This window comes from Electrophorus electricus, chromosome 17, assembly GCF_041902795.1.
Source record: "Electrophorus electricus isolate QZ-2024a chromosome 17, ASM4190279v1, whole genome shotgun sequence".
In the NCBI taxonomy this organism is placed as follows: domain Eukaryota; kingdom Metazoa; phylum Chordata; class Actinopteri; order Gymnotiformes; family Gymnotidae; genus Electrophorus; species Electrophorus electricus.
Window position 1 is genome coordinate 5,395,560 of NC_137513.1, and position 119,441 is coordinate 5,515,000.

At 44.8% G+C, this 119,441-nt stretch overlaps 6 protein-coding genes across 26 annotated transcripts; 1 reads left to right on the top strand and 5 right to left on the bottom strand.

The window, feature by feature from the left end:
* Positions 1-2,609: 2,609 nt before the first annotated feature.
* On the top strand, positions 2,610-13,572 carry slc47a3 (solute carrier family 47 member 3). 6 transcript variants are annotated; one of them, XM_081700392.1, is made up of 17 exons: positions 2,610-3,965; positions 5,566-5,667; positions 5,862-5,930; positions 6,123-6,271; positions 9,734-9,776; positions 10,100-10,144; positions 10,250-10,347; positions 10,598-10,695; positions 11,089-11,202; positions 11,354-11,421; positions 11,584-11,692; positions 11,943-12,018; positions 12,343-12,412; positions 12,560-12,692; positions 12,860-12,916; positions 13,018-13,060; positions 13,161-13,360. In XM_081700392.1, exons 1-17 carry the CDS (start codon positions 3,846-3,848, stop codon positions 13,216-13,218), a joined length of 1,452 nt encoding a protein of 483 aa, XP_081556518.1. In that variant the 5' UTR covers positions 2,610-3,845; the 3' UTR covers positions 13,219-13,360. The 6 variants fall into 6 exon arrangements, with proteins under 6 accessions (XP_081556518.1, XP_081556520.1, XP_081556519.1 ...); XM_081700393.1 differs by having other exon boundaries at positions 2,612-3,965; positions 13,164-13,360; XM_081700391.1 differs by having other exon boundaries at positions 2,615-3,965; positions 12,822-12,916; positions 13,161-13,572.
* On the bottom strand, positions 13,466-19,263 carry LOC113569721 (multidrug and toxin extrusion protein 1-like). 3 transcript variants are annotated; one of them, XM_026997717.3, is made up of 18 exons: positions 19,241-19,263; positions 18,704-18,917; positions 18,198-18,299; positions 17,965-18,033; positions 17,434-17,582; positions 16,945-16,987; positions 16,802-16,846; positions 16,606-16,703; positions 16,411-16,508; positions 16,096-16,209; positions 15,927-15,994; positions 15,504-15,612; positions 15,312-15,387; positions 15,099-15,168; positions 14,788-14,920; positions 14,601-14,695; positions 14,398-14,505; positions 13,466-14,239 (listed from the first exon to the last, which is right to left on the bottom strand). In XM_026997717.3, the coding sequence occupies exons 2-18, from the start codon at positions 18,842-18,844 to the stop codon at positions 13,931-13,933; spliced, it is 1,827 nt and encodes a 608-aa protein (XP_026853518.2). In that variant the 5' UTR covers positions 18,845-18,917; positions 19,241-19,263; the 3' UTR covers positions 13,466-13,930. The 3 variants fall into 3 exon arrangements, with proteins under 3 accessions (XP_026853518.2, XP_081556515.1, XP_081556516.1); XM_081700389.1 differs by lacking the exon at positions 19,241-19,263 and having other exon boundaries at positions 18,704-18,937; XM_081700390.1 differs by lacking the exon at positions 19,241-19,263 and having other exon boundaries at positions 18,198-18,226; positions 18,704-18,925.
* Positions 19,264-21,949: 2,686 nt separating this feature from the next.
* slc47a5 (solute carrier family 47 member 5) lies at positions 21,950-28,747 on the bottom strand. The gene is made up of 17 exons (XM_026997716.3): positions 28,470-28,747; positions 28,067-28,168; positions 27,815-27,883; positions 27,011-27,159; positions 26,182-26,224; positions 25,953-25,997; positions 25,740-25,837; positions 25,510-25,607; positions 25,126-25,239; positions 24,423-24,490; positions 24,089-24,197; positions 23,905-23,980; positions 23,734-23,803; positions 23,515-23,647; positions 23,308-23,402; positions 23,050-23,169; positions 21,950-22,896 (listed from the first exon to the last, which is right to left on the bottom strand). Exons 1-17 carry the CDS (start codon positions 28,608-28,610, stop codon positions 22,576-22,578), a joined length of 1,851 nt encoding a protein of 616 aa, XP_026853517.3. The 5' UTR covers positions 28,611-28,747; the 3' UTR covers positions 21,950-22,575.
* Positions 28,748-32,896: 4,149 nt separating this feature from the next.
* Positions 32,897-85,721, bottom strand: pitpnm3 (PITPNM family member 3). 5 transcript variants are annotated; one of them, XM_026997784.3, is made up of 19 exons: positions 85,392-85,719; positions 76,594-76,689; positions 70,751-70,855; positions 60,659-60,729; positions 60,249-60,469; positions 52,213-52,402; positions 50,060-50,182; positions 49,555-49,715; positions 45,228-45,382; positions 44,665-44,835; positions 41,005-41,184; positions 40,384-40,532; positions 39,794-39,910; positions 37,557-37,673; positions 37,316-37,464; positions 36,803-36,952; positions 36,354-36,537; positions 35,985-36,113; positions 32,897-35,779 (listed from the first exon to the last, which is right to left on the bottom strand). In XM_026997784.3, the coding sequence occupies exons 1-19, from the start codon at positions 85,414-85,416 to the stop codon at positions 35,459-35,461; spliced, it is 2,814 nt and encodes a 937-aa protein (XP_026853585.2). In that variant the 5' UTR covers positions 85,417-85,719; the 3' UTR covers positions 32,897-35,458. The 5 variants fall into 5 exon arrangements, with proteins under 5 accessions (XP_026853585.2, XP_081556511.1, XP_081556509.1 ...); XM_081700385.1 differs by lacking the exon at positions 85,392-85,719 and adding an exon at positions 84,676-85,366; XM_081700383.1 differs by lacking the exon at positions 85,392-85,719 and adding an exon at positions 77,237-77,351.
* A 2,448-nt stretch (positions 85,722-88,169) lies between these two features.
* Positions 88,170-103,462, bottom strand: kiaa0753 (KIAA0753 ortholog). Of its 5 annotated transcripts, none has more exons than XM_035533907.1 (17): positions 102,999-103,462; positions 102,560-102,853; positions 102,216-102,468; positions 102,013-102,119; positions 101,809-101,871; positions 101,076-101,297; positions 100,700-100,895; positions 100,330-100,523; positions 99,940-100,070; positions 99,639-99,773; positions 98,603-98,692; positions 98,407-98,494; positions 97,949-98,107; positions 97,763-97,838; positions 97,390-97,510; positions 90,437-90,655; positions 88,170-89,156 (listed from the first exon to the last, which is right to left on the bottom strand). In XM_035533907.1, the coding sequence occupies exons 1-17, from the start codon at positions 103,101-103,103 to the stop codon at positions 88,964-88,966; spliced, it is 2,646 nt and encodes an 881-aa protein (XP_035389800.1). In that variant the 5' UTR covers positions 103,104-103,462; the 3' UTR covers positions 88,170-88,963. The 5 variants fall into 5 exon arrangements, with proteins under 5 accessions (XP_035389800.1, XP_035389801.1, XP_035389799.1 ...); XM_035533908.1 differs by having other exon boundaries at positions 99,639-99,761; positions 99,940-100,073; XM_035533906.1 differs by having other exon boundaries at positions 90,437-90,652; positions 99,940-100,073.
* A 4,523-nt stretch (positions 103,463-107,985) lies between these two features.
* Positions 107,986-119,203, bottom strand: ccdc9 (coiled-coil domain containing 9). 6 transcript variants are annotated; one of them, XM_081700209.1, is made up of 16 exons: positions 119,093-119,203; positions 118,444-118,517; positions 117,948-118,052; positions 117,101-117,250; positions 115,826-116,152; positions 115,627-115,710; positions 115,388-115,555; positions 114,976-115,157; positions 114,540-114,598; positions 114,192-114,236; positions 113,534-113,657; positions 113,180-113,282; positions 112,528-113,032; positions 112,058-112,183; positions 111,791-111,889; positions 107,986-111,577 (listed from the first exon to the last, which is right to left on the bottom strand). In XM_081700209.1, exons 2-16 carry the CDS (start codon positions 118,444-118,446, stop codon positions 111,351-111,353), a joined length of 2,307 nt encoding a protein of 768 aa, XP_081556335.1. In that variant the 5' UTR covers positions 118,447-118,517; positions 119,093-119,203; the 3' UTR covers positions 107,986-111,350. The 6 variants fall into 6 exon arrangements, with proteins under 6 accessions (XP_081556335.1, XP_035390153.1, XP_081556338.1 ...); XM_035534260.2 differs by having other exon boundaries at positions 107,986-109,372; positions 114,192-114,239; XM_081700212.1 differs by having other exon boundaries at positions 107,986-111,270; positions 114,192-114,239.
* Between the last annotated feature and the right edge of the window lie 238 nt (positions 119,204-119,441).

The window sequence follows — 119,441 nt, forward strand, 5'->3', positions numbered from 1 at the left end:
CTGTTATGTCCACAACAAACAACAACTCATTCAGTCTGGATAGTTGCCATACAATTACATGCAGGCCAATCACTGTTTTTTGAGCCAGACCAAGTGAAAGGCACAGACAAAAAAAAATTGTATTCCTCCTTGTGTCTTCTCTGTTCTTCTTTAAAATTTGACTTCTGCAAAGAGATGCAGAAAGTGATTTTCAGAAAGGCACTGCCCTCTTCCACAGAGTCCTATTTTCTTATTGAGTCAATTAAAAGGTCAACTCCTACAAGACTGAAGCAGCTAACAAGCGGTTGGATGTGCAGTGGCACTCTGATCACTATGATCATGAAGCTTTTGGGACAGAGGCCCGATATAATTACAGTGCCTTTCTCTTATTTTCAGGTTTCCAAACACCCATTCATTATCGAGCTGAAACAAGAACATATATGCTATGTGGCTATTTTTGCTGAATTTCTCTCTCTCTCTCTCTCTCTCTCTCTCTCTCTTTCTCTCTCTCTCTCTCTCTCTCTCTCTCTCTCTCTCTCTCTATATATATATATATATATATATATATATATATATATATATATATATATATATAAATATATACACACACACACACACACACACACGCACACACTGCCTGGCCAAAAAAAGGTCACCACCTAGATTTAACTAAGCAAATAGATAAGCGCTTCCCATTGGATAATCATGGGTGATTATGTTTCAGCTGGCAATAAGTTATTTAACCCTAACTGATGCAGTGAGTAGCTTCTCATTTGTTAAACAACCACATCAAAAGACACATCCTGTGGTCGTGGAAAAGATGTTAATCTGTTTCAGAAGGGTCAAATTATTAGCATACAACAAGCAGAAAAAACATCTAAGGAGATTGCTGAAACTACTAAAATTGAGTTAAGAACTGTGGAACGCATTATTAAAAAGTGGAAGGACAGTGGGGAAACATCATCTTAGAGGAAGGAATGTGGTCAGAAAAAAATCTTGAATGATCCTGATAGCAATCACTTAAACGTGTGGTGAAATCAAATTGTAGAAAAACAACAGTAGAACTCAGGGATATGTTTACTAGTGAAAGTAAGAACACTTCCACATGCACAATGCGAAGGGAATTTAAGGGATTGGGACTAAACAGCTGTGTAGCTTTAAGAAAACCACTTGTCAGTGAGGCTAACCGGCAAAAACGGCTTCAATTTGCTAGGGTGCATAAAGATTGAACTCTGGAGTAATGGAACAAGGTCATGTGGTCTGATGAGTCCAGATTTACCCTGTTCCAGAGTGATGGGCGCATCAGGGTAAGAAGAGAGACGGCTGAAGTGATGCACCCATCATGCCTAGTGCCTACCGTACAAGCCTGTGGGGGCAGTGCTATGATCTGGGGTTGCTGCAGTTGGTCAGGTCTAGGTTCAGCAACATTATGTGCCCAAAGAATGAGGTCAGCTGACTACCTGAATATACTGAATGACAAGGTTATTCCGACAATGGATTTTTTCTTCCCTGATGGCACTGGCATATTCCAAGATAACAATGCCAGGATTCATCGGGCTCAAATTGTGAAAGAGTGGTTCAGGGAGCATAAGACATCATTTTCACACATGGATTGGCCACCACAGAGTCCAGACCTGAATCTCATTGAGAATCTTTGGGATGTGCTGGAGAACACTTTGCACAATGGTCCAAATCTCCCACCATCAATACAGGATCTTGGGGAAAAATTAATGCAACTCTGGACGGAAATAAATATTGTGACATTGCAGAAGCTTGTGGAAACGATGCCACAGCGAATGCGTGCCGTATGCAAAGCTAAAGGCAGTCCAACAAAATATTAGTGTGTGTGACCTTTTTTTTTGGTCAGGCAGTGTATACAACATAAAACAACCTGTGAGAGGCATATTTTAAAGTATGGTATGAATAGTATATAATATATAAACAGTATATATATTATATATAGTATATATAATATATATTACATTATACAGTATATGTAATATACATTATATATCGTATACTATATATATATACAAAATATACAAAACAAAACAAATATATACAAATATATATACAATATATATACAAATATATACAAATATATACAAATATACAAATATACAAATATATACAAATATATACAAAAACAAAAATTTTACAGAATTGTACACACACACACACACACACATTATATATATATATATATATATATATATATATATATATATATATATATATATATATATATATATATATATGAAGACCTGCCTCAAGACCATCTGTCCAGGATATAAAACAGCCCTTCTGACATCCTGCCTTTAGACCATGTTTTATCACGTTCATAAGAACGCTGTGAAAATAAAAGCAGATGGAAAAAAAACTACTTTTAAAACTACTCATCTGAGGACAGGTGCGCTGGAAGAGCAGGGTGAAAATAAAGTGCAGCACTCGTTTTATTGAGATTAAGAATCAAATTGCTTCGTAGACCTCGAATTAAACAGTTTATGCTGGTGGTCACGCCCCCGACCCAGACCACGCCTCCCAGCTCCTCCCAGTCCCCCTAATCTCATTCGATCTGCCTCCCCTTATTATTAAACGGTTTGCCCTCTTGCTCACTTCAGCTCCTGTGTTTGCGCTTGTCTTTTACCAAGTATTGCCATGTTGTTTCCATGCGTGCTGAGTCCAGCATGTTCCCTGGTTATCGCGGTTTGGCTTCTCCCTTTCTGATTTGGCTGTGTGATTGGCCTGACGCGGGGTTTGGTTTGTTCTGGACTGTTTTTCCACCTCTACATCTTTGTCTCATCCCTGTGTGTTGTAAATGCTCGCTCTGGCCTTTGACCCTTGCCTATTTTTTCGACTCCGGCTTTGGAATATCAATTTTTATAATAAAACCTTCTCCTTTCACATCCGCCAGCGTCAGTAGATTTACATTAGATTTACAGAATCTCTGAAACACCAAACCACTGGGTGTCAGTGTAATGGTTGTTTCATAAAGTGAAGACTCATTGGGAAATGGATGAAGTATATATTTCATACTGCAAAACGTTCTGAGGCTGAAACAGCACTCAAATTAATTATTTCACAGCGTTCAATTTTTATAGCGCTGTTGACGACAGTCCGAGTCCCAGCCCCAGGGGAGCACGCCAAGGGCGACAGCGACGAGGACAAACACCCCGGGGCATGAGGAGGAAACCTGAAAAGGAACCAAGACTCAAACGGGGGGTGGGGGCCCATCCTCCTGTGGTTGACGACGGACGCTACAATGGGGACAATGTGCGACACGCAAGAGTTGACACAAGCTGGGGATCGTCTACACTGGTGAATACACACCAATACTCGGCAAAATATCCAGCCCCTGGGCGAACGGCTCCACCATCTGGTCAAATAAGGAAGACACGGGTTACGTGTATAAAACACGATAAGATGCTAGTAATCGAGACTACATTTCTTTTAAGAGTGATTTTACACTTCTTTTAAGAGATCTTAAGTTGACAGAAAAGAAATTGTTAAACACCCTAACGTGCACTTTAAGGATTTTTTCTACACAGAATTCGTTGTACTTCTAAGGAAATCTGTGTATTAATGCTCATGAACATTACTGTTAATGTTACAAACAACAGTAATTTATTAAAACACAAAGTTAGTTTATTCTCCTGGACCTTCTAACAACAAATGTGAAGTATTTAAATGTAAGTGTCTTGACATATTTGTTGGTGAAGCGGGGGCTGCTATGCTGTGGGCGGAGAGTCCATGGCTTACGGCCGATGCGTTTGGCCAGGCCGACTGTCCTATACTTCTATTCGTGTCCACATTTTAAAAAACGAGATTACTAAATGGTGAACTGGTGAACAGTACAACACCCCAAAATGGCTGGAATTTTTTTCTCGCAAAACAGAAACTACATGGGTTTGAGACGAATTCGTAATTTAATGCCTGTCGAATGCAGAAGAGAAGTTAAGGAGTTATCACGTCTAGCTCTGCCCGTGGTGAGTAGGCTGTGTGAATGTTTTAAATATTTTAATATTTTTCCATGACATAGCCTGAACACCACCGACGTAAAGTGAGGTTGATATTTGCTACTTATTCGCCAGCTTTGAACTTTAATAACTCCTAAAAAGGTGGACCTACTTACCTAACCTCTCAACAGAATTAAATAGAATAGAGAGAAATGCAACGCTTATGTCTTAATTCTATAATTTCAAGAGAATTTATAAATAGTTTAATGGTCCTTGTTATTCTTCTTTCTCGGGTTAGGGATCATTGTCGATGAGACACAACAGACTAAAGTAAAAACAAAACAAATTAAATAAACCAAAACTAAAGCTTAAATTGTCTGCAAGCCTGTAATAATAATTCTCAGCTTAAATAAACTTTAAATGGTTTGCAGCTAGGTGTCAGTAATGACACAGTCGTTGGATTTTGAAAGTAATTTTGTTCCAATTTATTTTTTTACAGTAATTCAACCACATTGCAACAGTTCACAAATAATTTTACCAATCTTTACCAACATGCTTGAATTACTGAATTTTAAATTGAGGGGAAAATATGTAAAGCAAGAAGTGCGTTCCTTTTAAAATTCAATGACTTTGTACCTACATCATTCACAGGTCATTTTAATGTTGGGTGTATTGCCATTCAAATGCTATTGAAACTCAAAATAGAAAAAAAAATTCAAATAAAGAGGGAACTGCAAAATTTAATTGTTATTTGTAATTTCTGACACCTAGCTGCACCAGTAACAATTGATTTTAGGATTGTGATTGTGGCTAAAATGGTATCAAAATTCAAAATGAAAAAACTAAATAAAACCTGTAGACTCTTTAATTGTTTGTTTTAATTCTGTAAGTCATGTTAGTGACTTGTCGAAATCGTAGAATATAAGATGGGGGTTGAAAATGGGGCAAGTGCGTTCTCATTTAGTTAAATCTATAACAAATAGAGGTGAGTAGATAGATTCATTTAGGAGTTCCTGAAGTGCAAAGTTGGCATATGTCTCTCAAATATATAAATAAAAAAAAATCATGCTAATTTCATATCTGTGCATAATCATTAATAAAGACAAATGCTAAGGGTATTAATAAGGGCTTATTGATAAACTGCATGGATCTTCTATATTGATTAGATTTTTATGAGCTAATATTTTCTGTTCCCTTGATATGTGTCAAGAACAGACTTGGAGAAACAAATGAACAGCAAATGAAGTGCAAAGTTCACAAATTAGGCAAAGCAAATCTATAGATTTGAATCCAAGTGTGCACTTTACTTGCTGGAAAGTAGACTGAAATCAGAGACCCATTAAAACAAACCAGAACACAAAATATTTTTGCAAGCAATCTCGAGTAAAGACCCTGTGAAGATGATTTCAGTGTGTAGAAGGCTACCACCCTTACAGTTGTCCTAGTGTCTGACCCCCTAAAATGAGTGTGGAGGTCACGGAAGATAAAAGATTCCAGATTGCTAGGAATTAAAGGTGTCTTCCAATGTTGTGGCCTTTCTCATATCTAATCATCTTTTCTTTTCTTTTTTTTTTTAAATTAAAATGTTCTTTTGTTTTATTATACTAATGGTCCCTATTTCTTTCACCAGTTTTTGACATATATTATGGTGTATTTGATCAGCTTTGTCAGTACTGTGTTCTGTGGACATCTGGGGAGCACAGAGCTGGATGGGGTAGCTCTAGCCGTAGCTGTGAGTAGAAAACATTTGGTTTTACATTCAATTTTTTTTTTAAGTTGTCATTTTAATGTTTCACCTCTTTGGCCATGGGGGAAAGAAAAAAAAAACCTCTGTGGCGAATGAGCATCTCACTGACACATTGCTTCAAAGCATCTTAGATTATCCAGTATTTATATGTGTATTATTCTCTATGGTCCTTTTGACAGGTTATCAATGTTACTGGTGTTGCTGTAGGCTACGGTTTGGCATCAGCCTGTGACACATTAATATCTCAAGTAGGGGTCCAGTTTCTGTTACTTAAACACACACACACATACACACACATATATCATTATTCCTATAAAGTTCTTAGAAATTTAGCTAAAATATATTTTGGATATATTTGCTGCAACAGGTCTTATTTTTGTTCAGAGTAATAAAAGCTCAGAATAATAAACCTGTATTCATGCTGTTAAATTATCCAACAGACGTTCGGGAGTGGTAACCTCCAGAGAGTCGGTGTCATTGTACAGAGGGGAATTCTCATCTTACTTTTGGCGTGTTTCCCTTGCTGGGCCATTTTAATCAATACAGAGTCAATACTACTGACAGTGAAGCAAAACCCAGAGTCTGCCAGGTTTGTAAAAAAAAATAAATAAAAAATAAAAAAATTTAAAAAAGGATCACACTGAAAAAAAAAAAGGAAGCTGCCAACATTTTAAAATTGATTATATTCTGTTGAATATATTCTATTCTGTTTTTATGGCATGTATGTTGCTTCTTTTACATTAATAGTTAAGTAATATTGAGTAGTATTTAAATAAAAAAACTCTACTAAAGTCAAGCAATAAATTATTAGCTAAACCTCTGCCAAGACCTTGTGAACCATCTTGCCCACTTGGGACGTGTCCTCCCGCTGTTGGAGCTCTTAGTTCAGTGCCAACATGTCTCTTTATCACCTAGCCTTGCATTCTCCAGAAAACATTACTGATAGCAGCAACAGTGTACAGAATACTGTATGCATTTATTACTTAGTATTAAGTGCCTGATTTAGGAATAGGGGGGCTAATCCCCCAGGAGAATAGCAAAACTGAAAAAGAAAAAAACAATTCATTAACACCTGCACTAAATGCTGCAGTGTTTAACATAGAAGTCATTTTTGGTTTGCTTTTTAAGCAAAATTACATTAGCATCAGTTACCAGGGTTCGTCTGCTAAAGCTTAATGGTATTTTCACTAGTATGTCAATGTGATTTCATTTTGGACCATTGCAACAGACTTTTATGTTGCATTTACACAACATTTTCTGACACAGAGATCCTGTCTCACACATAGCGTGACACAAACATCTGTTTTTCAGACTCAAATTCGGTTGTTTTTTGGCAGCAGCGCCTCTCTCCCACATCTAGTATCTTGCGAATTTGGAAACACAAAAAAATAAAGAAGATTTAAGGTGGGCTATAGTCCCCTTAAAACAGATCTAAATATTTCAGCTCATTTGAAACTCTTTTAACTGTACTGAAAATCACTCAGCGTTCAATGCAGCCAGCCTGATTCGATGCTCAATGTCCTTGATTGTCCTTGCGCTGTGATGGTTTCCCGATCATCTTGCTCCAGGGGACTCACGGCAACCAAGCAGTCCCAATGCAACCTGTGTTCACATCAAAAGTGCTTGTGCATCTAAAGTCTATATCCATCATCTGAGTAGATCAGTCTCCCACTTGAATCCCCAAAAGGTCCATTGACATCTGCGGTATTCCTTGAAGGATACGTGGATTGCTGGTCTTTCTTCTGGACATGCTCCTCCAGGTCTTGGCCTTTTCTTTCTCAATGCTCTTGTCCTGTTTACTTTTATAGATTTTTTGCACACCTTGCCAGCTTTGCAGTTGCCCTGTTAGCATCTTTCCTCCCTGGGTTACCCACATTCAGCCATGCCCTGCTACCAGACCAACCTGCAGTAATGGATTGTAGACGTCTTAGATGTAAACCCTTGATGTTGACCAGCTCAAGTACATTCAACAATTGTCCACTCAGCAGCTGACACAGTGGTGGTTGGTCCACTACTCCTCAGTCTCGTTGTCAAGCTACTCAAATTTGTTGTTCAGCCTTGACACCGAAACGTCCATGTTACCGTCCATGTCAGTGATGGGGCTTGGAGGCACACGTCTGGCCACCAGAGGTCCTCATCCACAGAATTCTAGTGGCCTCCATTGCAGCTGATCTCACTTACAGCATCATCTTCATCACTGCTATATAAAGCTTCTGGGACTTCAGAGTCATTGCGAAGTATTGCAGTCAGTGTCTGTGTGCATACCAAACCGTTCTGTGTAATTCTTGCTGTTTTGCCTTTTGATCTCTTGCCTGTTTCCTGTTGATTTTGGAATTTTGCCTATCCCTTTTGTACTGCTGCCCGTCTCTGATCCCGCTCTATTCCGACCCTCAAAACCTGCGATTCCTGCCTCTGGCCCTTGTCTGGATTGTTTAGTAAAATTCTGTGCACACAGATTTCTCTTCTGTGCTTCATTCATTACAGTACGCAACAGTGTACTTCAAGCGCTTTTTGGATCTCAAACACAGGAGAAGCTCTGAGAAGACCGAGTAGTGGTCGGTGCTGCAGAGCTCCTCTGTATATCCTTATTTTGAGGACATCAGAGAGGAAGCACCACAGTGCCAGCATGTAATCAATCTAAGAACGTTTAGTTGAGGGTCAGTGCCACCACACCAACTTGTGAAAATGTTTTTGCTTGACCTTTGTGCCCGTGACACAGGAGTCAAACGTGGCACAGGGCTGGTGCAGTCCAGTGCCATTGTCATTCACGATGGAGAAGCCATGTCGACCATTCTCACTACGCCAAGTCTGGAGGTCTGTTCCCACTCAAGTATTTAGGCCACCCAAAGCAATCAGCAGATCCCACTAAGGGACCTTGCTTAGAACCCTCTCTAAAAGCCAACAACTCATCTTGCCCTTCAACCCCCGAACAGTCTATGAGGATGTAACAACTGCTGGTTTGCCCCTGGCATTGTTTTTGGACCAGATGATTCTTACGCTCCCTGGGTGCAACTCCAACACGCTGCACTATTTTAAGTACACTATGTAAAATATCTTGACCACAACTGTTCTTTTCTGTGGGCATTTCCTGACCAACTAACTATTAATGCCACATAAATCAATGTTATATGTGTTCAAAGACCTCATCAGATGCATGTCATTTAGAGACATCGCCTTTACACGTGGGGTCCCTCAAGAATGAACTCTTGCACCCCTCCTGTTCAACCTAAACATACTTCCATTTAGCCAAATCCTGCAGGATGGAAAAAATGCCCACCTTCAGAGATGACAATCAGATCTGCATAGCACTCTCACCTAACCATGGTGACTATATGACTATGGTAGACTCACTGTGTGATAATTCTGTTTGATATCAGTGTAAAAAGACTCAAGGTTAGTGTCTACCTTGACTCCATACCAAAAAAACAAGACAAAATTACAGGAGTTATAGTGGACTCAGACCTTAGCTTTAGTGGCCATGGTTAAATTGAGTAACAAAATCAGCCTGCCATCATCTCCAAAAGAGCCAAATCCAAGTGTGACCTTATTATTATTGTAATACTCCAATTCTCAAATCCTCTCACTGGCCTCCATTTGCCATAGGCCCGATTTTAAATGTAACTACTTGTTTATAAATAATGAAACAGCTTAGGATATATCTCTGACATGCTAGAAGAATATAAACCCATTGGGCCTTTTAAAACAGTAGGAACTGATCAGACAAAACATGATAAATCAGCTTTCAGATTCTGTGCTATGCACAGCTAGAGCTAACTACCAAACAATAAACATCTAGACTAGAAACAGTTCTATTTTGCACAGTGTACTACATTAAGAAAAATCTAAAAACCAAATCACTATGAATTCCTTTAGAATCTCTTACGTTTATATTTTATGTCTCTTTAATTCATCTTATTCCTTTAACAATTATCCTTTAAGCCCTATATGCACCTATTTTTCTTTGTGTATAGCACTTTGAATTATCTCTGTATATGAAATGTACTATAGAAATAAACGCCTTGCCTAATAAAACCATGTCTGTCTGTTTCAGGCTGTCTCAGAAGTATGTGAAGATTTTTATGCCAGCACTTCCAGTATGTAAAACCAAGCATGCGCCTTATCAGTCGAATTGAATTAAATTGAATTTTGCAATTTAGAAGAAGAATGAATGAATGTCAATACATCATATTCACTTTGTAGATATAAACACTGAAATGCAGTAGCACGGTATCTATTGGTTCAGTTTACTAGTATGAATTAGGCACAGATGAAGATGGAAAATTAATTTTACATCAGGTATTAAACTGAAGGATGTGTTAAGCTGCTGCTGCTGGTATACTGCACACAGATACATTTGAAGGTTTCCAGTTATGAAAAGAGATTCTGAGCCCATTTTGTTGTTGTTGTTTTCTTGCAGGCATTATACGCATTCATTATTGAGACCACATATCTACAAAACCAAGTAAGAGAATCGGCTGAGAGAGCACATGCTCTCCTGGCTCTGTTAGGAATATAAAACAATCTTTCACACAGTGGTAAAAAAACTAAATGAAGCATTTCCTTCCAGGGAATCATGTGGCCACTGGTCATCACTGGAGCTGTAGCAAACATATTAAATGCTCTGTCAAACTATGTTCTGGTCTTGGTTTTGAACCTTGGTGTCACGTGAGTACACTGTTCCATCGAACTCACACTTTGCTTCAAAGCAATGTACTTTAGGCCACTACAGAGGCAGCTTGCGTTTAAGCCCCTTGCTCACGGGTGCTTTGGCAAGAACCGACAGCTAGGATTAAACCCATGGACATTGTTCACTTTTCCAAGCACTGAATTAAAAAAATGTGCATGTCAGTGACGAATATGTAGCGTGACAAAAAATGACAAGCCAGTGTGACTAAAGTGAGTGTTTAATTTGCAGCGGCTCAGCAGCAGCCAATGTTATCTCACAGTATACAATGGCTATTGTGCTGTTTATGTACATCCGTTGTAGAGGTCTTCACAAGGACACCTGGAATGGTGAGTTCTCTAAAATATGCAGACATTCCAGTGGTAGGTGGTCACATGAAGTTATGTTTAAGTAGTTTTGTTGCACCAGATAGAGAACCATTTCAGGTTTCCTCATAGCAGTGAGTACTCCATAGCAACATCTTCCCCCAGTGAGATGCTTTGTAATAAATGTGACATAAATTATTTGCATATACACTTGTTTATTTTTTCACATGTATTATAATGACCTAATTAGAAAGGCTGATCATGCTGACTCTGCTTATGCAAATTTTAACCTACTTCACAAACCAGTGACAGGCTTCGGAAGAGGCAACGCCTTAATTTGTCTGATCATATAGGTGCAGCTGTGGTAACTCCTAAGTCTGAGACCTCTTTAAGGCCTGCGTCTCTCTCCATGTGCAGGTTGGTCCGTGGAGTGTCTACAAGAGTGGGACACCTTTATCCATCTGGCTATTCCTGGCATGCTGATGCTGTGTGCGGAGTGGTGGACCTATGAGCTGGGTGCATTTTTGGCAGGTTCGAGTTCCTACTCACATGAAAGTGATTATTAGGATTTTGGGGGATCATGGTGGCATATTAACACATTTGACATGTGCTTGCTGTGTGCCAAATTCATTCACACTGTGCTGTTGGTAATTTCACTGAACCTCTTTGTTTTCCATAACAGGCTTAGTAAGTCAGGTGGAGCTGGGAGCCCAGGCAGTTATCTACGAACTGGCAAACATTGCATATATGGTAAATACGTACGTGATGCTGACTAAGTCATAATCCATTGTTACAGTTTTTAAAACCGGCCATGGTGCTTAACATTGTAACTTTTGCATGAATTCACCACATAAATAATGGATAACAGTTGATGCAGGAGCATTGTTAAATAGACGGGTGTCCTGCTTCCAGGTTCCTATAGGTTTCAGCATGGCAGGCAGTGTGAGGGTGGGAAACGCAATGGGAGCTAGAGACACTGCCCGAGCTCAGCTGTCGGCCAAGGTCGGCATGTCCTGCGCAGGTACTTCTGGGTTCTGTCTAAACCATTGACAAAAGGCCAGGTCTTAAGAACCTGCAAATGATTGAAAGTAACTGTGCAGTGGCCAGGGTTGTTCAGACTGCTTGATTAGACACTATGCACTCGTGATTGACCTCTGCTCATTTGGCAGACGTGTAATACCCTGCATTGGTGACTGAGTCGCACTACTCTGATTGTACAGTTCTTCTGAGAAACAAACTAAAAAAACTTGGCTCGTGAACTTGTTTCACAGTCTCGGTCGCAGTGTGCTTGGCACTCATCATCGGCTGTTCCAAAAACACAGTTTCTTACATCTTTACAAATGATGAGTGAGTGCTCCACTTTATTGTCTCTGGACAGTATATTATCTTTATCATCTATGTAAGATGTATAGTTTTGCTTACTGGTACACTGTTAGACTCCTTTGTGAACTTTGCCCATTAAACACTTCACGTTAACTTGTAGTAGATGTTAGTAGAATGAACTGAACAGCATGTTTTTTTACCCTGTGGGTTTAGAATATTTGGAATGTAGAAGTTTATTTTAAATATGAAAACAGTAGCATTAATAAACCATGCTGGCATGCAGCTAGGCTTGGGGTAAATGTCATGTTAAAAAATCATGAAACATAAAAATATGTCTTTCTCTCGCAGACAGATTAGACAGAGGGTTGCCACTGTAATGGACCTTTATGCTCCTTTCCATATACTTGACGCAACAGCGGTGAGTTATCTGCAAACCTATAAGACTTAGCAGAGCAGTCAAAGCTTGTATAATTTCAAACTTATTAAATCTGAGTCATCAGAGATGTATATCAGAGGTGTAAACAGAGAATGTGCTAATACCTGTGTGTATCTTGTCACTAACCAGGCAGCTGCTGGCTGTATTGTTCGCGGCTTAGGGAAACAAAAGCTTGGGGCGATTGCAAATCTGTGTGGATACTATGGTGTGGGCTTTCCAATTGGAGTTTCACTGATGTTCGCAGCCAAGCTAGGAATTTTTGGTAGGAATAACATATTTCTCTCTCTCTCTCTCTCTCTCTCTCTCTCTCTCTCTCTCTCTCTCTCTCTCTCTCTCTCCTAAGCCATGCTCTCTCCTTCTAGTCATGTTTCTACTGTCTGCCATGCTGTAGGTCTTTGGATTGGCCTTTTAATTTGTGTGCTCCTTCAGTCAGCCTTCTTCATAGTGCTCCTGCTCAAGATGAGCTGGCCAAAAGCCACCGAAGAGGTGAGAGCGGCACGCTGAAGCACCGTCATGTCCAAAGGCGATTCAGCTCTTGCACTGCAGCGTTCTGTGCCAGCGTTACTAACGCCTTGTTCTGATCACAGGCTCAGATCAGGGCAGGAGTGCAGCCCAACAGGACCGAGGACGGTAAGAATCCATCCCGCTTTTTCTCCGAGATCATTTCAGTGCGGCACACAAACGTTCCGCAGGCAGAGGTGGCGTGGTGTTAACAGGTCCTCTCTGCTAGCAGCCTCGGCAGAGCAGCCGGGAGCCGTGGAGCCCAGGGACCTCGGCCGCCCCACTGACACGGACGCGCTGCTGGAGCCGCCGTGCATCTGCACGGTGGGGAAGCCGCTGCCACTGAGGATCCTGGTGTTGCGCCGCGGCTTCACCTTAGTGCTCATGCTCAGTGTGCTGGCTGGAGGACTGGTCCTAAACATGACTCTGAACAGGTAGAGGGCTGGCAGAAGAGCAGCTTGCGCTGGCAGCCATGGTGCTCGGATTAAGCTCTGGAGAACACGATGCAAGTAGTAAAAAAGCCACCTGAGAGAATTGCTATCCTTTAGTTTTATTTATGGGTATTTGTATCTGCGACTGTTCTTAGTCAGGAGACTATGTGACGGTATAATGCTACAAGTGATTAAATATTTACAATCTGTTGTTATACTTTATTGTCTGTTTACTGAGCTACAAATTTGCATTACACTTATATTAAAAATATTAATAGATATATGCTTAATTGCTGGAGATATCCTCATGTTTACCTGCAATGTTCTCTCTAAATATGAATAATATAGATGAAATAAAAAACAAGTGATTTCCAGCTTTATATTACACAATATTTTGTAGCATGTTAGATTAATTTGGATAAATAGTGAAAACATTTTCATTTAAACGGCTTTGGACAAAATGAATAATTTCATCAAATCCCTTGGAATATTCCTCATCTCAGCAGCTAAATGTCTACAACTATGTATTAATTCTTATGGTAATAGAAAATGACCTGGTCATCCAGACTCAAACAGATAATGTCTGTGGGGTGAGCGGAGAAGGAGATGTGAAGTTCTCCCAGACCAAAGTGCTGTTGGTCGCAGGGTCCAGCTCAGGCAGGGGCAGGAAGAGGTGGACGGCCGTCCCCACGGCGAGGACGAGGGTGGCAGCGAGAGTGGTCAGGCCTCTCCTGATGACGAGCTGAGAGGTGGACAGCGGTGCTGTTCTTTTTTCGTCCTCCTGGTCCGCTCTCAGCCTCTCCTGGGCCTCTGAGACGGTCTTCTTCTCGTCCTGGACCTGATAGCTCATGGCCTGGTAGCTGGGCCCGTTCTGCATCTGAAGATCATAGTTAAAAACTTTTTTTATGGGAATGTTAATTTGAAGCGATAAAGAGAAATGGCATAACATTTGATTTTTAAAAAATACTTTACTGTGAAATGCTAAAAGGATTTTTACAATTAATATTAAATGTCATTTAGGTAAGAGAATCATACCTCTCCGTTACTCATTGCTTGGAAGAAGCTATCAGAGAGTCGGTGGCTGGATCGAAGCTCTTGGTGCCTTGCTGTGCTTTTCTTTCCCATTCCAGCACGGTCGACAGCCTTCCCCAGCAACGAATACTCCGGGTTTAATCATGAAATGTGTCTACTTGCAAGTCATGAATATTAATGTAACGTGAAGATTTGACCGGTCATACCTCCTCTGTCATTTTCTTCCAGTTTAATTTGAAGATGACGACAATGAAAAATATTGCCAGCAGAAAGACAGCAACCAAAAGGCCTAACCAGAAGCCTACCAACAAGGATAAGAGACGAGCGTTGCTACAACACCACTGCAGACGATAAACAAATAAGTGGAGTGCGGTGTGTGAAAAACGAACAAACCTGCGACATGGAGCTTGGCAGGAAAAGTGAGAGCGACGCTTAGTGGAAGGCCAATGCCGTAGTAACCCAACAGATTGGCAATGGCTGCAATCTTCTGCTGCCCTGTGCCTAGGACAACTCCCATACCAACACACTGAGAACAGAATGGTCACAGACCACACGATCAGCAAGCAGGCATGCGTGGGCTAATAGCCACTCATAGTTTCCTCTGCCTTCTCTTCGCCTGATCTTCTAAACTGTGTAAAGGGCTACTGGCAATGAGTGAGCAAGCAAGAACTGCTTGCTCCAGCGGAAGCCACTCAAGAACTCACCAAAATTCCGTTAAAGAACTGAAGGGGGCAGTAGATACTCATGAGTTGAGAGACTAACTCTGCTATGGTCCTGAAAGTCGACAGTCACATGACAAAATTGTTTGAAAACTGTTTGGAGGTGGGGGTTTTTCCAAACAGGTTAAGGTCAACAATCAGTAACAGATCCAAATGCCCAGAAGGAGAATATTCTGAACAATGTAGAAAGACTCGTACTCATCTGAGGTGAACATGAAGCCAATGACTGTTTTAGTGGACCCCAGCACAAGACCCTGAATGATGGCCAGAACAGCTGAAACGGATCCAGTGCTTGAGTGAAGTCTGTCATTTTAGTTAGCTTGAAATTGATAATTGTGTAACAAATAAAATGTAAGGTAAGTGTGAATAGTGGTGTTGTTTTGTTTTCACCTCCGCAGGTGAGAGAAACCTTGCTAGTGAGGATGGCTCCAGCTGTGTCTCCAGCTCCTAGTGCGTTGCCCACACGCACGCACGCCACACCTTGCAGGCCTAATGGGATCTTTGTATATGAGAAAAAAAATACGCATGCGTAAGACATGGGCAATTTTACGGGAAAAAAGTCAAAAACGCTCAGTATGTGTGCGCTGCATGTGCAGGTGATTTTAAAAAGTGGAGATACGTGCTTGAATGCATCTTTGTTTCATATTTTTAATTTTTCAATCATTTTTAAAATGATTTTTAATTCATTAATGTTTAGCCTTGTATATGCTTTATACAGTTAACACAAAAAGGTGAACGAATTTGGATATGACAAAGGTGAATATGAAGTTAATAAATATAGAGAGAGATTTAAACATTAATTCCCTTCATTACCATGTAGTTTATATATGCCAGCATTATGACCACATGTTGAGCTGCAAGGTCTACCTCTCCTAACATTCCTGTGAGCAAAGTGAGTCATGTTCATACAATATAAACTGTATTACTTAAACAACAACAACAACAATCTAAATACTTAATGTGCTTTGTTCACAGAAGGCACCTGCTAAGAATCCACCGATCTCATAGATCCACCATTCAAAGCATGTCATTAATGTACTAGGAATGGCTAGCTTCATGTAGGCACCCCAGTCCTGCAGTGACTCGGCGGACCAGCCTGTGTGGGCGGAACAACAGAGAAAAACAAACAGGCATCAGTTTGAGCCAGAACTCTGCCCTTTCTCTGCTGGTTTATTATCCACAGACGTAGGAATGCACTCTGGCTCAGGCTAAGTTCAACTTTCAGCTCCAGCGTAAGACGTGGGTGGTTCGGCCGTCCTCTAGTAATTAAGTGTAGTGTATGAAGGGGCCTGCTCACCTCCCCATGTGTGGACATGGAGTTTCTTTAGGCGAATGTAAGCAAACAGAGCAAAGCAGATGAAAACTTGGCCAAAACTGTTGGCTACTGCAGACCCACTGAAATACAAACATACACTAACTAAAAACAAAGAACATCAGTGTGTTGTCAGGAGTATATTGGAGCATTACGAAGAATGAGACAAAGCACACTCACTGTACACCAAGATCCCACCAAAACAGCAGAACGTAGTTAGCTATCACATTCATGATATTGGCCAGCACAGATGTGTACATTTGAGGTAAAATCACACCCTAGAGGGAAATGCATTTAGATCATTAACACAGGCATTAAACACAGTAGTTCTTAATACTGGCCAGCGTGACTGTTCAGGGCTATTTGTCTTCCAAACCTGGTTTTGCAGATAAGACAGCTGTAGCTGGTAAAGATACATGGCCTGTACAAAGGAAGGAGACGACAGTAACATGACGAAGAACTGAAACGTGGTGTCATTTGGGGGGAACGAAAAAACAAGCAGTGAAAGGCTGGCCTTACTGGGACCGCAGGGAGGAAAGTGACAACGTAGAGATGTGCTATCCTGAAAGAAACAAGACCTGAGTGACTGCTTTGTCTGCAGGAAGCAGCCTCAGCAAGGGTTTAACACCGCGAGTCTATCCCACAAACGATGCTCAACAACAGCCTCCCTTTCAAGACATGCCAAATAAGAAAATGTAATGTTCAGCTTGCTGTGATAAACCGAGGCAGATTTATCCAGGGTTAAACAAGAGCAAGGAGATTAGTTTTTGTTTGATCAATAAAATACGTCTATCTTGAGGACGATCAGGCTAAGCATACATTTAGGTTGCTACGATAAAATGAAGATCCACACTGCATTTTCAAATTGGTATCATTAGTCTGGACGGTTCCGTCAACCAGGCTGCACACTACAACCCCGTCTGAATATTACCTACATTTTTTAAAGGGTTTTATCCCATTCATTTAAACATTAGACACTTTTCCTTGCAACATGTGCTTCTCAGTCACCTGGCCACCTCGGGCTCCTGTCCCAGGCAGAGGAGGAGGGACTGGGTGTTGATGAGCAGGGCCCAGCAGGGCAGGCAGAAGAGAAGCAGGATCAGAATGCCTCTCTGCAAAATCACCCCCACCTGCAGCAGGTTCTTGCTCCCAAACGTCTGTGGGCACAAGAGTGCAGGCCAGAGGGAGCTGATTTACTCACACGCACTCTTTCACTGATGAAAGGTTTCGTGCCCCCTGCTGCCTGCATGTCTGCTTTCTGCTGTCATTGATTCATCCGGACTGTTTCTGTTTGTTTCTGGACAGTCGACTGCTTCGTTTTTGGTATTAACAGGTGAAGTTGGCTAAAATGAAATTAATGGAGCCACATACCTTGACATGAATAAAATATGCCTTCGCAAGTTGTTATCGGTATATTGATTTATATATATGTATATATTGATTCAAGCAACATTTCAAATACTGAATTTAAATAGGGAGTGGATCATAGTTTGAATGGGCTCATTAACCATGAGTGAACCAGTTACATAGTTCACATACCTGTGAAACCAGCGTATCACACGCCAAAGCAAGACCCAATCCAGTTGCTGCGGTCGTCACATTTATTGTCTAAAAAACAATCAAATTTAAAAGTTACCACTAAGAATGCTTAACGCGAAACGATGCAGCATCACAATTACCGTCTCATAAAAGTCGGTTACTTTTTATCATTTGTTTGTCAAGTCCGTAAAAATATCGAGAAAATCAGCAGGAAGACGCAGAGCGGGACTCACAGCAGACGCCATGCCGTATCCCGCCAGCACTGTGTTCCCCAAACGGCCGCAGAACATTGTGACCACAAAGAAAAGAAGGAAATTCAGGAAGCGGCACGCAAGCTAGGGACACAAACACAACAATGTTTGGTCCTCACAAATGAAACAGCATGCAGGCCCCTGAGGGGACAGAGACCAACAACTGCACAGGGCTTAATGGCACAGTGTTGGTACTACTCTTTTCTTTGTGCTACTGAAGATTTCAAAATTGACATTATATTATACAAATAACTCCAAGAAATGTAGCATTTGATGTGATTTGGGACAAATGTATTTTTCTGCATTTAGCCACATAACAGTGAACACAAATCACAACATTCCAAATATCACCCCCCCCCCCCCCCCCCCAATATCTGTTCTTTTCCATAAGCAGAAAATTATGTCCAGCGTTGTTCTATACTTAAATGAGACACAAAGAACATGTGTGCATATGTGCATATGAGAGGTAGATCATGCACAACTCTCACCAGGGGTCCCGTCATGCGCAGGATGTGGTACAGCTCCCCTCTGTAAGCCTGGGGGAGGCAGCGTTTCCAGCATTGCCAGCAGAACATCTTGGTGTCGGGCTCCGTGGAAAGACCTTCTGCCCTGGACGTAGAACGTGCCATGCTCTCCCCAGTCTGGCCCCTTACTACAGTGTCAGACTCTGTCTGCTCTGTGGTTGCTGCGTGTTCTGCTGCTCTTTAGGAGAGAGTTTCACAACCCTTAAAAGCTCACTGATTAAATGAGGTGCAGACAATAGAGAGCTTTGATTTGGTCCACAGCGGAAAAAGGATGTTTGTAGTAGTGGCTAGCATTTGCTGTCTATGATGGGAGAAAATATTTCTGAACATCAATCAGGATTTGAAACAATCGATCAACTGTACCGTAACAGTATGGTTACAGTGCAGTGAACAATCCAATAACAAGCTTTGTTAGCCAGATGTTTCAGACATATAGCTCTGTGACATCAAGGAATGCAAGCTTTAAAAACTTAAATTAAATTAAGCATCAATACAACTCACCAGACTGTTTGTTTTCACATCGATACAACCTTTGCACTGGAAAATGGTTCTAAACATTCCAAACAAAAGTGAGCAAGGGGACAAAACCACTAGATAAGTGTAAAGAACGGTGTTGAAACAGTTTACTATATCTTAAGTTACTCAGCAATGAAGGGAATTTCCTGAAAGCCATGTTGTACCCCTGAGTTTTGTGGCAAAATTCACCCCACAGGACTCAATTAGCATAGCCAAACAATGATTCCTGCAGTGGATCACGGGCATATTGTTGAACCACAGTGGATGTACAATAATTAAAAAGATGAAATAAGGTAAGAAAAAGAAAATAAGCCAAAGGGAATTGTGAAGGATGAGCCGCAGATCCAGCCAAGCCGAGACGAATCCCAGTGAACGACCAGCCTTAGCCCTTGGTCCTGTCTGCTATACAGGAAGGTGTACGCTACATGCTAACTGTGTGCTGCAACTCTGCTACAGATATTCTTTCCTAACGGTATGCGTACAAGGCATTACGGCTGAAGGAGTGGGGCTGACCTTGGAACCTGGACACTGAGGTTTAAACATAAACAGGCCTTGTATCCTACTGTAATGCCCACACTGTGAGTCATATGATTCTAATTAGTTAATAGATTACATTATGTATAATCTCATAAGTCAGTTTAATATAATTACTATTAATATAGAATTCTTTTTTATTGATTTATAGTTAATGTTGTCAGTATAACCATAATTGTGAGCTTAATAAAATAAGAATAATTCCATAAACCAATGAACTATATATATATATATATATATATATATATATATATATATATATATAGTTTGGGAAAGGTCTCAGATTACTACAATAAATGGGTAACAGAAAAAAAGCATGCATAGAGAAGATTCTTACTCTGTAGTTTCTACTGATAATACAATAATTTATACTGATAATGCAATAAAATATACCCTCAATTTCCTCGGTCATGTTTGTACCTTTCCACTTACAAACCTAAAGAAACAGTTTAAGACAAAGCTGCTCTCATCTACATGACATTTAGCTCTACTGAACTGACGAGAAGTTCAGGTGGTGAGGCGCTCAAAGCTTCTAGCATTAGAGAACACTTAGCAAACCGTTATTCACTCTGACCGCTCTGAAGGTCATACCATGTCACACTGGACGCTTATCCTCCCTCATATAAGACAATCATGCAACTTTCATTACAGAAGATTTTGAAGTGCTGTTAACTGAGAGTTGTCCTAGAAAGGCACAGAGGAAAAGCAGTAATGCTTTTGGATGTCACTAGTAGTCCTTACCCATTCCACAACACCTTCTAGAATGTTCTCGGCAAAAGCAAGAAATGCTGTAGTAATTAAAACAGAACATGTAATACCATATTGGGGCTGAGAGTAATCTCAGTAATCATCTAGAAATCTATGTTCATCATACAGAATCATTTCTCTGTTAAATTAATGACAGGCTCTGAGGTTTAAAACATATTTGTAAGTAGTTGCATTTTTGGCTTATTTCTCACTTTATAAATCTCAATAAGGAAGTTCATTTGGTTGCTTTTCATACCACTTGGGATCCAGAGATCATTTTTGAACTGCTAAGGAAAAGGTGGGGACCACCCAGAACCTGGACACAAAAGCGGGATTTTCACCTCACATCTTGAGCGCATACTTAACTCCAAATATCACTGCAAAAATGCGTCAACGTGGGAACCTTCAGAGCCTTCACATTTAGCGTTAATTCACTCTAGGGTTTTTCAGGGGCCTGAACCAGTGATTGCGAACTTTATCTCTGCTGGAACTCCCTCCACACTCTCCAGACACAACTCCTTTTTTTTTATTTTTTTGAAAGATTTTTGTTATCATTGCTCATGGTGAAATTCCTTGGGACTGAAGTTCCTTCCGACTGCAAACAATCCTATGAAATGATGCAGGAGTTTAAAGGCTTTTCATGTTCCAGTTCTTGTTCTTATGGAAAATTTTTGTATTTTAGAAGTGTTCCTGTATGTAATTTACTGTATAAACATCAGGGGGAAAAAACCCAAGTGAAAAACATGTGAGACAAGTATGCAAAAGAAAGCCCTCATTTTTCTGCAGCGAATGTTATTCACATATTCAAAAGTCACAAGTTACATGCTTATGTGCTCTCTTGAAAACCTTGAAAATGAACTGGGTCAGTCAGACCACCACTGAGCATTGTGACCAAAATAGAAAAGCAGGGAACTCAGGAACAGACACATGATCTGGAATTACAAAGAGACATGAGATGAAAGGCTCTGTGGGGTCATGTGGGATAAACAAACAACTGCTGTGCGCTTAATGGCAGATTTCACAAAGTGTGATTATGTCCATTGATCTTTTTGTAACAGTTCCTTTCTGCTTATGAAACATAAATGGATAGTTCGCAAAATCAGCAGTGGATGCAACGCCTGCAATCTCAAGTTCACAGACACACACCGAGAACTACTGAACATACCCTGAACAATTCAGAAATGCTCAGAACAAGTGAGTTTTCAAGCCATTCCAGTTTTTACTATTATTAAGTTGTCGTTATTTGACTAGCCGTACAAGGAGAGCACATTAAATAAATGGAAAACACCTTACTTACACACAACATTATGTTGAACAAATCAGCTTTCTCTTATTTCATTTTTTCAGTTTCCCAATACATTTTTAGAACACTACAACACTATTATATGGGTTGTTTTTTGGTTTTTTTGGGTGTGTGTGTGTGTCTGTGTAGAAAAACGTACATTATCTTATGCCTCGTTTCTGCTTCTTTTAACCATCAGGGCCCCATTTGCCAAAAACATTGTCATCTTAAATGAGAGAGGGTGTGGTCACTATGACACACACCCTACCATTCATTGATGATCTTTGTGCAGAATTATTTTTGAGAAATGCAGTCCAGTTCCATTCCTTTACCCTCCAATTATATATCATTTTTAATTGCTTATACGTGCAGTAAACTTATTATTAGTACAGCATGTTGTAATGGGGCATCAAGATGTGCAAGATGCATAATTTGTGAATTGGGTGTAAATTTATTTGTGCAATGTATGACAGACAAAAGGGGGGGGCTCTTTAAGAATTCAGGTGACTGAGGATTGTGGGAACAAAACAGTTACAGATTAACACCACGATACAGATGAAGGCTTTGAAGCAATAAAAGAAAAATATCACAGGATGAAAAACTTGTGCACTTGGGTTTCAAATGATAGACATTTGAAATGAACAGTTTAAAAAGACAGGAATACAAAACTAATCAATCAATTTCACAACAAGCACTACAATCTTACTTCAGATTAAAAGCTTGATACGCTCAGAGGAAGATCAGCTGTATCCCAGGTTCAGATCACCATTGTAGGATTGACCTGTGGAGACCATGTGGAGTAGTGCAGCGTGGTGTTGGAGTGCAAAGTGGCGTTTGCTCTTGAAGCATCGGGAACCTCAGGCAGGGGCAGGAAGAGGTGGACGGCCGTCCCCACGGCGAGGACGAGGGTGGCAGCGAGAGTGGTCAGGCCTCTCCTGATGACGAGCTGAGAGGTGGACAGCGGTGCTGTTCTCTTTTCGTCCTCCTGGTCCGCTCTCAGCCTCTCCTGGGCCTCTGAGCCGAGCTCCTCCTCGCAGCCCTGTAAGCTCAGGGCCTGGTAGCCAGTCCCATTCTGAACCTGGAAGGGAGACAAAACTTTCTTCATATGCTTAAGATTTCAGCATTTAGGCCATTAGGATAGAATTCAAACTGACCTCTAAAATGTGTCATCATTTCACTTCAAAATATTAACTCTTTGAATTTTCGACATGGTTGTCCTGAAAAGACTTGCCTCTGCATTGGTGGAGAGGTTGTCCACCGGCACTGAGCTCTCTAGTATCTGGTGATTTGGATCACTCTTGGAATCTTCTGCCACCCTGGACAATTTGTTTTCTCTACAACGTTGAATGGCCTGGAACACAAAAAAAAGGTACATCCACATACCTATTTACCATCTGTAGTAGAAGTTCAAACGATTGTGTTATAATTATATGTTAATAATAATTATATATTAACAAAAATTCGTTCAGACATGATGAGCATTTCTGACCTCTTTCGTCACTCTCTCCCAGTTAAGTTTGAAAATGGCTGTGATGAAGAAGCTCGCCTGTATGCACACGGAGATGAGAAGACCGACCCAAAAACCTGCAATAGCAGTGGTGCAAAGATAAGCCAAAACCATGGCAGGTTTAGAGAGCATGCAGACATATAATGCATGAAACGCAGTGCAACCGATGGAGAGAAAATAAGCACGCACCCACAACATGGAGTTTTGCTGCAAACATCAGAGAGATGGCCAATGGGAGTCCAATGCAGTAGTAACCAAGGAGATTAGCGACAGCTGCTATTTTTTGCTGCCCCGAACCCAGAAGAACGCCCATGGAGACACACTAACAGAAAAAGGCGTAGGGCTAAAATGTATTATTTAAAAATGTGTAGCACTAAGCCTTGAAAATGAAAAACATGCACCACTCACCACAAGACCATCAAAAAACGCCAGAACACAGTAGATGTTTAAAATTTTGGAGACCAGCTGGACAATCTGCCTAAAAAATAAAACATGTTTGGCCAAAAATCCAGGCTCATAAGAATAAATCAGCAATATGATAATACATAAACTATTATCTAGCATATTAGTAAAGATTACCTATCATCTGTAAATATGAAACCAATGACTGACTTCACTGAGGCCAGTATAGTGCTCTGTACAACAATTAGGACAGCTGTGGGGTCAAAATATTGAAAAAGGAGGAAGGTTAAGGTAAAGCGAAGTGCTGGCAATAAAACACGGCTGGAAAGAAGCTGAATGAGTGTGAAAGGTGGGAGTGAACCTGTGTAGATGAGAGAAACCTTGCTAGTGAGGATGGCACCAGCTGTGTCTCCAGCTCCTAGTGCGTTACCCACACGCACGCACGTTGCACTCTGAATGCCTAAGGGACACTAAAAAGCCATTTAAAAACATTAGGAAAACACTAAAAGACCTAACAAACCTTAACAGTTTAGGGCTTGGTAACTTCCCCGTCTATGTTCCAAGTTCAGTTGTTATATTATCGTTTAAGTTTGGTTTACTTCAAACTCTGAAACCAGGTAATATTTGACTAGGTCCAGCCATTAAATTCTCTCCCTTATTTTGTTCAGGAGAAAAGGACAGAACAATGTTCGCACCATGTAGATGATGTTAGCCAACATCATGACAGCGTGCTGAGCAGCCAGGTCCACTTCACCCAGTAGCCCTGAAACCCAGCGAAGGGCCATTTTAGATAAAGTAGAGAAAATATTTCATGGCATGGCACCGATTCGGTACAGTATGCAATGGCATCCCAATAACAACATTAATCACAATGAGCTGAACGGAGACGCCACTAGTGTAGTGTGAAAACGGCAGTGTGAACATAGCCGTACAGTTACTGAATAACGCTGGCATTCATTAAGATAATACACCTGGCTGCATCGCAAAGCCGGATAGCCTGAGGACTCTGCGTCTGCATCTCATGCTCAATCCCATTATTCTCATATTATATCCCATCAGGTACTCAGGCTCCCAGCAGGCATGCTCCTCGCTTTGAGAATTTTGCTTATTTGCTTGGCATGAGACACTGGCTTCTCTTTTGAGGAAAAGATAATATACTAAACACCAGGGAGAATTATTATTAGCAACCTGATGGTGCAAAAAGATATTATATATGGAATAACATCAAATGGGATTATCTATGCTCCATGTTAGCAAACTAAGACTCCAGACTGCTTTCTACAAAGTTTACTATAGTATGTAAATAGTATAGCACATAAGCCATGCATAAAATGTACACCATATTTGCCCACTTGACTTGGAAATATGTTTCAAGCCTCTGTAATATTCAGTGAATACCTGCTAAGAATCCTCCTATCTCATAAATCCACCACTCGAAGCAGATCATCATCATGCTAGGCACCGCTAACTTCATGTAACCCCCCCAGTCCTGCAGTGACTCTAAAGACCAACCTGTGGAAGGAATGAAAGTCACTTTGACACACAGAGCGAAACACAGTGCAGGTGGTTGGGAAGGTTAAGAAGGTTTGCTTGTTTGTTTGTTTTTTGGGCGGGGTGTCCCCCCAATAATTGCTGCTAACGCTGCTCAAATAATGTGTTAGGTTGGGTGGTGTCAGCAGGTTCCCCCACCACCCCGCCCCACCCCCCTACTTGAAGACATAATGTACGCAGCAGGACATTCAAGCACAGCTTAGACATGGTGAGTGCTGTGTCTAATCTCACCTCCCCATGTGTCTGCATGTAGCCTTTTCCAGCGAATGTAGCCATAGAGAAATGTGCAGCTATAGATTTCTCCCATACAACTCGCCACAGCTGACCCACTGACATCCAAAGATAGAAAATGTCAAACCACACTAGTATGGTTTTTATAGTTCTTATATGAGGTTGCACAGACAACACAGAAGAACAAGTGCAAAGCATTTGTAAATATCTCTGATTCATGACACACTTACTACACTCCAAGGTCCAACCAGAAGACCATAATGTAATTTGTCAGTACATTGGCAATATTAGCTGCAATGGCTGTATACATCTGTGGTACAATCACTCCCTGTAGGCCCAAAGAGGTGAATATTCATATAAAATAACTTGATGTTAAACGTAAATTGTACAGCAGTGAAGTCTCGCAAAACATGGCTATCTCTGTATCTGAAGGAGAAACTCACCTGGTTCTGCAGATAGGCTCCTTGCAACTGGTGCAGAAATATAGCCTGTGCACAAGAGATCGACGACTCAGTATGAGAACGATTAGTGTAGGGGAGAGGCAGCTTAATAAAATGGCGCATGGATTACTGCATGGTTAGTTTGGCATGTAACATATCACATTTCATAATTTCCCACTCGCATGAATATTGTGCAGCCAACTGCAAAGGGGGAAAATGAGAAATAACTCACCGGAACAGCAGGCAGGTATATGACCACATAGAGCTGGGCTATTCTGAAAGAGAGTAGAATTGCAAAATGATGTCCGAGGGACGGGAATGTCAACAGACCAAGATGTCAGCCTCTCCCCCAAGTCAAATCATTACAACCCTACAGTGAAACTGACTGCAACAATCACTGATGGTGAACGTTCAATATTTATCTGGAATGGAACAACTGTGTCCGAATTCCATTAGGCAGGTAAATTGAGAATAGATGCTTTCCGAAGCCATGTGGGGGAGATTATCCCCTTGAGGAACAATCTGTGAGTTCATAAAAATTAAGGTGATGGAAAGCAGATAACTGTTCAATTGAAGCAGGTCACTTTGAGACAATGTGATTGGGGAACATAGCATTTATATGAGAATACGAATCTTGTATGTACCTTTTATCTACCTAAATATAATCATCAGCTGATCTTTAAGGCTCGTCATGGTCCTTGACTGCTCCCTGTGAAAGACTGTTCTCTCTCTCTAAAACACTTTGTCTACCGTTTCAGTTCTTGGTGGAACCTGTGGCACATTGTCTTTTGCACGTGTTCTTGGTTCGCATATGTGATTGTTTTGCACTTTGCTGTCTGCAGTATTTTGTCCACTGAGATTTTCTAAGGGCATTTTTCTGCATATGTTACACACACCCCATAAGCTCGCAGTCAGGCTTCTCACTGCATGGACCGTACAGAGTAACTTGAACTTTAAAATCAAGCCATCGGGTTTAGCGCTCATGTCTATGCACACGCTTGAAATCCTGAGCAGCGCAGCTCCACAGCACCAAGTGACACTGCGTAGAAACGTGGACTCACCTGGCCACCTCGGGCTCCTGTCCCAGGCAGAGGAGGAGGGACTGGGTGTTGATGAGCAGGGCCCAGCAGGGCAGGCAGAAGAGAAGCAGGATCAGAATGCCTCTCTGCAAAATCACCCCCACCTGCAGCAGGTTCTTGCTCCCAAACGTCTGTGGGCACAAGGGCACAGAAAGGCAGAATGGGTTATTTACGGCTACTGAAATGCCCCATCTTGGAAATGAACTGTTGCCTTATAATATAGATCATGCAGAGAAACAAGGCGTGTCGGAAAGTGTCAAGAAATCAATTCATCCTGGAAGAAAACGAGTGTTTTTATGCAATATCATATTTTCATATAATATCACTACAGCAGATGTCCTATAGAAAGGTGCAATGAAACTATTCCAAGGACAGATATTACAGCTTACTGAAATTTCATTGATCCATTTACGATTTAATAGAACCTGTGATACTGTGGTTATGCATAATGAAGTAATGGCACCACTGCCCCAGACTTCAGAATTCAATCATATCTTTAGCAGAGCTAATCAGATGTGAGCTTTTGGAAGTGAATAATTGCAAGAAATCATTCAGGAAGTGTTTTTTAAAATGCATTTAATGCACCCATGCAGAAAATAGTGACGTTTCTTTAAGCGTATATAGCTACGACTAGGACTTCTGAGTTCTTATGGCTCTGAATAGTTCTGACAAAACAGAGAATGTTGATGTTATCAAGTCTACAATATCATACTAATGTTTTGCTAATAAGTATTTTTAGCATTTGTGTGCAATAAAACATTTGTGCTGCAAGAGAAATGTTCGGACCTGAGCCACCAGTGTGTCACACGCCAGTGCAAGACCTCCTCCAGTTGCAGCTGTGGTAATACTTATGATCTAAACCAAAGAAGAAAAAAGGGATACTTCGTTCTTCTCATAGTTTACTATACAGTGCTATCATTTTACTGAACAGTTTACGATATGGTGCATTCATTTTAGTGAACAGTTTACGATACAGTGCATTTTCTTTACTACAATATAAAGAAGTGGAAAATTAAAGATATAAAGGTGTAAACTCACAATGACAGCCATTCCATAACCAGCCAACACACTGTTTCCCAGGCGACCACAAAATATTGTTATAGTAAAAGGAAGCAGGTAATTCAAGACGCGAGATACAACCTATAACAACAAACCAGAAAAAAATAAGACCGGATGAATAGTGCATGGGGCTGCTGAACCACTTGAAACAATATGTTTTGTTTGTTTGTTTTACGCTAGAAAGGCATGAGGATTATTAATAATCCTGATGTTTTCTGTTGTTAGACAAATATATCGAAGACTAAAGAGAAAAATTCACATCTGAGTATCAGAGAAACCCAACACCTTCATGTGTGTTCATCACACACATACACACACACACACACACAGAAAGAGGGGGAAAGTAGGAGAGTGAATTAACAAAATAGACCAGAACTCTCACCAGGGGTCCCGTCATGCGCAACATGTGGTACAGCTCCTCTCTGTAAGCCTGGGGGAGGCAGCGTTTCCAGCATCGCCAGCAGAACATCTTGGTGTCGGGCTCCGTGGAAAGACCTTCTGCCCTGGACGTAGAACGTGCCATGCTTTCCCCAGCCTACACCAACCCCCCCATACAGCCTCAGCGCCAGCAGGAGACACAGCCGCGTAGCTGCAGCTGTGCTGTCACAGGTCACTGTAGCAAAGTTTGACCATTTTAAAAGTTTACCAATTAGATGCAGCCTGTGCTGACTTGATGAGAAATGATCTGTAATGTCCTTAGTAAGCTATATTGTTGCAAAATGAAATACTCCCTGGATTAACGCTCGGATTGGTCAAATGGATAGTAAATGTTTAATAAATAAGGTAACAGTAGTATCATTCAGTGACTAGTTCAGCTGCCTTCACCAAAGAAATGGGAATTGGTGAATTATTATATTTTTTAAAATTATAAAAACCTTAAAAATGAGAAACATGGAGATGATAGGGATTAGATCCATTCAGATTCAGAGAATGAGGACTTACAGAAGTTTTCATAGCTGAATTTATATTCTAAAATACACAAAAAATACATAACATATTTTAACAAGATTCAGTTTTGCTCCAAGACGGATGAGCCATTGGTGTGTCCGACGGATTTCTTTGGAGAACATGACAGGTGGAGAGGTTGAAGTCGACGCTGCCGTGCTCGGTGCAGGCGAACCCCCAGCTCACAATCACCTGCTCGTTTGGACCAACAACCTGGGGCTGGACATGTATAGGTGCAGCTCAGTCAGTCAGTCCACCTCAAGGTGGAAGGTATGGACAAAGTTGTCATTTTTAAGTAAGTTTAGAAATAAAGTGAATTTCAGAAATGCTTTGAAAGTAAGCTTTGCATGCAGCAAATCTAGCCTTAAGAGCGCTCCATCTCCCAAAGTAATATACAATATAGATGAGGTATCTAATTCAGAATACTAATTTGTCTGTCTGATATCTTTCTGCTGGGCCCTGTGGTCATCGGCTGGGTTGTCGTCCTGCGCACCGCTGTTCTTGCAGGTTTGCCTGGATGGAAACCAGTGCGAAAGGTATTCTCTTCATCGTGATACAGGTTGTCACTCACAGATAACGCAGACAGTAGCCTTTGACTGTTAATGTCAGTTGGTTTGTACTTTGTACTCACTCCGTCATTTCACACTCAAGAGTACTGAAGAGGAGATACAGAGGTCACCACAGGAGGCACACATCATCTACAGGCTCTCAATATCACACCGAAGGCGATTCAGGCATGTCGCAGCACAGCATTGTGGGGGTTAACTTCCTATAACAACAGCACGGAGAGCCTCCACTAGCAGTGTGAGCCTTTTGCACTGGTGGCCAGAAGTTCAGACGTGTATAAACTGTGCTCGGAAAAACAGGAGTCTAATCTGGTTTGAGAGGTGTGCTTGAGACACGGACGAGCTGATACAGGACACTGCACACAGAGATGCATAACGGCTGAACACCTATTACAAATGTTTGCAAAAACAATGTACAGTAAGGTGTATAATAATAATAATAATAATAATAATAATAAACGCTTTGACCAAACGTTCAGTTAGGATATCTTTATTAATAGCACAAAAACGGATACAAACAAAGAAAGACGCTAACAAGCAAGCACCAAGAAACAAACAAACAAGAAAGAAAGAGAGAAAGAACTGCAGATGAGGAGGATGAGCGCAGTGAATTTTATTAATTAAAATGGGAATTTTTCCATTCTCACGGCTGTGGCAGTGACCATTACGAGGAGGTGCTGACCCTTGCTAAGTGTCCGTTAGCCGAAGGTCTGATCCTCTCGCTTTAATCAGGTAATAATTTAGCTTTGGGCATCTTGTTCTCCCTGCATACATACTACATTCAGACATACCCTTCCTGGTATTATCATCCAGTCTTGAAACATGATTTGGGAATATATTTGTTGTGTACTTGCCTTGTAATTGGAAGGTTGCTGGTTCAAGCCCCACCACAGCCAAGTTGCCACTGTTGGGCCTCTGAGCAAGGCCCTCAATTGCTCAACTCAGTCAAAATTGTAAGTTGCTTTGGATGAAAGTGTCAGCTAAATTTACTGTGTGCGGTTCTTTCAGTGCTGGCAGTGAGAAGACATGGAGCATACTAAAGCAGGCTTACCAACTCTCCATAGCTGACAAAACACTTGCTTAACCCAAACTACCACAGCACTGAAATTCCAACAAATATGCAGTGAACTGTGTGCAGAGAATTCTATGTCCATCCCACAGAAAAACATGAATGATTGCTTTTTAATTTTCACAGTCTAAAAAGGAGAAGTAATTTATCATTATGTAAAAAGAGTGAGTAAAATCATCATCATCTGTACTTTGTAAAGGTTATAAAACACAGGCTTAGTTAAATATTGATGCCTTAAATCAAAGCCAGACTCCACCATAATCAAGAGGGGGTCACTCAGGCATGTTAGCCAAAGATGTATTAAATACCAGAAATTAGTGAGCACATAATTATGATTTCTAATAAATGACCACCTTTAGATGAAGTCAGCATTGACAGAAATTATGCCTCCTGAACTATTCTAGCTGTTTTCAAAGTTTTAAAGCAAATCTAAATAGCTCTAGATATTTACAGGAGAAAAAAACCAAAAAAAACTTCCTTAAATTCCTTAGATTTATGGTTTCTGTGAGCATGCCAAAGAGGTAGTGGTGAGGGAAATGAAGCTTTAGAAACACTGCAGTGGCTGGAGTTGAGAGGGGAGCAAGGCTTTTCCACTCAGAACAGGCGGTGGGAAAGTTAACCCCGTGAGCCCACCGGCCCGGCCCGGACACGCAGCTGACAAATGTGTGCAGGGAAATACGTATGTGGAGCAGGGAGGTCTGGACGAGTGTTTGTCTAGCACGCAGTCCCCCCTCGAGAGCCTTACAACTCTGCACTGTGCCCCCCCCCATATTCCATTACTGCTATCTAGCCACTAAAGAGTAAAGAAATATATTTGAGCTCTAACACTATGCCTCAGTATCCTGCACCAAGAGCGCACGGAGTGTCATCAGGCCAGACTGTGTTAAAGTTGAACAGAACTACAAAAATCAACCAAACCGAACTAAGCCAGATACAGCCAATTTCATGCAGAAAAAGACCACAACCCAGCCCAGCAAGCCCAAATTCCCCAACATTATACTTAGCAAACATTACAGTCAACCCTGTTAAGTGTTTGACTGCCATCTACAGAAAGGCTGAGAAGGATGATTGGAAGGATGCGTCTCCATGTCTTTAGTACAGGTGGGTGGTGTTGTTACTGGCAGTTTAGACATACTCCTGATGCTGGGTTTAGGAAACCGCCTAACACACTTTAGGTATGGTGTATACATGGATCTAACCTATAACAACATCAATATGTGACACTGTAACTTTACGACAACAGTGTAGCTTTACGAGGCACATTTGTCATAGACATTCGAACAGATCCTGTAGAACCTAGACTAAATCAGACAAGCAATAAATTGATTGGTCAGAAATGATTAAATTATTTTCATTAGAAATAAAATGGCAAAATCAGGCTAAGCAGAAAATGTGTCAAGTCAGCACCAAGCTGTGAGTTCATAGTCTCCATGTGAATGGGCAGGAGGCATAAACTTAATCAAGCACCAGAAATATGAAGGTACAGAAGGTACGAAACATGTAAAAAACACAGACATTTCTCTTTGAACAGGAGAGCGCTATAGTCTTCAGAGCTACCACTTCGTATATGCTTCTTAAAACAAATTGGTGATCATCTATACTTTAAAAAATGGTTTTCAATTAGTATTTTGGCTACTATAGCCTACCTATGAATATACAATCTGAAATGGATATATAAAAGCATGTGTGTGGTTAAACTAGTGTGTTATCTATTGATGCATCATTTACACTACCAGTAATTTACTGCACAATGCATATTGCTCCAATTTGCATACATATTAAAGAAAAGTCCATCAGAAGCCATGTGATAAGCCCGACAACTTAAATTAAATAAATATTTGAATAAAATCGCGTTCCTACACGTGATTGGTTAGGGAAAAACAGATGAGAATAGACAATTAAGCCCTCACCTCTGAGTGAGTAAGGCCATGTACTCACTCATCTTCATGGTAGGAGCCGGAGCAGAATTAGTTGTGACCAGGTCACCTCACACCGCCCCTTTTGACCTCATTTACTGGTACACTGAGGCAGCGAAGGAGAAGCATCCTTGTGAGTGAAATGGTAGTTGTAAAGGTATACTGTAAAGTGTAAATGTGAATCAGATCAAAGACACATGTGGACATCTCTCAGTCCTTCAGAGGCTTCAGTACTTAGCAGAGAAGTCAGTAACATGTGATTCTTCACAGAGCTCACTGGCACTACTCAAATCACAGAGATAACGTACCAGTGTTTAAACACGCATGGGGCCAAAAGATCGTTTATTGGCGGCAAATTGCACAGTTGTGTTTTTATCATCTTAATCCTGTCAAACAATATATATACACATCTATCTATCTATCTTAATGAATAACTTAAGCAAAATACAAATAAATTCTTATAGCACATCATCATTTGAATATCTATATAGGAAGGTCTATATCTTTGTAAGACGAATAGATGTACGTCGGTACACACAATGTTTATAAGGCTGAAAATACATTCTTATACCTTGTATACTGACTCAGTAACATTTCATCAGTGTTCACAATTTGATTCAGAACATCACACACAAAAGATTATATAAATACAGTTTGTCCTTGAAATTTGTCTCATTGGCTCACATTGCAGGATCTATGCAAGACCTCATCAACCAGACGACCTCTGTGTACACAGAAAATATAGGTAATGACTGCTCGTCATTTTAAATATGTACAGTAATTACAAATAGGTTCAAAACACAACAGACATCTTCATGTACTCTCAAATACACAAACACTCCCACACCCACGTTTGCTCATTTTCATACTATATAGCCTCTACAATGGACATCCTAAATGTACATGTACAAGAAAGTGTAAGATACTTTGGTTTGGTAAATTTACAGTAATAAATATGTTGCAATTTTAAATTTCTTCAGTGAAAAATTGTTTTTCATTACAATAAAAGCAACACAGTACGTTTACTGTACTGCAGTACAATACAAACAGGACACAAGGAGACAAATCAACATCTGTTCAACGAGTCATACTGATCTCCATTCATATACTGTTGGTATATACAGACTTATTTGTAAACAATATCAATATATGGTTGTAATTACATTGGTATTGTTTGTATAATGTGGCAGTACAGTAACAGCCGTCTCAATAACTACTATACGACTATGAAATCATCATTTGATGCAGGGTAAACATTGCTGTTTTCAGCCAGAAGCAACTACACCCACAGTTACTTAATTTGATTTAGTGCCACTTACAACTGCCACACAAGCAGGAGAATATCAGGCACAACAGAAAGCACTGATGGTTAAATCTCCCATTTTCCATTCGCTCCCACACCTGCTGATATGGGAGGCTTGCATGAGAGGAGGTGGTGTGCGGGGCCCAGCGGACACCCAGGGGCCGCCCCCGCACGGGGGGCCGAGGCCAACCCTGCCTTGCCGTCAGACGCGCCGCCGCTACGGAGGGATGGGTTTGGCGTGCGGCAGCCTGGCCCCGATGCTGCCGCCGTGCACGGCTGCCGAGGCAACAGGGCGGCACCTGTGACATTTACCCAGGAGGATTATTGCAGGGGTCGGCGTCGAGGTCATTCTGAGCGGTGCCCGCCTGTACCCCGTGATGCGTATTGCTTGGGCTCCGTGCGTCCCACGTTCCGAACGGGATGTTATTGGATGTGTTCTTTTGTGCCCGGTGGTGGTGGTGGGGGGTGATGAAGCCTTATAAGCTCCTCTGGATAAACGGGGATGTCGGTTACTGGACCAATCGCACAAAAGGGAGCAAAGGGACACCGGACATTAAAGCCGACTTGAGAGGCATTACATCTGGACCCGGAAACGCCGCTAAGCCGTCTCCTATCCTTGGGGCTCAAGCGAACCCAGCTCGCCGGCTGCCGAACGGACCGGCGGAAGCCGTGCCGTGCCGCGCGATCTGTCCCAGCACGTGGTGCAGCAGGAGCTAGATGGGTTGTGAGGAGGTGAAGGCCCCGCGGGGGAGGAGAAGAGGAGCTGATGGGCGGCCTCACACTGCGCTAATCAACACCCGCCGGATTAGTTCAGAAAGAGACACGCCGCTCAAGGGCAAACATTAATTTCCTATTATTGCCGGACTTGGTGCGTGCGTATTCTGTCGTCTTCACCGGTGCTGCCGACATAGGACCCGACCGGAGATTTGCGCTTGGATTTCAGCAGTCGGGAGGGATGCAAGAGAGCAGAGTGGGAGGTGCAGTGATCTCAAACAATCCGAGAGCATCTTCTAATAATAGCTCTACCCTGGGCTTGGCCATGAATATGAATGCACCAGTGTAGCAGGGGGGAAGGGAAGCCCCAGTCGGTGAGGGAAATCATAAGCATGACGGCTCTTTCCTTACAGTCTAACGAGCCATGTGTGCCCGCACAGAACGCAGGCAAATCTAACAGGCAATATCTCACGTTCAGCGGGGAGCTCTTTTCAGAGGTCTGCTGAAATCGAATTTTAAATAACAGGCTTGAATGCTTCACAGCTTAAAGGCGAGAATATCAAGGGCAAGAAAACTACAAAGCCTGGAAATGTGTCGCTCAAAGCGGATGAAAGCAAAAGATGGCGTTTTAGGCGTTTGGGCTCTTTAGATTTCATGCATTTGAAAATTCCTTATGCTCCAAACCAGTAAAACACTCTCATTTTGCTGCGACTGAAGGACACCATAAAAGAACTCCTTACAGCCCGGTGATTATAGTCAACCTAGAGCTCCCAGACGTGGGTCTCGCCTCATGTCAGCCAAGAAACCTCCTCTTTCCCTCACCTCTCCTCCCTCGTCTCCCTCTCTCCTTCTCTCTGGTCAGGGAGTGGTGTCGCCACGGTGCCCGGCCGCGTGCACCCAGAAAGCGTGGCCACCCGTCACCCCGCCCCCGTGGTCCTTGTCGGACTCGGGCTGGCTCTGGGCACGCTCGGGCTTGGGGTTGGCCGTGGCCGGCGGCTCAGGCTGCTGCACCGACATGGTACGCCGCAGGTGCGTGCGCTTGCACAGAAAGTCCGGCTTGGCCGTCAGGCCGAAGGACCCCTTGCGCAGCACCATGCGCACGGACGAGCTCTTCTTGGGCCGAGCCCGGTGCCCGAACTGCAGCATGGAGAGGTGCGCGGCGTAGCCCTCGCTCAGGAACTGCTCGGGAAAAGTGGGAAAGGCAGCACGTGGTGGTCATACGAGCGAGCAGAGAATGCGGAAGAAAGGAAAAGACCATATGAACAAAAATAAACCGTAAAGTAAACAGCAGCAGCAACTCAAACGGAGTTTTCCAGAGACGCCAGCGCTACTGATTTACTGAGTTGTAAAGTAGACAGAAGGAAGAAACGGGAGAAAGGCTCACCTGACACTGGTTCTGGTACTTCTTGGATGGTCTGCCCACTATATAGATTTGACTGGAGCTGAGGCCCAGCATGCTGTAGACGGAGATATCCTTCATGGAGCCGTAGGCTGAGTTGATCTTAATGTGACACTAACAAGAGAAGAAAAGGGGGCCTTAGCGGCAGACAGCCTCTGGCACAGTGGAAAGGTGATATGTGTGTGTGTGTGTGTGTGTGTGTGGGATCATCAAAGAAATATAATAACAGTGTGTGAGGCACAGCAGAAAAGAGCAACGGAGGGAAAAAGAGCATGGAAGTAACCGGGAACTTTGTTATTAACGGGAGACATCATCATCATTAACGGGTGATGCTGCCCAGCTGGTGCGTTTCACCTCCTGTATCAAGTTCCTGAGGAAGATGGTCTTCTGGCGCAGTGGGTCATGCACCAGGCCTTCAGAGAAGAAGATCATGCCCTGGGGGAAGTTGTGCTGAGAGAGCCACGACACCACTCTCTGCTTCTGCATGTCAGGACGGCCCGTGATATAGATGATCAGGTAACCCAGGTCCTGCCAGTGCCTGAACACGATGCATAGTGGCAAAATTCACTCGCCACACCGCCCCATCAAAAATTCCCAAAGCCTGGCCTTCAAAACCGGTGTCCTTCTGCACTTTTCAGAAAGACCCAATAGCCATTTTAATTTAGTTCAGGTGCAAGATTTCGGAAACGTGGCCCGTCTGTTAACAGATGGTGCTACGGAATACTTTTTTAATGTACATGTTCATATCTATGCCCCACTCCACACTCTCATTCCTCCCTCCCTTCGTCCCCCACCCCGCTCACCTAACCACATCCACGGCTCCGGGCCGCACTTTCGGGTCGCTGCCCATGATGGAGACGCTGGCTGCAAATGACCCATCAATGCTGAACACCACACACTCCATCCCATGTGGCAACACAGTGAAGAAAGCCTCAGCGCTCGTCTGGTCTCCCCTACAGGCCGGAGGGAGGGCACACAGAGAGAGAGAGAGAGAGAGAGAGAGATAGAGAGGGAGGGAGAGAGAGAGAGAGAGAGAGATAGAGAGGGAGAGTCAGAAAATAGGAAAATAAAAGAAAGCAGACAAAGCACTAGAAAAAGGTGGATGTGCACCAGAGGCTTTGAAATTAATTTTAACACCTACTGGAATGTATTCTGTCCCAATGTGTTTAACAATTCACTCAAGCGTTCCAACTCAAAGGCAATCTAATATGCAATTCAACAGTGAATAAAACAGCGTTTAACTATAAATCACAGGAACTGACACGTTACACAAATCCAGGCTCTCTCGGGAGAGCTATGTGTTGGCATTGACTCACTTGACGACCATTTTAATTGGGTAAACCCCCAGAGGCTGTTTTTTGTCATCGGGGATTGTGTAGGACACTCTGCCACTGCTGTTGGTGACCTCGGTGTCAAAGTGCACCCAGCGACCCGACTGCGGCTGAGTCATCAGATACACGTCCACCTGAGAAAGAGGGAGACAGAGATTGGGCAGAGGAAACTACATGCAGAGCTTGTGATTTTGGGGATCTCAAAGTTCAGCTGATTAGGTGTTACCTTCTCCCCTGTTAGAGTCACCATGTCCAGGGGGCCATACATGAAGCGGCCCACCAGAGTCTGCTGCCCCTCCTCCGTGGCAATGACATCATTCACCCTGTGGTTGGCGGTGACGTTCTGCGTGACAGAGGGTGGGGTCAGGTCACGATTCCCCCCCAACGTTCCCCTGCCTCCTGTCATCCCTCCCTGCCTGTTAAGGTAGATCCGTGGAACGCACCAGCAACGCCGCCTGACAGCTTCCACTTAAGCACGCAGCAAAGGCCGCAAACAAAAGCGGGGGTCGCGTCTCCTCGGCGACCGATAGAGGGGGTCGCGTCTCCATGCGAGCCTACCACGCTAATCCTGCTCTCCTATAAATCTCATTTTGGGAAGCAGGAGCCGCCGTGGGGCAGCCGGAGATAAATCCCAAAATCCTTTGCTGAGGTAGTCAAGATTGAGAAATGAAAGCACCCCGAACACTGACGCATGCAGATGCTGGATGTTTGCTGGCTACAAACTGGAAATGCAGCTGAGTGGCTTCTGAATATATGCATGCAGGGCTCCAATTTTGCTTGCGAGCAACTAGAAATCACTGTGCCAGGCGTGTGATTGCTTTCAGTTTAGGCCCGAGCTAAGGTGCGCCGTTCCCCTGACATTATCATGCATATCAAAAGTCCTTCACCGTCAGCCAAGGGCATTTCTGCAGTGCTTCTTTTAACCCTGGCTTTCGATATGGCCGCTGTGTAGAACAAGGGAACACTGGTGTCTCTGCGGTGAAACCCACATGCAAAGCGCCAATGAAGACACACCCGAAGTTGTCCATGCTGCGATCCTTGAGAGTAATGTTAACATGACAGCCTTGTGCGGATTTAAGCTCTCAACGAGGAGAGCCACTCTAAAAATCATTAGTCCAGATGAGATAATGAGCCTGATCGAGCAGATTCGTCTTTTAATGAAGCAGTTAAACATTTTTAGACTTTCAGGGACTTGCATATTAAGTCAGTCAACAATTTATTCTGGCCAGTGTCTGCGTTAAAACGCCATATGACAGGTCTACACAGTCATGCATACATATGCAGACACACACGCGCGTAGTCATGCATGCACATGAGTGTACACACACACACACACACACACACACACACACACACACACACACACACACACACACACACACACACACACACACACGAAAATTAATCCCCCTGGCACATCCCTCAGACATCTGTAGTGCGATGCTAGTCATGAGGGCAATGACAAATGCATTTGACCAGCCTGGGCAGAACACAGAGGGGGCAAGTATCACACAGCCGGCTGTGTGGATGTCAACAATGGAGAACACAGACAAACCTGACCACACACACACGCACGCACACAACCAAACATACAAACACAGAATGACAGAGAATGGAAACTAGGGCTCTATATAAAGTCTCCAGGAAGAAAATAATTATCCAGCGGGAAAAAAAAAAATAACCTGAATAGTTTTGGCACTCATGTGAAACCTCAGCACACCCTCTGATCATCCCCTTTTGAGTGATTCGAGTACAGCAGCAGGCTGAACACTGAAGGGAAAAAAACTAGCTGAAATTCTACAGGGTCCTACTGATCAAAAACACTCTCTTTTGAAAAAGACACGTTGACAATGATAGAATATTCCTGCCTGCTATATTTAACCCCACTGAAACGGCAGGGAGGCTGAATGGCTGGGTGCTTTTTTTTTGTGAAAGACGTAGCTGATATATGAGAGCAAAGGCTGCACGGGTGGTGTCGTGCTGGGTAATTGTGTTGCCGAGTTCCGTGCCGAGGCTCAGTGTGAGGCATTAAAGCTTTTTTTGGTGAGATCTCTCACCCACGCACACTGACTTATTGTGGAGTGTTTGTGGAGCACAATTTCTCACCACCATGGAGGATATTTTTAGTCTTTCTGCATTCTTCCACAAAATCAGAGGGGCTCATCTGCTGCCTGCACTGGCATTTAAGTGATTGTGTGTGTGTGTGTGTGTGTGTGTGTGTGTGTGTGTGTGTGTGTGTGTGTGAGAGAGAGAGAGAGAGAGAAGGGAGTAACACTAGTCTTGCTTACGACAAACCGAGAACTTAATGAGAACAATATTCAGCACATTGGCCACAGAGTGTTCTGATTAATTATGCCATGATTTTATCAAGTGCGTTGTTTGTGCGGCATGGCTCTGAGGGCGTGCAGAAATGAGCACAGTGACATGGGGTGTGGGGAGAAGAGATGGGGGGGGGGTCCTCACCCTCAGCTTGACATGGGTGCGTCTCCGTAGCCACTTCTCTCTGGGGCTGGACGGGGAAAAGGATGTGGATTCAGAGCTGTCTGCCTCCTGAGCCTTCACACAATCACAGCGCATCACCTGTCAATCACACAGACGCGCACGGGTCAGCGGTGATCACACCCCTCGGTTATTCCCTTTACTCACAACCCGAGCTGCGCAGACACTGCCGGTACGTGCGAGCAACGCACCACGTAGCACAAAAAGAACCTTTTTTAACCCTCATTCTCTTCCCTGGCCGTTTAAGGTGATGTTGGCTCGGCTTCAGACATCCAATAAAAATCACCCTGCTTGAATGCAGGCGGCGCAACATGATTCCACTAATCTGCTCCACAAACTAGACAGGGACGGGCTAGCCTGCCATTTCTTGCTCATGGGGAGATGGAGGCAGCGTGTGTGCAGCGGTACAGCCGTGCTTCACCGTACACATGCACACGAGAGAGAGAGAGAGACATTCCTGGAGCAGTGGACAAGCCTTGGGGTACTACAGGGGCAATACAGGGGTAACACAGTCGTGCTCTCTTACTCTGCAAGGGGGTAGCTGCATGTGTTACCTGTCTGAGCAGGAAAGCTACTACATCAGTCGACTCCCAGTAGGAGGCATGGAAGAGGTGAGGCAGAGCTACAGTTGGGAAGGCAGTCAGGACATCAGGACAATAGAGCGTATAATCCAGCCGTTTGGAGCCCCACCAGCTACTCGAGACTAGAACACACACACACACACACACACACACACACACACACACACACACCAGATGTATACTACAAACAAAAGGATATAACAAAAGACATTTTCAATATGCGGGCTTCTGCCTAGTAATGAAGGCTCACCAGCATTAGTCATACCTAAACAAACGTGTCACAACAGGGCTAATGCAGTCTGCTTTAAACCCAGTAAATCTTTCAGCACAGTACCGACTGCCACCGAGATATTTCACTGCGGTTCATTTGCGGTACATGTACAGCTACGGACATCTCAGGACACGCTGCCGGTAAAAATTTAACCTGAAGCACGAGGTAGAAACCAAGCTGTGGGACCTGGGAGTAGGACGAACGATGATTCACCGAGTGCCAAGCACCACGCATGATGGAACACGACGGCCGGGGCCGAGCAGCTGTGAGCCCATCCCGCCGGGCACGCGGCGTGCCCGCGCACGCCTGTGCGGCCCACTCACCGTTGGCGATTGCGCAGCTGAGCCTGCTCTCCCAGCAGCCGGAAGCCTGACTGTCTGTGCTGGTCAAGCTGGCCCTGCGTCCCCCGCCGCCGCCTGACCGTTTCCCCAATCCGTCTGCCTCGTCCGCCTTTGCGGGGCCCCCGTCCAGAAACACGTCGGCGTGGCTGTGGAGGTCGTCCGCTGGCAGAGGGCAGAAAGGGGAGGGGTCTGGTGAGCAGAGTGACGGTGGAGATGATGAATCAGACCTCCAGCAAATCTTAGTCCTGTTGTAGAGGAAGCGGGATCAGTTTCTGGCAGTGGTTCTAATACGATGAATCCTGAATGGATCAGATTAGTAATTTCCTCTCATTTTAATCGCTAGTTTATATGCAACTATAAATAGGCTAAAGGCATTATTCATCTGACTGTTTTCCTGTTATCTACCCACAACACTGACTTTCTACTGTGTGTGCTGTGGGATTTACTTTTTGTGGAACACCTCACAAGCTGAGTCAGGAGGATAACGCACTTGCTCCATGCCCCAAGAGGCTGTGGTTTAGGTGTTTATTACCACTCCACACAAAAGAAAACCAAGTGAAAGACTTTTCACTTACTCCCAAACGTCACGTCTGGCTGCGGCAGTGAAACAGACCTTTAAAAGGTTCCTGTCGTAGATTAAGCCCCTGTCCATTTCCCCCCCCCATTTTCCCACGGCTAATCTTTCCCTTTAAACCTCTGCCTCGTCCAAACACTCCGTTGTTACTAACAAGGCACGCTTTCATTACACAGCACGCCAGTGTGGAAAACATCACATTAAGCAAAGATGCGTAACAGAGTTCAGACGCAGCCTGTTAGACACACACGTTCGCGCGTGCGCGCATGCGTGCAGGGCCAGTCTCGGGCGCGCACGCGGCGGGGCATTCGACAGCGAATCACGGTCGCTTTGTAGTCGGCGTCGCCTCTTCTCATTTGCCAGCCCAAGCCAGCTGTGAGCCGTAGCCCAAGTGACTGGGTGATGCTGACCAACCCCAGCCGGAGATCCGGCGGGGGACCCTGCGTGCAGTCGTGGGGGGGCCCAGACAGCAGGGGGGATGGAGCACATGCGGACAGCAGCCGGCGATGGCACGCTCCTGAATCCTAAACAGGTGGAGCCCTATCAGAACGGTTCATCAGAGACACCACCTGAATTCATATTGCTTCCCAACCCCCCACCACCACCTCAAAACTGCAGGGGAGCGCAAGCGCGGAACGCTGCCACCCTCTGACACGAGTGCTGTAACGGCGGGGCGGAGAGGACGTTGGGCATCTGCCCCGTTTTGAACCGCCACGTGCAGCGTGGCCGAGTTGACCTCGCCCTGCACCGCGAGCCTGAAGCTTCACACAGGCTTTTCCGTTAGGCACAGGATATGCTACGGCTCGTTCCAGTTCTTCATAGCACTAAAGAGGCTTGAGTTCGCCAGGGGAATACTAATGTGCTGGCAGGAGTTTCAGGTGCGTGGTCCAGAATCACCCGGAGCCAATATCAGATGAAGCCCAATGAACAAGCGCAAATGCTTTGAGCTTTATACATGCATAAGGTGGGTCCCACGAGAGTGATTGCCACATTTCATTAGTAGATTAGTTGTTGAGTTGATTAGGAATATAAGCAGTGAAGGTATTGATTCTGCTCCATAATATGGAGGACATGAGACAGGACACTGAAGGTGAACAGTGACATTTGTCACTTTTGATAGATACATTCTTTACAGGGGGGAAAAAATAAAAAATAATAATACAACCACTGAGATTTATTACGTCACCTATATATCATGTGACCGCGCGCGCGCGCGCACACACACACACACACACACACACACACACACACACACACACACACACACCCTTTCGGGTTTGCCTGAAACGCCGAAAGAGGCTGACCGAGAGGGAGGTGGGAGAGACAAGAGAGAACAGCAGAGAGAGAGAGACAGACGCAGAGAGACACAGACGCGGACAGACAGACACAGGCAGTCAGGCCCAGGCGTGACCAGGTCTGGTACTCATCTCCTCTAGCATTTGGGAAAGAGAGAGACAATCCTGTTTTTTGACATGAAATAACCTACACAGATTAAACACTCCGGGAGAGGTGATCAGAAAATAGAAAAGAAAAAAAAAAAAGCTTGACAAGTCATATAGAGTCAGAAATACAGCCGCACTCTCGCTAGCCAAACAAGGACCAGGAGACCTTGAAAATGAGATTGATTTGAAGAGGAGACATGTAGGCCAAGCACGGTGTGCCAAGACCCCTGTGCCACTCCGGGTAGAGGGAAAGGGATGGGAGCTTGGAGCCCGAGGGATGATAAAGGCTGGGAAAATAAAGAAAATAAATGGAAGCTTCCGGAAGTGGTCCAGAGAGTAATGAAGAAAATAACTCTTGCAGCACCTGACGTCTCCAGCCACACAACTATAGTTTTCAGCCTCTTGCCATAATTCAGATATCCAGGATGAATGGCTCTAAAATTCAAATCACTCAGCAATGCCGAGTGCCCAGCAAACCATAAACAAGCAAACAGGCCACAGCTATTCCTGGACATTAGTGCCATTCATCACATTAAAAGGCCTACAGAGTGCATCTGTGATCATAGTAATGATGGGATTATTTTACACACAGTAGGCGACTCCTGAGCCACTCCATGTGACTACAATAATTAATTACTACATTAAGCTTTTGTGTGTGTGTGTGTGTGTGTGTGTGTGTGCGCGCGCACACACGCCTCTGCATGCTCCTGAATTTGCTGATATTCATCCCCATTTATCCATCTAACAAATAGTCTTCCCAAACGGTCAGCAGAGTGACCCTGAAAGTCAGTTTTTCTCAGTGTCATCCTTCTATTTTTGGATGACTGCAGCCATGACAGGAGATCACAGTTTTAATTAGTGCAAAGTGCCTCTGTGAGCTGCCGTACTATTACTGAGTTAATAAGAGTCACCTGTCAAAGACTTTATGTATATAATTACACATGCTCATATTTTAATTCTCTTTGAGCCTTTCTTGTCTTAACTTTTGATATGTAGGTTCCCTTTTCTCTGGTGAATTTCTTTAAACGCTTTCTCCTATGAAATCATGTGCTAAACACACCAAACAAACCTCAGAGGTACTTGTCCTAGTTACCATTTTACTAATTTATTTTCAGCTGAGACAAAAGACAAGGTGAAGCCAAAGTGGAAGCTGGCTAAACATGTCTGTGTCCAAAAAAAAAAAACAGGGAAAAAAAAAAAAAAAAAAGGTACGCTTCGCCTCCGGAGGTCTCGGCGTGAGGAGTGTGGCCCGCTCGGGTTAGCTGTGAGGGGGGCCGGGACATGGGAGCAGGTGAACTGTAATTACACAATCAGCCCGTTAGAGCAGGTGGTGGGGCTGCATTCTGACACGCTTCGTATCAGCACCGCATCACATGGCAGTTCCAACAAGAGAGAGACACGTTTTGTGTACACGCACGCAAGGCCCAGTCTGCCTGCGGCTGAACAGAACTGACAGGAAGGAACAAGCAGTCAGAGATGTTTACACAGCTGAAGAAATACACTGCAGCCATCGAGCACATGGCTGGCACAAATACAAATCTGGCACTGGAATCTTTTATCAAACCAAGCAGGGCTGAAAGCAGACTACGGTGCGCATGAGATTTTCGTGGGCACCTTCATCCTCACCGATGAGGGTGGAGCGTCCATCGCCCAGTGGGTAGCGTTGGTAGCGGGGCACAGGAAATGGCAGCAAGCGGTGGAAGCTGGGATGTAGGAGGGGCTCCAGGCGTGAGGCCGAGGGGTCAGACGGGTAGAACAGGTTGAAGATCTGGGAGCAGGCAGGCCGCAACTGATTCACTGCAGAGAAAGAGAGAGCAACAGAAACACGAAGGGTCAGCACACCCGAGCCGCATGTGTTTCACCTGGAACTTGTAAGGTTTTTTTTTGTTGTTGTTGTTTTTTTTCGCTGTAGAAGATGTAGGTAGAGGCTGAGTAACTGAAGGCTGCTGTAATGTGGTGACCTCGCTGCAGGTAACACCGCTGCACTGCCAGTAAGGCAGGAAATGAGTGTAAGTGGACTGCCTGCCAGGCTGATGCTCACAGTATATTCAGAGGATGGTGTGTCCAGGGGAGTGTGCTGGGGAATACTGATTGATTGTTGTGCATGCGTGTGTGTGTGTGTGTGTGTGTGTGTGTGTGTGTGTGTGTGCGTGCGTGTGTGAGAGTGACAGAGAATGTGAGACATTCACCCTGGACCGACGGAAGCACAGTCTGTCTCATGGCTAACACCAGCCCAAGCGGACAGCCTAGCAGGAAACATTCGGACACCTCAAAGTCAAAACGGCCTGGATTCATCGTCGGATTGCTGCCCCCTGACCTCAAATCTACTTCATCCTGTATGAGGCTACACACACACACACACACACATACACACACACACACACACACATACATACACACATACATATACACAGTGTTTGTTTGCTCGTTTCACTATCAATGCATCAATACATGGACAAAGTTAAAGACACCAACACAGAAATTATTCACATATTTTCCTTGTTTCAGTGTTCGGGCTCCATAAAACATGGAAGTTATTCAGAAGACAAATTTTGGGGTCAACTTCATATACATGTACTCAGTGACTCTCCAGCAGAAAACCCATATATTGATATATATGGACAATCCTCTCACACATTTAAATAAACCTTTTTTAAAAGAAAAGAATGGAGCTGATTTTTCATCATAATTAGCATTGATATTGCACTAAAATGCTGGAGGAACGCTGAGAGAACCCAAGTTTAAATGGGATATTCCCGTACTCTGGAGCGCTTAAGATACAAGTTGGGGATCCAAAAGGAAATAATGCATTATTTCAATCACTTAACTTCAAATACCTGGTTAATTGTTTGAAAAATCTAACAAATAAATCTACTATTAATTGCAGGTTCAATTAACATCTTCCTCTTAATGTATTCTGCTTTGTTTCATAAGACCATGAATGCATTAGGGTAACACCAGCAAAGTTATGCTTTAGGATTTAATTTCCTGCATGGGAGATGCCATCGCTGCCATACTGTGGCAGCAAACTGAAAAGGCTAACTGAACTGATAAAGCTAAGGGGCAGCGGCAGTCAGGTACCAGGAAATAAGAGGCTGGTTTTCATTTACATTACGGAAATCTTACAAGGGGCACTGAGCAACTTTAAACAGTGGCTTCGTAGTGGGAACATGTGCAGGTCAAGTACTGCTCAGAGCTGCAATGTACTGAGAGAGGAACGATAAATGTATGTTGGCAGTTTGATTATCTATTACTGGTAGTAAACTGATGATACTGCTAACTCACTGATAACCCACGTTTGTGATTTGCGTTGTTTAACCCCGTATAGTTCAAAGTTCTGCCAGTTAGACTCTTTCCTCACTGTCATCTACATACCTTTCATATTATTTCTGTAGGAACCAAATAATTCATTCAGTTATTGAATACTATGCATTAAAATCTTAAAATTAGTCACTAAATGAGCCTAAACTTAAAGCCATTAACACAGCCATTACACAATTCATTAGGTACTTAATCAAGAAGCACTAATAGAACTATTGATATGTACCTAACATTATGGACTTTTAAAGATAACAAATAACAGCATTAAGAGTCTAGTCTGATGATTAATGAGAATTCAAGCCACACTAAACGAGCGGGTGAACTGCCCACTATCCCAAGCAGTCATGGTGATGTTTCTCCAGATGCACATTATGGCATTCAAATCCTTTATAAGTATAAACAGAGATGACAGTCACAGCATGAACTGAAAATAGATGAAAAGGATCGCATGTGGTTAACAATTCATTAATTCAGAAAGCCATAATAACTGAACAAGTGATTTTAGTCAGGCAATCGTGGCATAAAAATCTTTTTTATTACATAAAATGATCTGCTGTTACATTTTTTTTTTTTTAATTTCTCTGTATGGATTGGCCTCACATTTACATAAACACAGAAACCTTCTGGCAATATGACATCGGATACAAAGACACGCTCAGACAAACCTATACTGTACGCTGTGGCCAAAAGGACACGAAGCCCATTTTGCAGAAGCTTATTAATGCTGGAGCCATTAACCTTTATTTGTGGTAACCAGCCAACGCTTCAGTCTTGTTTCATATCATCTGTTCGTCCTTAATAAGGAACGGCCCCCATTCATCATCCTGAGCAAACAAGTCGATAGGAAATAGACGGATGCTCCACAAACACAGCGCCAGCAAATCTGTGGAAGTGCCAGGCATCAGCATACACACAATTCATATGTAAAAACCATTTCCGCCCAATCAAGCAATACATTTCAGAACTAACCCGAGTTTACTCAATTCGCTTACTTGTCTGCATTAAAAGTCAGGTCTGATCTGAGAGTCTTCATGTCACAAAAGTAATTTGTAAGGATATAATAGGATATAATAGTAATAATAATGCAATAATAGGAGGAGAAATTATGTTTACATGATATATTATTATGGACAATATTTACATGAACATTTCCCCTCTTTGATGGCATTAAAAACAGCAACATCAATGTACAGTATCAATACATGGCTAAATGAGCATTAACCCTTCAAAGACCGCCTACGCCAGACGATTCAAATCCCAGCTGCCCTCACACCGTTACCAGCCAATAAGCACACTGAATAATAGGTACAGGTGCACCGGGAGTTAGGCAGAAATATGGCCCCTCAACGGAGGCTGGGTCGTCCCAAGCACTGGGCTGAGAAACACTGATGTAGACAAATTGGCGTGATTCTGTGAAAATTTAACAGCTTTCCTCTGTCATCCCTCTGTCTCCAACTTATGACAGATGATGCGTTCAACCTCTGCCTGGGCCTCAAAGATTACAGCTGGAATCAAAGTGACACCATGACACCACTCTCCCTTCTACTGTGCTGTTCTCTTCATTCCTTCTCAACTATTTTTTTCCCACTAGTCCACTGCCCGGTCTTGATATGCAACTCCTAGGAATCGGATGTTTAAATTGTTCTTCACTGAATGAACTAAAGGCAGCGCTGGCCCCAAGGCAGCCAGTGTTCATGTGCCAGATTGCTCCATTACATGAGCATCATGTTTGGACCCAAGATGCCACACTGGCAGAAACATCCTGCTGGCAATACTGTGATAAGAGTGAAGTTTCCCCAGAGGACTAGAACCACCAGCTCTGCTGAACGGCACTTTTACACACCACCTAACCCTAGGTGAGCTCCACCTAACCCTCACCACAGTGCAAGTCTTCTGGGGAGGAAGGCTGAGAGGCAGCTTACCCAAGAGGTTGTTTAGAGTGCTTTAGCTAGACAGCGTAGCATCGTGCTACTGACTGCTGCTCCATTGTGCTGTGCCCAGAGGCCTCTTCTGATGACAAGCCATTCAAGAGCCAGGGACTTAAGCAAAGAACAGCTGGTAGCTCAACCCATGTTGCCAAGGTAATGAGCTGTCGTTATGAAGGAGCGCTATTCCATGTCTGTCAGCATGCAGTGTGAATTTAAACATACAAGATCATATTTAAAAACAGTGCGTTCCTGATTCTTTCAGACCAAGCACATAACGGAATCTCATTTGAGTGTTTACACAGGGCTTTGCCATCTTGCTCTGTGTGGAAGGCGATGCAATTACATCCCCTAGCACCGTGATGCTGACCACTGCATCACTGAGTGATGCTTCTGACATTTACAGAAGACGTGATGGACGTCCATACGGCTAGCTAAAAGAAATGAGCGGCTTGGCTCCCGGTCGGGCTGGGACATGAACTTGCAGGAATATTTCACTTAATATTCACTGTGGATGTGCAGCGGCACTCCATCGTGTCTCCCGTGGGCGGAACTGGGAGAGAAGCCTCGAGTGATGAAAAATGATGTGATCCGGGCTTCATGCAGACGGTCAGGGTTTGTCAGAAAACACACATTAATGTGAGATTTAACAAGATGTTTGACCCAAGCTGGCCACCATTGAAGCAGACTAATGCTGGGGGTTTTTATTTTATAGGTGACATTTGCTTTTATGCGATCTTTAAAAAAGGCTCGTCTGCGAGGGCAGCAGCAGGTTTCGTGAGGGAGAGATGTCCTCGCTCTCCCCTACATATGCAGGCTATTTGTAGCAGGACAGCAAACACCAATTAATGAGAAGGCGAAAAAGACGGACACCTATGCTGACCGAGTGACCCAGCCATGCGTGCTCTACCTTTCCGGTTTAACTCGATGTCTACGCGTGATGGATCCGAGAGGAAAAGTTAGCGCAGGAGCCAGGATTCTAGAATTGGGACAGTTCGGTCGCAGCATGGCGTGCACATGCATGCGTACGTGTCTGACAGCATACAACGTTGACCGGAGGAAGGGCAAGTGGTTAAGGTACTTGACTTGTAATCGAAAGGTTGCTGGTTCAAGCCCCACCACTGCCAAGTTACCACCATTGGGCCCCCGAGCAAGGCCCTTAACCCTCTAGTACACAAGGTGTACTCACTCATAATTCTAAGTTGCGGTGGATAAAAGCGTCAGCTAAACGTCGTACATGTAAATGCGAGGGTGCGAGGGAGAGGCATACCTGCTCAGGAACGGGAGCTGCTGGGCACTAGGGGAGTCGCTGTCGCTCCCGAGTGGGTTCCTTGTGGGCCCGCGGCCCTCACAGGGCTCCGAGATGTCAATATTGCTCTTGCTCAGGCGCTTGCTGGAACCAAAGCTCGTGCCAGCGTCTCCCGGGGTCTCCTGCGGGTGGGGGGGAATGCTGGAGTCACCATTACTTAAAGGCGGCAAATCAGCGGCATTTTTTAAATCAGCTTTTACACAATAGTGGTTCCAGGAAAGAAAGCTGAAGCACACGACAGGGTCCTAAAAATCAGGATAGAGTGCTCGCCAGGGTTTAAGTGGCCATTTTCCGAGAGCCTGCTGTGGACTAAAATGGAGCCTATAGTGTAAGTTGCCCGGGTGGGGGGGGTTGGCACAACAACCAAAACACAAACATGAGGGAAGGACCCAGTAGTGGATCTAAGAAATCTAGGCTTACAAGCAGGACAAGTGTCAGACTATAAAAAGTAGTTTTAAATACAAACCTTCAGGCTCTCCACACTGTTGTGTCGGCTTCGGTGATCGGGGCTGCCATGCTGTGGGCTGTTACTGAAGCAGAGAGCATCAAAACACAGCACACCACCCACACAGTCGCCCAACAGGCACACCTGGCCACAGCGCGCGCGCGCACACACACACACACACACACACACACACACACACACACACACACACACACACACACACACACACACACACACACACACACACACACACACACACACACACACACACACACACACACACACACAAAATCAGATCCACTCTAGTGAAAGCGGTCCAAGGCTCAACAGCAGGCCAGATTAACGATGGCCACTGTTCAACCCGTCAGTCAATACCACTCTTAATCAGAGCAGGGAGGGAGTGCGGCACAAACATTGCTTGCCTGCCTGCTTAATGACCTGTTTGGTGTGGATGAATGTCTGACATGGAACTCTGGCTGCGCTTGTAGGCTGAAAATACAATCATCGCCCACCTTGTTCCACCTTGCCCCCCCCGAGAGCAAAAATCCATTCTCCGGCTCCAAAAGAAAGAGCCCTTCAAAGCCTTATCAGATACCTGTGCGAGTGTTCCAGGATAGGGGGGGGTTAATGTGTTACTCATGAAAGTGCTCAAAAATGCAGTCTGTGGGTCTTAAACCCCAGCCACTTCCACTGGAAATCACTTGTGCTTGGTATTTGTCATGTGAGATTAGAAAGCAGGAGGAGTGGTGAGTGAGAGACTCCTCTCCCTGTGCTTGCTATGACTCATCAGTGGTGACTCAGAGTCCCCCCCACCCCAGCCCCCAAACACTACCCAGAAATGCTTGCTGTGTTAAGGCTGTCCTAGGACTAGCCTCTTAATGCCATAGCTCGAATCTCAAATTGGATCTCTAAATCCAATTACAAAAAGATGGGACTGTCAATGAATTGTAAATAAATGCAGAAAGTCATAATTTGTAAATGTTCTTTGACGTGAATTCAAACTAAAATAGTATAAAAAAGACAACCTATTTACCTAAACAGTTCCACTGTTCAACCTATTTACCTAAACAGTTCACATCTATTCTGAAAAACACCTGAACATATTCCAAAGATATTGGGACGGGCAATTCGGGACAAACAAAAACAACAACAAGACAAGTTATAACAAGGTGATGTAATGTTAAACAGTAGAGGTAATGGAGTTGCAGTATATAAAGAGTCTCCAGGAAAGGCCGAGTCCTTCTGGAGCATGGAGGGACCTCAGGACATCACCGCCTGAAAAAGGGCCATGGATCTGGGATGGAACACCTTGGTCAAGCCATACCATTCATCAGATGCAAGTTAAGCTTAACTGCGCAAAGTAGCAATATGTACGTCTAGGAGCGTTGCTGACTCTTCTGGGCTCAGTCTCATTCATTGTGCTGTTCGCCATCTCAAAAGTGTTCTTTGTGGTCCACCGATTCAACATTCCAAATAGCTTTTTGGTATAGCTGCCATGTTCTCTGGGGCAAAAACTTCAGGACCACGCAAGCCGTTATCAGCACCAAGTCCAAAGGCTGAGGTGAGATATGGCCCATCGCCTGGCTAACTACTGTGAGGGCACCATTAGTGCAGATATATAAATTTTTTGAAGGAACTTGTGCTGCTATCCAGACGCCATCATTTCCCAGCGTTTTCCAACAGGACAACACTAAAGCACATTGTGTCCAGATTGCAAGTGCATGGTCGCTTAAGAAGAGAGTACAGGTACTACACTCCATCTAAAAATGTCTGACAATATGAAGCACAAAACATGGCAAACAAAGACATGCATAATGCAAAAAAGGGGGTGGGGATTTCCACTAAACTTAATGAACTGTTGATAGTACACAATGGTAAACGCTCAACTGTCCCAACTTTTGTGCAGCATGTTGTAGCCCTTATTTGAAGTGAATGTGAATTTAATAGTTTTTTTTCCTTCAAAACAAAGTAAAACATCAAATAACATCTTGTTTTAGTGTTTTCAAAGTACTATGTTACAGTAGAATTTACAAGTCACTACCTTTTTGTTTTTATTATTAGCAATTTTCATACCTGCCCCAATGTTTTGGAATTAGGGTTGCACTTCGAGGTAAAGAGCAGCACTGATCTCAGATCAGCAGTGGCCCATTACCTTAGAACAGCAGCGGACTGACCTGGCCGGTGAAGCCCTGCCCTTCAGGGGACTGCAGGAAGTTGTGATACACCTGATTGGCTCGAGCGATGACGGTGACCACCGCATCCTGATAGTGCGGCGAGGCGATGGCGAGGAGAGGCAGGGCAGCCAGGGGTAGGTGATCCACACTGCTGGACATGCAGCTCTCGTCATAGCTGTAGGGGTTCAGGCTGCAGCGGGGCAGAGAGACACGTGGGTAACGGTGAGAGGCTGAGGAGGGTAACAAATGACTGACGTCACCTTCAAGCCCCGGCCCGCTGTGCATCGCGGCAAAGCTAACTGGCCCGAATGTCCAGTGAAAGTGTCAGAGGCGTTCCAGCCGACGTGGGCTAAACTTGTGTTGTCTCCTAATCGAGACTCGATAAAGTGAGCGGGTAAACAAAACCTTTGATGAGCCGAGGTCTTCGGCAGCCTCTCAGCTGGCCCCATGCTAGCACAGCAGGCCAGGAGTCTGGTAGGGGCTGGAAAACTCTTTCCCCCCCGAATCCTTCATTTTCCTCTCAGCTGATGACTCTCAGGCACGTTCCAAGACATTAGCCCGGGTCCTAAACACTGAGGCGTGTGTGGGTTGGGAGGGGCTCTTATCAGTGACAGATGGTTATGAATAGAAGTATGACAATGTCAGAAGATGACAAAAACGAGGAAGACAAGCAGATGACTACGCCTCAAAAGAGATGCTTGCATCCTGTCAGACTGCATTGCACACGCCTGTGTGTGTGTGTGTGTGTGTGGTGTGTGTCAGCACCTCAATCCATCGGTCGTGGCTGCGAGAAAACCGGGATTGCATTGCCCCTTTTCCGTCTCCTTGAACAGCTGTGTCAATCATTTATCAGACACAGCTTGGAGACACGATGGCTCCTCAACGCGCAACTTGTGAAAGCTTTAGAGCACTGAAGCAGTAAGTGTGCGCGACCTCCTCGTGACCCAGGACAAGCAGGGGATGGGGCCAAAAGAACTGCGGGCATAACCCCTCCCAGCCTGTGAAGCCATGCCCATCAGAGGCTGCTGGAGGCGCTCCCTTTTTGACTGATCTCTCCTCCCCTTTGATGCTCTTCAAAGACATTCCAATTTTAACACACATCCTACACTTGTAGCATACGGCGATCTCCCAAGCTAGCGACGCATGGTGCTGGAAAACGCGTCAGTTGGCGACGTGAGGGCTGCAAACCCAAGGCTCCCCTCAGAGGCGGCACCCCCCTTCCAAAGCTCCGGTTCCCCGAGGGCCATGCAGCTTGGACGTGCCATGGAGGAGGAGAACAACCTCTCTGACTAAACGGGAATGGCTGGGGCGATTCCCGTTCAGAACCGCCACTCCCCACAGACACGGCTCGGCCCAGCAGACGAACGCTTTGATTTTTCTCTTATACAGCATGGTGCTGAACCTGCTACTACTAACAATAGCCAAGCAGAGACCACAAAGCAAACCTCTCTGGGCTCGGCTCTGTGGACGCCTATACCCAGTTGACTCAGCCCAGATGCCTGACGTGGTGCCAAATGATTTATTTTATTTTTTACAGAAACCTACCTTCAGTTTAACCAGGAACCTCCATCTATTGCTTGTTTACAGCTTGTCTGTAATGTATGATCAGAAGAGCTGAAAAATATTAGTCACTAATAATTCAGCTACTCGTTGCACTTGTGCATTGATCCATTTGGAAATGTTGAAATAGCAGTAGGGGTTTCGATGACGCAATAACGTCGGGTGTTATGTTTTCACAGGAATAAAAGTGAAAATGATGAGACACGAAAGCAAAATAGTTATTTTTGGATTATCTGTACGTCTGTGTGAAGTGAATTCTCTAATCCCCTTCTCTTGTTCCGAGGCTTCCTTTGCTTGCTCTCATTCCGTTCCGCACACAGATGGTGTCGCGAGTGCCTGTCTGTGTTCAGAGCGGGCAGCCCTGGCCAGCTAACCATGAAGAGGACGCGACCCAGGGGGACGGGATGCCACATGGACTCTTGCGCCTGTCGTGTTTTACATGAGCCTCCGTGGCCCGATGGGACGGTGGCCGTTACCGTGATGCGCTCACGAGGGCAGGAGTCGGCTGAGCCCCACCCCCCTGGCCGGGTCACCCAGCACCTCTTCTGGGGGGTGTGGTTCTTTTATTTATTTGCAGAGCTGTATAATTAATTTGTGGGAACTATGCAAACAGCTGGTCATGCTGGTAGCGTGGCACTGGTTTACAGCACCCAAAGAGATGAAACGATGAGACCAGCATGGCGAACAGTAGTGGAGCCCAACTCCAGCCGGAAGGAGAGGGCGCTCGATCACACCTTTCTGTTCGGAATATGCGCGTCACACGTTGTCGAGCTCCCCCTCTGTCCTCGAAATCTGCTGGCCTTCACAGCTTTGCAAAGCGAAAACTGTGACAACAGCTACAAGCCCCACCAACTGTAGGGAGACGAAGAACCCAGCAGCTAAATTGGACGAGCGCGGTTTAGAGCACGCCAAGAAAGCGTTCATCGTGGCAGAGGAGCACACAAACTAGGCCACATCCGACTGCACAAAAACAAGTCCACACTGGAACACAACACCATAATGACACCAGCACCGTAGGCTGCTTTCCACATTGTGACTATAATGACTTTCAATAGTGAGTGTTTTCTTAAAGGACATCATTACCCTGCAGCTAGAGCTCCATGGCTCCAGCAGGCTACTGCACTGGACAAGGGTGAAAGAACCCCGACAGAGGAAAGTCTGACTTCTTATTATTGCGGAAGCCGTTTAATTGACTCTGTTCCCCCCCCGTCCCACCCAACACGCATGCATGCACACGCGCACAAGCAGCTGACCCCTCCCCTGTCCCCTGCCCTCGTTAGCGCCATGTTGATATGACTCATGCCTGCAGATACGGATTCGGTAGCCCCTGGTAACTCTCAAAGACAAACCTTTCAAAGCCCGGCTTCAGAAACGCAGCGTCCTGTGCTCTCTGTTTGCCTGCTCCACAGGTGAGGGCTGCCGGGTCTCAAAATAGCTGAGCTCCAGTCGGGCTGGGTGTCGGGGAGGGGGGGCGATGAGAGGCCATTCAATCAATAACACCTGTGGATGGCCAGAAGCCCTCTGCACAATGCACACCCAAATATGAGAACATTGGCAAAATGACCAAAACCAGGTTTAATGGTGGCTTCTATTAGTGGAAGCGTGTATGGTGGTGATTTTATTTATTTATTTACTCATAGATATTCGCTGCTGTTCTGTTTAGCCACTAACAACACCTTCTCCCTCCATTAGTGGCTCTGGATGTGTCGATAAAACACACAAACCAGAGAGATCTCCATCTTCATCCTCCTCACACAACAAACACGTAACCGTGAGAAAGGAGGAGCAGGCTGACCTGGGGCCAGTCCCTGCCCTGCACCAAACCTCTCCCCACTGACCACAGGACCAACGTGGTACCAGGAAGTACCAAAACACTCGCTTTCTTCCAGAGCCGAGATCCTGATTGCCTTGTGCGTGGGACTATATGCCACTTCTCCAGGCACTGGGGTTCGTTATTTTGCTGTGCAATAGTGAAGGATAAATCAATGTGGATTCTCATTTAACTGAATTGTTAACTGGACACCCCGCAAGGAGAAGAAAGCATCATTCTCTCATTCTCTTCCTCTCATGCAGCCTCTTTCAAGCTCAAACCTTTCATGCTTTTCCCTTTCATGGGAGCAGAAATCTGAGCGATGTGCAATGTTATATGTCTGCTGATGTTTGTGCTTGTGTGTGTGTGAATGCCAAATGCACCTGCCAAATGCGTAATCGGACACACTTCTCCCACCCATAATAACACCCGTCTTACCCACTCTCACACACACCTACCCAACACTATAAAACAATTTTTAAATCTGCTTTACTTGGGGAATTAGCTTATTAGGTAGGTGGCAGGATGCTTCTGTAGACACAACTCAAATTACACAGAAGCAAAACAAAATAAAAGGCAAAGTGTGGGCAAAGCTCTCAAAATGCAAAGGCGCTCTTGAATAAAGAGTGTTCATCTCTGTGGTATAAAGAGCACGTGAACCCTGCTGTGAGTGTAGCAAAAAGTTCACTTCAGTCACTTCCTGCCACGGTAGCCTGTAACAGCTAAAAAAAAAGCCTCTGTCTGCAAAGGCAATTTGAATTACAAATTTAATTACAAACTATTCCTTGGCATGAACCCATAAGCAGGGGTTTCCTATGCATATCTAAAAACAGTAATGGAACAGCAGGATCCGTGTGGAAAAGCTCTGATGCACACAAAGAGGCTGTGTGTGTGTGTGTGTGTGTGTGTGTGTGTGTGTGTGTGTGTGTGCGTCTGTATGTTGGGTGTCTGGAGATCGGTGACCATCCTCTCCCCACTGGCATCCCCAGGAAGACTGATGGAGCTCCGCAGAACATTAAATTAGCCTCCCAGCAGAGCGAGCTGGCATCACTGGAACGACACGAGCCACTGGAACACAGACAGAATGAGACGGGTAACCCCGCCTGCCCGGTCCTTCATTAGTACACAGCACTATGACTTTCACCGGAGCAGAACGATGCCTCACACTGACGCGTGTGTTTGCGTGCCTGCATATGTGAGGCTCTGCTTGTGGGTGTGGGTGCGGGTGCATGCATGTGGGTGTGCTTATTGACTCAGCATCTGGCAAAAAGCGACTGAGAAATTTAACGATAATACGGGTCATGCCGGGCTGGGCGGGATGCTGTCCTGTTCAGTATTTCATCCCGGTATGCAGAGACATTGCGGGTTGACGGGCCTCTGCCCGGGGAGGCCAAGGCACTCGCATCCATTTATTCTTCCTGTTCCCCCTGTTCCCCCGGAAACTGCCGATCACAAGTCCGGAGTCAACCACAAGGCCTGTTCTCCAAACACGTTTGGCAAACCAGACCGAAACGCAGCACGGAAACAACGGAGCTGAACGACGGCAGCATGACCTGTGCCAGATGCGTGCACGAGATGATGTGAGAAAGTCACGGTCACAGTCAATATATACATGCTCGTGTGATCAGAGTGGCTCCTGTGATCACGCCGTTCGAGGAATCTCCTGTCCGACTGCGGACGATCACTCAGCAGAAGTGAACGTTCGAGAATCTGGACTTACATCAAAGAGCCTCTAAAGGAATCTGAGCTCTAGAGGAGACAGAACTGCGTCAAGGGCTTTGAGAGACCATTCATTACTGGGGCAATTTCTCTCAAGAAATTAAAATTAACTTTACTTGCTTTGAGCTTTCCACCACCGTTTACTCATTTTGTCTGATCATTCTAGCCTTATACACCAATAACAGTCAAGAGGAATGATGAGAGTCGTAATATTCTCTGCTTTCGTCTTCTTCCTTTTCCTCGGAGAGTCATACCACCACTGACAGCACGGTTAATGTATTACTCACGAATTCCCTTTCATCTCTGCGTTCAGGACTTTCCAATGTCAAGGGCAGAGGTTCATGTAAAAATGCTCTAAACGTAATATTTTTCACACTTGGGGCATTTGCACACTTGTCCTGGATACTTCAGCCTGCATCCAGGCTTGTTTGAAGGAGGGGGCTCATTATTGCTGGTTTGCTTACACACACAAAACTTCATCCGAACTGTGGATCAATTGAGCAATTCCATACATCACTTTTCTGCGGGCAGGATCACAAAATGGTAGAAAGAAGCTTTTTATTATTTTGTATATTATTTTGGATCAGAGCACTCAAGCGTTGAGGGGCAGCTTTTTGGGATGCATGGAATATTACCACCTGTAAACAAGCTGTTCTCATACGAGAAGATTTTTGTTGCATTGTGCCTCTATGGATTCATTTTTTCCCCCGTAAACTCTACAGTGCTGTGCAAACATTTTAGGTTCCTGAGAAAAACGGATTTAAAAAGTTTATCTGGATAGTAAGCGTTGATTTACTTGAAAGTTGAAAAGAGCAGTAACGCGATAACTCGAAGCAGTGATGCTACAAAATGAACCAGCATTATGTTAATTATGTTAAAATGCTGTTTGTCAACTACAGTTCAGCATTTAACACCATCATCCCCTCCAGACTCACTACCAAGTTGGAAGATCTAGGACTGCATCCATGTGTGACTGGATCTCCAACTTCCTAACAGGCACATCACAATCAGTACGGGTGAGCAACTGTGTCTCATCCACCCTCACCCTCAGATGCCCAAGATACTTCAGACTGCCCTCCAAGGTGTTGCAGAACTTCTACACCTGTACCATCGAGAGCATCCTCACGGGGAACACAGTCTGGTTTGGGAACTACACCAAGCAAGACAGACAAGCTCTCCAGAGCGTGCTGCATTCAGCAGAGCGCATCACTCGTACAGAACTTCCTGACCTACAGGCCATCAACTACAAGCGGTGCCAGACCAAGGCCAGGAGGATTGTGAAGGACCCCACCCATCCCAACAACAGGCTCTTCTCTCTGTTGAAGTCAGGGAAGTGCTTTTGCTCCCTGAAGAACAACACAGAGAGAGGAGCTTCTTCCCGCAGGCCATTCGGGCCCTGAACCAGGGCAACTGATGAACTGATAGGATTAATTTGCATGATGTCCACAATAACAAAGAACTGTCAATTGTAAATTGTAAATACTGGAAATTGCATACATGTATAGTATACACCCCCTCTTCATTCATCATAACATATTTATTTGTTAAACTGCATTCCGTTTTCCTGTATCTCTCCTTAGCCACGGACAGAGCAGTTACAAAAAGCATGTCACTGCCAGTTAAACCATGTATGATGCATGTATGTGACAAATAAACTTTGAACTTTGAGCATGCAGCCCCATCACGCAGAGCTGAGAGCAGTTACTTCGACACCTGCTGCGGACCGTTCCAGAGCTCGCTAGAAGCAAACCCCAGACCACCAATTTCAGAAGGACCAGGAGATCAGTGCCCTGGACCAAAAACAGCTTTTACACTTGACCAAACATACCAGTCTCACAGAGCAAGCGGACCTGGGTCTGGGAAAACGCTCTAGTGTTAAAACACCCTTAAATGGCACTAAATGCGAATTAGTATGGCCATGCTCCCAACAAGACATTTAACTGGTGCTCAAGTCAACCTTCTTAAAATGAGGTCTCAGTGGAACTGCTGAATGAAGCAAGATTAGACATCTCACTACTAAAGCCAGCTGGACAGCAGTACTTCAGTGCTGCAGTACACAAGATCTCTTGGCCTGGACCCAAAAAGACTGCTGGCATGAACCCTGATTAGAGAACTGAGGTTCTGGAGTTTGGATAACCCTGCCTGGCCTGACTGAATGTTACACTTGAAAGCATGAGGCTATATCTGATGCTGCTCCAGGAATACTGTGCATCTGTTCCCAGTATGGTCTCAATGCACCTTCCCTAGTTAAAAAGCTAAAAAAAACAGGAAAATCACAACATCTCGACAAACCACAGCTGATCACTGATTTGGGTAAATGTGGCCTGCAGTAGGTTGAGATTGTGTCTCAAATTCAGTCACGTTGAAGCTTCTCTGCCTGAGCTTTCATTTTCATTGGCCTGTGGACACTTTGTTTTAAGTGTTTCCTCAGACAGACCCCAGCTGAGCTCAGGAACAGACAAGCTCACATGTGCCCAGCTCACACATGGAATGTGGATAGCAGCAATGTGGATAGCAACAAAACGGCAGCATCCTAAATTTGGTTAAAAACTGAGAAAACAGATGGGGTTGTACAGCCTTATTAAAATTCAGTCCCAGTGACTGGCAATGTACTGATGGATCGTTTTTTTGTCTTGGTATTTAAAAAAAGAAATCCGTGAATCTGATGTGCTACTGATGTCTCCAAAAGGTCTTAAAGAACAAAAAAGGTACAAAAAAAAAAGCAATTTGACAAATCCACATCAGTTTTATGGGCTTTAAGGGCAGAGCTCTGTTCAAAAGACCCAAGCGCTGTGTATCCATACAGAATGACTGAGAGAAGGGAAGATAAGGAGAGCCATTCATTTTCAGCTAATGGTTAAATTATTAAACCCATCCACTGCAGTTAATATCCAGCTGATGAGAGTCCCTAATGCGAGAGCCTTCCAGGTGACTCTCGATCACTCACTTGGAGACCAGGGAGAAAGCCTCAGCACACACCGCAGGGCACGGCACCAGCCTGAGAAGCACATGCCGGGCAGCAGCCTGGAGGTGGGCACGTGCCACCTTCTCCAGAACCGACGCCAGGGTGGCCATGTCAGCGGCCTTCGCCCCGGGATCGCCGCCCACGGGGTCCAGAATGTTCCCGCCGTGCACAAGCAGCACCAGGACCTGCGTCTTGCACTTCATCTGGGGGAGAGGAGACAGACAGGGTGGTATTAACTATTTATTTATTTATTTATTTTATTTTTTTTCTCCTTCCTGTGGGCCACAGGCTAAAATGGGATGACTGAGCCCTAAGGAATTAAATTCACAGAATGGATGACAGGGACATTAGTGTTTTTCTCTCATCACTGAGTGGTCTTAAGAGGCTCTTACCTCAGCGTCGTCTAGGCCTTCAATGCTGCTCTGGGGCACGTACCTGGGCCGTCCTACACCATACACGCTCTCTGAATCACAGGACAATGAGAGAGGTGGAGGGGTAGATGGAGAGAGTGGAAAAAGAGAGAAAGATGAGGACATTAATGAAGCAATTACACACACACACACACACACACACACACACACACACACACACACACACACACACACACACACACACACACACACAATAATGGATCTGGCTTTCATTAATGTTTTTATTTTTTATTGTCCAAGTTTCTAAGGAAACCAGGTGAAACTGCAAAACAAAACCCTCCTACTGTAATTTTTTGTTGCTTCAAAAGGCATCAATACAAAAGCACAACAGAAAGGAAACTATTACCACCAAACCCTCAATTCTTCCGTCAGCGACATCAACTGTGACAAAGTGACAGGAGGTATAAATAAATCCCAGCCTGACAAAAGTCTCTGAACAAGGATGAGAATGAGAGAGGGTGGACCTTTTCTTCCGCTAACCCACAGTGCCACTGCGCCCCTAAACAACAGCATCTTGTTGCAGCTTCCATCTGCGTCACTTTGGTTTTCTCCCTCTCTGCTTTCCTTAGCTCCTCCTCAGACTGTTTCCTTGAGGCAACAGCATGGCATTCGCGCCGGATCTTGCAGCGATGATACTAAAGTCCCCAACACGTGATGGCACGTCTGGCCTCTATACACCCACCTCAGCGAGACGTGTGTGTGTGGGGGGGAGACAGCCGGTGTCCTGGTTGGACGTTTGACTTTAGCTGATTTAGCCTGTAATGTGGGCAACATTCTTCCATCTGAACAGCAATAAATTACAGAGGATTCATATCAGATGGTAATAAAATGCATTCAGGCCAGTAAAGGCCTCACAAAGAAACATTCAGAGGCACAAAGAAAAGGCTGGACAGGCGATTGTTACTGAGATCTGCAATTAGAGAAAGTAGAACTCAGCTGAGCTTGCGTCACAGCCTGTGGGTGAGTCTCAACACATCATACTTTCCATTGCTGAATATATTTGCATTCAAATACAGCACCTGCTTAAACCTTTTACTCAAAATGATCGACTTGTTCATACTTTGGACTAGCAATAAAATATCCACAGTGAACATATTCAGATTAATGGGAATGGTCACTTGCCTTCCTTACATTTGTCCTTTTATCACCTATAAATCCATTACGAGACGCACGAAGAAGGGATACAAGCCGTAATAATGGCAGACTGTGCTGGGGGGGGCAGAACTTAATCCCTCACACAAACACTGGATTGGCTTTAATCCACCTCTACCCTCCGCCATGCCAACCACGACCAGGCCGCGTGCGCCATGACGAGAGTGTCATGACAACCCTGAAGTGACTGGAGACCGGAGAGACAGTCACGGAGGCTGCCGCGACTCTTTAAATAGCACCCGCTTTCATTTCCTGATGGCGAGCTCTCTGAGGAGTGATTGCACTAAATGAAAGCCCCATGCTCGAGCTCAAAGCCGGGTGAACTGCGGAGAGTCGGCGCGGCGGACCAGCTGCAGGCCGCCATTCACAGGTGCCCCTCGCTGGGGTGGGGGCGAGGGGTAAAGCCAAATCTCCCGGCACTTTGCGGTGTGCGCGGCATAAGTGAACGTCAACCAGCACATCTTGACAGCAGTTGGGACTGCTGCCTTAGCTTGTATGTGTGTGTTGCATTTTGACTGGGTGTTCTTAATCGTTCCCGCCCTCCAATCAGCAGTCTGATCACCTGCTGTCAGTACTGCTGCTCAGTGTACCAGCATGCTGTATGTCAGTTGGCTACGTCTCATGGCTGGAATCTCCAGTTGTAATACTTCCGTATTACACTACCCAGGTATCTAAGGTGCTCGATATTCATTACTGTAGATGCAGCTTTGGTCTGATGTTAAGAACGTGACGAAAGCAAGAGAAGATGGAGAGAAGAAGGCCGAGTGCATTGACTGCATGACCGACTGGCCCTGGGAGAAAGCCACTGCAGGTAGAGTGAGAGGAAATGCGTGGAGAGGGAGGCAGGTTTTTGGGAGACGGATGAAAAAATGGGTGCGACCTGGGCACGTTATCAAAATGATCAGCAGGGTTCACCATGTTCCGTGCACGCAGGGCTATTGGCAGGCCGAGCTCACAGCAAACAGGAAAAACAGCAAAAATGCTCTCTTTGTGTAGCTGAAGACAAGGCCAGAGAAGCCAAGAAGCAAAAGGTACGTCCAGGAAGGGTTGGCTGTGAGCAGATCCATACGTCCCACGTTATGTCAGTTTGATGCAAATTTTATGCTGTGCGTCTTACACGGCTACACAATAACGTATGGAGTAAAAGGCGCAAACCCAGGAGGTCTACTGCGCACATTATAAAGCCAAGTGTCAAACAAGAGCCACATAAATGAGAGCAATCTCGGTTTCTACATTTCTGAAGCGAGATAGAAACAAGACCACCAATTTCATTTGGGACAGAAACAATGCGGGAGACTCGTTGGAGCTCTGAGAACCAAAGAATCAAGTGCTTACCTTTCACAATTAATTTAATAAACAAACAAACAAACAATTCACACACAATTCACAGTTATCTGATCCTTCATGGATCAGAAAGAAGACATCAATGTGCCTGAGCAGAGTTAATTACCTACAAACCAATTACCTGAAGCAATTAAAGAGAAGAACATGTAGCCCTGGGATGGCCACACAGAATTTGGATGTCCAGAATTCCATATTCCAACCAGAGCAGATTGTCTGGGTCTGATACAGTTCCAGTGTTCTGTTGAGTGGAACAGGTCTAATTGATTGGAAACACTGCCGTCATCTTGGTTACGTTCCAACCAAAAATCAAGGCACTGCCCCCCCACCCCACCCCCCAGGAGGGATGTGCCGATAACAGTCCAACAGCAAGATGTCCAGGAGAAGCCGTCAACTCCAGCGCATCGCAGCTAAAAGATCCAGCAGCACACACAGCTGCAGGGCTAACGGTGTAGTTCAGGAACATCTTCGGTCACGGGGGCGCGGACAGCTCCGTGACCCTGGGCATGAAAGAGCCGCCCCCATGGCCACGCACCCCGCACGACCGCACCGTCACATGACTCAGCGGCGGCGGGACTTAACCTCCGCACTAAAGGTAGACGACTCCAGCCTTCGTTCCTTACGCCCACTGCCGATGCGGAACAGCGTGGCGCAGGGTGGCGCGGCTGCATGAACATGTCAGGGTGACGACACATCCGTGGACGGGTGGAGACACAGGGACATGCAGCAAATAATGAAGAACACACAGACTTGGGGAGGTAAACAGACTTTGAAGCCCCGTCTTGTGTGTGTGTGTGTGTGGGTGTGTAGGTGTGAGAAAGCGACAGAGTGAGAGAGAAACATTAGTGTGATTGGTGTGGATACTCCATACTCCAGGCTGTGTGTGTGTGTGTGTGTGTGTGTGTGTGTGTGTATTGAGCCCAGACAGATCTTGACAGTCTCCCCCATAGGGCTTGTGACTCCGGGCCTGGGATACGCTTGCCAGTGGCCTGTCAATGGCACTGCTTTTTTTTGTGTGTGTGTGTGTGTGTGTGTGTGTGTGTGTGTGTGCACGCATGCCAATTGCATGCTCCCAAGATATAAAAAAAACAAAAAAACAAAAGCTGCCCAAGCTATCACTCCGTGCAACAGTATAACAGCGTGCAAATACACTTATCATGGCTTCCCTGACTCAAGCACCTACAGCTATGTTCCCAAACACTGCTTATCATTTCTGCCTTTATTCAGAAATATAAAGGCTTGATGTTTCAGCTTCACGAGCTTATCTGCATCCATTCACTTTCCATTACATCAGAGTCCATTCTGCACTGGGAAAAGGGCCCGCAAGAGCAGAACAGCCTATTTCAGCGCAGCAATGTAGATTACCAAACACCATTTAAGTCCAGACTCAGGAAAAGCCCGCTGTTCCTCGATACGCACTGCACTCAGTCACTCCGAGTAGCACTGCTCCCTTCTCGCCTTCGACTGCGGGTTCTGTTTTGTGCTGTCTCCGCTCTGTCTCACTTCTGTTTTGCGCATTCGGCGCTAAACAAACGGGCAAGAGAGATGAGGGAAAGAGTAATTAAATGGGAATTAGGGTGAGGGATACTGCATGTACAAACAGTGCATGTTAGCGACTTGTTGGGAGAATAATGTGTGTGCTTGTGAGTGCGTGAGCAGCATGCATGCATGCATGCATCTGTATCTGTCTGTGAATGAGCACAACCAACATCCCAGAAAGCCTGTCTGAGGCAGCCCCTAGATGGACAGAAAGGAGACATGTGATAGCATCACCATCCAGAGGAAAGGACTTTTACTTTCTACTATAGTAAAGGTCTAATTAGTTTTCAGTTCCAATTTCTATATGCCCAAATTTAATCAGGCCCTGGATATCTTCTAGGCAATTGAGAATCCGTTTTTTCAATAGCGATAAACATTTAGAAATGTAAGTGAAAACTTAAGTCTTAATCATAATCCCTGGCAAGTCCAGTTTGAAGAGACTCCACAGAATTTTACATGACAACGCTACAAACACACAGGAGAGAAGAGAAATAAAATATATAGCTTCATTACAGCCTAAAGACTGAAGTAGGAACATACAGGAGACGTATCAGAAGAAATTAAAGGAAGACAGGGACAGGGAGCGCCAGGAAGAGAGAAAAAGAGAGACAGCAACAGAGACACAGTCAGAGAGACAGAGAAGTCTCTCATCTCAAAGAAGGGCTCATCTGTTAGTCTCTCTTCAGGCTTTAACTCTGACAATTTGCCAGGAGCAGTCATTCCACACCAGTTCTCGCCAGTGGGCACGAGATCAATCAAGCGGACGAGAGGAAGGTGTAGTTGGGAGAGCTCAGCCCAAGTCCCATCTCACGCACACACACACACACACCTCGGCTGTCTCCGCAAGGGCCCCTGCGGTGCACGGGCGCGCACCACCCCCCTCGCTCATCCACGCATACCCGAGACGATCAAGCAGCGGCACTAACTGGAAAGTAATTAACGGAAAGAGTAAACAAGGCAAAACAGGAAGTTCAGCCCCATGCCGTAGAGAGACGTGCAGAAGTGTGTGGCGGAGACCCCAGAGACTGCACATTGAGAAATGGAGGGCTGGCAGAAGCAAGGCAGTGCCGAAAGCCCTGCTGCTCTGCCTGCCAGGCCGCTCTGACTCCCGGAACATGCAGCGGGCCACATTAACATCTATTAAGACATCCTAAGGGGCAGTCACTACATCGTTGCACTGTTCCTGACAACCACCGTAGTACCATACTAATCACCTGTGTGCTAATAGAAGAGAGCCAGCCTGTGCCCTTGAAGACAATACCCCACGATTACCAGCTGGCTAAGTATACGCCCCCCCATCATGTAATGTGCGCGAACTGAATTATTGTTATTTTGGCACTAAGGTGCGTGGTACCCTGAAGCTCTGAGACCAGAAAAAGCACGGTAAGTCAAGCTGGTCTCGAGTCCAGCTCCTGCAGCGAGGGGCAGCATACATGGGCGCATCTGCCTGCTAATGCTGAAACTCCCACCAGTAGCGTTTCAGAGCCGTTTCACCAGCATTTCCCAATTAACGTCTCCCTTTAGCAGATTCTTTAGGCAAGAATCCCTACATTTGACAGACTAATTAGTCCAGTACCTCTGGACACCTAGCGCCTCCTGTACTCAGCTCCATCAGTCAAATGCTCCCAAGAGACCGTGGGGGAGGGTGGTATCCAAGTTGAACAACACAGAATAATGTGCTGAATTCACCAGGTTCATCCTAAAGGAAAGAGCACTGAAATCCTGCTGGATTTAGGAAAGCAACAAAGCAATAATTGTGAGGCAATAATCCACCGTCAGCTTTAATTTGAGCGTATTCACATTTATACTGGGTGAACCATGCAGAAACCCACCACTTCATGACTAGAAAAATTAGCATAATTTTGAATTAAACTATGTTGTTAACTACTTGGTTGAAAATGGTTTGCAACAATGTCTGTCTGAGGTCTGTAACTCTGACATCAGCATTCTCTGAGCTTCTCTGACGAGGCGCTGTCCAGGTCTACGGTGTAGTCATTTTTACTTCCGGTCATGCCCTCCATCCTGGCTTTGATGGACTCCAATTCCCAGAACACTTTGGCGTACCCTCAAAAATCTACAGAGTACTCATCATCACATGTTATTTATGTAACTGTATTTAAGCTGTTTCCTTAGAACAACTCTTTGTGAGGTGTTGCTATGTCAGTTGAGCATTTTCTAGGATTGCCTTTCACATGTTTAGAACCCTGTCCGTAGGTTTCACATTGTCTCTCGGTTTTTGTCCCCATGTACCTTCGTTTTGTTTTTTATCAGGAGCATGACTGACCCTGACGTCAGTAAAACGAGTCAAACAAGTCCTCATCTCGTCCACACACGTCTGAGTTATTCTGAAGCCTCACACTTCTTGCTTGTTTGGGGACTTTTAAGCCCCAAGTCTTGTGTTTGGTAAGACACGTCACTCCACAGGCTCCACAGGCGACGTAGTAGTACATTTTTGGGTTATTATCGTCCTCCTGCAAAACGGCACCTTCCTCCTGCAGCAGCTGTCTGCGGTCGCTTCATCACTACAGACACATCAGCCGGCTGCACTGGCAGCCATGCATGCCCACGGCCGCGTGTCTCACATGCGAGTTGCTTCCTCCACACACTCCCTCCACCAGCCTGGTACAGGTTAGTCTTCCTCTCGTTTGTCTAGAACATTTTGTCCTTAGAACAAAGTGGCACATGATGCCTGGAGTTTTTTTTTTTCACAAACTGAGACCTGGCCATTCTGCTCCGGAGGCTTACCTGTGGTTTCCCTACATCGTTCTGGTTCTCTTTATGGTACATTTGACATCCTACATTATGGGGAGTGTTCAGCACTGTTTCATCATCATTATGGAAAGTAAAAATGAGGTCTTCATAAGCTCAAAAGGCCACTTAAGCTTCTTTCTTTATTCTTAGCAGTGCACACCATGCTTAACACACCACATATGCATGACCGCAGGTGACAGCTATTGCTAATTACGCAGCAACACACGGCTAGCAAAGAAACAACTGAACAGATAACCAACAATTGCCGTATGGTCCTCTGAAAAGGAGCCATGTGTAAAAACAAAAAAACAAAAATGGTGATGGTTGTGACTCATATGGTTTACTCAACGAAAATGAAAATTCTACTGATTAAGGCTTTCTTTAAGTTGACTAGCTTCAAATGAACCTAATAGCCACTTTTTATTTGAAATCCAGTGTGGTGGAAAAAAGAACCAAAACGCCGAAAGCTGCACGTGTTATGGAACTACTGTAACCATTCAGTAACTGCCATGCCATGTAACAATCTGACAAAAAACAGAAAACACACAAAACCTCCTGTACCTTTTTTTTTTTTTGTGCTAGGACGCCTTACATTACTCAGAGTAAATTTCCTTAAAAGGCGTTCAGTGGGAGAGAGTTTCTCCAGGCTTGTATATGCATGTTTACAGAGTTTGGCAGGGGGAGTGATATTTCCTTTAGACTAGGTTGCAGTAAAATCACCCCTCATTTGCCCTAACGGACAAAAATAGGCACACGAAGGCACTGAGTCAGGTTATCTGCACGCTGATATTAATTACATTGTCATATGGTCCCACACATACTAACCATATTTCTGATGTATTTCAATGTCCTTCTATGAGGGAAGCCACTCAAGAGAGCAGTTAGAGGCCTGGTGTGGTTACCGCTCCGTCACGTGTGATTAAACTGCCTGGTCTCACACCAGGCCTGAAACAAGCCCTCACGAGGCACATCAACAAACAGGGTTCAAAGGTCAGAGGAATGACTGAGTGGGTGATGCACTATCTCGAGTGGGCCTGCTGCTTAAAATTTGGGGTGACTAATGGTTTGTGTTGAAAAGAATTGCAGTGGTGGCAGAATGACTAAACACTTCAGCGAGGGCTAAAGCGTGTGACTGATTTTCATGTAGCCTCCGTTTGTCATTGTACCGTGTCAGTACGAGCGTTGGGTCAAATGGAAAAGATGTTGTTTAACAGGTTCTTCTTAAAATTCTTAAAATCAAAGTTTATTTATATGGCACTTCTCACAATAGCTGTTGTCTTAAAGGAGCTTTACACATGTCCAGGTCCAAGCCCGTGTAGAGCAAACCAGAGGGGACAGTAGTGAGGAAAACATTTATGATGCTCATGAGGAACCTCAAGAGGAACCAAGACTCAAAGAGTATCCCATCCACCTCTGGTCAACACTGGACAAGATAAAACAGATTTAGAGGAATTCTGAAGCTGCTTACAAAACTTTAAATGAGTGAAAAGTTGTTTTTCTACACTTTCTGCATCAGAGTACGTGTGGAACCATTAATACACAACATGCCACTTTTCATGTTAAAGCCTGAAGGTAACTAAGCAGGCCTTTTAGGATCATGCTTAATCTGGGTATCAATCACTCTCTCAACACTCCTGCTGTAATTATGGACTCAAGAACAAATAGCACACATTAGTTGAAACCCAAAGCAACACTTATCGCCTTCATGCTAACAAGCTTTTTGTTTTTATATGATTGCAGACCACCAAATCAATTTACTAAACTCCTCTCCTCACACTCAAGCTAAGGCCATGCAAGTGCCCTTGATCAGTGAACCCTCCTCCCATTTCCAGTTTTGACTTTGTTCTGGCCAGAAACATTGTGGAGGTCAACAGGCTCTCTGTAGCTCAGTTCGGAAGATTACATGGTAGTCTGGAATTTTAATTCTTTCTAATCAAACAACCCCCCTGTCTTCACGCTCATCTTCGCTGAGCTCGTTAAAGGTGTGTGTCATGGCTGTTTTTTCCTCTTTCCTCCACACATTCCCTCCAGCAGCCTGGTACAGGTTAGTCTTCCTCTCGTCTGTCTAGTACACTTTGTCCTTAGGCAAAGTGGCAAACCGGGACCTGCCTTTCTATAGCAACTGAGACATGGCCATTGTGCGCTGGAGGCTTGCCTGTGGTTTCCCACATCATTCTGGTGCACTCTTTATTTGACATGGCCATGTCTACATTATAGTGAGGGTTCTTGAACTGTTCAGCAGTGTCTCTCTATACTACTGTGGTCTTGCTAAGTCCCCTTAGTGTCTTCCAAAATTTTTTGTGTACCCAGCTTAACACAACAGGTATACATCTTTTTGGTACAGTTAATCTATGCTGTAACTAACTATACACACAGCTAGCCAAGAAAAAAACAGAACAGAAAACTATCCTATTGCCTATCATCCTCTGAAATGGAGAACTGCATTTAATAAAGGTTGTGATGGCTGTGTTTCCCATGTGGTTTACCCAATGTAGATGAAAATAGCATTACGTTAAACCATCCTTATACTCTGCAATTTGACCTCCTACTCACCATTTCAAATCAATGCACTTGAATAAGAGCCCAGAAATGATGATAGATGCAACAGCTTCCAAATTGATAAGGTAGCAATACTGTCAATCAGGGGGTTTTCAGAAGCAAAGTGATATGTAATTTATGGAAATTCAATAGCTTCTAGCAGCAAGTGAACCAGGATAGAGTCTACATTATCTATTGCTTATGACTCACTTACCATCCAAAGAATAAATTCCAAAAGGCACAAAGTGAACAGAAACAGATAAGCTAATAGGTGACATGGTTTAAATTATTTTATTTTTTTTCATTTCAAATCAGTGATGGAAAAAAGCCAATGTGTTAGAACACCAGGTGCGTGTTATGGGTGTTTGTGCACGATTTGTAACTAAATGGGTGATGTATATACACAAGTGGATGAAATGCTAGTACAAACTTAAATTTCAAGTATTTCTTCATATATGGACATCTATAGCTAGCAGACGCCACTGTGCATGGCTTTAGCAAGCCATGTGGCTGTAGCAAGCCGCCACAAAGCACATTCACCAACAACCCAATCGCCCCCCCCAGCGCCCCCTGCAAAAAAAAAAACAAAAAACAAAACACCAATCAGGTGCTACTCTGCTGCAGTATCTAAAAACCCAGAAGAGACCAGACCCGTAGTTGAACAGCCCCGTTCTGTGGGTTTGAGTTTTAATGTCTGCTCTGTTTATAAAGTGCATCTGTCTTTGCCCTTACCTGCTGTCTGGTCAATCTGCCCCAAGGTCTCGATCTGTTCCACGAGGTCATTGGAGTTCCACTGACTCATACCCAGCAACATCGCAGTCTTCCCCTCCAAGACCTCTGTTAGGAACACGTACACACACACACACACACACACACACACACACACACACACACACACACACACACACACAGTGAAGGAGCGGTAGTGTCATAATTTTACTCCGGCTGATCCAAATCTGCACTGCTGCATTTGGCCCTTCGTTTGTCTCAACTCTGAGAGACAAACACATGGGATTAGGCCATTAGTGCTGACTGGATTCCCTTTCCAAGTGAGGGCCTGATGACCGGAATCATCAGCCTCTCTGCTGGGGCTCAGGAGACGACCCTCAGCCTGCGAGGGAAGCGTTTGGAACAGATGCCGGATCGGTTTTTGCGTCTCTTCTTGGCTCTGGATTGCCTGCGTGAGAGAGTAACTGTGACAGTCATCCATCAGGCCTGCTTGTCTTAATCAAGCTCTGGGGCCATTTGGATGCGCGGCGTCTCGTGCTGTTTTCCCTCCTGTCATTTCCACGCTACGCAGAGCTTGTGCAGCCGTGGATGTACAAGGACCTACGTTCCCAGCCCCCGTGGCAAAGCAGGGCTGAGGAGATACAGACCAAATGGTGTAAACTACTGACTCATCTAGCTGGGAATGGACCTGATCAGTACAGTTTAGGGAGAGAAATTTGGGGAGATATTTCTATCTGAGAGAGAGAGAGAGAGAGAGAGAGAGAGGGCTTCTTACTGCCCCTGAAGAAGGATCATAACCAAGCCTGTCAAAAGAAAACAAACAGAAAGAGAGAATTTGTAGGGAATTTGTAGGGAGAACCTGAGGGATTCTAGTACTAGTACAGTAATGACATGTCCAGCAAGACCTCTGAACAGCGAGCACAGCACAAGTTCTCAGTGACGAGAAGAAAAGCCAAAATGCCTCCCTACAGAAATTAAGCACTGAAAATCCTCCCTGCAGTCATCACACCATTTTCTTGTCTGTGCTTCACGGCGATGGTGCACCGAGAGCCTGGAGGTCACATTTCCAGAAGGAACTACTGAAAATGTACAGACAGGGTTATAAATCTGGGGAGGAAGAGAAGTACTGAATCGTACAAAGTAAGGCATAAAGCAAAGAATCGTTCCGAACGAAGGCAATTAAATGTATAACAAATCTGAATTAACACCGCTTAGCACACTGCTGAATACTTGAAAAGGCCTGAATTAATGAGGTCCTGGGGTGGCAGTTCCATTGAGCACATTTCTGGCTCGGGAATTTTTTTAATTCAATATGAGAAACAAAAGATGCGAAAAATGTTAGATGCCCTGGCTCTGGCATGGGAGAAGCCCTGGGTTAAGATTAGGAAGTGACAGCATCCTCCAGGAGGTTTTATTACGTGGGGCTTTTTTCCCCCCCGCACTACACTTTTAGGCTGCAACAGATGATACACCAGAAGAGCCATGAATTCATGAATAGCTAATGTGGCAAAACCAAATCAGCGAATCCATCTTTGGTTTCTCAAACAATGTTTCTTAAAGAACGCCCTTGTGAAGACAAAGAAGCAGGGGGGGGGGGGAAGCTCTACGATACACCGTCAAATCACTTTAAAAACTTTCAAAAAGAACCACCAATAAGAACCAAAAAAGCCCTCCTCTTCCTGCTCAGGACAAGTGGAAAAAAAAATGGACGAAGGAGACGGAAGTCATCCAGGGTGCCACGCCGTCACGCCGACAAGAAACAAACACCTGCCTCAATTCCATCTGCTGGACTGAAAGATTTGGCACGTAGTGCTCTAAAAAGTTCAGAAACACGGGAATAGCTGCGTGATGTCACAGTGTCTCTCCTACATCACACTACAGGAGATGGTGTCATACGAGTGGCACACATCAACATAAATTGTCCCTGGTTTTAAACGGCACCACCCAGCAAATGGGCTCTCCACCAGACTTTATGTCAGAACCACTGTTTGAAACGCCGGCCAGCCTCCGAGGACACTGAGCAGGGATGATGCGTGTTCTGGTCGCACTCTGGCAAAAAAAAACAGGCATTCATGCAATCTGGCAAATTTACATTATAATCAGAAATGTAGGAACTCAGAGGTGTGATTCGCTCAGAGAATCCATGAGTCCAAGTAGCAGCTGTTGATCAAATAAAATGGACCTGGTGTTGGGGCGGGCGGGGGGTGTATGACCTTATCACCTATTCCCAACACCCGGGCACATGGTACCACAAAGTCAGTGACATACTACATGATGGATGCTAGAAAATGCTCGTTAGTCTTATACAAGTCAAAGATGACTTTTTAAGCAGATTTTGATTAATGTAATTAACACGGCCTGACAAAGACAGGTAGGGTTAAGAGCCTAGTGTTTGGCCAGCCAATGAGATGAGACCACCGGCGTGTACTCAATAAGGAAAAACGCAGCCATGTAGCAAGGTGTCATGCTACTTATTTAGTAATGGCAGCAGAATGAATGACTGTGGAACCATAACATATTCGGCAACCAACATACCTCCGGTAGCAATTTATGGCAGCTTTAAATCAGGAGCTTGCACTAATGCCCCACTGTAAATATGGTGTGGTTAGGCACTCAAGTGAGTGTACTCTCACACGAGTGCACTCCAATAACGGATCTGGATTATCCACTGTGGAAATTTGTCAACATGTCAATAAAGGCTCAGAGTAGAGCTGGTATAAGCACTGAATAGGTTCTTTCATTTTTAAATTTGGCTGTGTTTCTGCTCTTAGGAGCAAACACAAATGATTTACCATTGTATTTCTTGGACCATAATCGTAAAACAAAGGTAAAAAAGTGTTAGTTCCTGTGGTTTGAGTGGATTACAGATTGACGCAGTGCTGGGTCAGAGATTAACATAGGGACAGGAGTACTATGTAATGAGTGAAGTCAGAGGCAGGTACAGTCGTGTCTAAGCTCTCACGCTCGCGCAGCGTGACCTGACATTTTACAATACATTTGTCCCTTCACCAAACCACAGTGCACGAGTCGATTTCACTTTTAACACATTTAACATTCATCATTTGTTCCGGACACCCGCAATGGAAGCCTCAAGTTAGCAGGACTCCATGCAGCTTCTATTTATATCTGCATTGCCAAGGAAAGAGTGGCTAATGACTTTTTAACGGAGCCTTGCTGGTGTTCTGCACAGCACGGCACCGAGGCAGTAGGGGCGAGCGGTGGGCCGAGCCCCCCCCCCACAGCCACGGAGAGGCGAACGCACACGGCTGAGTGGAGGTGTCAGGCAGGTGAAGGCGGGCTGCCAGTGAGCTATGATTATGATGAGTTTCTTCTTCTCTCCCGCTCCCTCTGTGCAATTTCACCGTGACTGTTGCACACTGAGCGACAGAGGTCACGCAAACAGAGCAGCCGGAGTGAGCCACCGACACCTATGGAGGAGACACGTGTGCAAACACCCCCCCCCACACACACACACACCTCATTGGCATCATCCACAGACACACGGGTAGAACTTTGTTTTTTTCTCTGTTATGTAAGTTGAACTGAAAGCATACGTGGGTGAGGTGAGCTTTCAGAGGCAGAAAAAAATCCAAGACTGGCAAGCAGACAAACAACATAATGTGGTTAAATTGTTTTGCACGTCATCAGTCTCCTGAGATTCTACACGTGTTATAAACAACTTCATTCAGAAGGGTGCCCTCTACAGGCAGCAGCCGTAGCGCTCGAACCCGCAGTCCAGATGAAGCTCCGTTTACTTCAGGATAATTTAACTGAAATCTTTCCCACCTCTGCAGCGAGCAGCAAGACTAGAATAGGTGGCCCACTTTAAGGTTCTGGTCTGGTAAAACCTTTCTAAATCCAACATCTGTGACCATCGGACCGTTTTGTTATGCTTCTTCGGAACGTCACCGAGAACTGGAGAGGGGACTTCTGAAGATCTTAGCTCCATGGAGAGACCAGCGCATCTGCTGTGCTTCTATCAAACAGGCCAGCCCTTCGAGCGCCTGCTGTAGCTTGCGCCTTTAGCATTTCCACGGTAATGGTTCGTGGCAGCATCATACATTTTCCTCATGGCTGCATTCCTCCGGTTTCTTTATAGCGTGGGAGAAGGCATTAATCACAGGGAAATAAAGAAACGTCCTGGAGGGAAGAAACCCACAGTCGAGCGCAGTCCTTGTGTCTCATTTTCCTTCCGCTGTTCTCTGCTCTCCTTGGATAAGATTAATCTCATCACTTAGACAAATATCATTAAACGGGGAAAAAATTAGCGCGCACATTAAACTTTTCAGCATTTTCATTTTAAATGGGTCACATTTATGAGGTTTCCGATAGCTCACAGAGACGTTCCTCAACGAAACCAATCAAAACTTGAGGCTTCATCTTTGTTATCTCCATGTTCTGTGGCTGGGCAGGGGACTCTGGCAGAATGAATAAGCAGGGAGTTGTATTAGAAATGAAAGGACAGATGTGTGTGTTTATATTGTACATCCATATATTCCATATATCCCTGCCAACAGGCAAAGTTTACAGATGTCATCCTTAGGGAAGAGGCCCACAAAATTAAAGTAATTTTTTTTAAATCCGTTGAGCACAAACATGCTACAGCATGCATTATCCTCAATAATAACAAGGTCTTTAGTGTTTAAGCCAATGTTACTTACTACAGCACCAAGACACAAAGTACAGACGTTAATAAAATGCTAATATGTTCATGCACAATTTTTAATCTTATAAAATGGTTTCGTCAGCACGTCTATGCTTTTGCTAAAGTAGGCGACATGCCCGACTCTGGAAACCTGAGGAGGGGTCACAGAGGCCTTCTCGTCTCTAACTACGACGCGCCCATTTTAATCACACAAGTGGCAGCCCTCAGCACCAGTGAAGAGTCTCAACTCACTACAGCATTTGGTACCGCATAACTGACCAGTAGAGCTGAGACTCACACCTGCCTCTACCTCTACATCTGTACCTGAGGGCCGCTTCAGTAATTCTGCCTCTTCCTTATCAAACTATACGGTAGCCAAAATCACCATAGCCCTCCCCTTCAGAGGACGTAAGAAAATAAATTCTGGTGCAACACATCTACTAGCACATGTGTAACATGAAGATACTGCGACCCAAATGTGACCCTACCAAAAAACTAAAAAAAGTACAAATATTCCCAGGTCTCGGAAGGACTCCGCGGATGGCTGTGGTACAGGCTGGCGCCAGCGAGTACAGCTGGATGAGAGCAGACACGAGCATCCCACAGCTGCTGTACCGCTTCAGCTGAAGCCCTGGGCACTTCTCGTGTGCCATCTCTCTGGGTGCTGCTTTTTTTGCAGTGATCAATAAATGTGTATGTCTCAGACCATGCTCTGAAGGGCTGAAAACAGGCTGCAGGCTCACAGCACCCAACAGCAAGGCACTGATGCAATACGCTGCGTTTTGCCATGCTGGACTGAAGCCCAAGCAAGCTGTGTGTGGAGACAGCGTTAGATTACAAGCAGACTTTTTGTGGATGCCTGTAGTATCTGGTTTGTGGACATACAGGCTCATAACCACACAGCCCATCACGGAATTCTCTTACCAACAAATTGAAAATGGGCTAAATTAAGCCTTCTCTTGTTTAACTAGAGCCATGGAAATGTTTCCCTGGCGTGCTCCATCAATCACAGCTAGGACGGCTCGACAAAACAGTAGCGGCTAAAGCACAAAACGCAAGCAGTACAGATCGCTCTCGCCATGTGAAGTCAGCAGCATCAGTGTGTTGCTGTGGTCTGACCGAACACACACACACACACACACACACACACACAGTAGAGAGGTGAAATCAGGACATGAACAGACAAAAGAGTGGTACTAACCACGGGCATCGAAAAACTCATCATCAGAGCTGTCCACAGACTCCTGGGCGATATCCCGCATACGCCAGTGGGAGGCGCTGTGCTTGCGCAATGTTACTGTGGGCGAGAAGACAGAAAGAAATGATGAGACATCAGGTCTTAATTGCCTGTGCAATTAATGAGCATCGCTTCACTAACTGATTAGATCCATCATGGAGACAGCAATATCCAGGTTAATGTACAGCACAACTCCATCTACATGGACCTGGTTACCAGGTGAAGAAAATGTTTACTCTGAAAACTGTTTTATGCAGAAATAAAACTGGCCCTCGAGGGCAGAAAAGCACAATGAAAAACCTCCATGATATGGGAGGGTGTGTGTGATAGAAATCACTAGAAAGCAAGTCAAAACCATATATTGGGATTAGGCCTCTTTGAAGAACATAAAACAACAACATTAGCCTGCTCAAATATTAATTTAAGACAAATGTTAATTTTAAAAAATTGCATAATCCACATCATAAATCAGCCCCTCTCCATCTTACAATTTGATTTATAAATGTTCTAATTATAGAACTGAGTCACTGAAGACATCTGTATGGCACATGGGAAGCGGTTTGTGACAGCTGATCATTTAAAGTCACATTTAAAGTGTGCTACTTACCACTACTGCAGCTGCTTTTCATAACGCATGAGAGGAAGCCATGAAGCTGAAAAACTACTGACTTTAAACTGTATTTAATGGCTTACCCTCCCTGGGTCACCATTGCTACAACACCGTCTTCTTAGCAAATTTATGACGCCAGAGGACCAAATCCAGTTGATTTGTTTCAACTACCTCAACCAGCCCCAGCCCAGCCAGTCTCAGGGTCACACACCCTCACCTCTCCCTCCCTCGTCTCAAACAATGAGGTTGCGCCTTCCGTTACCGCAGCCTGGCACACCTGCCAGCTCCCGCACCGTGCCACTACATGACTTTTAATGAGCTTTTCATCACATCCTGCCCTGCCATGCTGAGACAAATACTCCCACCATTAATCCCCCCCCAACACACAGACAAAACACACACACACTCCCCAAGATGGCTATCTGCCTTAACCTTTCGTAGATTCCCAATAAAACCTCAGGGCACCATGCAGCCGCATCCACAGGAGAGGCAACCTTCTGCCAAGGCCTAATTAGCACCAACACAGAACGACTCAGGCTACAGACATGTCGCTGCAGCAAGATCCAAACACCAGCCGTTACAGAAGACAAAGAGCACGGTCTAATATGGAGTCATGCACCCGTTTCTTGATTCTGCAAGGGTCAATGTATTGACACATCAGACTACCTCACAGGAGTTGTGCACCATTCATAAGCTCCATACGTACAATGCCATTGGTAATGACTGGTTTAATGTTCATAATGCTTGTGACAACAAGAATTATATTGTGTTATAATCAGGAATGGGCAAGATGCCAAGTATGTAGCCAAGTACTGTGATTGTGCATAAATTTGCTCATATGCTGGTCTGGAGTGTAAAAGCCTGTCTGTGTGTGTGTGTGTCCAGATAGAGCTCTTCTGGCTGGATCCTAGACTAGAGCAGGTCTAATCATATCCGTTCCCTCTCTCACTCTTAATCTGATTCCTGCGTAATGTACCCTGAAATAAACACAGTGAAGTGCGGCGAACAGGACGAAGTTAACGGATTTTGGGGGACATCGCTGGCGCACGAGACAATGTACGCATTTCATCATTTCAAGTTTAACCAAACTATAATCAGCGCAGTCACTAATAAGATTACGCTGGACAGCAGTTTAGCGTCACAGTTGATGGGGCAAACTATCTGGTTGTGAGCCCACTTTGGCAAACTTGATCCAAACTTAGTCAGATGGTACATTTTGACAAGTTAGCATTTTCACAAGTTAGTTAAATGAAGTTAGCCGACTTCCTTAAATATACCACCTCAATATCTACACCAAGTTAAACAATTACTTTTGATATGGGTGTAGGCACTGTGTGTTGCATGGCAAATCTGAGCCACAGCGGAAGACGCATTCACTTCTTTGGCTGAAGGTGAGGAGGATTATTATAACCATTACATGTTTCTATATAATTGCAATAGAGCTATAAAATCTCCAAAGAAGGGAAGGCTTACCTCAACCATGAAATTAGTACCATTATATGAAGTCTACGCTAATGCTAAAAAGGTACAGATGTTTTGGGAGGCTTTCTGTTTCAATGAAAAATGCCTCAATCTGTTTTTTCAACAACAGGATTACAGTGGGCATGCACTATATTTTTACCAGCTAGAGGGGAACTAATAGTATTCAGAGCATACAGAACAGACAGGAGTCCTCATTTGTAAGCACTCCATGTCCAGCTGAAAGAAATGTCACCAGGGCCTTAGGATTCTTAGACGTGAACTGCAGCCAAAATCTCCTGCAAATTTGTCTTTTCGGCTGTAATTGATGCGAGTATAAATTGAACATCTGAGCCACGGTGTGGGACGCTGGCCTGCAAACGCCAACGTCTGTCACAGAAGGGCATTTCCCAGTTCCCAAATCATACACACAGGTTTGCGCTGGGGGCCCCAGATCCGTGTCTTACACGGGGTCTACGAGGAGCACCAAGCGTCAGCATCGGCTCTAGATGCAACCAGGGAGAGCTGCTAACCTCTCACGCTTGCGCCGCCTGGCTGAGGGCCTCCCTCTCGGCTCCACCACCCCCCCCACGTTCTCTCTTTAGTTACAGGCTGCTGGTTATCCAGGTGTTCGGGTGGCACCGGCTCCATTTCTCTCCTGCGCACGTCAGCCATGTGGTAAATCCTCCGCGGAGAGCCGAGTTGAAAGAGCATTACAACACCCTGAGGATCGACAGCTTACAAAGGCCACCACCAGTTCGCTAATGGCATGAAGAGATGAAGGGAAGTTGGTGTTGGTGTTTGTGTGTGTGTGTGGGGGGGGGGGGGGGGGGGGTGATGGATAATGATTTGCAAACTTGTCATGCGAGATAACCCAGCAGGGGTTGGACAGTGGGGTCAGTTGCTGATTGGTTAGGTGGACACACCCTGTAGGTCACCACGTTGAAGCGTTCAGCATTGCTACATGGCTGGTGGCTTTAAAGAAACACCATTCTTCGCCATTTTGGAGAAGTCTGTGCAGCCATCACCCTTTTAGACAGATGAACATGTCAGGATTTGGGGACAGATTTGCAAAGATGGAGAATTTGAGATGATTAAATACATTTTAATTCAGTATGGAGAATGAGGCCCATGACTTAACTTACTATTAAACTTTCTTCTCCCCCTACCTTCTCTCTGGAGTAGTGTTGTTCCCCTTTCCTGTTTTCAATAAGAGGAAATGAGAAATCTGGAGGGAGTCTGTTACTTCACAAGCACAGAACAGAGCAGTTAGCACTCTGCTCTAAAGATACTGAGCTTTACTAAATTGAGGTAGAACAGAAAATTGGGTTCAGAAAAGAAAGAAAAAAAATGCCCTTCACATGCTCTTAAGAGCATTAACACGCTGGCATTTAAGAGACGGGGACTCACTGTACTGTAGGAAGTAGTCACGTGCAAAATGTACTGCCCACATAGACCAGCCTTGTACATGCACACACAATGGTTTACCTGTATTTCTGCCTTCCCTTCTGGGTCTAACATGAACTACAATTGGCTCTGGCAGAACTGGCACAGGCTCTCCAACATCCCTGGATCCAGCCAAATCCCATTCGAAAATCCAATAAAATCTATCACGAGTCTGGCCTGAGCTTCCCAAAGGAAGGGCCATCCCTCATTCAGCTATTCTGCTAAACTGCTGGTCTCTCCGCAGAAAACTCACGCGGCCCTTAGAACGTGTCACCATGGTGAGCGTGTGTTCCCACGGCATATGTGCCGTGCGGCTGGTAAACACCTCCGTTTGGCAGCTCCGCGCTTGGAGCAGCACTCTCCACTGTGAAACGGCACATATGCCCTTGTTACGCTGAAAACACTGATGTGATGAATAGCTGTAATAAACAGAGTTCAAGCACGCACACCCTAAAAGACTACAGCACTGCTCTATGCAACTCGGTCATTTGATGATGCAAGCAGGAACCAAGACATGTGGACCAAAAAAAAAAAAACCCAAAAAAACCAAAACAAACGAACCCCCCCGAGACCTACATGAGCGCGAAAGGTGCAGCATCTGCACCGAGGACCAGAGACGCTTCCACGCCAGGAGAACTTTTAGCTCTAAAAATACGAGAGTTACTAGTTAAAAGAGAGAATTGCACTCCTCTCGTGTGTAAGCACTGCAATCAGATTTTTCCACTGAAGTGGAACAGTTCATTCAAGCATGTCCCACACGCAATCCCCCTCGGAGATATATCTGCTGCTGCAGTGGTCACAGGCTGAAAGCACCTTTATACAGGTCTGTTTGGCAAGTACAGTCAATCATAGCTCTCATTTGTGACTTAACTATGTAAAGGGTGCCACTTACTGCTCCTTGATTAGGAGTTACGCATTCTGAACTGATTGCAGTATGTGACTGCAAAACATGCGAAAATTCTTCAGCAATAAATTGCTCGTTTAAAAATTAGATGCCCTTGGTGGATAAAATATATATCTGCTTTTAGAAATGTCCAGTATGACATGAGCTAGACATGGACTAGAAATTACATTCCATTTCATATCATATGATTTGTCCATAATGATCATATACAGGTATCTGTATTTGAACAAACTGTGACGATATATAATAATAAATAAAAAAAAGTGGTGCTTGATTTAATTTGAACACAAAGCCATAATGCCCCATGGAGCGCCAAACCCATTATAACGGTTATGCAAAGAAGCGGCTGTTTTATTGGCTAGCCTGCATGCACATGGCATCGGGCGATTAATTTATTTCTGTGTCATTTCAAATTCAGTCTGAAGCATTTAGTCCAAAACATCAACTCTGTGTGAAATGATTCCAGTAGGAGCCAAACACTCCCTTGTTCATTTATCTGTTCTTTGTTTGGAGGTGGTAATTTAATGATTTTTTAAATTTTTTTGGAATTGTGTGCCTGAGTTTACATAATTTCATCAATAATCAGGCACGTATTTCCCTGCTTGTTTATTTCAGTTCAGTCTGAGTGACACTTCCAGAGCTCTGCTGTAAGCTCCATCACTGCACAGGTAAGCAGCATTAAGCTTTCAGCCTTAAATTTTTGCTTGTTTGTTTTGCATCTCACTGTTCCATCAGTTACCCAAAGTGACAATGTTTCCTTTCCTTTTCCATTCTCCGTCTGTATGGTGCTGAGCAACTAACTCACACTGCTGCCTCGGAAAGATGTCCGGATTTGGTTGAGGATTCTGCAACATGGAGAGCCACAACAACAGCTACTGTAATGCCCTTCGGACTAGAGATTTCCATCATTGGTTCAGACACAAATGACATGCAATTCCAATCAGCCTTCCTGTAGTTATACCAAGTATGCATTAAAAAAAAAAAATCGCACACACCCGCACACACACACACACACACACCCTTTGCTTTCACTCTTCTGGTTGTGCCATGGTTCAGCTACACACAGACCGCTCTGCAGGCCAGGCTGCAGTTCTCCACACAGTCCCGAGAGCGCCGCGAACGGTCAGTCGCTTGCGTGCTCTCGCTCATTCGCGTCCCGCTCTCAGAGGACTGCAGGGTAACAGTGTGGACCTGCTGTCTGTCACTGACTCTCGTAAGGGGGCTATTTTTAGATCTGCGCTCCATCCAAATCGCTGTGCAAATTAGGCAGCACGCAAACATTTCAGAGAGCACTGAAAACCTGCACTGCATTGTTCGATTTAAGACCACTTGGTATGGAAGATAAGCTAAGAATAATTTCTCCTTATGAATCCAAGACCAGAACGATAAGAGTGGAAGTGTTACTGATAAAAGATAACAGATGGAAAGCAATAGTGTATGAAACACTGGCAGTAGAACGTGATGGATGATTACATTCAACACCACAAAGATGGCAATGCTGGTGAAAAACATAAAATTACTCAGACCTTTACTGTCCTATCTGAAGAATCTTTTATTCTGTAAAAGGTCTCATTTGCTGGCATCATATGCAACCTTTAACTGAGGATCCTCCCTTCATGCTCCTGGGTTTTCCCAGCAGCGGTAAGTGAAGTCATGTCGACTGCATTCTGTGTTTCAAACACGGCACAATGCACATGAGTATTCGACTACAAGTCATTCTGTGTTCATTAAAAAATTTCTCTCTGCACAAGCCAAATTAAATAACTTAAAAGCTTTGTAATGTCTTTACTGTTGGATGCAAATTTCCTGGTAAATAAGAGATTCACTGGAATCCTCTTGCACCAACATAATGATCTATAAGACTAAATGGAATTTAATGCACCTACTCAGAAGCCCTAACCCAGACTATTGAGCACCCCTGCAGCTACTGTTGCTTTCATGCAGCCAGGCAGCATATTGGCCCTTTCAATGTGCCGTCATTTAACATCTTTATGGCCTTGTAGTTGGATGCTCTATGCAGCAAAACACTGATGTAAGAAATGCTGAATTTTATGAGCACACAAATTTGAGACAGGCTCAATAAATTCAGCACAGATCAAATTTACACGCGCCCCTAAAGGGTGTGGACTCATCTACATGTCCAATCCAGTGTCTTTGATGTGTGGGTGATATGACATAGTTGTCCATATTTGGACGGAAGCAATATAGTACAATTGGCACCAAAACAAGGGCTGCGACTCTGCGATTGAGTCTCATTACTATGATGGCAAATGAGAAACAAACACTCCCCTCCCATTCTCGCTCCACGTCTGCCGTAATTTAAAAGCTACTGCATCCTCCTGAAAAAATACAGCCACATTGCTCATGGGGGAGTAGACAAGGAGAGAAATGAGGTGAGCTTGGATAATGAAATGGCATGAGAATGTGAGAAAGCATTAAACTCCCCATCGACTGGCAGTTTTCTGTGTATATATCTACAGATAAAAGCACTGTATCAATCCTGCATATGAGGGAGACCAAACTGCCCTGGGGCGGGGGGTGCGAGAGAGAGATTTCGCTTTAGAACAAAAGAGGGCATCACCTCTGTTCTAACCAGATTTTAGGTGGGTACATGCTAGCCGTACAGGATGAGGTGGCAATGTCGCGCAAGTGAATGAACATTCTTGGCTGATTTAACACACCCCGCAACCCTATTGATCTGGTTTAAAGGCATGCTTCTCAAAGGCTTACAACACTAACCGTGTTGAAATGAACAAATTTTATTATTACAGATCAATAGCATATTGTTGATATTGACAGTCACTGAAAAGAAGTTGTCCAAAGAAACTCTACTGCAATGCAAGGTGTATGCCACTGATCTGGTGTGTAAACTAGCACCCAACGTTTACTCCACACCCACACAGCTGGTTGCATTTGGGCTTGTGTGTAAATGTGACCAACAGCTAGACTGAAAGTGATGAAATCTGGAAACCGTTCTTCAGAAACATCCACAGATGTATTAAAATGTCAAACATAACATTATTTTTCCATTGCTTGCCATAGAGCCCATGAGGTTTTGGGCAGACTTCAGGTCAGGTTCAGCACTATAATAAAACAGACTCTGGTTACATATAAGGAAAGTCAAAAGGAAAATTGTTGCCAAGTCAAAATAAAACAAAAGGAGTTGTGTAGCTTTTTAAAAATTCAATCGATTTCATTCTTGTTCCAAAAGGTTCTGCCCACAGATCTTGTACTTTTATTCAACACTTTTACCACCACGTTTACTCATTTTAGCCCCATGATATAGCCACACGTCATGAGGCGTCAAAGATTAATGAACCCCACTTTAGCAATAGTCAGTGTGCTTGCACTGAGCAAGACAGTAGCAGTCTCCTGGAATTAGCCACCATCTAATGTAATCGGTAAAGAAGTGTCGCTCAGCATGGATAAGATGAGACGCCTAAAAATCTCTGCATCACTATGAAGCAAACCCCCACTGGCTTGGTCTTCTGAGGCACAGTGCCAGGAATTTCCAGTCTGAATCTCATTAGTGTAGTACAACATATGCATATCCTGCTATGCACAGCCTATGGCAGTGACTATGCAAAATAAGCAAGATAAATTCCTTAATATAAAAATAACCACTTACGTGGACAATATACATCCCACCTTTCACGGCAAGAAATTAGCAGACTTTTTTCTCCCCCCAGTCGTAGCCTTAAACGAGAAGTCGGCTCCGTCAGATGTGCCGAGTACAGACACTCCTAATAATACACCTCCCCATCACTGGCTTCTGCTCTGAACAGTGTGCCACAACAAGGACAAAACCGTCGCTAAAAATGAAAATAAATAAATAAATAAAAATGAAGAAATCCTTTACATGTAAGTGAGAAATTACAGAAACGCATGTCTAGGCGAGGCTGTAACTGCATGCCTGTAGGATTACACTTACTCTTTATTTAGGCGTTCGCTAGATAATGCGTTAGCTATCCAAATGTTAGGAACACTTGGGCCTAATTTGGGACACTTTTATTCTACGGACAAAAGTAATGCACTGATTCATACATTCGGGATACGAGTCGGGATGTTTAAAGCACTTATGCGTTATGATAAAACACGTCAGTCTGGAAACGGCTCAGAAAGATTTCATTATTTAAAACACATTAACGCAATATCCGCGTGGCACTCCAAATAGCGCGCATTCCTACACACCGGCAAGCAAAGTAGCTCGCGGCCGGAATAAATCTGCGGCGTGACGAGTCGGTCTCTTACCTGTTAACGAACCGCAACCTTACCAAACCGCACAAAGATTTAGTATCCAAGATCAAGAGATAGTTTGCAAAACAGAACGTGATGGTCACGTACCTTTGCTCCTCGTCTCTTTAGCCATTCCGTTCAATCCGTTCTCACAGAACACCCAAGTGTCTGGTGCGCGTTTTTCAATTAGTTTTGACAGTACGCACGTCTCCCCCCCCTCAGTGCGCCTCAGTGCAGCGGAGATCCAGCCGGACGAGACACAGGCGACCTTAAATCTGCACCGGTGGGTTCATGCAGGTGGATACTGAACAGATTCCACACGTAGGTAAGGAGACCCATGGCAGCTCAAATGCGGTTCTTGTTGAAGTACACACTCTTGGAGCGCGCGCGCGCGTGTGTGTGTGTGTGTGTGTGTGTGTGTGTGCAGACTTTGCTCAAGCCCTCCCCTCCCGTCGCGCGCATCTGATGTTCGACTGCCTCCAGTGGCACGGTCGAACTGACGAGCGGAGCCTCCGTGTTTTTGACAATGACGCCTAGGAAATGCAAATTGTTCCATGTCAAAACCCAGATCCATGTGAGACTATTTTGTAAACAGTTACATGAGCCAGGTAGGCTCGGGGCAAATGTTTTTTTTTTTAATGTTATATTGAGATATAGAGATATACAATATCCCATGTCGGTGTGAGGACTGCGATGGAATGGCACGACCAGCAGTAACGCTTCGGTCACATGGTTGACGTTCCTACCTATAACGACCAAGCCACAGGTATATACAGTACACGGGTTCCAGTGCTCTGTGTGTTCCCTTCTCCTTCTCAGACCTAAGCTTACCTGAGATTTACTTCCTAGTGTCTTTCACTTTACTGCCCCCTCACCTCTCACCTTAAGTAATTAGATCAATGAATCAGTTAGACTACAAATGACTACTTCCTAATGGCTTGCATTCAGTTAATATAGTTCAGACAAGTCTGATCTACTGACAAGACCATGTGATCAGGGGTGGGTTGTTGTTTTTTTGTTTGTTTGTTTGTAATTATTTTCCTTTTGTTTTTGGTTTTGCTTGATGGTTTCTGAACTCCATCTCCTTTTCAGCATATGAAATGAATGCATCGTTGGATGTAAAGTGGAAGATCGATTTAGTCAATTTTCTTTTCATGAGCTCTTCCTAATCACCCTGGTAGTGTGTTGGGTCATTGCATTGCTGCATAACGATGCATTATCCTAGACATTTGGAGACATATTTTGGTAAAAAACATTAGTCATTGTGCTATGGCCATCTTTACTTATAAGGACAAAGATCAGGGGCAAGTCAGTTCCAGAGACAGGTGCGCATGCCTGAGACGCTACACTACATCCACTGTGCTTCAAATTCAAACCGTCACTCCATCTGAAATTATGGCAGAGCCTTTAAGAGGAGCAATGCTGTCTGTTGTTTCCACAATTATGGAAGAGTAAAAATCATCTTCTCCCCACTTGATTTCGTTTTGGCACAGGGGGTGTTATTGGCTTTTCCCACATATTCTACATTGTGGATTTCTGGGTTGGCTTGGTGTACTGCCTGTTCTCATCATCCCAAGCCTGTGTTAATCACATATACGAGATCTATATATTACATGGTGGCATTGTCTTGCAGCCACATGCGATCTAATTTTTAATGTATTCTTCCTGAAATAGGCTCAAACTCCCCTCTTATAAAGGAAAAGTGAAAACCAAAGTGGGTGAGGAGAAATCTGTTTATGGGCCAATCTGAATGTCTGCGGCGGAAACAGAGCTGGCCGAAGGCATCCATAAAAGAACGTTTTAAAGTGAAGTCTGATTCTTACCCATTGCTAATTGCTTTCTGCCTTTATTAGAGCCTGAGGGAATGGGCTAAGACTGGGGGGGGCTTAATGTAACTGCTTGCGTTTAAATGGTGAAAGTGCTTCCCACTCCACCAGTGTTTACCAACTCTGTCATAAATCACACTGCCACCACACTATAGCCTTGGAGCATTCTAAATATGAAAACACGCACTGTATTAGTCAGATAATTCTGTCCGATAGAGAATATCTTATAACCGACCAGTGCTGTTGTGTAACAGTAGCTGAGGGGTCATATACTGAAAAGTGTCTATAAATCATGCCGTAGACAGTCCTTACAACAACCAATATTATATGACTACTAAATAGCACTGCACATGTCAGCGAGCCGGTACAACGCAAAACTCAAGTGCTCATCTAACTGTCCAGTCTCAAGAATTATGGCGGTGCCATTGAGTAGAGTTAACAACAAATTATGCTCAAGCCCAACATTTTTCACACCAGTCACAATCTGCAGTGTTTTATTTCACTCTGTAACAAATCCTGTATCTACACTTCTGCATCTTTTTTTTTTTTTAATTATTTTACCATTTCATTTACCTGGAAGAGTTGGTGATCATAGTCTTCATGTGACCGTCAGCAATTTTCAAATTCATTCCCTACACAAGTATGCTCTGCATGAGTATGTAATGCAGCATAGTCCAGAGGGCCAGCTCTTGTAAACTACACTGTTTTATAGAGCAGGTCTATTTGTACCAGTCAGGAAGCCCAATGACAAAACACTTCTCACAGGAGTCACTGCGCCAGGCCGGCTATAAGAGCAGGTCCAGAGAAAAATCTTCTAGGGGCAGGTGAGACAGCAAGATGGAGAACACTGATCGCAGTAGCTTGATGCAAGGGGGAAAAACTAATTAATGAAACTTTTTTTCCCTCCTCTAGAAGCAGTTCCATCCTCGTCACTGGGGGCTATGTGCCACTGCAAGGATGAAGGGATTTTAAAATATACATGCTCCGTCTCTGCTCCTGCCTTTCAGATTAAAGATATTTATATCAGACGTAACAAGACTAAACCCATCAGTCACACCGCTAAAAGAAAAAAAGGGTTTATTACTATTATAAAATAGGGGGCATTATTTCACTGTATAAATAATTCTAACATATTCATACTTCTAAAAGTTTGTTAGCTATTAAACGAAGGTGCCATTGAGTTTGACTATGCGATCTGTATGAAAACAAGGCAGGAACCTTTGCATAAAATCTTCCTCTTTTGTCGTTTTGTAGACAGGACACATGCGCACACACATGTACATATCAGACGTGGTGATGGCTAATTTAACTCCGTCAATGTGTATGTGCATGTCACAAGCATGGTCCCTGCAGGCCAAGCCAACAGCTGGGCTCCTCCACTTCCTTATCTTCCTTCAAGCACCAACACAAATTGCATTAGTCCAGTGGCCCTCACCACTTCATTACCATACCTTTACCACGTGAAACTGCAAACATCTACGAGCAACGGGGAACATTTTTCTTTAGAGAAAAAAAAACAAAACAGAAATTGCAATTTACCCCGTAATAGCAATAAAAACCCATAGGTCTAAAGTCCTTGGGCATGGCCATGAACTCAAGTACATTGGAAAACGTAGCACCAGCACACTGGCAAGTCGCAATCGAGCTTCACACTAACTTAATGCTGAAAGGATGTGTGTGTGGTAAAGAGATCAAATGCCCAAAGGAAACTCAAATGCTTGTCATATGAATAGCAGGAAAAACAAAACAAAAAAGCTTAATAGTTCTTCATCTCTTGAAAGATCACACTCCCAATTAAAGAAAAGAAGAAAAAAAAAATTCCAATACAAGTATATAAAAGTACATAAAAATGTTTTACAATGTAAAACTGGAGTTTTTGCCTAAGGGGGACAAAAAAGACCCCCATAATGAGGTCCTGCCTGTGGCACTGCTAGGACACGGCTGGAGGAACTCGGAGGTGAAGATGGCCTCAGCATACTGCTCACAAACCTCCTGGAACTCTGCTGCCACATCAGCCAGGGCCTCCGTCATCAGCTCCTCAGCCAGACTGAGAGAGAGAGAAGCCAGGGCACCATGAGAGATAGAAAGAGAGAGAGAGCAGACAGAGCAACCCATGCAGGACCTCATGCAGGTATGGTGCTTTATTGTGCATCCACTAAGCAGTTATCGATTAAGGCACAAGCCGGATTTCTGAGGAGCCCCTCACAGCCCAGATCCCTGAGGCAGGTTCCCCTAGCCACTCCTCCCAATGCCCTCCACACTCCCTGCGGGTGAGGCAGGTCGGGCAGTCAAGATCCTCTTTGAGATCAAGATCCTCATTTCACTGCATTTCACAATCAATAATCCAGCCCCTCAGGTAGGAGAAAACTGCCAAAGGGCCTTCAGTGTCCCACTAAGTCGCATTACCCAGACTACACAGGGAGTTGGACGAGTGCCTCAGCTCTGATGCAGCGCCAGAGCAAACTCCTGCTTTTCACATCCTTATTCGTCCTCAAGTATAATGTCATTTGACCACTAAAAGCCATTTAATATCTGTTCAACAGATTAGAGTATTAGGTTGTAAAAGAATCATCTCTATTTCTCTTAACCAAAGTAGAGAAAGACCTAAAAAAATAAATAAAATTATTATTATTATCATCATCATCATCATCATCATCATCTCCTCACTTTGATGAAACTGACTCTTCATAACTTGTACTTTTTGTTTCTCCTGAACTGATTTGCACGTCTTCTCCATTGCAGATGCTGCTCCCACGCAGTCGACAGGAGGAGAGGAGGAAGTAGTCAGCTCTCCTTTGGGAACCTCTGAGCAGATTTCCACTAGTCTCCCACCCCCACCCTTGCAAGCGGTGTGTATAAACGTAATCTAACTCAAGGCTTTCTCGACTGCCTCCAAAGACAAAGACTTGGCGCATTACCCAGACTTGAAAGTTCTGTTAACTGCGCTAATGATGTATTGGGTGTACAGGAGAGACCACAGAACAAAAGGTACACACACACACACACACACACACACACACACACACACACACACACACACACACACACACACACACCCCACATCAGCCCTGCAAACGCACCGAAGCTAATGGTGCTATTTCACATGTAAACATGTTTGAGATGCATTACATCCTCCGTGCTGTAAACAAAGGAAGCTCCTACTGCCCGTTTCGGGACGGGAATAAAAATGGATGCTGTGAGTAATCTGCGGCGTTTGCTTTGGCTGCACGTGTCGGCGCCCAAGCCGTGCTGCCTGTGCTAACCAACATGCAGCTCCAGCGCTCCAGCACGGCAAAACAGCTTCTGCCCCAGCCTTCAGGAGCTCACCGTTCCGCGACAGCCCAGGGATCGAAGTTGCCCACGGCCTCGTGGGACACCAGACGTAGGTAGGAGTCATGGGCCTCTCTGTACTCCTGGATGTTCTTCAGAACGCTTGGGGGCACGCTCAGGCGGACCCTTCCCTCAGGGTCCACGAGGCCGGGGGGCGGAGGGCTGCAGACAGGGGCAGATGCTTCCTCGTCCGGAGGGGAGCTCTCCGACACCCTGCTAGAGACGGACACACGAGCAGCTGGTTAGTCGTCACCATATATAAATCATCCTGGCAACTATCCACCTTTGTATTCAAGAGCAACAGTGATTGCACCTGGCACAACGGGCACACCTGCCCCTTACCCAGCGTCGCATCTTCATACTGGCACCACCACCAAGTGCTGCTAATGAGCTCATCAACTTGCTATAACAGATGCAGCCAAAGCAAATCAATGGATGAAATTAAGATGCCAATTGGTAAATCACCATCATCTCTCTAGGAGCAACAGTGAGTGGTGAGCTCAGGGGGCGTGTTCAAACCCTGACCGACCCACCACTCAGAAGGAGGAAGCAGGGACGTAGGCCAGGCCTCGGCTGGGCCATGCTGGCCCATGGCTCCCTCTGGGCCTAAAGGTGCCATCCACAAGTACAAGCACTTGAAGCCACATCCAGAGCCAGGAGCATCACCCTTGCCCAGAGCGGGATACACTCCCAAGGCTCTGGCCCCAAACGAACCAAACCATCATAGTCACTGTATTCTCTGTAGAAGGACTATTGTTTTCTCTTTTATCCTGCTAATCTAATGCCCCCACTGAAACCCACCTAAAGGCATTCGAAAAGGCTGTGGCATTTTATGTCATGTCAAAACAAAAAAAAAAAAAAAAGAGAGAGCTCTTAAATATTCCAGCGCTTATGAATTTCATACTGGTAGATTAACTCTGCTTGTTTAACGGACATGGGATTAATTTCATGAGGTGCTGAAGTAAAGGGTCTTTAATCGCAGCTTGGTCCTGGTCACTTTAGTCTCCCAATCAGGCTGAGAAGTCTTCTGTCTGGTTTCCAAGATAAAGGACAGAGGCATGACTCAAGTCAGATACCAGAGTGTCCTGAAGTTCCTCAAGGCAGCAGGCCTTGACTTAATGCAGTGACCATGGCAAGTCTCAGAACAAAGACTCGTTAAAACATCATCATAAGCAAAAAAACTATTCACCATCCAGTACTTACTCACACACACACACGCGCTTTGGTAAAGCCTAACACATATGACGTTATATCCTTTGACACTACAGAGCTGGCAGCTGAAAAATCTTTCCTCCCCGACATCCCAAATGCAGTTCAGCGCTCGATAGCATGGACCCGGCTCACATGCCATTCAGCCATGTGGAAGCGTTGCTGTACTCCAGCCGAAATCTGGCGCGTTATGGTGAATTTAGGCACCAGCGGGGGGTGGGCGGAAACACAGGCCAGGCCCGAGGATCTGGTGGGCAGAATGGGTCGAGGTGGACAACAAAAGGTCCCTGCTCATTCAACCTCAAAACGCAGGCTGTGAGACGCAGCAGGCAGCTTTGAGTTTCACCAACTGCAGGCCTGTAACATGAGGCAGGTAGGGGTACAAGTAAAGGGAAGAGGAGGTTCTACTGCCCTCACACCGAGACGTCACAGCCAGGAGACAGACCTTAGAGCGGGGTGAATGAAAGAGAATGGACAGAGAGAGAGAGAGAGAGAGAAAAATAGGCATTAAGGAGTGTGTTGAATTCTGAGCAGCACTGCATACAATCCTCTGATCTGCGCATAAGAGCCCTCAGCACTTTGGGCAAACCACAGTCAATGGAGATTAGCTGCTCTCAGAGATGTGCTGACCACACACTCTCTTTCGCTCTCCCTCTCCCCGGAGACAATCGACGCCGCCCCCTCCTCCCCCACACCCCGCTCCTGGCTGCTATTCAGCATTCAGCACGGTGCCAACATCCACCCTGATGGCTCCACAGGTTCTTCTTGTGTCCTTCACTGGCGTATCGCTTCCTAAGTGAGGACACCATGGTCTCCTCTCGTCCACCGATCTGACTGCAACTGCACTCGAAAAACAATTTGGAGCAGGGACACCGTGTGTCTTTTGAAATGATGAAACAAGGAGAACCTGGTCGTTGGTGGTTCAGGGTTCAGATGACCGCAATAATGGAATAAAGGTGAAAGCAAGCCATTACATTCATTTCATTACCAGACCGTTTCAAAATAGTCCTCGCCTCCATCAGTCTCAGAATAAAGTCCATAAAGCCATATGGCCCAATAACAGCCCTCCACCATGTTGGCTCAGTAGGAGCCCATAATGTCTCCACACCGTTTGCTAGCAACAAGAGAACTGTGATGGTGCCAAGGCCATGTGTTGGCTGAATGTGTGAATACCTGCTCTGAGTTAGCTATGAGAACGGTGTGTGTGTGTGTGTGTGTGTGTGTGTGTGTGTGTGTGTGTGTGTGTGTATGTATTTGTACAGGAAAGGGGGTGTTAAAGCCGCAGGTGTTCCTGAGCTGAACTGGGTGTGTTATAAACACAGGGAATGAGAGATTAGACGAGACATAACGAGCTGTGAGCACTAATCAGCGGCTGGGCCCAATATCTGCTTCTCCAGCTTTACGTCAGTAATCACCTCTCTATCCAGTCGTCCTCACACATCCTTCAGCCTGATTGGCACCTCCACAAACACATTCCTACAGACACTCAGAACTAGCCACTGTGCCCTCTAGTGGTACCTCTAGTATTGTGACATTCTAATGATTTTTCTTTTCTTTCTTTTTTCACACTATAAATTCCCTGGCAGACGCTTTTTGAATGTGCTAAAAGCAAATTTATTAACACGTGCCTATGAATAATGCATTTTCCATGAATTTAGTCTGTATACCACATGCCCCCAATAGCAGTCCTTTTTAATGTAAATTTGACACTGAAAAAAAAGAAGAAATAAAAAGATGCGGCAGACATACCAGGGGTTTAATGAAGCCACTAAAGGCCTCCGAACTTCTCAGCGGCCTGCAAGAAAATGAATGATAATGCGGAGGCACAAAGCACACATAATAATCACCAGATAAACGACCACGGAGGCTGAGGGTTATTGATTCAAGTGTGTAACATCGATTCCGGATGCCATCATCAGTGCAGAAGCCACTACAGGCCAAGCAAATTCTGATTAACTCAAAATTCTTCCTCTGGGCAAGCGGGACATAAATAAAAACCTTTACAGGCAGTAATACTAAAGGCAAAGTTATTCCACATGAAGCCAGCCTGACACACTAAGGACTCTGAGCGGATGTCAATTTTTTTTCCCTTTAAAGTAATTAGTTTCCTCTTCATCAACCTAAATGTAGCAAAGCTCTATCTGGGCTCCAGCTGGCATAAGTCAACATGATGTATGGCCAAGACAGAAATTTGATTTAAAATAAATTATTGGTCCCATCTACTGCACAGAGAGAAAGCACCTAAACAACTTGAGCCTGGTTTGCTTTTTCTTGAGGCACATATGAATGGATAGACAAGTGGTTGGAAGGAAACACCAGACTTCCATTCCAAATGCCCCACCCCTCTACCCCACTTAGCAGGAAGACTGAACTTCCAGTACTGTGGTGCCAGAGATACAAAGCTACAGAATTTGCTGCTAAAACTGGCTAAACGTCCCACACTGAAGCCTTCAGTGATGATTGAGACGCAAACATTGGCCTCTTTCTCTGGTGGCGTCATCTCGTGTGCCTTCACATCAGCTCAACTTAGTGGATGCTCTCCTTGCATTTGACGTTGGGCCTGGACGGAACATTTATGCCTCTGGCACAGAACTGGGAGGTCAGTCACCCTGAACGGGCACATGTTCAACAGTTAGAGAAAAATCACTTCTCACGCCACCGCTGCTGCCCAGCCCAGCCACAAGAAAGAGCCTGTGTGTGACAGTGTGGCTGGTTTCTATTCCAATTCATTGAGTAAATGGTTAATTTCACTATCGATGTGGGCCTCGTTTCAGCTGTATATACAGTTATGTGCAAAATAATAGCAGTCTATCACTACTAATGTATTTAATTACTGATTTTAGCAGAAAAAAATTCATGACTGGGTGTAGCTGAGTAATGGGCAACCAACAGAATCAACAGTCATGGCATGCACGCTGCTAATTGGGTGTAAATGACTCATTTGAATGAAAGGGGCATGTTCAAATTAATAGCAGTGGGGAGTTCAATTAGTGAGGTCATTCATTCTATGAAGAAACAGGTGTCAATTACGGCCCTTATTTAAAGAAGGAGGGCAGCAAATGTTGTGCCTGCTGGTTTTAGCCCTTGCTCAGTGAGTAAAATGGGTCGTTCCAGACATTGTACCGAAGGAGAAAGAACTTTGATCAAGAAGTTGATTGGAGAGAGGAAAACATATAAAGAAGTGCAGAAAATAATTGGCTGCTCAGCTAAAATTCTCAAAAGCTTTAAAATGGCAAACAAAACAGAAATACTACCATCCGCGTAGATCATAGAATAACAAGAATGGCAAAGAAGCATCGAATGATCAGCTCCAGGGAAATCAAAGAAGAGCTTCAGTTACCTGTGAGCACTGCAACAATCAGAAGACACCTACATGAAGCCAAACTATTTGCAAGAAACCCTCGTAAAGTACTATTGCTGAAAAAAAAGACATCTTTGCCAAAGAACACATTGACTGGCCTAAAGAGAAGTGGCACAACATTCTATGGACAGATGAGAGCAAGATTGTTCTTATTGGGTCTAAAGGCCACAGATAGTTTGTGAGACGACCCATAAACACTGAATTCAAGCCACAGTACACTGTGAAGACTGTAAAACATGGAGCTGCAAGCATAATGGTTTGGGGATGTTTCTCATACTTTGGAGTTGGACCCATTTATCGACTAACAAGATTGATGTTATGAAGCTCAATCTCCAGACCTCAGTCCGATTGAGAATTTGTGGAGCGACATTAAAAATGCTGTTTTTGATGCAAAACCCAAAAATACAGAAGAACTGTGGAATATAGTCCAGTCATCTTGGGCTGGAATATCTGTTCGCAGGTGTCAGATGTTAGTCGACTCCATGCCACACAGATGTAAAGCAGTTATCAGAAATAAAGGTTATACAACTAAATATTAGTTCATGATCAACAGAAAAGTTAAATCTGTAAACAACTTTCAGTTTATACTGTAAATATTTGAGTTTGTAAATGAAAATGAAGACACTGCTATTTTTCTGAACAGCCCATTATTCTTTTTTCTTCATTTTCAGTTTAAAAATTGATATTTTGTTCATGTTTTCATTTGGAATTGAATGTGCGGTGCTCCCAGTGCCTTTGTGTATAAGGAAATAAATGCCATTATGACGATTGAGCTTTTACTCAGCTGTTTTAAACACACTGCTATTATTTGGCACATAACTGTACTGCCCATTTCTCTTAGCAACCTCCACATTAGGAGCGGGGCCTAAATCCTGCTTGGCTGCCTGCCTGCCCCATGCAGATGTTTCCTGACAAGGAGCCCGACACAGTGACTCAAACATGTCCCTATGAGGATTAAGGCGTTCCTCATCCTATCCCTTTAATCAGGAAAGTGTCTGGGAACCAAGATGATATGTCGGGCAAATTTTTGGGACGGAGTTTTTCGACCTTCGTGACGAGCCGATTCAGGGAGGCCGCCGCTCGAGGGGTGTGTGATGCACGCAGACCGGGGTCAGACGAAGACGGGTTCAGCGTGCCGTTCCAATGCGGTGGGAGCACGGCCCCAGCTCACAGCCATGGCCCGCCAGGCTGGAAGCTGGCTGGAAGCTCGCTTTCATCCCTCTTGGAAAGCCTCTCTTTCTACAAAGTACATGCTGTAGTCAGCAGAGAACAATAGAGCTCCTCCTTAATAATCTACATCCATGCGCTGCTCAGAGTTTTACACTGAAATACCTTTTTAGGGCTCTGAAGGATATAAAAAGGCAGAGGTTCTATTGTCTATTAATAACAACATGAAGGCTTTTTATACTGAACTCTCAGCAGTATCTGCTCGTACACCGGTTCTGCAGCAAGTGCTTCGCTGTTCTCCAGGGGGTTGGAAGTGCCTTTCCACAGCTGTTTTTTGGAAAGCCCAAAGCACTCAACAGGCCCATTTTGCTTTTAGAGCACAATTCATGGCTGAGAGGCCTGCTGACGTCCGTGCTGATCCCTGTAACTCCCAGTCAGAGTGGAGTTTAGACTGTGGCATCAAGGAGCTCTGATAGAGTGGCCTAGAGTTTATAAAGAGCAGAGCAGCTTTATAGCAGCTTGGGAACGGAGGGGCTGGGGGGGGGGGGGGGTCCAGGCACTGCCACATAGCTCTTTAGTCTCTGTAATCTCCAAACCGAGCTATTGAATCCGGTCCACTGAATTTCGCTGATGTCGTTGTCCACTGTGCCTTATGGCCTCTCCACACTTTCTTTGCATTCTTTCATCGTCCACGTTAACTGGAACAGCAGTGGCAGCAGGCGCCAGATCTCCAGGCGCAGACGCTGGGCAGTCTCGGGTCCTCCACCTCTCGGCAGAGCGACAGAGGCAACAGGCCAGGCAAAAGCCCGTAGACATGTTTGAGATGCAGTCGAAGTTCTTCGACCCCGTTGACAAGGGTCGCAATGCAAAGAAGCGCAACAGTCACAGTACTGCCTTGCAGGCAGGGATAAGTCAGGCGACGATTAATTACTGTAAATTGCCACAAACGCTTCTACTCAATTTGTTTTTAATTGCATCATGACACATCACTCTGTTTGTTAGATGATGGGTTTAATGACGCGTTAAGCCATTTCCTTCAGACAAACTCTGGAGGACAATTTTTCAATCTCTGATCATTCCTTTAAATATATTACGTCTCATTACTGACAGTGAGGCAAGTCGACAGAAAACACACACACACACACACACACACACACACACACACACACACACACACACACACACACACACACACACACACACACAAACTCACCCGCTCTCCACGGGCCTCTGTATCAAGATCTCCGCAGTGGTGAAGGGCTTCACAACAGCTTTGGTCATTCTGATGGGCTGTGGAGATGTAGGTCTGGAACCATCGCTCCTCCGCTGGGCTCCTAAGACAAGAGAGTATATGCTTCAACAATGCCGCCACCTGCTGGACAAGAGCAGCGAAATCAACTACCAAGGCCACTGGGGGGCGGGGGACAACTCATCACGGCCACACAACCTCCACTCAGTCAAGACGAGCACTGCTTTGACCTTCTGTCAAACTGCAAAGAGAGTAATTATTTAAATCAGGCAGTTCTCCACACACCTGGAAGTGTGTGCTCGTCTTGTCTATGCGGTTCAGCCCCTCTTGTACTCACCAGCATTCCGCTCCCAGTGCCGATAGTCCGCGTAAGAGATTGTAGCGAAGCGCCGTCGCACTTCCTCCTCGTCTCTCTGAACGAGCAAAACGAAACACAAGGTTCGGGTTTGAGCTCTTTCGGTAACGCATGGACGAACACCACGGCAAAGACGAGCACAGCGGCAGCGTGCAGCAGTGGTCTGACCTCCATTTCCTCCATGCGCTGCAGCATGCGCTCCAGCATGGGCTCCCACAGCAGCCTGCTGTGGGCCTGGTCCGCCTCCACCCGTGCGGCTCCGCCTGCCTCCCCCGGCAGGGCCTCCGGGGTGGCGGCCCCGTTTAGGTCATCCACACCTGCTGCAGCCTGGGTAAAAACACACACACAGACACACGTGTTTAAAAATAGCCTGCGAATTTTATTTCGGCTAAAACCCAAACGCATAAATGATTATAATTGATTATATAACCAAATTAATAATCAATATAGTCAATCCAAACTTGATTTACATGAAATCACCATCATGAGGCCCTTTCATACCCCTAACAACTAAAAATCATTAACACATCCTAAGGAGCTCATCTCTGAAATCCTGTCGGTATTGCTGTGCTGTGTCACAGGTAACATTAGGAAGTGCTGGCATTTTTGCAGATGTTACCAGTCACCTGTACAGAGTCCAGCAGAGGCTGAAGTCTTTCTCTAGCTGCCTCCTCAGTTCTCTGAGCCCACTGAGTAGGAGAGAGCACCTCGGACCTGTCACGCACACACACGCGTGTAAACTACAAACACAATTCAAATTCAGATACCACAGATCCAAGTCATAGTGAGTGGTCTGGTGACCAGGGTCACTGCTGGCTGTACCTGAGCCTACCAATACGCTCAGTTTCCTCTTTCGTGAGCTGATTCAGCTGCCTTAGCCCGTCTTCAGTCATCCCGTCCAGCCAAGCATGTCTGCAAAGCGCACGCACGTGCACAAAAGCCTCAGAACGATGACGCAGACGAACAACTCAACAGATGATGCAATACGACTGCTTTCCAGCACAACAGCGTGCAATTACGATCACGGACCAATGAAACGCAGCGCGTAAGCCACTGGGTAGTAATCTCACATGGCACAACAGGTCTTTTAGGACACAGTGCTGCCCATTACAGGGGAGCAAACATGACTACCCGGCTGGCGTCTTATCTGTATCGTGATCAACTGTGCATATAGAGCCTATTCCAGATATGAGATTTGTATCTGGAGTTTGCTACCAGTGTCTGTGAATTAAAGACACCATTCAGGATTTCAAGCTCAGTTATCGTTTCCCTTTCACAATGTGCATGAGTGGAAAAACTGTTCATTTCCTTATAAACCACACTGTAATTATTTCAGTCCAGTGACGACGTGGAGGTCTGTCAGGATATAAATTTAATGCGTGAGCAGTTGCAAATTGCCTGCGAGTGAAATATAGTATATGGCAAGAGCCAATGTCTAAATAGAATCAAGAGCGTAGCCGCTGGCTTTCTGCAAGTGAAGATCATTTGAAACAAATTAATGACAAATGCCAAACTAATTCAATCTGTGCTTTCCACAGGAATAATTTAGCTCATTTATTTTCCTTCATCTGTTGCAAATACATTACCACTGTGTTACGTGTTAATTTGACAGCAAACTAATGAAATCAGACATTTTGACAATAGCACTGGTCATTTTTCAAAGGCAAAAATGCACAATGAAGTGCCTCAAAATCTGGGATGGCCTGGGATGAACCCTGCAGGCAGAGTGTCTTACTGTTGTGGAAATGTTTCGCTTGCATGCACAGCATGGCTAAACACTAGCCATCTCTTGAGGGCCTGTGTGCAGGTTTTCTTTCAAATAAAGCAATGGCATATGAGGAGTGAAGCTGCGTGGGACCTGAGGGCCTCGTGATGGGCTTGTCTCATTCTGCCTGCAGCTGTCTTGGTCTCCTGCTGGGTGCTGCTCCTGCCCCGGGAAGAGCTCTTTACCGGGGAGAAGAGACACCTGGGCTCTGGCCTGCTGGACACGGCTCTGATAAAAACACACACACACACACACACACACACACACACACACACACACACACACACACACACACACACACACACACACACACACACACACCCTAATCTGTGAAATGGAGAGAAACCAAAGGGAGAATGATTGTGTGTTTATGAGCGTGTGTTAATGCACATACCGCTGTTTGGTAGGGGAGTGAGGAGATGTGGGGATCCAGGGCACGGAGGCCTCTCTCTGTGGTAACTGACTTTCTCTAAGCCTGGATGAAACAGTGGCCTGCTGGAAGCTGGCATCTCGAACGTGATCACCCTGCTTTGTGGATTAAGAGACTGAGATTTAGTTTCATAACGTTAAATTAAGGCATGAGGCTCGTGTCTCATTCATTATAATGAAATTATTTTCAGTGTCTTTAATACGATTAGGACTTCACCATTATGCAATACATTTCAAGTTTTCATATCCATTGTTAAAATATCATCATCATCTCGCTTATCAGACTTTCCCTCCCAAATCAGAAGACCAGACTAAATCCAGACACCCAGTTGTATCAACCAGAGGCCGGTCTTACCTTGCTTTTGGCTGGACGAACCGCACCAGTGGCCGGGCTGCAGCTATGTGGCTCCGGCCTGCTTTCTCTCCCTCCCTCTCCCTCACTAAGCTCTCTCTGGTGCACCAGGCTCTGGACGGCAACCCTCAGCACCTCACCGCGCTCCTGATCCGAGAGCCTCGCCCCTCTCTTGGGCCTCCCTGCTGCTCTCCTACCTGACCACAAAGACAGAGAGCACCGCCATCAGTCCCATCCATGCCAGAAAAGTCCCCTGTTTGAAGAAGGGCCGTGTCCATTCGTTTTCGGGTCGCCATATCAGGCAGGAGCAAAGGTTTTTCTGGCATTAGCTGGAAAGCGGACAAAGATATTTCAGTTAGAGATCACAATTCACCTGGGAAGGGCTTTTTCAAGGCTGCAGGTTTCACTGGCCCCCGGGGAGCTTTCCCAGTCAGGGCATGAGGGACACGTGGCGGGCACATGCTGAGAGCTCTGGCCCTGGGAGACCTCTCTCTGACAGGTGAGGAGCTGCGCATCTGGGGCTCGGTCTCCCGGGCACGGTCCTTCTTGCTCAGAGCCGAGTCCAGGGTCTAAACAGGAAAAGTAAGAACAGCTGACGCAGTCATAAAAAAATGCTATTAGAAGTGCTATTATTAAGGGTTCATTTAAGGGACTCCAACTGTACCTACTCCGCATGCAATCGTATCTTAGTCTTACAAACAGTCATCACAGGGAGACAAAAGAGCACACAAGGTCAGGTCTGCCATTACTTCCAACTTCTGCAGGATGTCCAGGGTGGTCTCTGGCATTGCCGAGCCCTGGCCCACGTCCAGCCTGGCTGAGCAGAGAAAGAGCTGGCGGATGAGCTGGCCCAGCTCCTGACACTGGGCAGGCACTCTGCTCTCCGCCGGGTCCGACAGTTGGTTGATGAACACTTGCATGGCTCGGACTGCCCCTCGATGGGCAGCGGCCAACCTGTCCACTGCCCTTGACTGGGAGGATACAAATAATGCAAGGCAAGCTCACATCATTTCTGCTGCACATTAAGAAGAGGATATTTCTACTTTAACCTTTAATCACAGACAGGACTTGCCCTGAGTATCACATAACAGCATGCACAAGTAGGACTGAAGTCTGTTTTTATTGTCTGAGGAAGAACACATCCTGCTCTTCAACATATCCTATTAATATTAGAAGACCAATAAAACGTTGAAGATCTAAAGTTCGAAGGATTTTTTTATTTTATTTTTTTAAGACAAGAATAAACTGATCCACCATAAGTGTAAACTCTGAACTTCTGCCTCTGGAGCAGTTGTTTGCTTTCCAGTTTGTTTTCCAGCAAGCTGCTCTTCTGCAGGGTGTTTCTAGATCTCTTTAGCTCTCTCATGAATTGCTGAACTGTGTGGCATGAAACACCACATTAGTACCAGTAGATCTGCAGTAAATCAAGTTTTGTTGTGTATACATCTACCCAGTGTCTGTCTTAGCATACATCTTACTTACCTTTTTTATGTGTCCTACGCTCTGCGATCGCAGCTTCTCCAAATCCGCTTGGATTTCTTTCACCTGTTTATTAAAGAAAACATGTTCTGCTTCAAATAACCGTACACTTTACTTTCAAGCGAATGTGCACAATCGATTCAAATCGGGCCGACACCTCACTGATGCAGTTTCACTGCCAGCAAAAGCGCAGGACTCCAAACAGACCTGCTGTTGCAATGCGTAGATGATGCGTGAAGAGCGCGCCGCCTGCTCCTGCCGGCGGACCTCCAGCCGGTGCTTCTCCTCCTCTTCCACAGCCTCAATGGGTCGCCCTGAGGAGAACATCACATTTGGCCATGAAGCCTCTCACGACCCATCCAGACACTAGGAATTATGAGGATGGAACACTGATGATGACCGGGTCGTACCTTTTTTAGCCAGCTGCTCTATCCTCTGGATGTACGTGGTCAGTTGTTTCTGTAGCTTGTGGATCTCCCTGCTGAGTTGGGGCTCCCCGCCGACACCCCTCAGGCCAGCATCTCTGGAGGGAGGGGACTGACCCTGGGCAGGCAGCGAGGTCACAGGGAGCTTCTCAGGCGTATAAACAAGCACCTCTGAGTAGGACTTTGTCTGCCTCTTTGGGCTCCTTTTCCTCTGCTGTCCTTTAGGGGAAAACCCACTCTAAATTTGATCGGATAAAAACCAACATTAATATTATTTTCATCAAATGATCAAATGCTGCAATAGTATTGGAGGTTTTTGACTTAAATACCTGAAGATTGGCTGTGCTATTCCAGTCTAGACTTGTAGACCTCTCAGTTGATTTACGCAACAGACTGTTCATGGAGTCCCGCCGTTTCCTGTACAAGTCTCTCTTGGCAAGTCTCACTGCCGCCTGTAGGCGCTCCTCTGAGAGGACCGAGAGGCGCAAGGAGCTGCCACAGCTTTCCCCATCATCCTGCTTTGTGCTGTGGGGCGCGAGCTTCTCAATCACAACTGGAGCTGGAGGGCGCGCACTGGTTGCTCGGTTATGGACACAGGTAGGCATGGCCAGATTGAACAAAAGCTGTGTAGCAGTTGAGAAGAGAATAAGTGTGTGTGTGAGTGAGAGAGTGTGAGAGAGAAGGGGGGGAGGTCTGAATAATTACAAAGTAAAAGTAAGGGATCACAAATACTGCGACAAAACGAACTGATTATCAGGCACCGGTTACCTGTGTTTGGCGTCCCCATTCACCGGGGTTCGGGCGACGGTTTTTCTCCTCAGCCGTCATGGTGAATCCTCCCTGACTGTCTGTGTTCATCCAAACATCCTTCATTTGACGGTAGGTTAGCTAAGACAGCCTTCTAGTTGCATATGCGTTTATCAGACAAGACGGGCAGCTTGCTAGACGGCTATCCTATAATCTTCACCGTCAGAAATGTAACTAACTTTCTGTCTAGCTAGTGGTAATAAACTAATTCTGCAGGCGGTTAGCTAGCTAGCTATGTAACTAAAGGAAGCTGAAATCCAAACCATTTAAATCGATTTGTAAGGTGAAATGGTAAGTGAATATAAGGCTTTTTAAAGGCGCCCTAATCTACTCACTCGGTTTCATATCAAGCAGTAATAAGATAGCCATCCAACGAACTTAAATGTAGCTCCAAACAGGAGAAGTTTCAAAACGGCGCCATGACAACAAATCTTCTTCCTTATTTCGCGTACTGCGTTGGGTAGCTGTTTTAAGTACCATACCGCCGTCTAGCGACCGCTCTCGACTGAAAGAAAGGTCAAAGTCATTGCTCTGCTCATGAATGTTGATGAATCTGTGCTCAGGAAAATTATGCATTTCTTTCTTTTTTTCTCTCTCTCTCTCTCTCTCTCTCTCTCTCTCTCTCTCTCTCTTTCTCTCACACACACACTCACACACACACACACACACACACACACACACACACACACAAATATCCCAGCTCGTTGAGCTACACCTCACTTTCCTGTGCAAAGAGGTGCTGTCATTAGTGTGCTACCATGATAACAGGAATAACTTTAGAAAGGCAGTGCTAAAGAAAGAAGGGCACATTCGTTACGGAAAACGAGAAGAAACGGAGCACGTGGAACATGTGGCGGGTTGTAAAGGGCACGGGGAGAACAGACGAGTAGAGTGGACCGGACCAAGCTGCTAATAGAAGTCAGATGTCTTTGGGCTGGCATTGACATTGGGTAGGGTATGTACAAATGTGTACTGTGGGATAGGCCTACACAACATTTAACACTTTCAGAGGGCAAAAAGACTCTTCATTCAATTTGCACACTACGCATCCAGTACGTCACTTGGCTCTTAGCTAGGAGGCAGCCACTAGCATGGGCCAACGAAACCCTCCACGCAGTCCTGTGCTCTTCATTTTTATGCTACACTTTTGTTTAGACAGAAAAGGTGTTGCTACACTTTTTTGTTTAGTGTGTACGGATGACACCTTGCTCTGGGTCCTGGCGCAGGGATCTCCCTCTTTTCAGACCACAAAGGAGCAACATGTCCAGCTCCTTCACACTCAGGTGGCCCAGGAGAAGCGATGCTGACCAGTGGAACTCAAGGGAGCAGCCGGTCACACTGCCTAGAGAGCTCGGCGTCCGCCCTGCCCAGTCCAGTGCTCACGCAGGCACTCCAGACAACACTGCACGAGTACCACTGGACCACTGTGGTGATATGATCGAATTTTTATTTCTTTTTCCGAGCAGGCAAGATGGTAAAAGGAGAGTGCAGACAAGGCCTTTTGTCCCACAGCTTTTTCCCCATTTCAGAGAGGCAGCGTTCCATTCCTAACTCACCACATGGTCTGTAGCCTCTTATGCATGGAAATAAAGAAAGACCTTAGTGGTATGATTATAGGGATCGTGCTTCAGCCAACATTCCTCCAACCCCCCATGGGCCTAATTGAGATCAGGCCATTGAAAGCCAAGTGTTCTGCAACCCTGAAGTGGAACGATCGCCTTGCCCATCACGGCAAATTCAGAAGTAGAATCCAGTGCAGCCAAACGCAACGGCACCCAGCAAAAGTGGAGGAGGGGAGATCTCTGTCAAACGTGTCCGCTGAAAGTGCCCTTGGTAAAACCACCAGGCAGCTTCATGGAAAGGACAGCCCATAAGGCAGTGCTAAGCCTAGCTAGCTCTATGAAAATGTCCCAAACCACACCAACAGATCCTAGAAGGCACGGACATGAACTCTCCTATGAGCAAGACTTCCTACCACTTTAAAAAGAACAGTTTACTTAGCTCGCTCACAGATACAAAACTGCTGCAAGACCACTGAGGATGTAGGAATGGTAAATGGAATGGTTATTAAAGATGAATGTAGAGAAACTTTTTAGTTTATCCACAATAAAATGAGCAGGTTTCTTAAAGATAACCATACCAACCAGGCACAGCAGTTCTCAGTTCTTGTCCCGCAGTTTAAGCACGATTATGCTCAGAGCAGATCAGTCTGTTATATGTTTAAGGCACTCTGAAGCGATACATGTCTAAATCTGATATTTCTCTATGCAGTAGAATCAAATCCAGTACATGAGGCACTGGTGAGAGAAGAGCATATCACCTCTAGTGAATCCAATAACACATACAGTTACATCTCTATACTCCAGCAAAAAATTAAAGAGATTTATCTCCGCTATGGATTCATTGAACAGCCACCTCCTTAGCAACATCTTACATGTAATTATGTTATTTGTGTTTGCCCTCTTCAGTGGTCAGTCAGAATCACTCTTATTGGCCATGTAAGACTCAGAAATATATGGACGCTGGTATCCACGATTACAAGTCATACATTAAATAGGGCATAACAATATATTACACAGATATACATCATTTAAATCAAGAAGACACAACAATGTACACATGAACACACGCACCTGTACATCTAGATGAAATGTGGTACAGATTGTAAAAATATGTAGCTTTAAGGTACACTTTCTCTGACAGTGGCCTCGCCATCAAGTTATGGGTATGAAAGAGATAATTGAGCCTATTAACAAACTTGATTAAATATTACCTTTAAAACCAATAATCATTTAGAGTCCAACAATTTAAATGTGTAGTCAAGACATTATTTTATTTATTTACTGTTCCACAGTTCATTTGACAGATTCACTGAAGTGAATCTTCAAACCTAACAAACATCTTTATGTAGATGCAGATTACAATGTAATTCTCTATTTCAGATTCTTAGAATTATACCTCAACATATATATAATTATTAGCAGGTAGAATTAAGTTTTCTGGCTATGGGTTATAATTACAGAAACGTCACAGCAGTGAAAAACAACATGAACACTGAGGGAGAACAAATGTGCCCCGACAATCTTCAGGACTTTTAATTACTGAGTGAGTCAAGAGATCCATTGCTTCCACTCACCTTCCTTTGAACCTAGCAGTCCTACATAAACTTTATAGTCAAGGGTGACGGACATGCTGTAAAGAAGGTGTTGTTGGGGAAGGCTATGATCATATATTAAAGACGACCCGAAGGCAACTCCCATAGCAAGACAACAACAACAGTGTATAGTTTTAATAAAATCTCAGGTTGTGGAATTTCCTAATCTCTTTAAAAATTATGAACAAGGTTCTCTCATTAAATCGTAGCAATTTAGACTCTTTTGTCGATTATATATGTTTACACTGATTCAAAAGGACTAGTTAGGTTTAAAGGTGTAGGCTTAAAATACAAAGTTTTACAGTTGTGGTAGAGACATATTTCATATTTACCATCATTATAAGTGAACGCCCAAGGTCACAGAATTATGATCACATATTTCATATTTACTATATTCGTTTGATTTTAAGGGTCATGAAGCTGGTAATGAATGAGTAACAAAGAAAAACATGACAAAGAAAACAAAATGCGTAAGTTATATAGAAAATCATAAATTCAAGTGAAATCCAAAAACTTTATACATATGTAGACTTCAGCGGAAATACTACACCCCTTTGGGAGTAAAAGAACATAACGTGCCCGAGAACTGCATAGTGGTTGACTCGTTTTAAGTACGATTAGAAGAACGCATCATACTTCACTCTTGATACAATAACGTCTAAGAGCTGAATTAAAACAGATGTAGAGACTGCAGACTAGCCACATCGGTGTTATTGCTATAAGTTGAACAAAAAGTGCCGACAATTAATAGACGATGATCAAATTTTGCTTTCGGAAAATATAGCAAGTACCCAAAATATAGCAAATACCCCAGTCATTTTACACAGGTGAAGCGAAAAATAAATATTCACTAGGATCGCATGGTAGTTTCAAATTATAAGCGAAGAAAGCGCACACAAGCATCTGCAAGGACGTAGAAGAAGAGTTCATGCGCGTCAAGGCTGCAACCTAGGCGCTGTCATCTTAGTCTACCCCACTGAACACGAGTTGGTAGCCCGGGCCGAGATGTTTGCACTGGCTCCGTTTGGACTCCAGAAGACCACGTAGTAGATCGCCAAGAAGAAGGCTGCGAGTGACACGCAGAGAAAGTAAGCGATGCCCATTGCCACTTTCACCCAAATCTTGGTGCTTGATTTCGCCTGCTTTATCCACTGGTCTCCGGGATAACTCGGTCTCCTGGCCGGGCCGCCGTTTACCCTTCCACTTGTGACTGGTTTGACCCCCCTCATCCTGGGATAGCGGAATGTCTTTCTTGAATAAACTTTTCTGTGATCGGATCTCCGAGACGTGGGTTCAGATCGCCGTACTTCGGACGGGGCAGGTCGGTCTCTCGGCAACGTCCCCCAAGCGCCCTGGAGGAAGACATTGGCGTGCTGCGCGGTATTTATTATTCCCGTCATGGGCGGGGATGTCGCCGCTCGGATTCTGCGACTCTGCCTACACGTTATTTAGGTCAAAAGCACAGTACGCAGGACGGTGTGGTGTATTAGACGTAGGAATTAACACATTTATATAACAGATGTTGTACGTAAACTTATACATGTATGAATTAGCTATTTTATATAGAGAAATACAGACATATACAGAAACAAATTAACAATTTCATCAGCAGGTAAAAGACCGGTTCGAAATATGGATGTGTGGTAAGTGAAATAAACTGGGTAGTGGCGATAAGAATTTACATGGCTGTGTTTTCATGTTTTAGGAAACCTCGCTACAGGACACGATGCGTCATCTATTAAATACATGAATCCATGAATAACTATTCGCTCACTAATTTTCACGAACAGTCTGTGCGTTTAAGACAAAGATTTATTTCATATTTTAAAGTAAAATAAAGAAACACTGCATAATTGACATGAAAAATGATGGGCAAAAACACCAAAAAGCTCTCCATAAACTTGATAAAAAGTATTGATCTTGATTTCCTTTCACAAATGCATTGATGGATAAACCTTACAAATGAATCTTTACCAAACATTTTACTTACACTGCAGAAAACAACAACCTTTCATGAGAAGTGTAAGTGAAGCAAAATTCTCAAACAGGAAGACAGGCCATCTGCAGGTAGAAGCCACTGATACAATGCAATCACAAATGTCATGATTTCTTTTTTTGTTTAGGTAAACGAAAAAAAAAGTTCAGTCCAAACTGAATGTTAGGCAATCACACAAAGTACAGGAATGTTAAACATATCACAAACTTGCACATTAAAACGTGGAAACCTCCACTACTAAGCAAGCTCTGATGACACCCTGCTTTCACACACACACACACACACAAAAAGGAACAGTAAAAAACAAAAAACAATTTTTTTTTTGTTAAAGTACACATTCTTTGCTGCCCCAAATGCTGAATATCACATACTAGATATAGCGTCTGTAAAATACCATGATCTTTGGTCAGAATACATACATATACAGTGTGGGCCACCACTTGTAAATGCATGGTAAATTCGAGTATATCTAGCACCTGTTTTTCCATGCAAAATTACATCTATAACATGTCTTAGGAAATGTGAATCTACATATTTTAAATGTTTTTTTGTTTGTTTTTTTACAAGTAGCTTTGACAATCCCAATGCCCTTGTCCCCTTTGTTTGCATAGGAATCACACATCAACTATAGCATTCCCACATAATTTAAGAGAATCCCTAGAGGACTGAAGCAGCATAAAGTTTAAGGATCCAAAGACTTCGCCTCCACAGTTTACGGTGGAAAAGTTCATTTTGTGACTACGGTGATATCTGTACTTTTGTTAAATTTAATGTACAAAGTGTCCTTAGAGTAGATTGGGACAACATGTTTTTTATTATTTGCTTTTGTCTACTATGCAACAGATCATCTTAACAACAACAAAGTGAATTTTCTCAGACATGGTTTCAGCCCAAGGCCTGCGTAAAAGCCAGTGCTAGGCTTGGAAACACAAGAGAGACGCAGCGTTTACCCTGCTGAGAGCAGTGCTAACCGAGGGAGAAAAACCAACAAAAAAAACAAAAAACAAACAAACCATAAAACCACATGGGCTGTCAGGAAGCGGCGAGGGGCTTCCCACCATCCTGCTTCGTTTCAGACAACGGACATCCATTAGGCCTGCCACGCCTTCCTGCCGCTGCCGACCTCTTCCCGTTCTCTGAAGACCGCTAGTGCTGTGCACGTCAGCTCAGCAGTTCTGCCTTAGCCTTGAGGTACAGAACAAAGGTAAGAGAAGGAAGTCGTACTGGTGCTCCGAGGTGGCCTGACATTCCCAAAGCGAGGTGCAGGCTTGTTCCGTAACAGTGAATCCGACACCCATCGAGGCAAGAGAAGCAAATGTGTTGTGACTGCTATGTGTTGTGAACACTAGTATCTTACACTCACCAGAAACACACGCATAAAAGGTGCAATTGCGAGCTGAAAAGCATCTTCAATGCGTGACCACACACTCTACCCCTACATCACTACAGGCGTCTGAGGCAGCCCAACAATGGACTGGTTATTAGCAAGCTGTTCTTAAACCAACCACGACACTAATGTGGGGAAAACACATGCAGTAACAACCGTGCCGCATACCAGTTCAGCACTAACCACTACATCACGGTCCTCCACCCAAAAATACACAGCCAACGGCAGTACCGTTGGTCATCATGATGGTACTCTACAGTAGTATTTTTTATTTAATTGTATGGAAATTGTTGAATACTTCTGCCCTCTTTGATTTTTTGATAACGCATGCATATGTACATCTTGTGTATTTATGGCTTAACACTTACCTGGTTTACAACTTTATTTTGCTTTTTTCCTTTCTAAATAGTGTCTCCACAGTAGTTTTTAGATTGAGGGGAAACAACCGCAAATAAATGAGTCCATTACTAGACCATTAGGTGGGTCCATCATGTAAACCCATCAAAGACAATAAGCGAGTTATTCAATTTCCTCTAGGGTTCCATTACCACCAGTTCACATCACAATTTCCACATAAAGGGTTTTTAGCAATAATCAGAATTTTTTTCTACCATGGCTACTCTTACTAAACAGTTTAATATGAATCAGTAATGACATTTAGAGAAATATACGAATATATTAATTTGGTCAGTATGATCACAAACTCATTAGGTTTCATACAGATTTTTTGAAGATAAGGAGAGTGATTTTAAAGAGTCAATTTAAATATGCAACTAAAAATGAAAATGAATCCAAATTCAGTTCTTTCTTTTAGTGTTTTAGGCATGAATTAGTGTTTTAGGCATGAAACAATTAGTTTAGATGAGGTTAAAAATGCTAATTTAAAGGGTAAACGATAATCTGGTGCAAGAAAAACAATTAGGCATGCAAACACAGCTAAATGGTAGGTTTTGTGGTATGCCAGGGTTTGGATCATGGAGACAAGCACTGACTTCTAAAGTCTGAGGTCCCACATTCCAGACACAGAATAAGCCTAAACCACTTTAATGGTGATTCGTCATAGAAAATCCTAACAGAACTGTGTTTAATTTGCATGTAGAAAAGCATCCCTGTAGCTACAGTTCGGTTCACGGAGGAGGAGACTGATGTGAGCATGCTGACCATCAGCACCACGTTCATTCTATGGTCCAGGATTTTGCTACATGCATCGTTTCTTCACACAGCTGCAAGTCTGAAAAGTTTAACAGATCAAGGACTAAATCCTGCAGGATCAGTCTTACTTGGCATAAGCTGAAGGGATAAACCCAAACAGCATAAAACCTAAAACTTCATGTATTGTATATTGTAAGTATTTTAGCAGGCATAGATCAAATTCTGTATTTGTGCGAGACATACGTTTATTATCCAGGGATTATGTATTTGTTTGGTGAAAGATTTTGTTTTTGTTATTATATTTGTGCACTAAGGGTGCATCTGGACAGTAATATCCGGATATGAACAAGGGTTAAGTGACCGAAAAGCATTAAACGCTAAGAAACAATGGACGGTGGATGCTTGTGGTATAATTCAATTGTCCAGCATTCATTCTGCCTAACAGGCAAGCAGATCCATTTTGGGCATCATTTATTCCCTCCTATGATAATGACACCATCCAACAATCCAACGGGATGCAGGGAGATGGAAATCACATCAGCAGCTGAAACCACGCATAATCACACATCACTCATGCTTACGCAGATATGAATAAACACAACTCAGAACAAATGCAAGGCTTTATCAGTTAGCAACATGCATGACGAGGGGACACCAGTGCCCATATCCAAACAAACATCCAAATGGAGTGAGGGTGTAAGCTGTGCTCTGGAGCCAAGAAGGGTTCGCAGCAGAGATCGGCGGCGAGTGCAAAACCACGGACAACAGCACAGGGTCCAAAAGCAGGGGAGGAGCGTCGCAGCCACAGGAGCAGAAGGAGGACATTCCTATTTGCCACGCGAGAGACAAGCCTAGCATCAGATGCCATCTCGCGAGACAGATGGAGAGATGAGGGGGACAGATTATAAATCAAATAGGGTGTGGAGGGGGCATTAGAAGGGGTGAAAGAGAAGGGGGTGGGGGAGGGGGGTCAGGCAAGATGCTGGTGAGTGCTCAGATGTCAGTCGAAGTAAGGGAGGTCTTGCGGAAAGCCACAGTTTCAAAGCCGGTAATAAGAACGGCACCTGAGCACGACTGATCCAGAGACTCCAGGGTAATGTCTGCCGCAGTCTCACTCCCGGACTGGCCCTGTTTCGCATCTACAGCAGCTGTTGCGCTCTCCTCTGTGTACGGCAATGAGAAGAGAGAAAAGAAAAGAAAAGGGGAAAAAAAAAAAAAAAAAGACATGAATGATGTCTAAAATAAATGACTGAAATAAATAATTTTGTGCTGGGTAACGGTCATTAAAGAAGTATTCATTGTACAAGCTTGAGGATGCTGTTAGCATTTACCCTTGTGTGGGGCTGGGTCCTGGGGCTCCTCTGTGGCTGGGGTCTCGGGGCTGGGGTCAGCAGGTGGGGCAGGGGGCTCGGACAACACTGGTTCCTCCTGCTTCACAGGGGCAACTGCCTCAAGAGCTAAAAGCAAAGCAAATCCAGCGTGTTGTTACAGGCCTGACCTTTGGTTTTATTCTGGTGGTTAGACACAGAACTCAGGGTATTCAGAGGTGGTTCTTAAATGTACACTTTGAACGGCTTTCATCTGAATGCATCTGGGCCACGTTTGGCATAATTCTGTAAAGATATAAGAGCCAACTAACAATCTAAAACAAAGTCATAAAGGATATCAAAGATATTGGATATTAGAGACAACAACGTTATGCATTGTACTTGAACATCAATATGCGATTAAGAACCTTTTGGCATGCTATCTGTTAGTATCTTCTGCCAACACACAAATATCCGCAGTGATGTGTCCTTACGAGGCTGTGCGGGGACCCGTTTGCCGCCCTCCTCGGGCTGGCTGGCGGCATCGACGGCACGACCCTCCTCCTGGCTCTTGGTCGGCACTGGACTGGTGCCGTTACTGCTGGGCTTCAAGGGACTCTCGCCCATGCTGCTCTTAGGAGACTGCATCTCCATCTCCTCTCCCCAGTCAGACACGGGCTGATGGCCCTCCAGCAGGGAGAAGGGGCTGAGGGGCTTCGCTGCCTCTGGGGCACTGAGGGTCTCCTGCGGGGACGGGATGTGCACCTTGGGCCTGGGTGCCCGCTGCTCCTTGGGGCTAGGGGTGGATGGGGCGGGGGAGCTAGTGGTCTTCTCGGTGGGTTTAGAGTCTTTCTGGACACCTGCCTTTTTGTCCTCAGACTGTACCTCTTCCTCCTCCTCCTCCTCCTCCTCCTCTTCTCCATCACTCGCATCCTCCCACTGGTCATCGTCTTCCTCAGCAGCACCACTAATGGTGGATTTCTCAGCAGTGTCTGCAGGCTAGTCCAACACCAAAAACAATGGGAGGATATCCACATTCGAATCCTTTATTAGTTTAACTCTGCAATTACCAAGTGCTTAACCATACAAAAACATGCAGGGATGGAACACGCCAACACAAAGCTTTTGGAAGCTGGGAAACCTCACCTTCTCTGACGGAGCTTTGGGCTTTTCCTTCTTCTCCTTCTCCTCTTCCTCCTTTTTTCCCTTTTCCTCCTCTTTCTCTGCTTCCCACCGATTATCATGCATGCTTGAGAAGAGAGGGACATTAATCCCATTTACTGGGGAAAACACCTGAGATATCGCATAAACATACATCTTAAAAAATCTTGCACCACATTTCTGAGGCCACAGTCACTGATTATAAATAATGTAACCACCCCCAACCCCCCCCACAATTCAAGGAAAATGTAGAGCTGATAAACGAACTGAAGGTCAAAGAGGGCTGGTCACCTTAAGAGCGAGAGATGACCCTGAGCGGAGGGCGGAAGGGTACCCTACCTGTAGCTCTTGCCCTGAGCTCGCCCTTTCTCTCTTCCATGGCCACCGCGGCCCCCGTCTCTTGGCTTGCCCTGCCCCAAGAAATCCCCAAACGTGGGCACCTTGGGGGGTCTCTTGCTGTCCTCTGGAAGAGAGGGGAGGTAAAGAGTGTGACTCTTCCAAGGAAGACTACATACAACAGACTAGAGCGCAAGCCCTGGGCTCAGAGGAACAGATGGCCCGCCAGTCATCATGATGGATAGCTACATACATCAGTCTTCGATGAGGGGGAGGGGAAGAGGTGAGGAAAACCATGCAAGAGGACTTAACAAGTCTTGACTTCAGGTGATGAGGCAAGTAGCAAAGCTGAATTAGCAAACAAGCGCATATGCCAAAAGAGGAGTCCCCCTTTCTTTTTTTTTTAGCACACATTTAAAATAACTCTTCCCCTACTCCCCTGACCTGTGGTTCCATAGAGGAGTAACCATAGACCATTACCATAGAGGAGTACCCCTATCTATAAAAAGCATTTTAAAAAATGATAGATGAAGTCAGCATGACCATGAAGCAATCTTAGGGTGATAGCATTGTTAGGACAAGGTTGTCCTTTGGCAGGGTCAATGTGGAGTGAGGTGAGAGAGAGACACCACACAGAGACAGTCCCATGCCACAAGCTGACCTGAAGCCCCACTGCGCTGCTGTATACGGGCATTACGCCCCCTAGCTGCTGAAAGAACACATTACAAAACATCACCAAATACCTAGAATGACAATGGGCCAAGTACAGAAACAAAAGCACTAATCAGCATAAATGGTGTACAGACCTCCTGAAGGCATACACTGGACAGATACAGACCTGACTGGACCGCTGTATTTTGCGTAGGACTCATGTAAGCATGTTCATGGACATAGTGGTCCCATCTGTGTGTGTGCTGACTTCTTGCTCTAATGGTCAGCTGTGTGTGTGTGTGTGTGAGAGAGAGTGTGTGAGTGAGTGAGTGAGTGAGCGAGCGAGAGAGAGACTTGCCTCTCTTACTGCCTGCTTCTGGCATGCCCTCTCCAGCCGCAGTTGGATCCTCAGGGAACCTACGAACACACCGCAGGGTGACTCACCTTCCCATTCTTGTCCTGTTAACATGAATTACTCCCTCTACTCCCTACTCCCTCTCTACTCCCTACTCCCTCTCTACTCCCTACTCCCTCTCTACACCCTCCCTACACCCTCAGACTCTTCTTTCTAACACATATACAGACGCACACACAAGGATAAATTATTGAAATATTGGCAATGGTAAGGTCGGAGCGTAAATGTCCAACAACATCACTTGTGTCTGATCTTCATTCATTTTCCTTTCGTATGAAACAGCCCTTTAATAGAGCCCGTTTCCTGTTATAGCTAGCTGGCTGTTATGAGGCAGCCGTGGGGCAGCACACGGTGCCTGCACGGTGGCTCTGACTCTCACATCGTGTCTGTTTTCTGGGCATCCCACTCCCGCCTCCATTGGCCCGTGGCGTTGCGGTGCCGAGCCAGCCTCTCCTCATCAATCTGCTCACGCTCCTTCTTCCAGCGCAGGTACTCGGCCCGCTCACGGCCCGTCATGGACAGAGTCATGTCCATGGAGCTTTTCGCGCCAGGCCTCCGATTCTACAGGAGGTGGAGGGGAGCGACGTTGCAGAGGCAAAGGTGGGTGAAAAACACTGAATATAGACTGAAATATACAGTAGAAATTAAACTACTAAAAATGTGCTTCAAGTACACTGGCGGTTAAAGCACTAAAGTGTGTTTTCTTCACATGGAATTCTAGGTGGTTTGACTTTGGAGGGTTCAGATGATGCAATCGGTTGTTTGAGTGACCATTTTGAGGACTCTCTAACCGTCCACTCCTTCTCCACTTCAGCCCCGGTCTTCACGTTGTCGAAGTCCAGTCCGCCCCAGTTGCGCACGTGTCTCCGGCTGCCCTCTTTGCGGTCCATCTCGGGGATGGGCCCGCTGCGTCGGGGGTCATCCAGAAAGTTCCGCGTGGGGTTCTTCTCTCCGTCGGCCTGAATAAGCAGATGCAGACGTTTCACAACGATGCAGGTACATGACAGCAGAGCACAGGACGCCTACGCACCCTCTGACCCCGCTCATATTCCGCAATCTTCTCCATCTCTTCATTCATCTTCTCAATGTTCTGCCTCCTCTTCTCCTCCCACTCCTGAGCAAGAAAAACCTACGCTGTTCAACTGTTATTTTTGCAGTTAAAATCTGTATTATAAAGTACCAATCGCCACAACGTAAACTGTACGCCACGTAATGATCCAGTAACTCACCTTGGATTTTCTGTCTGAGCCAGAGCCGCCCTGCTGTGCCCCTGCTCTCCCTCCTCTTCGCCCCCCTCGGGGGCGATCGCTGTGGGAGGGACCCTCTCCCCCTTCCCCTTCCCGGGAGGCCCTGTCGGCTCGGGGGTCGCCCTTATCCGAGCGCGGCTCCCTCCTGTCTGAGCGGTGGCCCCCGCCACGCTGCCCGCCCCTATTCGGCCGGCCGGCGCCAGCCTTGCGTGGGGGGCTCTCGCCACGGAGCTGCCCACTGTCGCCTTCCTCTGGGCCGTGATCGCTACGGTGAGGCGCTGCCTTTCTGTCATTTACCACTCGCTTCTCCTGCAAATGCAGGCAGAGGTCACAGGCCAGAATTCATGGTGCATTATTGATGGACCATCTGCTCTATGCTTGCTCATATGCACAAAGATATTTTGTTCCAAGTGCTATAGAATTATGCCTCCAGACTGCTTCACATGTACATATTGTTTTTCCCAGAATTCACTGATAATACTCCTGTGTCAACGTCTGGATGGACTTGAAAAGCTGAAATATTTCATGATATGGAATTTTAGGGACAGAAAATCTTATTTTTATTGAAGTCTAATTATCAGTGATATAATGCAGATTTACTGCTGTTCCATACCATGAAAAGACTACATTCTACCAGTACTACTGACTAAAGACTGGAAGTTTTTAATCTTTCAGTAACTTTACAAAAAAGCTCTACCAAGACATTTTAAATTATGCATGAAAAAAAATCTGTAAACAAAACATATCCTAGACACCGACAGATTTTACATTTGTGACAAATGCCTGTCTTTCCACGTGTATCTTCTGAAAGCTCTGGGATATGTCATAGTCCATTCAGCCTGACACTTGACCTTCATAGACCAGAGGGAGGGAGTCTAATTACCACTGCAGAGGCCATCTGTGTCCCAGAGTAACTCTACAGGTATTGATTAAAATGCACTACACCCTGTCTCAGCAGACCCCAGGAGGGAAATTAAAACTTGCGAGATGTGAGAAAAGCGGTGTGGTGAGTAATGTCGGGGTTTTAGAAGCAGCGGAGCCCTCATATCTCACTGGACACAGTGAGGCTAATGTAAAACAAAGCATCCAGTATTAACTTCATGATTATTTTCTCATTACTTGTGCTATAAGATACAATGTTAATATGGCAATAGAATACTAAAAGCACCAAAGCACAACATCACATTGACTGCTTGGCAGTCCATGTCCACAAAGGCCAATGCTTATACTTTGAACTATGGACACTGCTGGCCTTACCCCACTTGGTTTGTACAGATCAACCGTCACAGTTAAGTTTTCTTTCTCCGTCTTCCGCCGTTCTGAGTCAGGCTCATGAGAGCGGGGCTTGCGGGGGGTCGTCACGGCGATGCCCTCCTCTTCAGCCTTCTTCTTGTCTTCCTCTATTTCCTAGAGGGCATGATGGTGACAACAGTGACTATCCCAACAAATAGTTCCATCAAAGCAGAAACTGGTACGCATGGGGAACTCAAGCACATATTTCTCTTCTTTTTCGTAACAAAATATACTTCCACACAAAAAGTAAATAGTTTTTTTTAACAGCAGTAGCAGTAGACCCATTTGCTTCCTCTGACTCCATATCTTGTCGAGCTTTCAATGATTGTGTATGTCCTAACCACAAATGGGCATGTAAATGTAGGCCAAATGCCAAGGGGAAGGACCAAAGAGTAGACATAGTATTATGGTAACATTTAAAACAAACAATATAAATAGTTATTAAGATGAAATTGTTCACTAAAAATTTCAAATAAGAAGAAACAAATCTTCTGAAACTGACAAAATACCAAAAATGGCAACAACCCCAAAAACTTCACTTTGGCATCATTACTCACAATTACATAGTGACAATGCTAAGTCCTTTCAATTTCTGCATGCATGGTTTTTTTGCCAAGTCAGCATATGTATCATAAATTTCAAATTAGATTGTTTCAAAATGAAAAATAAGTGCCTCGCTTAAGTGAAAAATAATCCACTTCAAGACCCAGACAGAGAATGTTCTGCACAGCAAAGCAAAGTAGCTGGGAGACAAAGCACATGCAATAAACAGTGAAAGAGGAGAAAGCCTCGCAACATGCAGCACACCTACCTGATATCTTCTCACTAAAGCCTCATTTTTTTTGCGCAGAGCCTCGATGCGTCTGTCTAGCTCAGCATCCTTCTCTTCCTTCGTCCTCAGATCCACCATAGCAGACTGCAATAACCAAAACAAGACACAAAGTTCACAATTACAAATGTTCAGAAGTTTTCTACTAGCTTATTTCAAAATTGTCAGACATACTTAAGATTTCACTAATCGGTACAAATACATTTCAGAATAATTCACACAAATTTCCCTCCATTTAATGAAGTAACAAAATAATGTAGCATTTTCTTTTACATTCTGTATTTATGATTCCATATTTATTGAGGTTCTTTTCATTAAAAATACATATTGCAGGAACCCTTTTACTTGTGAGTAGAACACTTTCAGGCTAACTATTAGCCTTATAAGGAAAGGTCACACAGAATTCTTTTCGTTCTTTAGATCTTTGCATCATAAATGATCAGCGTGTTCTGTTGAATTTTTAATAACAACAACTCACCATGGCTGGAAGCCTGTCGTCAAAGCCAAGTGGTGGTGTGACGACCTCTCGGGTCCAGCTGAGGCCAAAACGATCTACGATAGTAAACGAAATTAACTAAAACGGATGCACACACAGTCCACAGTTAACTGGCTGCGGTTTAGCTTAACTGGAACACACATTTACGGTGGGAGATGCGTTCGGGCTCGTGTTCCCAAGGCCTGTCAGCGAAGGGATTAAAGAAATAAACTATCTTAATCAAGTAACATCAAAGCATGCCCGGGGCTTCACTACACTGTCACGGTAACAACATGAACTGTCTATTTAAAACCCGAGGTGTATCATTAATCAGCTAGTTAGCAGTTACCGCTAGTACTGAGACCATCCGGTACCGAGGTTGTGAACTAAGTAGTGGGAACGTTATTGTGCATATTCGGCCGTGCTGTCAAACACAGTTGGAAAGTGGTGAGTACATTTCTACGAGGTACATAAGTTATCAACATTAGACAGCGCCGAGCGACCTGGGCGAGATAAGCAGCGTTAGCACGCTGAGCTAGCGTTAGCAAAGTTGGGAAACAAAGTTAGGAAAAGAGGCATTTCGAATTTAAAGAGACACATATATCACTACATTTGAACGGCTTTTGTTGTTGTTGTTGTTGCGCTGCTGTACCTGTGCAAAACAAAATCCTCCCAAAAAAGCGTTATCTGCTGCTAGGGCGTGCTTCTACGTCCAGTGAGCCTCGCAGAAGTGTCCCGCCTCTACTTCCTGTAACTATAGTTTCTACATCCTGATGACGAACGAAACCAGGCAGCATCCGGAAATGGCAAAATAAAAGCCGATAAACATGAACGTTATTGCTAACACTACTAACCTACCCTTATTTTATTCTATACATCTGACCATTGAAGGCGTTTTATCTCACACTGCTAATTTGTGTGAGTGGTAGCAGCCACTTTCCTTTACCCTTTCTTTTAACTGCGTTCAGGGTATGTGTGCCAGTCTGACTGCAAAGACTGGA

Coding starts and splice junctions, on each gene's coding strand:
- slc47a3 (XM_081700391.1), top strand. CDS start 3,846: ATGGCTGGAATTTTTTTCTCGCAAAACAGAAACTACATGGGTTTGAGA. Junction 10,348..10,597: donor GTTTTGAACCTTGGTGTCAC/GTGAGTACACTG, acceptor TTTAATTTGCAG/CGGCTCAGCAGCAGCCAATG. Junction 13,061..13,160: donor GCCCAACAGGACCGAGGACG/GTAAGAATCCAT, acceptor CCTCTCTGCTAG/CAGCCTCGGCAGAGCAGCCG.
- LOC113569721 (XM_026997717.3), bottom strand. CDS start 18,844: ATGGCACGTTCTACGTCCAGGGCAGAAGGTCTTTCCACGGAGCCCGAC. Junction 15,388..15,503: donor GGTTTCTCTCACCTGCGGAG/GTGAAAACAAAA, acceptor GATCCGTTTCAG/CTGTTCTGGCCATCATTCAG. Junction 14,240..14,397: donor AAGCAATGAGTAACGGAGAG/GTATGATTCTCT, acceptor TATGATCTTCAG/ATGCAGAACGGGCCCAGCTA.
- slc47a5 (XM_026997716.3), bottom strand. CDS start 28,610: ATGGCACGTTCTACGTCCAGGGCAGAAGGTCTTTCCACGGAGCCCGAC. Junction 26,225..27,010: donor CAGGAGCCCGAGGTGGCCAG/GTGAGTCCACGT, acceptor ACTCTCTTTCAG/AATAGCCCAGCTCTATGTGG. Junction 24,491..25,125: donor GATAGGAGGATTCTTAGCAG/GTATTCACTGAA, acceptor GCTGGGTTTCAG/GGCTACTGGGTGAAGTGGAC.
- pitpnm3 (XM_026997784.3), bottom strand. CDS start 85,416: ATGGCTAAAGAGACGAGGAGCAAAG. Junction 49,716..50,059: donor ACAGTGTGGAGAGCCTGAAG/GTTTGTATTTAA, acceptor CCCCACCCGCAG/GAGACCCCGGGAGACGCTGG. Junction 37,465..37,556: donor TGACTCTAACAGGGGAGAAG/GTAACACCTAAT, acceptor CCTCTTTCTCAG/GTGGACGTGTATCTGATGAC.
- kiaa0753 (XM_035533905.1), bottom strand. CDS start 103,103: ATGAAGGATGTTTGGATGAACACAGACAGTCAGGGAGGATTCACCATG. Junction 100,524..100,699: donor CTTGAAAAAGCCCTTCCCAG/GTGAATTGTGAT, acceptor CTTTGTGGTCAG/GTAGGAGAGCAGCAGGGAGG. Junction 99,774..99,939: donor CACTCCCCTACCAAACAGCG/GTATGTGCATTA, acceptor TGTTTTTATCAG/AGCCGTGTCCAGCAGGCCAG.
- ccdc9 (XM_081700208.1), bottom strand. Junction 115,711..115,825: donor GCTCAGACAGAAAATCCAAG/GTGAGTTACTGG, acceptor TTTCTTGCTCAG/GAGTGGGAGGAGAAGAGGAG. Junction 113,033..113,179: donor CCAAAGCTCCGTCAGAGAAG/GTGAGGTTTCCC, acceptor GTGTTGGACTAG/CCTGCAGACACTGCTGAGAA.